The 121,819-nt window shown below is 41.7% G+C and overlaps 2 protein-coding genes across 8 annotated transcripts in view; both read right to left on the reverse strand.

Moving 5' to 3' along the window:
• Nucleotides 1-16,178, reverse strand: part of GPR68 (G protein-coupled receptor 68) — a 23,579-nt gene extending 7,401 nt beyond the window's left edge. Inside the window, exons 1-5 of one of the 5 annotated variants that reach the window (XM_035328079.1) lie at nt 15,607-16,178; nt 14,264-14,453; nt 13,368-13,527; nt 12,170-12,259; nt 5,206-5,325 (exon numbers count right to left, since the gene is read on the reverse strand). The gene's annotated coding sequence lies outside the window, so the exon portion shown is untranslated. Of the gene's footprint in view, nt 1-634; nt 1,012-5,205; nt 5,326-12,169; nt 12,260-13,367; nt 14,209-14,263; nt 15,149-15,606 lie in introns of those variants that run through there. The other 4 variants (XM_035328080.1, XM_035328081.1, XM_035328082.1 and 1 more) reach the window with 4 other exon arrangements.
• An 11,485-nt stretch (nt 16,179-27,663) lies between these two features.
• On the reverse strand, nt 27,664-119,549 carry CCDC88C (coiled-coil domain containing 88C). 3 transcript variants are annotated; one of them, XM_035327403.1, is made up of 31 exons: nt 119,203-119,548; nt 119,005-119,105; nt 110,977-111,085; nt 82,629-82,698; nt 76,090-76,148; nt 74,354-74,437; nt 72,904-73,044; nt 71,943-72,127; nt 71,265-71,346; nt 70,641-70,799; nt 64,269-64,415; nt 63,024-63,168; nt 61,563-61,744; nt 57,967-58,104; nt 55,542-56,612; nt 53,096-53,223; nt 51,871-52,012; nt 51,122-51,310; nt 50,597-50,758; nt 49,146-49,423; nt 44,241-44,384; nt 42,541-42,727; nt 42,151-42,296; nt 40,573-40,662; nt 38,779-39,020; nt 34,773-34,955; nt 34,302-34,370; nt 33,422-33,490; nt 32,464-32,765; nt 31,220-31,435; nt 27,664-29,988 (listed from the first exon to the last, which is right to left on the reverse strand). In XM_035327403.1, exons 1-31 carry the CDS (start codon nt 119,260-119,262, stop codon nt 28,975-28,977), a joined length of 6,294 nt encoding a protein of 2,097 aa, XP_035183294.1. In that variant the 5' UTR covers nt 119,263-119,548; the 3' UTR covers nt 27,664-28,974. The 3 variants fall into 3 exon arrangements, with proteins under 3 accessions (XP_035183294.1, XP_035183295.1, XP_035183296.1); XM_035327404.1 differs by lacking the exon at nt 33,422-33,490 and having other exon boundaries at nt 119,203-119,549; XM_035327405.1 differs by lacking the exon at nt 31,220-31,435.
• Nucleotides 119,550-121,819: the final 2,270 nt, after the last annotated feature.

Genomic DNA, 121,819 nt, shown 5'->3' on the forward strand with positions numbered 1-121,819 from the left:
CCCCCCCCCCCCCCCCCCCCCAGTTTCAATGAACATCGCTACAAGATTTCCAGCAAGAAATCTATGATTAGATCTACACATTTTTAGCCAAAGCACTTCCTTGTACACATTTGCAGAAGTTGTGCTCACAGCTTGTCTCATCCACAAAGCACTTGTTTCCGTGAGCAGGGAGGATAATGTGGCTGTGTGCTTTTACATGGCAGTAGATCTCTTGCTGTTTAATCTGTCCCTCCACCTGTCATACATCACAAACAGACCTGAGTCACTTGGCTTTCGTAGCAGGACTTGGACCATGCTGCACATCTTGGAACCAAAACTCTGAGGTTGTTTCAGTTTTGGATTTGGTTCAGATCATTACCTACATAAACACTAACCTTTAACCCCCACACTACACTTCTCCCAAGGCTCGAGGGTTTGTCAGCTTGGTGCAACTCTGGTTCACAAAGCCTGGAAGAACAAGGTCAGAGGAAGGGGCTTGGAAGCAATAAGCAGCAGCAGAGACTGGGGAGCAGTGGAGCAATGTAAATTGGGCAGAGACTGGCAAGCCCAAACCTGAGAGAGGGTTAGCGGGGCGAGGTGGGGCAGCTGTGGGCTGCAATAGGAAAGGCAGGATCTGAGAGAGGGTAAATGGCACCTGGTTGCTGAGCATTCCTTCCACAGAAGATAACCATGCTTTTATTACTATTTTAAGAGATGCTTTCTGCCCCTTCTTGCCTGCTCCGCACACTCAATCATCTCGCTGGGGCGATGTTCTGGCTAAGAGAGAGGAAAGCAGGAACAACCATTCCTTTGTTACCGCCTTTCTTTCTGAAGACTATCAGGTTCCTGGCTGCTTGAGAAAGCTAATACTGTTAGACAAAATGCCCCTGAAAATGTAGAATAAAGTGGATATGGGGGAGCATGACTAAGGCTGACTATGAGGAAATGGCACAACAATGCCTGGATTACACCAGAGGAATGATGAAGTAAAAAGGTCACAAGTGGAAAGAGCCAAAAAAAGGCAATAAGGGTGTTTCTTTTCTTTATTGGTGAGAGCGTCCAATTCTTATTGGAATATCCCGTTTCTTACTTCCCCAAGAAAAGGGAGGGAAAGGAAAGACAAGTATATGAGGCAGAAGCAGAAAAGCTGAAATATTTGCTGTTATTTTTTATTTCAATCTTCAGAAGCAAAATCGTGACCCAGTATCTCACAATTTTATTTATTTTAACAATAGGAGAGAGGCACAGACAAAGTAGATAAGCAAAGGCCAGCAGATATATTAAAGTCTCTGTGCAGTCTGAGAGAATCAGCTAGAGCAGTTTGTGAATTACTACTGATGATGTTTCAGAACGTACGGCAGATCGGGGTAAAACAGACATATTGCCTGTCTTGAGAAAAGAGTGTTTGGAGAATCATACGGCAGCCAGCTCAGCTTCAACCAGAACAAGTTGTCAGACAATTGGTACACATACATGGGTATTTACAGCAGTGACTCACAGCTGCTCAGACTCACCCCAAGCGAGTCCTGCTGTACTTCAGGAGCAGAGTGTGGGCTGGGGTTGGCAGCTGCACGCACCTCACACCCTTCCTTGGGGAGATGAGAGAAGCTCTGAGCTCAGCCCTACCTGCCTGCTGTCAGAGGGCCGGCTCAGGCATGGATGGGTGTTCTTTTCTATGCATCATGCAGCCTTATCAAGCTTCAGCTCATGTTGCTGCTCCAGGGAGTGGAAATCAGAGTTGGAAGGGATGAAGGACAGGGAAGCTGGTCTCATCTCCCCTGATTAATCCATGAACCTATTGCTTCCCATTCCCTGCAACCATCAGCCTTGCCTAACACAGCATCATACCCAAATGTCATCCCAGACATGGCAGTACCCCAGCTCCCAGAAATGACTCCCCTCAGCTCAGTGCCACCCCGTCCTCGTAGCCTCTTCAGCCTGGTTTCAGCCCCGACAGCCCCCTTCTCAACAGCTGTAGCTCTCCTGATATCATAACAACTCCTTTACACAATTCCTTCAAGAAGGGCTAGAGATGGGGGAAAAGCAAGACTTGAGAGAGAAGAGTTAGCAGCTGCATTTCAGGGCTGGACAAAGTCAGGGAGGATGAGTGGGAAGAGACAGGGGCAGCAGCGCTGCTTTAGAGATGCTGCTGCAATAAGAAACAGACGCATGGATTCAACAAGAAACAGTAGTGTCAGGCCAATCTAATTTCCTTCTTTGATGAGGTATGTGTCTGAATTGCTGGAGAGGAAGCAGCATACGTAGAGCATCTTGATTTCATAAAGACTTTTGGCACATCCCAACGTGCACTTTCAGTAACACCTGGGAAACTACAGAGGCATTATATGTACTGCCTGATGCAACCACAGTCAAAAAGCAGTCACCTGTAGTCACTATTGATCTGGAATGGTGGATTGAGTTGGGAGCAACAATTTGCTCTTTTCGGGATGCTAATTACTGTTTTTATCTATTCATATGACATCAATTTATAATTTCATAATTTCTATCCTGTTAATAGTGGGATAGAAAACGCACTTATTAAATCAGAAACTGATACTGAGTTGGGAAGGAGTATGGAACAGTCAGGATTTAAAATGATCTTGGTCTGAAAACAAAATTAAATCCACCAAGGACAAATGCAAATTTACCATGCTTGGAAAGAAAAAATCTGTCAGTATTCAATGGGGAATATCTGGTTGTGCAGCAGGATGGCTAACAATGCACTTACAGTCACTCTGTTACTGCTCAGAAGAAAAGAATTACAGTGGGATGCAGTACTCACAGGGCACGAAGCCAGGTGCCCTCTCTACTCACCACTGGTAAAGTCTGTGGAACCTTTTGTACTCTAAGAAATACACAGGCAAATTAGAAAAAGACCAAATGTTTTGGGCTACCAAACTGTATAATCCCCATCTCTGTCTCCACAAATTAAAAATTATATTGCCTAACAGACAGGCATTTCCTGCAGGTAAATGGTTAGTGTTTGTGAAGCACACAAATGTCATACCGCTGACTGCCAGAGATAAATCAAACCAGTGGGCTATAGGACATTTATTAAAGGTGGAAACAATTCTAGTGAATAAGGTATTTTATCCTTGCTGAACACCTGGGATAAGACAAGTTATTACACAGCTACTCGCAAGGGCACAATGGAAAGCCATGGAGTTGTGTGCAAGTTAGCACTGATAGCTCAGGGACTTGAAACAGCAAAGCTGCAGTGGTGGGACACTTGGTCTGGACAGATCAAAGGAAGAGGGTTCTGCAGGCCTAGAAGAAAACCAAGGCAATACAGGTTGACTGCATTCAGTTTCTACAAGAAAGGTGCTCAGGTTTGGCTCAAGCACCTCAGTGGGGCACTGGTTTTGTTGAGGTCAGATAGAGTTGGTATGGCTTCTATTAAGATAGAAGTCCAGTAGAAATTACATTTTTTTCATTAAAGATCATAGCCTGATTTAAATGTGCAAGTAGGATAAAAATTAGGTTGTACCAGAGACCTAGAGATTAGTCTAGAGACTGGAGATTTCTAATTGCTGACCCCAGTGCACTCAGTAGTGCTGCTCACTTTCTTTTAGTGCAGCTGGCTTTATGTGCAGCATCAATGTGTCTTTCCGGGGAATACAATTAATTTATCTGCTGACAATATATATATATTTTAATTGGGTCCGTTTCTAAACCTTTCTCATTGAATCTGGAATCAAACATAACACCTGAAAATAGATATCAGAGTTCATGGGCCCTAGGAATGTGAAGTATAAGTCACTATAACAGAAAATGCAGAGAAATACTGTTTTGTTGTACTTCTGTGTGAAGAGCAGTTGGCTGCAAGGAGTTTTACTTCTGTTTTCTGCTGGCTTTGTCATCTGTAAAGCAGATGGGCTACCTCAGAGATTCTCTGCTGTACTTTCATTCCTGATTTGTTTCAGTCTGCTTTTTTCAATAGAAGCACAAACTCTGTATGTCCTATTTGCAAGAGAATCTTACCAGGGGCATACAGTAAAAAACGACTGTATCCTTTTAACCCACTGAAACCATCTTACATAAATAGGGAAAAAAAAGAAAAAAAAAAAAAGAAAAAAAAGGGCAAGAAAAAACCCCAACCCAACCTCAATTTCTCAAACTGAATTCCCTTCTAAACTTTTTTTAGGTCTCTACACAACCCCTTCCATATTTGTTAACTTGTGAGGGGAGCCGTCTAACATGAGTCTCTGCATACAACAATAATTATTCCTCTGTGTGTTTGTTTCAGTGGGAGGAAACCATACAAGTATTCCAATAATTACAAATCACTTTACTTTTGTCATTACTGTATGACTCCATTTATAAGCCTATTGTCAAAGAAGGAAGCCAGCAACATTTTTTCAGAACCCACATAAACAAAAGACTAATTAGTCACTACTGCCCAATTTTCCCTAGCACAAACATACAATTATTCACAGCATTGGGTAAATCACTCCATTTGCTCAAACTTTGGTATCCTGGGAATTTGTCTCAACTTCTTAATTTCTGTTTACCATCAAATTTCTCCAAAGTCTGAAGTAAGCTGTTACATTAAATATTTCATCACCAAAACTTCGGATGCCATCTAAACCACAGTGGTGGCGTAGTTCAGGGTTTCATGCCCGTACATGTCACTAGGAATTGATAATGCTAACTTGAGTAGCAGCTTCATGTTGCTACTCAAGAAAATAATCTTTCTTTTTCTCCTAGTAAGTTAATGCTTGTTGAAAGCACTAGATTGGACATGTGTTGTGTATGATTTTTTTTTAATAATATTCCAATACAATGGTCTAAAACAGTATAGTTCCAAGGGGGTATGCTAAAATATTGCAGCACATTAGCAAATGCAAGTGTTTACTCCTCGTTTCTCCAGTAGTTAGCCCCATCCTCCATCTCAAGCTTCACAGTCTTCTAGTAGATAACATTTTAATGGCTTCGTTTGGTGGCTTACAGAGTTTAAGGTATGTCATTAACTGCTCTACAGAATTTTCCCCTGACCACCAACAGCTGAAAATATTGACCTATGCAGCTAAATGTAAGCGGTGTGGACTGACTGACGCAAGGCAGCTAGAAGCCAATGAAGATAGTCAATGTATATTAGAAATGAATTAATTCATCTACTTTCACAACCTCTAAATTTAGTTCCAAGGCTCATTGCCCATCATGGTAATGTAGTTTAATCTTACAAGTGCCTTACAGTGGTGCGCGGGATGGAGAGGTAGTACTCACAGCCTGCTGAGACTTCCCAGTGCGATATGTTTCCTTTGTGTTGGTTTTCCCCAGAAGTATATTGTTGACTCCCATTCAGTATGTGATCATTGCAACCCCCTCATCCTTCCCAGTGTTCTGCTGTAAAATACAATATGCCTTATTAATGACTTCTTAGGTGCATATCTCATATGCAGCAGTTTGCACATCAGTTAAGAAGAAGCCTTGGTGTTCTAATTAAAAGAACAAAGGTTAGCCTAGGATGACAATCTGTCGGGATATTCAGGGTATTTTTTTTCTGAAATACTAACATTTTCCAAGGAACTTAAATTTTACATTTCAACAAGTTCCTCCTGTGACCTCTCCCAGTATAGACTCTGGGGTACTGTATAATAATGAGTTACTGGTCCATGGTACCTTAGCTCTCTTACAGCCACCCAAAAGTGCTCAGCTGCTGCCTTTCTAGGTGGTTTCTTGCTTAACTGATAGTTTGACTTATGAAGTGGGTTGAATGTAGAACATTTAGGTTTGTGGTCCATACTAATTCAGCTATTTCTTACAGAGCTTCATCATCTGCAGGCTTGTTTAGTCTAAAGAAGACCATGATGAGGGCAAACACAGCAAAAACCTTCAGACACGATAAAGATTGTTGCAAAGAAGGAAGCATGCTCTCTGTGTAAGCCTGAACAAGAGACTGGGTTAAACACCACAAAAAAAGTTTCCACTAGCAAAGGTAAGTGGAGCACTGGGGTAGATGATGTGTGGGATGAAGAGCTATCTTAAAGTTTAGCAAACATCTCGAGGATGGTCCAGCTGATGCCCCTTGAAGGCAAAGAAGTGTCCGGAGAGCTCTCAATACCCTCCCCTATGCTCTTCTCTGTTACTGTTTGTCAGGTGATGAGGCACAACAGACCCTCCTGGCGACACGCAATAGCATAAAAACAAACTGTATAAATGTTACATGAAGTAAAACCATTTCCACCAAAAAAAATGTTCTGAAATAAGTCATCATTTTCCTTTTTTTTTTTTTTTTAAGTTTTGGAGTTTGGATTTTTTTCCCCTAGAAATTAAAGCTATATGGAAGTGAAATCTACATGACTTTACATGTACAAAAAACAATTTTAAAAAATCCCTGTTCTGCCGCTGTAGCATTTCATTGCACGTTTTGATACCTTATGACTTCTGAGATGAGGCCTGCCCATATGAAGGACAACTTGACGTTAAGGGGTAAGGAAGGCAGGGGACAATAAACACCCGTTGTCCCACATCTCGGACCGCTTTATGTTCTTTACCTAGGCTTGGGGCTGTTTTACCAAATGTAAGGTCCAAACAACTGACTGAGCACAGGGAAGTGCTGAAAAGAAACTTCACTTTGGAAAATCCCTATTTATGGTAATAATAAGTTCACACTATGCGTATTTTCAGGCAAGCAGTCCAACTAATAGCAGGGAGATGAATCACATAACAGGAATTAGTCATGCCACAGTTGTCTCAAGCAGTTGGCTCATAGCTTTTGAAAATGACCCTCATCTGCCCCCTCCTTCCTGCTGTTAAAGAGCGGCCAGGTGGATGACGTGACCCTCCAGGATTTCACCACCACACTAGCTCCTGCTCTCAGGATTCATCTTCCTGAGGCTGCCTGGATGTACAGGACAGTGGGTGGAAGAAAACCCCATGTTACACCACTTTCTGCATAAATCTTAAATCTCTGTTCCTCAGAGAACAACCCCAAATCTTCCTTCCCCCCAGCTAACACCTCAGCCACCTCAACCTCTCTCTCCTACAAACCTCCTCAATACTGATGACAAAAGGCCGCCCTGACTGCTTCACAAGTTGGCAAACAGGTAGTGAACAACTGCAGACAATAGAACTGCTCATAATACCAAATCTGTGTGCCAATCCTCATTTAAAGTGAGCTGGGAAGAAGAGCCAAGCCTAAGTAGGTCTTACGGATTAGAAGCCACACAAGCCATGATCAACATGCAAAAATACCAGTAAGGAACAAGGACTGGAACTACCGTGCTGCAGGCTTGGGACTGAGAAGTAGGAACTTCTCCCTCCTGAAGTAAATGGGCTCTGATTCATTTCACCATCTTCAGTCTCGGAGCAAATCGCCTCACTCTTCTGATTCATTTTCCCAGACTGACTGTCTCTACTGAAGCTGCAACCTGCTCTGATACCAGCACCGCACTCCCCCGGGCACTGCCAGACATCTTGCCAAGAACTTAGCGACTGAAGATTTAGCTGTGCATTTCAAACACAGCTACCTTCCTTGGGTTGCCAGTGTGCCTCCTGCCCTTCGGCACTGCCACAGGGCCCGTGCCCCTCAGAGCAATGCTGCCAAGGGAGCTGTGGCCCCCCACACGGGGACCCACAGATTTCTGAGTGGGCTGAGCGTGGGCCGCAGCCCCCTGGCAGCCCCCTGTGCCAGTCGGTGCTCACACACAGCTGGGCAGAGCATGTCAGGTGCTAGCCTCTGCCTTGGCCCAGACACCTAAGGCACCGTACAGATGTAGCTGACATGTGCACTGACAGCAGCTTGCTCTCCGTACCCATGTGCTCTTGAAGCAAGGGCACACCCCAGGCAGCCCCTGCTGTTGAGCCTCCCCAGCATCACCCACTGGCTACAAGGGAAATCTTGTTCAGAAACGAACAAGTTACAGACCAAAGGAGGGACCAAATTCTCTTTCTGCTTACATCTTTTATAAAACCACAGCCTCCAGACAGTATAATTAAACCTACACATCAGAACAACATGCCCTCCGAACAGAACCGTCTCATTAACAGAAAGTAATTAGGAAAGCTAATCCCACTTAGAGCAACCCAACATTCCTCTGTACAACTGTTCCCCCTCCCTCACTGATAGCTCACTGGGTGGAATCGACTGAGCAGCGTTGCTGACGGGCAGTAACTTGGACGAGCCATAATCAATATTTGACTAATCACGTCTGACAAACGGCAAAGTCTGTCTGGGAGAAAAAATTGACTTGCCAGGTGTAACTGAAATGTGGTTGAAGCTCTGCTGCGTCTGAAGAGATTGAACAGATCTCTGCTCAATGGTTTCACTGTTGCACACCCCAGCAAATACTGATACATTCAGTAAAGTCATCAGCTCTCTTTTAAATGCTATTATCTGCACATATGATTCATTTTGTACAGCAAAAGTTTTAAGACATGAAAAAGTAAATAGTTGCTAATAGTATTTGGAGATTTTTCACTTCCTCCCCTCATTTTTCTTTAACTTCATTTGTATTCCTCTGTTTGGCTTCACTTTGATCAAAGAGACAGAATTCGCGACAGGAAATAAACCCAGTCAGTGCCAGCACCTAGCATCGCGTGCACTGTCACCACGTACCGGGTTTGTGTTTTTGGCTTACACTGATCCCATTGTGTGTGTTTCAAACGTTTCTGTTCTAAATCCTGTTCTTCAAGCCTAGCACACCATCCACCCTTCTACGCAGCGCTGCTTAGCCGAGCTTGTTTCCTTTCAGCCTCAGTTAGTCCCCTCAGTTTGGCCCGTTCTGCATATTTTCGGGGAGGGGGCAGGCGTGTGTGTGTCTTCAGGTAGTCCCCATCTAGTCTGTAGAAATTTAACTCTTCTAGCTATCCCTTTTTGCTGCCTTTAATTAAGCTTCCCTCTTTTTATGCAGTTTCCTTCCTGGAAATTAGCCAAGTTTCCAAAAATCTAAGTCAATATCCACATCTAAAGCTTGTTCTGCAACGTTATTTCTCAGACTTCTCATGATTTTGTGCCTTGGACAAGGTTTTCCTCTGTACTCTTTCCCTCTTTGCTCTCACTGCCTAGATGACCACTGAAAACTTCAGTTCTTTTCACATTTTTCTTTTATTTTTAACTGGAAGATACAGGACTCCAGCAACCCAGTCCCCAGTGGAAATATCATTCTAAACAAAGCGCTGGCATCTGTATCTGCAGGCTTCCTTATATTTTCATTTCCTGAATTTTCATTTCCTCAATTCTCTTAATTTTCATGGAAAAAAATATTTTCTTACTCACATGATTTTAAGTGCTAGTACCTTAACTTTCATTACAATTTAAACAAAACCTGGCTTTCTGTTCTATTCCTTCACTTCTGAGCATCCTCATTTCCTTCCTCAGCACCCTGCTGTTGAGTTCTTGTACTTCATCACTCTGCTGAAGAGCCTAAATGTTGTTTCCAGCCACTCTCCATCACACCTTTGGATGACACCAGCGTCCACATGAGCCATGACTACCTGCCTCCCCTTGCCAGAGCCACTGTCTTTTTGCCACCTCTCTCCTTGGGAGGCAAGTCACAGCATCCCCTCTGGAGTCACAAACTCACCCATCCATATGCTTGAGAAGTGACTACCCTTCTCTAATCCTCTCTTAAAGAAACAACCCACCCACGGTAATGGTATTATTAATCTGGATAAAAGAGGTTCAACACAAAAATTGAGAAAGTAGTTGAGGAACCATGACCTCACAGAAATGGAAAAAGCTTATTTTCTAGAAAGGGATAAAGTTTATTTTACAGTATCAGAGAAGCAACCTATGGCAAAAGTAACAAGCTTACTGTAAATCATTCACACTCCCCAGCATTCACTCAAGTATTTTTACAGGGGAATTCTGATGAGTTATTGCGTAGAAGATGGAAAAGCTGGTGCAGGAGAGGTGTGATTCTAACACTAGTCAGAAATGCAGGCTTTGCTCTGGTGTGGAGTTGTAAGATTATCTCTGAAATTTGGACACAAATTCAAATTCCAAGTAATAATGTTATGTCACAATAAGTTAAGGCACCTTAGTTTAAGCCTCTTCCTATTTTAACAAATAATTCCTACATTGAAAGCTATGCCTAACTGCTTCTTAAACATAGAGCATAAAATAGATACACACTCTAATTAGATATGTGCACAGACACTAAATCATTAGCCATCAGAATAAAACAACTTCCTTTCATAGAAGGAAAATGAAATTATTTGGCATTTTATTCAGGTGTCATTAAAGTGACTAAAGTTTGATGGTCTGATTGCATTTGCTTTTGTAATACATTCATTCTCGATCTCGCACTCCTCAAAGCTGATGTGTCTTTACTGTCAGCCAAGAGCAAACAGTGTGAGAGAAAGGAAGTTTGAAAGCTCGCAGAACGAAGCAATGACGTTCAGGAATGAGAGATTAAGCTCATTCTGCAGCAAAAGCTGTCTGTAGCATTTTTTAAGTGAAGAATGTCAGGAGGATGTCTCTTGTGGAGCGCCAGTAGCAGCAGCAGAGTGCCCTCTCCGTCACCTATAGACCAGAATTTCTATTTGTTTCTGGCACGGTGACAGATCTGTGCGTAAGCATCCCCAGATCAAACCCCAGGACAACCCGGCTGCAGATGGATTTGTTGCCACAGAAACAATTTCTGGTGGGAGTGCTCCAGAGGGAGGAACAGAGTTCTGTATCCCTCAGGTGAGCCCATCACTCAGCCTCTCTCTAGTAAATCATTTCAAGCCTAATATTCAGTCTTTTTTCTTTTTCAGGCATACTAGCTGTAGCTTCCAGGTGAAGTGGCAAAATTTCTGCTTTTGATACCCAGTAGATTAACAGAGTTCAGAGCATGGTTTTTAGTGGAGGCAAAGGAATTACTGAGGATGCATCCCTCAGAGCATAAAGTGCAATGCTGTTCCTAGCTGCTGATTATTACTAATACCTTAACTTAAAATTATTGGCCAGTTTCTTCTGAACATTAAAGCTGTTCTGTGTCTTTTCAAAATCAAGTACCATCAGCTGTCAGGGACAGCAGCTCTGCAAATGCTTCAGCTGGCAGAATAATTCATAACAACTGTTAAAAGCCACTGAAAATAAGCCTTATAGGAAAAAGCAAATCTCTTAGAGGAAACATCCAGCTAATTGTAAGGTAATCAGCATCACAAGGCCACCATGTTCTATTTCCACAGCTCTTCATTTAAAAATAATTAGAAAAGTTACGTAAATGTCCTCGTGAGCCTGAAGTAACTTTTTGTTCAGTTATCACTGCCCTGACACAAGAACAGGCAGCAGCAATAAAGCCCCAGCGAAATGTGAGTGTGCCCTCGGGTCAGATCTAAAATAGCTAGCAAGGAAAAACTTTTCATCTCCGTGAGCTGTTCAAACAGGATGCCAGCAAAACTTGCAGTTACATATCTCCTGGTTCATCTGAGTGACAGCAACCACAGGGCTGCTTAGGAGAGGTAGATGTACACTCATATGCACACCTCTGAACACTTGGCCCCTCTAACTGCGCTCAACCCCAGATAAGAAGTTTCCAGTCTGTCTGACCTTTGGGCTGAGCCATGCTCCAGGCTCACAATGTTAGCTGGCATCTAGTGTGATGACATCTAGCTCAGCTGGGATGCATCCTTCTCGATTCTCTCCCCTTTCCCCTCCATCTCTCTTCCCTCTTTTCCTGCTGTCTCGGGTTCTTTATAGTCTTCAGGTCCCAGAAGGAAGGGAGTCATTTTTTCTCTGCCAGCCACAAAGTGAGTTAAATAAATCCCACTGCTGATGCCAACTGAGATGAGTGTTTTTTTAAATGAAATATTGGAACCATCACTTCTTTCCTAATTTAAAACTGTGATATTCAAATCACAATGCTGTGATGTAGACATTATCACCTCGCAGCCGTGCCCCACTATCACAGAACAACATATTGGTCTGATTCTGTAAAACCAACACTTTCTCATGGTGCACTCCCCAGACCCTGGAAAGATTCCTAAAACTCTGGGGATTTATCTCCTATTTTCTCTTTGGAATTACATGCAGCTTTGGAGGACTGAACATAAGATCAGCTGGAAAGAGCTACCTTCTGCCTCTTCACTCAAGTAACAGAGAGAGCTTACAATTGCATGAGTAGGAGCAGCGAGATACGGGGAACACCAAAATACGAGCAATAAGATGGGGAGGCAGGAAGGATAGCACTGAGGACAGTACATTTTTGGTTTGCTCAGAAAAGGAACAGAGGAGCGGGCACATGGGGGATTGACTTACTTCTTAGCAACTTCTTGATTAAAGCAAACTTGAAAGAAGAAGTGGTCAGATGTCATACTCTTCTGGAGGCAATGTGAACACAGGGTGTTACTGTGGAAAAAGTACAGCAGGAGCTGATTAACAGACTGCTCAGAATGTCCTGAAATGCTCACAGTGACAGTGTCACATCTTACGAGCTTGTGTGTAGCCATTTTTCCTCGTCTTAATGTTAAATTTCCTTAAATTTTTACTAGGTATCTGCATATTCTGAACAGAAAAGTGCAGAATAAGGCTGAAAATTCTTCTAAATTTTCCATTTCTCAACCCCCCATCCCCAACCCACAGCACACCTGGAAGTGGATCTCTCAGTGATTTACTTTCTTGCTTGCTTTTCAAAGACTGTCCACTACCAGAAAAACACATAAGTAATACAGGCAACCTACAATAATGGCTTTTTAAAATCCTATTAAAAATATATATATATAAGGCAGATTAATTTCTGATAGAATGGATTTCGTTTCACTAAACAAACTTTCACGTTTAAAGTTTCTCTTTTTGTTCAGTTAGGTTCTGAACAGCAGCAAGAAAAGTGCCTTACCGTTTGGAAAATATATTAATGGCAAACTTCTGAGAGACAAAGACCAATCTGTATGGCTGTACACAGAGTACCTACACACCAAGGTTTAGCAGTTTTCAGCAGGTATGCCTAACTTTTGGGTTATGTCTTCAGGGAAGTGAAGTATTTAAATACCTTATTACTTATTTTAAAAACTTTGTATCTAGTCAACTTACATGCTCCTACTAACTGCTCTGAAAATGAATACTGAAATTTATCTACTAGCTACTGCTCTTGTTCCCTGCTGCAAACATGAGACAGATTCTTAGTTTATCTTAACAATTCCTTCTCATCAATACAACTTCAATATTTGGCTCTCCTTGCACCTGATTGTTACTCCAGAAAGTTTTTTTTGGAAGAGCTGCTATTCAAAGTTTTCCACTAGTGGGAACTTGCCAAGGAAATTTATTTTGAAGTTGTGAATTTTTGGACACGTTGCTTTGGCTGAGTCCTTGGAATCCCTCCTTTGTTTTGCTTTGCTTCACTTTTAACAACCTAGCCAAAAAACTGTTCTGCCACCTTTCCAGGAGTCGTAACATTATATAAGCAATGATGGAAAAATTGTTTGCTTTTAAGAATGAACAGGTAAAAAATGAAACTCACCTGTGAGCAGAGCAAAGAGCACAAGACTTCCCTTCTCCCAGCTTCTGCTCAGGCTGCTGGTGAGGCTGTCTTCCTCCAGCTGTGAGCAAGGCTGTCGGTGAAACAGTGCAGGGAAGGAGGAGGAGATTGTGTTCCAGCTCCTCTGCTCTTTATAGTACAACTGTAAAGGAGTCGAGTCAGCCAGCCCAGCCCTCTCCTCCTGCACCCACTCATTCATAAATGAAAGATGACAGTGCCAGAAGCAGACACTGAACACAGAGATGGGAACGCACACGGAGCTGCTCACACCCCTACCTACCACCGCCGGCACAACCAGCAGACACACTGCTCTGCAATCACAGCAGCTGGTGCATAGCCTAACGGCTGCTGCGTGCAACTTATCTGAACACACACAGATGCTGCCTTGTGCAGGCTGTGTACTCTTACAGAGTACACAGAGCGTTACAAAGTATACAGAGCATCGGCGCTGCTATTAGTATTATTTACAGTAAGTTGTTCCTAGTTGTCACTGAGATCAGACCTTCATTATGGCCAAACCCAGCCCAAGCTGAACTCTGCACAAGGAAGCTGCTGCTCTGCATGTGCAAGAGCAAGGTCTGGGAGGGGGCTTTTCCTTCCTGTTGCACAGCAAGAGAGACTGAGGCATAACCAAACTATACAGTTTGTCCAAGGTCATTCATGATGACTGCGGCAGATGCAGAAACTGGCATGCTGCTGACTCGCCCCGCTGCTCTTACTCCGGCAGCAGAGAAAGCTGTCCCTCAGACTGTGTATTAACCTGTCCATCACTCACACAGAAAGGCACTACTCCTGTAAAAACAGATAGGAATTACATCACTGAAGCTGGAAACAAAAAGCTATTCCCAGTTCAGGTCATGAACTGATGCGTAACTCACCTGATGTAGCGCTCTCCTGTGCTGCTGTAAGGACACCGGTGCCTGTGTGCTCAGGACAGCGCCTGACCAGTTCTGTCTGCTCGCTGCACGGGGGCGACAGCGCCCCAAGGGTGGCCAGGGACCAGAAGGCAGGAACAGGAGTCTTGTGTTGGGTAGTCCAAAACAAGAAAATGGTTTCTCTATTTCTATCCTGGTGGAAAGCACAGAAGAACATAAGCAGGGAAACTTTTTTAAAAAAGAGGAAAAAACAAGGATACAATGGCAATTACAAAACTTGGAAATCCTCCAGGAGTACCCATGGCTAACGTCAGAACCAGCACCAAAAATAATTCCTCGTTCCAAACACAGGCAAAGGGCCCTTCAGGTATGACAGGCTACCAGATGGCAGAAACCTTCCTCTGCCAGGGGCTCTGCCAGAGCAGAGAGCTAAAATTATCTGCAGGGTTAAGGGGCCTCTGTGAGATTTTGGGGAGGGATGTAGCAGAAAAAATACAAAGCTCTTGAGTGTGACCTGAAAAGGCTGCTAAAAGCACTGAACAGTCCTCTGCAGGCTCACTCTGCAGCTTGGAGGATGGCAGAGATGCAGACAGCTTACCGGGCTGAATGGGCCAGGCACAGGCCCCTGAGAACATGGCTAGAGACTGATCACCTGTGCAGTATAAAAGAACGTGAAGGCTTAGTATGAAATTTATCAGCACTTTCAGAGCTCCCCCACACCTGCATTTAGACTTAAGAAAATCACACGGATTGGGATCTTTCAGGAAGCGAAGTAAAACTTTTGTTTTAGTGCCTTTTAATGCACACTTACATACCCTTAGATATTGCAGCTCTTTTATTAGTCTTAAAGAATTTATAATGGATGATATTAAGAAAATGAAGTGCAGTTACTTCCTTAGCAGTGGGTGTGCTTCAGGAAAGAAGCAAGAGGGTGTTATACTGCCTCTGCACTACTTGCCTCTCCTAAGAGCCTGCTGGGCACAGACCGCTTGTTGAGCATCCAGGTCTTGGTGGTGGCCATAGGTAAATCACTTCCACCTCCTGCAGGCTCCAGGCTGCAGATGGGGAACAAGTCCTGAGTAGAACCCTGGACAGGGATTACCCCCTTTGGTTGCCTTGGAAAGTAGAGACACCAGTGGAAGTCGCTGTTGGCAGTATCTCTTTTTCTAGTTCCCACCTGGGCTGCGGTTCTCAGTCGCACAGAAGTGCAAACGTGTTCAAAGACGTGTTAGATGGATGTTTGATACATACAGGTGCTCAGAACATCCAGACAGCAGAGCCTTGGCCATCAGACACCATACATGTCCATCACCGTGAGCTTAAAAGGCAATACTTGATCAGGTCACCTGGCAATCAGGCCTTGCAAGTGGGGCAGCAAACCTCCTTTTCCTAAAATTAGAGCAAAATAAACTCCAGAAAAATCTTAGTTTGCTTTTCTTTCATCCAGCCATTATGTTTTGCTTTTCTCGGCATGTAGATGCTGTAAGACAGAACGCTGAAATAAAGGGATTTGGTATCTCTGGTCATCTCCTCCTCTGTTACTCCCTGGGAGGCAGAACACAGGCTCCAGCACACACACACAGCTATTGCACTTTGGAATCTATTTAAAACTATAAAAATGAAAAGAAATGACTGTTCCTGTAGCCTTTTATCTCTATAAATTATACAGCAGCTATTAAAGCTGACAAATTTGGTGCAAGTGGCAATTTTTGCTTTTTGCTTGCTTTGGTCAAATAATTTTAATGTTTCTGATGATTAAATATGTCCGCTGAATTGAATAACTCTTGGCTTGTGTATGTGTTACAACCAGAGGCAGCAGGCTTCAAAAACAATGGAGCTACAACATACAATAAATGTCAGAGATACCACAAAAAACGCATTGAGAAGGTGAGACCACTTTTTATCTCTGAGGTATGAACAGAGGAAAAAGTGGACTGTCACCAGAGGCCTTGCAGAGGGGCCTGGAGTGCTGGGCAATGTCCAGCAGCATGAAGCTCCACAAAGCAAAATGCCGGGTGCCACACCTGGGACAGGGCAGTGGGATTGCTTTACCATGAGGGTGGCCAAGTGCTGGAGCAGGCTTCCTAGAGAGGTCGTTGGTGCCCCGTGCTGGAGGCATTTGGACAATGCCCTCATCTGCTTTAGCTTTGGCTAGCCCTGAAGTGGTCAGGAAGCTGGGCAGGTCCCTTCCAATAGAACTGTTCTATTTTCTCTTCAGCTTTAGCTTGTTCTCTTAAATTACCACTGAGGAACACTCTGCCTCTCCTCTGAAAATGTCTCTGTTGCCTGTCAGGGCTTAATCTTAAAAGGCTTGCGCTGATATCAAAATCTTAATCTTCCATGTTTCTCATGCATTTATTTGTGTTCTGCAAATGGACACGAAAAACAGGCCTTTGCTACCTTTCTCTAAGTTAATTATTTAGATGTCTAAGGATTAACCATGCTCTTAGACTTTTCTTTGATAGACTAAACAACCCCATTCTTCACAGGCCAGGTTTTCCAGACCTCTTCTCACTCACACTGGTCTTGCTTCCAGCCACCAGCATCCTTCTCTGTGTGTGTGCAGTGCAGGCCCCTTCTGACAAAGCTGGCTCCATTTTATCCCAGTTACCTCACCTGTGCTTTGCCTTCAGGTGCCAACATTCCACTGAAAGTTTGATTTAAATCCTCTCAAGCACCCATTTCTGTGACAACAGGAGGGAAAATAGAAGAGGCCTATCCCCATCTCTCAGAGTGCCAATCCATTTCGCATAGCTGAGAAACAAGGACTTGCTACTGCTCTTCTTTCTGTCCTGGTACTGTCCCTGGAGCCCTTGCAGGCCCAGCTCTCAGCTGCTGAGGGGTGGCTACACAACGCAGAGCTGCACGTCAGCCACCTGCACAAGTGGGAACAACACCGCATACTTAGCTGCAGCCCACACATTTCGCTTTATCTGTTCTCCTTCTATTTTCTTTTGTTTCTTTTCTTGCCCCATTCCTTACTGCATCACACGTTATTTTTAACTTTTTCCACAGGTCTCAGTTTTCACTTTGAAAATTCCTGCAGGGCAGATGCACGGCCCCCTGGCGTGCACTCCAGCTGCTTGGGGAAGATGCAACCACCTATCCCCAGAACATGGCCCACATGGTGATCTCAGCTCCAAGAGTTCCCAGTGGAAAATGCCATAGCCCAGCACACATCTCACAAACACCAAATAAGCCTCATCATTTAGGTCCCCTTTCTAGCTCCTAAAGGGGCCTCAGATCTCTCCCCTTGCCCCTGTGCCAGCAGCTGTCAGGTAGGACCTGCTCTCCTCCCTCTCAATATCCAGCTTCAAGGGATCCCCTAGCTTCCTTCTGGAAGTCTGCAGGTAGATGAAATATTCCATAAGCAGCTGGGACAAGTCTCACAATCGCTAGCTCTTGTCCTTGTAGGGGACTTCAACTTACCACGTCTGCTGGAAATACAACACAGCAGAGAATAAACAGTCTAGGAGGTTTCTGGAGTGTGTGGAAGATAAATTCCTGACACAGCTGGTGAGCAAACCAACAACGGATGGTGCCATGCTGGACCTTTTGCTTGAGAATAGAGAAGGACTCGTGGGTGATGTGGAGGCTGGAGGCCATCTCGGGCACAGCAATCATGAAATAGTTTTTGATTCTTGTAAAAGTAAGGAGTGGGGTTAGCAGAACTGCCACCTTGGACTTCTGGAGGGCAGACTTCAGCCTGTGTAGGAGACGTGTTGGTGGAGTCCCTTGGGAGACAGTCCTGAAGAACAAAGGAGTCCAGGAAGGCTGGGCACTCTTCAAGAAGGAAATCTTGAAGGTGCAGGAGCAGGCTGCCTCACATGCCAAAAGATAAGCCAGTGGGGAAGGAAACAGCCTGGCTGAACAGAAAACTCGGAAGAAACTCAGGAATAAGAGGGTTTATGACCTTTGGAAGAAGGAGCAGGCCACTCAAGAGGACTATGAAGATGTCGAGGCTATGAAGGGAGAAAATTAGAAGGGCCAAAGCCCAGATAGAGCTTAATCTGGCTACTGTCATTAAAGGCAATAAAAAATGCTTCTATAAATACATTAACAACAAAAAGAGGATTGAGGAGAATCTCTATCCTTTATTGGATATGAGGGGAGACAGGGTGATGAAGAATGAGGAAAAGGCTGAGGTACTTTCTGCCTTCTTTGCCTCAGTCTTTAGCTGCAAGACCAGTTGTTCCTCACATACCCATTCCTCTGGTAGGTAGGGACAGGGAGCAGAATGAAGCCCTCATAATCTAAGAGGAAATGGTTAGCAACCTGCTACTCCACTTAGATGTACACAAATCTATGGGGCCAGATGGGATCCACACAAGGGTACTGAGGGAGCTGGCAGAAGTGCTCACCAAGCCACTTTCTGTTATTTATCAGCAGTCCTGCCTATCCAGGAAGGTCCCAGTTGACTGGTGGCTAGCAAATGTGATGCCCATCTACAAGTAGGGCCAGAAGGAAGACCTGGAAAACTACAGGCCTGTCAGCCTAACTTCAGTGACAGGGAAAGGTTATGAAGCAGATCATCTTGAGTACCATCACACAGCACATACTAGGCAACTAGGTGATTAGGCCCAGTGTGGATCCCAGCATGGATTTATGAACAGCACATCCTGCTTGATGAACCTTATCTCCTTCTATGACAAGGCGACCTACTGAGTGGATGAAGGAAAGGCGGTGGATGTGGTCTACCTAGACTTTAGTGAAGTTTTTGACACTGTCTCCCACACTGTTCTCCTGAAGAAGCTGTCTACTCATGACTTGGATGGGCATATGATTTACTGGGTGAAAAAATGGCTGGGTGGCCAGGCCCAAAGGGTTGTTGTGAAAGGAGTTAAATCCAGTTGGAGGCCAATCACAAGTGTTGTACCCCAGGGCTCGGTACTGGGCCCAGTTCTCTTTAATATCTTTCTCTATCAATGATCTGGACAAGGGAATCAAGAGCACCCTCAGTAAGTCCCCAGATGACACCAAGTTGGGCAGCAGTGTTGGTCTGCTCAAGGCTAGGAGGGCTCTGCAGAGGGATCTGGATAGGCTGGACCGATGGGCTGAGACACACTGTATGAGGTTCTGCAAGGCCAAGGGCCGGGTCCTGCACCTGGGGCACAACAACCCCATGCAAAGCTACAGGCTGGGGGAAGAGTAGCTGGAAACATGCCCAGCAGAAAGGGACCTGGGGGTATTGGTTGATAGCTGGCCGAATGAGCTAGCAGTGTGCTCAGGTGGCCAAGAAGAACAATGGCATCCTGCTTGTATCAGAAATAGGATGGTCAGCAGGACTAGGGAAGTGATTGTCCCCCTGTACTCAGCTCTGGTGAGTACTCAGCTCTGGTGAGGCCGCACCTCAAGTACTGCGTTCAGTTTTGGGCCCCTCACTACAAGAAGGACATGGAGGTGCTGGAGACTGTCCAGAGAAGGGCAATGAGGCTGGTGAAGGGTCTAGAGAACAAGTCTTATGAGGAGTGGCTGAGGAAGCTGGGGTTGTTTAGCCTAGAGAAAAGGAGGCTCAAGGAAGACCTTATCACTCTCTACAACTGCCTCAAAGGAGATTTTAGCAGGATGGAGGTCAGTCTCTTCTCCCAAGCAACAAGTGATAGGACAAGAGGAAATGGCCTCGAGTTGTTGCAGGGGAGGTTTAAATTGGATATTAGGGAAAAAAAAATCTACATTGAAAGTGTTGTGAGGCATTGGAACAGGCTGCACAGGGAAGTGTCACCATCCCTGGAGGTATTTAAAAGACACGTAGACATGGGACTTGGTAGACTTGGCAGTACTAGGTTAACAGTTGGACTTGATGATCTTAGAGATCTTTTCTAACTTAAATGATTCTATGATTCTAAGAATGAGGTGACATGAAACTCACATAGGCATCCAGAGAGTTCTGCCCATTCCTATTCACAGCAGTGAACACCACAAAGACACAAACACAAAGAAAACTGAGAATGCAGGAGTTTCTATGTAAAGATGATCAGAACAAATAAAAAGTTTTATCAAAATCTAGGAGGCAGGTAATGTAATCATTTATAGACATCACAGATGCTCCAGAGTCCAAGCTGGAGCATCTGTTCTTCCTACCTGTAGAGAGGCTGAATTCATCCTTTCTCCAGCTCTTATGCTATTAAAAACACACTGGCTTTGATGTGTGACCTTGCAATTACTTACTTTGTGAGAGACCCAGTGGATGATTGTGGATATATTGGAGTAACTAGCTCATCCCACCTGGAATGCACATGTGAACTTTCACTCAGGGAAAAAAAATTAGTAGCAAGTAAGAGGAGTTGTTCTAGATGGATAGCCACGTGGACTTGAACTGTGCTGCTGCTCTTCCTCCTATTAGCATAGATCTGAGATTTTTAGCTTGAGGAGAACTGTGGTCATAAGGCGGCCCATCTGCCCATGCCTCAATGCAGTGGGGAATCCAGGGCTTGAATGTTCTTGAACCAATACTTCAATGGCAGAAAAAGTCCCTGGTCTCCAGTAACTACAGTAGACAGTCTGTAGAAGTATGAATGCACACAGTACTCCAGCTACTGGCTTTTCCCTCTCTGACAAAACATTGCTACAAAGAGATAAACTAAAAACAACAGACCAGGGTCACTAATTAGCTTATTTTTTTGCTTTTCATCTCTTATTCAGTTTTAGATTTGCTTGAGAGTATTCCATCTTCTTCCAGTCTCTAACAGGTTAAATCTGCTAAACACAGTGAGCAACATTTCTCTTGATTTTGGTTACAAAACTAAGCGGGTGAAATTTGATCCAAATAAAGTCCCGTTAGTATCCACTACGATTTACTTGCCAGATTATATAACAAGAGAACAAGCACGTGTTCACAGGGGCTCCTTGTGTAGGACAGGGTGGGAGACTGAAGGGAATTCAGGATCTTCCAAATGGGGCTCTGTTCCCATTGATATGGCTGGTTAAATAAACAAGGAAAAGACTCCTTGTTCATGGGAGCTGCGTGTGGATAATAGGACTGAGCTTCAGGAATTCAAAGCTTTTTTTCAATTAAAGAAGCCAAAATAAGCAAGGAAGGAAATTCTAAAACAATGAAAATTATGTGGAAAATCATATCGTTAAAAATACTTAAGACTAAATAGAAACAATATTGTCTCAATAGGCAAAAAGTGATATGAACCTTATTAAATGCATTTATCATCCCATTAGTATTTTTTTAAAGAGCTAATGAAGTCTCATAGAATTTTAACCATCAGAGACAACTGATGACCCTAAAGTGTCGACCAGACTAGCTCAAAAACTGTTGTAATATTTTACATTGAAACCCTGCTACAGATAGTAGAATTCTATATTCATCTTGATGAAGAAACTTTTGAAAGATGTTTCAGTAACTAAGAGTAAGCAAATTCTGAAATTTGAAAACAAGTTGTAAAAAGAACTTGGCCCCAGACTTCATGCAAACACACATCTTCTGAACTACAAACACCCACTGTGGCTTACAGCACATAGTGTATTTCCTGCCTCGAGACTTGGCTATTGTCACAAACACAGGACAAAAAAGAGCAATAGAAATGAGCTACAGGAGGATGCTGGGAACAGATATGACGAGAAGTGCATGCTAGAGCAGGATGTGAGGGAAGAAAGGCTCCTTGATTTGATGTAACTGGAGTATTTGGGCAAAAAAAAAAAAAAAGTGTGAAGCGGTATAGAGTAGGCAATATTTGAGACACTAGTTGGCAGAGAAATAGCTAAGAAGGCATCAGAAAGCACTGAGAACAGAAACTGAGGTAGAATCAGGAATAAGCATCGCCTTCAGGTCTTGAGAACGTGACTCCCTAAGAAAGTCTGGCAAGGGTGGAGAAATACAGAAAGACAACAGCAAGAAAAGGTGGCAAAAAGGTGAAAGCTGACCGATAGATGACTAACACCTTTAGCAACAGAAGAGGAAAGCTGGAGATAGACCTGTAAGAAGACAGGTTACTAAAAGTGAATTAAGGGGTAGGAAATAGTTAAAGATAATGCTGGGCTGAAGAACAGAAAGGTCTCTAGTGTTGGAGAAGAAAAGCCATGAAGGAAGGAAAGTTGTTGTAGATAAGATGGGCTTGGCCAGCTTGCAGTAGCTGGTTGCTCTGTCTGAGCTGCAGTACAGGATCTAGCAAGAGGGCTCCTTTGTTTGCACATTTCATGCAAAGAGTTTCCTGCTAGCACACATGTGGTTGTTGTCGGCAGAAGTGGTTTTAAGGGCACGCAAAACCATTAAAAATATACTGTTCCCCATCAGACAGCCAGTTCCCACTTCCTTTAAGCCCCTGCTATCCAGGTGCAAGTAAATACTATGAGGAAACATAAGCAAGAAAATGTAGGAACTGCAGAGATCCTTGTCAATGAAGGTACCAAGGCTGCACTCTGCGGTGTACATACCAGTGCCTTCATCGGATACTGATTTAATGCTGTTTTGCCCAGAATTATCTAAAACTAGTCTGCACAGAGGAACAACAACGTCACTAGAGCTGGGAGGCCTAAAGGAAGTAGACTACCTAAGCTGTACTGTTCTTCCCCGTACACAATGCTGATAATACAGATCTCTAAAGCATTCTGCCCTCTTGCCTCATTTACTTATGGACAAAAAGGCTATGAATGGATTCAAGCAACCGAGGAAATTGAAGGTTACCAACCTTATCTTAATTTTAGTTAAATACCAACTAAGCCAACTAAGGGCTATCCAATGTGGCTTGTGCCTGCCTATTCCTCCACTTGCCTTTTGCACTGCTTTTAGCAAGCAATCCTTCTTCAGATAAGATTTCAGTTCTAAAAAAAAAAAAGCTCCAAAGATTTTCCCTTCACAGTCGTTTCCCTGATTCTCAGTGTTTCTTCTACTTTCACTCATAGATAGCCAGCAGGGTCCTACAGGAGCACCCTCTAACTGATGGGGAGTTTTCTGTCTCTGTAGAAGGTTGAGGCACTGCAGCTGAATGTCCCTGGGCAACCAGAGGCTCTGAAACACATGCATCAATGGATTAGGTATTTTATGGGCTCTCAGCGCGCACACAAGCAAATTTCAGGCTTTGGATAATTAGAGCCTCTTTCAAATTTGCAAGGAAGCATTTTTCATGGTTTTAACAAGACGGGGATAATTTTAGCTGGAGATACCTAAAACAGCAAGGAAACATAGCCTTTCACATCCCATAACCTTTAAAACTCTCTGCAGAATGGTAAAACAATCAGTCTAGAAGCACTACAAAAATCTCACTTTGGTCTTCCCAGACAAACTTTCCTATTTCTTATGGAAAACTCCCTCATCCCTCCAATGCAAGTCTCTTGAGACTCCTCAGCAGTCCTTCAGGGAGCTGTGCTTCCCCATCTGGAACATCCTTCTTCAACTCTCATGCTCTCCCTTAGCAGTGTGTTCCCAAACACACACTATGCTTTTCTTTCCACTAATCTGTGTTACACTTCTAGAGCATACCAACTACTGAACACAGTGGGTAGGGCGATCCTTGCTTCGCAAATTTCAGGGATTTTCACAGGGAGGGGTGCCCACTGTTCCCAGTGAGGTAGCCCAGCTCCATCCTGGCTCTGAAGATAGCCACTGCCTGATGTTGCAGAATAAGGGGAGCCTCTTAGAAGTCATCTAATGTTTTTTGTTGTAATTTTTATTATTATTTTTTTAATTTAATTTTATTTATTTAAAGCAGAGGATGTTTAGTTCTCCCATAAACTATTTCATACCATACATCAAAATTAAAGCATCATGATATTACACTGATCTACTTGATTCCACAATAGCCTGCAGCAGTGAGTTCCACTAATAGCTTTACTTTCCTTTTTCTTTCAGATTACCAGAGGATATCCCTTTGTGCAATACACACTTTTCACAGGCTAATGCCAATGCTTACTCTTCCTCATTCTGGTATGTAATACCAGAATTTGGCATACTTTGGCATAACCTCAGCATCAGAGCCACATAATCCTCACTTCTAATCTTTCAATAAAAATATGCAAGTATTTTAACTAGAGCTGATCATCAGAACAGCATCTGGGAATAATACAGTGAGCTGATGCTAGTTTCCATAGCATTTGGTATTTTGTTTTGGACATGTTTTAAGTTCCTAGCTTCTGTGGAATAACCATGTTTTCATTCTCCCATTCTCAGCACAAATTTATTCCCTCTCTGCCCCCAACCAAAAAAAAAAAAAAAAAAAAAGAGAGAGAGAGAGAGAGAGAAACAGAAATAACAGATGAGAGGAGAAGATGAAACGTCGATAAACTGTTCCTTCCACTGATTGAGCAGGGGTAAGCACAGATACCCTGCCACCACTCCCCACTTAGCCATGTTATTCCTTAACAGGATTCTTCACAATCCTCCCAATCTGCTCTAACCTCAGATTTGTGTCACACTTCATCAGCTCCTGGTTCACTGTCTTTAGGGCCCAAATTAGCCTTCTAAAGGCTCTCCCATTCAAGAACCTTTTAAATAGCAGCTCTCTGCTGTCTACTGTTCCCTTCACATTTGGAAAAATCCTTTTCACTGGAAAAAGATCATTTACTTTTCCAGAACTTCTCCCAGTCGCCTTAAATTCCTGTCTGCCAACACTTTCTTAAATCATAGTAATTTTTCTCACCATTTTCCAGCTGATGCCATTCTCTCAGTTCTCATGACAGCCCCTAATACCGGTGTTAAAGATAGACTTTCATAGCACAGTCTATTCCTTCAGCATAGCAACCCTTCATAATGAGAAATTAATCTGTTATTTTTAGAAACGGAACTATTTCACACTACACTGATAGGCCAGGTTAGTTCTACCTGGCATTGGTGACTTGTATTAATGTAATGATCCCAAGTTTTCCACCTTGCTTTGAGCATCTCCAGTGCTGCCAGGACCTGATATTCCAGAACTCTGATGGGAAGAGAGGCTTTTTTTTTTTTTTTTTTCCATGAAGCTTACAACTGATTTTAAAAAAAATTTTCATCTAAAAATTCAAAACCACAATTCAAATGCTTTCATTGCAGCTGTGTTCAGGCTTTTACACCACAAAGTTTTGTTAAATGGATGTGAAAAGGACAAGAGATTAGCATCCAGGTTATAGGTTATTTCACAGGAACCAACAATTTCTGCAACATTTCTTCCATGCCCTGTCAAGTCATTCACCTTTGGCTGAACTTTTAACATGCCCCCAAACATCTGGATGATCAGAAATGATTTATAACCTCATGGTTTACAGTGGTATGTCATTTTTCTAAATAAAGTACTCTTTACCATTTTCATGATAGATTCCCATTATTTCTCTTCTAGCAATTTCACGTTCATAGAATCACAATGGTTTGGGGTGGAAGGGACCATTTAATTCCAACCCCTCTGCCAGGGGCAGGGATGCCTTCCCAATAAACTGAAAACAGAGAAGCTGTTCCCTTCACTGTTAGATCCTAAGTTTGTGGAACAGCTGAAGAACATCTGATAGGAAGAAGGTTTCCATGCATGACAAGGTTTCGCTGTAAAAGATGCAACTTCAGATTTCTTGATAAGGAGATACTCCGTCACTGCAGAACATGTGGTTCCCCACAAGTACTTTGCACAGCAGCTGTTTCTTGTACTTCAAGCAAATACCATTGTCATGTGCAGTGTGTAATTTCTTTCCTCACATTAAACAAATTTGCTGATTTCAGTTTGGACACACTGCAGAGAAGGGGCTATTGCCAACAGCACAGGCCCTGGCCTTCTCAGAAACCTATCTGCTATCGGCTGCCTGTCTGGGTGGGATCCCCCCCAAAAATATATCCCTTAATAGAAAACATGATCTACAGGATCCACAAGCCACATATATGAACTGAGATACTCCATTACTGGACAACATTACTCAAATCGTTACACCCGGAACCATTCACAGCATTATTTAGCAGCAAACTGCAGCCAGCAGGCCCGGCCCAGCCGGTCAGCCTCCTCCAGCCCTCGGCCCTGTGGGCAGGGGACACCTGGTGTGCTCAGAATGGGGCTCTGGTGTCCCAGTTCCCTGAGGCTCAGCACACCACACTGTCACTATTTCATGACTGTTCTCCCTTTTCTCCTTGAAGGAAGGAAGAAGCCTGAGGTGGCTGTGGCAGCTCTGCCCCTTCCACTTCTCCCTCCCACAGAAACCTGTCCTGGCAGCTCCCGCCACCTCACACACACAGCCTGCTCCTCCAACAGCAACAGGAGGAACTGCTGATCATGCTCTAACACAACCAACGTCTCTCCCACATTAGCTTTGACACAGAAACACCCATTTATCCCACCAAGAAAGCAAAGAGCAGCAGCACCTCAAACAGGCAGGCCTTGTTCTCCCTCCCTCCTGCTGAATTTTCTTACCTGATAGTGCGCGATGGCGGCACTCCGATCTGGGAGCCACTGAGTCTATCAAAGAATAGTTGAAAACAGTGAATTACTTGAGTGGAATGCAAAATGAATGCACATGCCACACAAGGACACAATCTCCTGTAATATAACTTCCCTTCATGTACTCAGGAAGGCCTGAATGCCACAGCACCATGTGCTTCAACAAGTAGCCAATGCAGGCTGTAATGTTGAAGATCAGTTGTTCTGTTATAACGTCTGTACTTAAACTCATCCCATACTAGAAATGTACTACATAAGTATTTTTATTTCTACTCAAAAATATGTATTTTTATTCAAACTCACTGGAACTGAGGAAGTAAATAACTGTAAATAATTCAGAAAGTCACAATTAAGGTTTATGCAATTGCATAAGTATTTATAGCAAATTGCTTCTACTACTAACTGACAACTCACAGATCAATTCTTCAGCAGTCCAGCCTGTCAGGCAATCAAGTGCATGCCTCCAAAATGGAACCGAAACCAGGAAGAAACACCAGTCTTTTGCCTTCAGTGATCTGATTGAGTATCAGAGTTGAGAGTGAATTTCTGGAAAAGGAATTTCAGTTGACCAAGAATACTCAGTAGTTTAAAAAATTGCTGCATAACACATCATTTTAACATTGTTGCTAAACGGTGGTATGCATTTATATAGCAGAAAAGGCATAAAGTTCCTTTTGCCATTCTCTTTCATATTCAAAGATGAGTAATTTCTCACTTTTGTAAGGCTTTCTGAGAGTTAAGCATGAAGCAGTTTGCACAAACACAAACTTAGTCAAAAGGGAAGCATGCTTAGCACTGTCTGAAGTGGTCAGAGAAGCTTAAAAATCTAATAGTCTGATTCTACAGCCACTTAATTTGCATGATTAGTCTGACTACAGCCTTCAATAAGAAGGCCTCAATCAAACAAAGATTTCTGATATACCTTTTGTGGCAACATTGTAAAAACAAATGCAACTCTGCTGCCAGAGATATGAATCAATGCTGAGGCTTACACAAACCTATTGCAAACAGTTCTCCATCCAACATCATGAATCTCATATATTTTCCAAGAAATAAAACAGTACAACAATCTGCTTTATTTTAATCTTTATTATAAACAATTGTGTAGTTTCCAGAATGGGATTACTACATACTAGATAACTAAAACATCCTTAGCTGAATCAGTTTTAGCTTTTACTAGATTAAATCAGAACCAGCAAAACAAATATTATTGGGGGGAGGAGGAGGGAGGATTTAGTCTATTCCAAGAAAAACAGCTTTACAAACATGAAATAGAATTAAAGATATGCATCTGATCATATATACATAAGCAATTGATGACACCCTGGACAGAAACGTACAAGGAAGTTCTCTGCACATAAATAGATTTTTAGAAGTATATTTCTTTCACATGTATACAAAATTATTTTGCTTTCTATACTGAACAAAGTTCTTGGAGACACAGTAGGGATTTCTAAGAGACTGCATCCCACTATCACTTAGGGTATGGGCTGTCATGCACACAGATGTAGTAATACAATTTACACAGCATTCCTATACAATACTTGAGCTCCTTATATACATACTTACAAGTCACTTTTGTACATGAGATGCCACCTTTACAACTGAAATGACATCTCCCCTGAAAAGGCTGCATTAGTTCCAGTGTGTGTATAAAAGATAAAAAAAGTTTCAAAAGGCAGCACCACTTGGCTTTCAGAGTCAAAAATTCATGGAGCTGCAGCTATATAGGGAAGGCAGAGGGGTGATAACATTGACCTTTCTCTCTGTCTTTAGACAGTCCTAGTGGGGAAGGTTAAGATATGACCCTTGAATTCTGTGCATCACCAATGTGGCAGTAGCAAGAATAATTGATTTTAACAGATCCATGGCTAAAGCTACACACTTTTGATCTTCAGCTTTCCTATTAAGCTACTTAAGCCAAGTGTCTAGTTATGTCTTCTGGGGAGAAGTTTGGCTTTTGTATGACCTTTTCACTATGGTTTAAGTTATTTATCAATAGCAAAGCTGGTTTCAGCACATACACCTGATCTGTGAAACTCTTCTTTAATGCAGGTAGAAGGGTTGCATGATGCAACAATGACAGAGGACCCTGCTAAGCTTCTCCTGGAGTGGGGAATGCTCAGCACCTGTGAGAATCAGGTTCCAAGCTTGCTGTGGGATTAGGTCAGGCTTCCACTTTGTTTCAGGCACAACAGTGTCAAAAGAAGGGCTGGGGTTTTGCTCCTTGTTTGTCTTAATCATACTTTGTCCAACTAGAAAACAGTACCCAGAGAACATTCAGAACAGCATGCAGGTAGTGCCTTTTAAGACCTGGCACAGTGTCAAGACAAATGCTACCCAGTATCAGCAATGACAAACACTATTAGCTGCATCCATGGGTTACACACAGCCATACTCATACCAAACTGTCTGCTGATCCCCCTGGGGGTCTGGAGACCCAGGAGTGCTGTTGGAGCTGCTTCCTCTCATGGGCTCCTCCACAGCCCCACAGCTGCCTTCTGGCAGCTTACCCTGGCTCTTGGTAAGTAGGACATCGCCCTGGCCTTGCCCTAAGGAAGTATTTCCCTCAGTGCTGTTGGAAACAGCTCTGACAGAGGCCACTGTGGCCACCTCCCCAGTGCGAGGGGCTGGCTTAGGTTTGACTTTAGAGGGAGTGTGTGGTGTGGGTGAGTAGTGTTGCCCAGGGTTCACTCGCTCCTGTTGCTGCATGTTCAGGTTGCTGGTGGAAGCAGTGGGTGAGTCAGAAAACTGATGGAAGGAGAGTGGCTTCTCATCTTTTGGTGGGGCCAGGGAAAGGCGCCTTGCATCAAGCTGCCGACAACGAGAATCAACACCTTGCAAGGAACCTGCCACCTTTGCAGACTGGGGCCTCTCTCTTAAGGTTGCCTGGGAGCTTGTTGGCACAGAAGCTCTACAAGTCTGACTGACAGCATCCTTGCCCCCACGCAGGTCTGCTGCTGATTTCTGAGGGCTCTCCTGTCTGTATGTCTCTGGGCCGGTGGCTCTGAGGAGGTCTGCAGAGGCTAAGCTGAACGCCCTGCTCAGTGACGTACTCCTCCTGCTCACAGCTCCAGGCTGCTGTGGCTGTGCCATCTGCCGCATGCCACTCGCGGGTTGGTGCTGTGGGGTGTGAGGAAGCTTAAGGGACCCCTGGGAGCTTGCCAGAGGCTCGGGTTCGACTTGTCTGAGCTTTGGCTTCATGTAATTTCCCGGCTTAGTCGTTCTTCCTTCTTCACTGGTGATAGCCATCTTTACAGTTGGAGGAACATGACTAGTGGGCATCTTAGCAGCCTCCTTTCTGGACGGTTGAACCAGCAAGTTCCCAGCAGCTGAAGGCTCATTTGCTTTCTTAAAATAATCACTCAGCAAATCATCTCTGTTATTGGAGGTATCCTGGTGTGAAAAAACATACACATGCTACATTAATGACAACACGTCTTGAGCAAAGAATCATGCACAGCTTTTCATTCAATCTTCCTTCCCACTTATTTCAAGAGACCCACATAAAACCATGGATTTTATATTTAAGCATGGAACGGAAGATACAAATGCATACAATGGATATAAATTGAAATCAAGGAGTAACATGCTCATCATAATTAATTGCGACAGCCCTGTTTGCCAGATTAATTGTCATAAACTTAAAAAAATTCACCCCACTAGTAACCTGGGCAGCAGCTCTTTTGACATCAGCCACTATCACTGTAACATCACTGTCATATGAATGATAGCAGCCACTGGTATTTGCAGATTTCGAAGATAGTCTGTCATTTTCCAGAATACAGTTACTCTGGATAACACACTACTGTAATATCAGGGACATAAAAAGAACAAAAAATACCTTGGGGAGATATGCTAGCATTACAAGAAAGTTTCATAGCTTCTCCATTGATTTCCATCACCTCTCCCAGTCAATATATATGTTAAAAGCTGCATGTACAACATAATGAAATGTGCCAAATAATCATTATAATAATTGAGAAATGATTGCTTGCCCACAATTAGATTGCAAGTTTCAAGTCAGACAATTAACCTGGCAGTAAAAGAAAATGTATATTGAATATTTCATTGGCAGAGTCCATGCAAATCAAAATGGTGATGTTTGATCAGCTGCCACTGGACTATTAGTAGAAGGCGTGCTCAGAACAGTTAAAGGACATGCTCTTCATGAAAAATGCACTGAAACAAGCCCATGAACCATATTTCTTTTCTCTAGGGAGCATGTTAAAGCTTAATATATTCACTTCATTAAAGTGCCAACCATTTCTTCCAGTTACAGAACATATTTGCCAAAAGTGAACACTATCAATAGTGATAGTAGTTCAAATGCAGCTGGAAAACTTCTATGCTCAACTAAATGTTACAATGTTAAGGTTATTTTTACTTCACTTCAAACTGCTGTTATGCACATTAACATCACAGAATTACTCATTCTCCAAAAACAACTGTGTTTATGTACAAGCACTGGAAATACTTTATGAGCAAGTAATGCGAGTGATCTCACAAACTTAGTCTTTTAAGTAATAGCTGAGAGTTACACTACTCTTCTATAGGTATTAATATGCTAGCAAAAGCTGTGGGGTAAGTTGGAAGCTGTTGCCTTCATAGCAAGAACAATGGATACCCTGGGGATATACAGTGAAGTGGATCTCCTATTTCCCCTGCCTGTTCTGTGCCTCATGCTGTCGGGACATGAATGACTGAGGACCGATTCGAGTGACTGCGAAGGTTCCTGACGGAGGGGAGGACATAGGGAGTAGCAAGAGGGATACAGTGCATCAGCTTCTAACAGAAATTGGTGCAATGAAATCATTTCACTCTCATCTAAACTGCGCCGACGCTGAAAAGGAACAAGGATGACAGAAAGAATGAAAATGGAGACATGGTCAGGTAGTTACAGACAAAAAAAAAAATCAAATTTTAAACACGTCTAAAAGCTACGAAATTTATTTGGATAACTAGTGAATAGGAAGCATATTTAAGTAATGCTCTGAAACTTCAAGGACTATAATTTACTGATGTCATAAAACAGCACAGCTCTGCTGATTTCAGTGCTGTTACCATTGAACAGAAATACCTATTCACTTACACTATCAGGGAATTGTTCTTGAGATATTAACATGCTCGATACTGCACCACTTCACTACTGCACAGCATGTCTAAGCAGTACAAGACAAATCACAGAATTGTAGGGGTTGGAAGGGACCTCAAGGGATCATTGGGTCCAACCCCCCTGAAATGCCATCTAGAAAACAAGTATTTAATTTCTGACCAAGCATTCAGAATGTAGTATTTTCTTGCAGTCACAGAACCAAGAGAACAGTGCCAGTCAGCACACAAAGCATGGTGAAAGCACTGGAAACTTCCTTCAGAAAGAAAACACTCAAATGCAACGATAGTATTTTCAGCTTAGGAAATGGTTTTAATAACTGCACATTTTGCATTTCTGGTGAAAACTACTTTTAGGTTTCGGATGTAATTACAGATTTAGCAGTGAAAATCACACAGAAAACTCCTTTACAAATAAGAATAGCTGGAGTTTGGAATCAATAATATAATATGAAAGCTTAACCACAAGTGTTTGGTTTTAAGAAGTCCCAGCAGTCCAATATATACTACTTGCAGAGAGTTATTTGCATGACTTGCCATAGCCATTGCATCAAAATAAATCAGCAAACTCTGTGCAAAAGTTAATCTTGGCTTAGTTGTTTTAACAGGTTCATTCTTCAAATTGTCAGTTTGCAAGATTCGATACTTCTCTGCAAGTTCCACACATACAAAAACCTTGTATTTCCTGGTGTTCCTAAACCCTCATGCCCCTGCATGCATCAGTTTTGAACAGTTCTGGAGCACTGAAGGACTACTTACGCTTGGTGGGGACAGCCTGCTGCTCTCTTCCAGGAACTCTTCCAAGGTTACCATCTCACTGCCAGGTGAGGCAGACCGTTGCCTGCCTGTGTAAGACTGAGATGGAGCACTCCTCTGAGGTACATCATGAGAGAGCAAACCATTCCTGTGGAACGAGGACTCATGCCTGTTGCTAGGGCCTAAGACAGCAGAAGTGGAATGATAGGGATAGTTGTCTCGGAGCAAGGCTGGTGCCTCTCTGCTTGGCACCATATCTTCACTGCTGAGGCTCTCAGTTCTGCCATGGATATGATCTAAGGAACCTGAGAAAAATCATAAATATCATTGAAGTCACCATTTTCCCCTCATTTCAGTAGTTACTGAAGTAGGAACTTTGTGATCTAGGGACACTTCCCAACAGCCAGCATTTGTCTTCTCCCACAGAACTCAAGGCAGTCAAAACTCTGAAAAATCAGCACTAGTAAATGTCTTACAGTATATTCTTTGAGCCCCTATGAGCCCCTACAAGTACAACTACTTGAATCTGGCAGTGGGATAGCAAAAAGCAGATTTTTCCAGAATGCTAGACCTCATTTACCCTTCAAGGACTAAGAATTTTAGTAAGTCTGAGTGCACTGATTACTTACATAAGCTGTGTTCAGAGTAAGAAGAGCAGAGACCTGTTGTTGTAAAAAGAATTTAAAGAGTGGCCTGTTACTTCCCACAGTATGATGCCAGTCAGACTAAACCAAAACTAGACTGCCTGCCTTAAACAACCATCCCTTGCCAGAATCAGTCTTAAAAAAATACTTCTTGCCAGAATTGTTTTGATTCCCAAGACAGCCATGTCCAGATTGTATAATCATTACAAATTCAAAACAACAGTCTTCAAATTCAATTGGAAGGAAAACAGCATTTTGCATACAATTTCATATAATTTCACTTCCTGTTTGTTAGAACTCAGCTGTAAAAGCTTTACCTTTCAAATTGAGTGGTGAACTACTGCTGGATGCATTTCGACTGCTCTCTAGACTGTTTGGCCTGGATACTGAAAAACATGAAACCAGCATTTAACAAACAGATCTGAAGTTCTGTTGATTTTCAAAAATTTGGCTGCAGTCTGCCTTCTGAAAATAGGACCCGTGCAACTAAGTCACTTGGAAAACATTAACAACATAATATACAGAGGATGACAGTCTGGACACAGTAGAAATCATTCTCATTTGTCAAGTCAAGTTGTTCAGGATCACCTCATTTTTCCTCACTTTAATCTTTGCACAAAGAATTATGCTTTTACAGCAACTGTAAACAAAGTAACATAGATAATAAATAAGTTCATGTGGTCAAAGTAACAGATAATAAGTAAGTTCATGTAGTAAGTTGCCTGTCTCCTTCTCAGTTTGTTTCTTTGGAAGGCGCTGGTAACCAGGCTGCAAATGAAGTCTTCTAAAAATCTTTAAGCAGACAGTGCTGCTGCTGCACCTCCATTCTCACCATTCGCTCCCCTTTTCCCCAATACTTTTTTTTGATTCACTTGCTTAAGAAAGGTATTAAACATTGTTCAGAAAAATCAGCAACAAAACTGTATGACATGCATTAAACAGTCTGTTGCTGGGGCAAGTCAACTTGTCTCAATGTCAACAATATTCCTAAAAATTTATTTTGGGAAAACATCCATTACAAGCTTCTCAAGAGAAAAATAAAAGTATTTAGACCCACATCCCCCAAATGGTTTTGCATTACTACACCTCATCCTATAAGGCGTATTTAACTAAAACATTTCAGGACAATTCACATGGATGCAATAAAACAAGTCTTAATGTAGAGGTTTAGAGCATTTGTGTATGCTACAAGCTTACCATGCTGTCTGGTGCTTGCAAACTCTACCTCAGGGGACTGTTCACATAGATCATCTTCTGAATTATAGCCTAAAAAGAACATAACACTTAGAAGGCAATATTGAACTCAGGAAGGCCGTTCGTTCAGTTCAGTTTCCAATGGATTCAGCAGTGTAAAAAACTGAAAGACTGAAGTGATCATGAGGGTTTAAAGAGCCAACCCTGGAAGAGCAGCCACCCTCTAACCACTGCTATGAGTCACTGGGCAGGGAACCGTGGGACAACTGACTAACATGCCAAATGTCAAGTTGATGGCATTAAAAGAGCAAGAAAACCCTGTATCTGATCACCGTTACACAGATAAAGCAAGAATGAAAATATGTGGGCTCTGTTATTGTACTTGAATGCCATAAAAGCCATGTTTCACCCAGGTAGGAACTAAGAAGTAGCCTGACTTACACAGACAGCTGGTAGATCAAATGCACTACACACCTTTCGGTCTGCTCTGGAGCCTGGAGATGGGAGTGGAAGTGTGCAGGTGAATAGCAGAGGTCGAGTAAGTCCTGGGACCCAGCTCCACACAGCCGTGTTTTGTCACAGAGTCTGCTGAGATTTCAACATTATCATTGCTGCCTCCATGATGGGAATTCCTCTTCTGCTTTAGGTCCACCAACACTGAGAGGGAGAGAGGTAAATAAATACGAGACTATGAAAACTAGCGCTAGGAGATTTGTATTTATCTGCCCATATAAACATGACAAGCAGGCACAAGAAACGCACAACAGAGGTGCTAGCTTTGCAAGCTTTTCCATAAACACTTCAATATTGAACAAGAAATTTCTGCCACCAGTTTTTCGATCGTGTGTGCTCTCTGTAAAGTGTGGGAGTGACAAGGGCTGCTTAGTGCCAGTGGGAGGGTTGATATTATACATGCAACAGTTACTGTGAAATGAGGAAGAAAAGAAACAGACATGAATGCTGAAAAAATAACTGAGGTGTGAAATTCCCATCATATTATTCCTTGCAGGTACATTTTATAAGCACTTACTTCAGTAATAAAATAGAATGGGGAAAGAGTGACAGAAGGCACACTCTTGTTAAAAGAGAAAAAATGTTGATTTGGAAATTAACTATCATGATTCATGCACTAAGATAATTGCTTTCAGGTTTAGTTTTTGCTGTGGCAAGAGCTCAGCCTCTTCAAGGTTAAAACTCTGCTGCTCTTACAATGCTCTGCTACAGTGCCTTTTAGGTGGAATTCATAGGATCATAACATGAAAGCAACAAAAAACTAACCACTAGAATATTATTTAATTCAGAAAGCTGAAGACATCATTCCTAGTGATGAGGTGGGTTACTTCAATAATTGTAACACTTTAAGGCACTCATATAATAGAACAAAATTTAAGGAATTTACTATAGGAAACAGCTTTACTGAGATGCAAGATTCTAGTTTCTGATGTATTTCTTATGAGCACATACTTAACTAATACTAATTGAACACTGAAAGCACAGCAGAGCGCAGTGGTCAAAAATAACAACTTGCAGAGACAACAATTAGTTCAAAGCACAAAGTAGCAGCAAAGCTGTATTAGAGAAAAACAGACCAAGTTACTGTCATGTTAGATGATTCCTGGAAGCTTACTTCTGAAACAATGTTGTACCCCGCAGTCTGTGTGGGCTCCCTAGCCCAGGACCTGCACTTTCTCTCAGAATTGGAGTTGATGGCACTTCTATGGGCAATTACTGGGTGAAGTTTGGCAGTGACAATCTGTATTTCTAATTGGCTTTGAAGATGCACTTAACACCTTCCATAAATGCCAGAATTATTAATTGCCCTGGAGACAAACTCTTACAAACCCCAAAACGGGCAGCAAGAGGCTTGTCTGCCAGTGCCTTTGGTTGTGCCACTTCTTGGAGTGAGAATGGAGATGAGACAGATCCTTCAGCTTCTGTGCTGAGCTCTCCCATGAGCATGCTGCCTGGGATGCACACACTTCTAACACAGAGCAGGGACTGAAGCCACGAGTTCACTTCAGAAGCCACCAGGTAGTGACTACCAGGCAGTAAGAATTCTAGGCAACAGATCCATGATGAAGATTATTCCCAATCTCAAGAGAACAAACCTACTTGTCTCTTCCAAAAAATCTCTCAAGACTAAAGCAGCAGAAACCTTAACTTCATGCTCAATCCAAGACGAATTTCGTAGCTGGACTTGTAAAAACTCTCTAAATAGCAGGTTAGGATGCAAACAACAAGAGATGTTACAAGGAATCATTTTCCCAGTGGCTTTTACTCTATGTTTAAAGATATGTTATTTAGAAGAAGACAATGTTGTTTTTAAAATTGCCATTTTGAGCATTTAGCTGCATAGAATATTGGAAAAATCTCCAGGATTTGAAACTGCTTCTATGTTCGGCTTGTATTTTAGTAGGAGTCTTAACACTGTAGAAAGCATAGCAACAGAAGATCAGTTCAACACTTTAACTGGACATGCTGCAAGTATGTGATTGCAAGGAAATACGGAAGCGCAGAGCAATTTCACTTATTTACAACATGCACCACAGCCAATATACATACGCAAACTGTATGCCATGAGGTCCCCTAAAATTGTGCTGCATTGAAGAAATGATCCACAGTGTACAATAGTGATTCCTCTTCTACAGGATAACTTAAGTCCATGTTCACTAATCTGTGCTTCTATTTAGAGTACTGTAAAGGCATGCTGAGTGTTTCTATTAAAGCGTGTGTTCTTTTAAGGCACGTAGGATTTTTTATTCATTTAAAATATTTGTCAAAAGTAGATGAAAATAAATACTAAAGAAAAGGTGTTAGAAATCTCCCAATTCCGAGAAAGAAAGAGGTTCATTAGGAGAAGATGGGATGTCGGAAGAAGACCAGAACCGGAGCCGATCAGAGAGAGACTGATGATTCGGTGGAGATTTAGGAGACTTTTCTTTATCCTTGCTTTTGCTTCTGAAAAAGGCAATCTTTCTGCGCTGTGCAGCTAAATTGTTATCACCCAGGTATCCCAAAAAGAAGAAGAAGAAAAAAAAAGTGAAAAAAACCTTGTGAATAAAGCTGAAGTGTCTTAAAACAGATTAAACACTACACAGCAAATAAAAAAAGAAATAGGCTACACAGACTAACACATTTACAGGACTCAGATTAACATGTAATTAGTCATAGTTAATCTGACTCACCTTAATGCATAGATTAACAAATATGCATAAAATATAAGCAACTCCACTATGAAATAACTGTTAGATCACAAAAATGTTTTAATTAAAAGAGAAAATCAAATAGGTCTGTGTGCTAGTCGGTGATTACATACATTCAAATTTCCTAGACATTTTCTAAACTTTAGTACTGATGGTCAGCATCTCAACATAAGCATGTTTCATATAAAATCAAGATGAATGAAAACCCAGGGCCTTTGTTATCTCTGGCACTTGGTGAGGGACTTGTTTTGTGGAAACCCAAGTCCAAATTCCCAGGTTGAACTTTAGTTGCACAACAAACACTTCGAACATCTCCTGGAACCATGTGGATGATTTGGGACACGCATTAATTGAAGCAAATCAAAGATCTTGAAGAATTAGTATAGAGAAAATGAAATGTAAAACCCAATCAAAGCAAAAACTTCAATCAAACAGACACTTGAAGTAGTTTGTAACAGCAGCTCTTTCCTCCTCAACTGCTCCCCCTCTGTCTTCCCTACTTCCCAGTGGGAATAGAGGAATTACTACTTAAGGATGAAGTTCAAAATTGCTTCTTGAAAAGTACCCTTGGAGGACAAAACACTGCATATAGAACCTCACAGAAGTGATCTCAACAGCATAAATAAAGCTTGGGCTTTGTACTAACTTATATAAAGACTTCAGGATATTTATTTTGAGCTTTCTTTTAAATTCCCCATAATTAGTAATACCTGACTTACTTTAAAAGCTAACTCTACCAAAAAAAAAAAAGATCATTTTGTCTTCCTTATGCTCCTCTTAGTGTTCCAAACATCATTTCATCATTTTACATTAAGAAATTAATAATTTTGTTCCAAGTCAAAACACTGTACCATCTTCCAAAATAATACAAGATTACAATAAATTAGCATTTTCTAAGTTATTTGTTTTGCATGTGCGCCATCTCCTGGCAGCAGCTGTAGGATCAGCTCTTTTACACTGGAAGAACAAATTGTAGTAAGCTGTAAAATTGCATGGACCAACTTTAAACTGCTTTGTTGCAAAGCCCCTGTAAAATCAAGTATTTCCATCATCAACTTACTCAGTAACTTGCAATACATTCAGACAAACTATCAAACTACGTACAAAAGCTGAAAGGAAAAGAAGTAGGTAAAACGAACAAATCATGTTAGTTTACTTTAAAAAAAAAAAAAAAAAAAAAAGAATTACGTGTTGTATCATAGAGGTATCAACATATCCTGTTCCTTAAATCAAAAACATACTGTTCAGCTCATGAATTTGGGGTGGGCATTGTTTACCTTTATTTGAAGAACCTACGGAGTTCTCTCTCTCTTCCATAGAGTTTGACCCTTGAGAGGTATTATCCTGAGACTCCTGCTGATGTTTCAGTCTTTGGGAGGCAGTTGGAGAGTTTACTGTCTCTGGGGATTCAGAATGCCATGGAGGACTCTCTGCTGCTGCTTTCAGTCGCTCCCTTGTAGTCTCCTTCTTCGGCTTGATTAGTTTGACTAAGGCTCTGGCTCCAATCCAGTGGTTTTTCCTAATGAAGCACATTTTGTGAGTGAGGTTCGAAAACACTGCATGAAGTACACTAAGTTTACAGCTCCGCTAAAGCCATCATGCTATATTCTTACTTTTAGCTGTCATAAACTGGTTGGAAAGCTGCAACATGAATTCTACAGAAGCTTCTGATGTGATTCTCTTTCAAAGTCAAAATTATGTTATAGAGTTTTTCCGAGGAAAAGCTATTCCCTCTGCTAAAAAAGCTAAATTACGCATATGGACCCACACAAGATATTTAAGCTGTGTGAAAAGGTCTACTACAAGAACAGCCTGAGAAATGAAGAAATGAAAACTGCTTTAAGGACAAATTCTTCTTCTTGCTAAGGGTCCCAGTTAGATCTACTTTTGGTGGAATTAAGGCTCTTTTTTTGTTTTGTTGTTGTTAACATATATATATATGTCTTTTCTCTCTGATGGACTGCTTATACCCTGTGAAAGAGCAGCTCTTGAAGTTCCTACTGCTGCTTAGTCACTATATAGGGTCCCTGCATTTTTCGGGAATGCTAATCCAGTCTTGGTGATGAAGCTGTTTCATAACACATGTAACTTGTTTCTTGTAACAGACAGCAAGACTGTCCCCTGTTGAGACTGTAAGAAGCATGACAGATTATTGCTCATCAGGATCTTGTATCTCACAGCCTCCATGAAATCAGAGAGCTGGTGGGAGCAACATACTATATTTTAAGGCTTTACCAAGAACTAATTCCTACTTGACCACCAGGCTCATGCATCATTTTAGCATTAGGACTGAATGACCTATCAGCACTGAAGCTTCTTAGTCTCTCCTGTAGTCCCTTCTACTACAAACCCATGAGGGATACCCCCTCTGTACATAGAACCACAGGATCACCTAGGTTGGAAGAGACCTCCAAGATCATCAAATCCAACCTCTGACCTCACACTAACAAGTCCTCCACTAAACCATATCACTAAGCTAAATGTCTTGTGTACAGCATTTCACCTAACAGTTTCATATGCCATAGTTCCAGGAAAAATGGACTCATTTTTCTGTTGGGATCATTTTCTGAATTGATGGCAAAGAAACTGGTACCTTCTGATATGCACAAGCTTTTTCTTCTTTTAGTTACAGGCCTAAGTCAAGTCCATCATGGCTCTATTTAAATTAACTATTGTGCTGCAATGTAGATTTAAAACAAAACAATCCCAAAGAAGAAATTTCACCTGCCCAAAAAGTGAAAGGACGAGTGTTAATCTCTTAAGGCACATGCCAGTTCTAATCACTGTGGTCAGCCTGCTAGGGACAACATGATATACAGCAGGGCAAAGTGACTCTTTTCCAACTAATACCATTTCAGATTTCAGTATTAAAATGCAGGACCTCATGTAAGGCACTGTGCTCTCTATTAACACAACCTGCTTCTGAGAATGGTTTGTGGAATGATAGTAAAGAGAGAAGTGGAGATGACACTTTGTCCTTAATTCAGATGAAATTTTAATGATGTCCCTTTAGGAGAGCCCTTTCTCACCCTCACAAATCAATAGCAGAACTGAAACCAAATGGGACTTACTTTTTTGGAGCAGGATCATAAAACTTGTACTGATCCATTATCTTCTCTTCAAGTTTTTCCTTGTGTCTCTTTAAGGCATTTAACTTATCACTGTGAGGAAAAAAAGGCATGTTCTGAATTATCTGGATGAAATTCAGAATGAAATATCAGAATATTTCAGAATGAAATTCTGAATGAAATATCTGAAGACCAAAAGGAGCAAGAGAGCAATGAAACTGAAATACCTTGCTATCACATAAGCTTCAGAATGCTATTGAACTAATTTCACTATTTAGAGAGGGTAAATGCAAAAGCCTATCACATTTGCTGCTGAGTCGGTGACTTTTGTGCAATAAGCATGAAAGGTGAAAAAATAACAGTAGATTTATGATAGATTACTATAACTCATGTAGATTCTGTTTGTTTGTTTCTTTTGAACAGTGGATGTCAAGATGAATCTTGTTTTGTTTTTTTAAAGGTTTGTTTGCTGATTGTTCATTCTTATTCACAGACCACTAACAAATTACTTGAGGGTTGACATCCTTACTGAGCTTGAACTTTTTGTCTACATCACAACCAGATAGATATCTTACTCTTGCTCTGCTTACTCTAACTAGAGGAATAGATGATGCTTGACCTTTTTAAGGCTACTTTGGTCTTCTGCAAGCAGTGTTAAAGCACTTTCAGAAGAGCTTTGTAATCTTACAACTTTTTTTTTTTTTTACTCAATATTTTATTAATACACACAGTGGATGTTAACAAACCTTTAAGTAAAAATCTTTTTGCATCCAAGCAGTGGACCTAGTATACTTCCATCACAGAACTGTCAGACATCTGTATATATATACTTAGATTGCATTTGAATTGTATTCAGACAATTTCAGTGAGCAACCTCTAACATTTCAACTGCCTTATCTAGCACTGAAAAAACACTCAGTTATTTCCACATCATTCTGAGGTGCTTAAGACTAAAATTTTAAATTCTGAGAATGCCTTTCTTCTTTCCTTCACACCTGCAAAAGAAATTTATTGTAGAGAAAACAGGATTCTTTGTAAACATATAGTATGTTTAAACAGAGTATCTTAAGCACAACATGCTGTGCTTGGGGGGGGGGGGCGTATGTTCACACTTGCAAACTTAAAAAGAATATCACTGGAAATATTTTTTGTAAAACAAATGTGAAAAAACTACATGAGTATGAATATTTGCTAATCTTCAGGAATCTAAAATATTGAATTATTCTAATATGACTACATTACTGCTGAAGTTCAGCTATTTTCCAAGTTCTTCAGAACCATTTAAGAAACATCAATGGGTTTAGCATTCCACCTTCTACAGCTAAGTTTTCCACATGGGTTCATCTATATTATTTGAAAAGAGCTGTGCTTGTACAAGTGTCTCCTAAACATCCTTTTGTGGTAAGGCAAAGCAAATAAATTTTGTAGCATCTCCCCATCACATCTACCTCCTCCTAAACATCCCCTTTTCTGGGTATATATCTAGTAGACCGATTGTGCCTTCTACCGATAGATGATTAATGTTCTGTTTGTCTAAAAGACTTCCTCAGGCTTCACAATTCTAATTTTTTGTTTTCTTACATGTACTGTTTCTGTTCTTCATGATACTGCTCCTTGTTCTCCATGTTCTGCTCCAGTAACATCTGATTCTGCTGGCTCAGCATCTGAATCTGACTCAGAAGATGATGGTTTTCTTCTTCCAGATTTCCCTTTAGACGTGACAGCAGCTATTAAACAAGACAAACAGATGAATCTCTTCTCTGCAGTTGGCTTACCTGAAGGTGCACCACAATTAAGCTAACACAAACAACACAGCAACCTAGGATATAAATTCATAAACTTTAAAGTATATGAGGGTGCCATTATAAACCCATAGCTCAATTTCATATAAATCATTTACCAAGAACTCCACACACTGGATGCTAGCACTCTAACAGAAATCCAGCAGCTGGAGTACCTATAGCTACTCACCTCACAGTGGTTATCCAGCTTGGTCAGAGAGATATCCATGGACTGGTGCTGTTCTTTCAGCTCATCATAGCGAGCCTGCCAACGATTCAGTTCTAGCTGAGAGTTGTTCAAGGAAGTTTTCAGCTCTTTAGTGTGTGAATGCAGCCCTTCATACTCTGCCTTTAGTTGGCTGTGCAAGAAATTCACCCTAAACATGAAAAAGCCAGCAGACTTATGAAGAACACTTCATACAAAGTACCTCACATTCAAAGACTACACTGTAAGAATGCAGCTGTCACTGAATCAGACATTGAGTTCCAAAGACTCCTAAAAACATTTTTACTCTGAGCAAGTAATGAGATTTTATTAAAAAGTTGTAATAGCATTACAAAATACTTTATATCTGCAATAGAATTAAAAGAAGATAGATTAAAATAGATGAAAAATAAATATGCTATTTCCTTGACGTGTAACAAACACATGATGAATTTCTGAGGTATGGTGCATTTAAAAGCATTTTGATTCTAAGACAGCTCTATTTGACACAAATAAAGAGAACTAACAGATTCCTTTTCTTGGTACATGAAATATGAGCATTAATGTCTTATATGAGCATAAATATGACACTGTAATGTTGCAAATGAGACTACGGCATTCCTTTATATCTTTTGGTAAATCTAAAAATGTCTACTAATTATGAAGGCATAAAATTATAAATATTGATAAATTAAAATGGTTAAGTTCTGTATCTGCTGGCAGACCAGCTAAGCCTTCCACCTTTGCAAATAACATTTTGCAACGCTTTTCCTTGTTTCTAGAGAAACTGGGTTGAAAACAGGAAGCTCAAGGAAAACATATTTGCAGAGCTCAGCAGCATTCTAAGGTACTGTATAATTGAGACAGTTACCTGAAACCTTTGTGACTGAACTGAACGTGTGATTTTTAAACGCGATTCAATCTGGCATTGTTTGAACTGGATATGACTTTGACCCCTTACGTGTACCAAACTTTTTCTCAAAATGACTTTGTAGTATCAAAAGTGGCGCCGAACCAGTTGTAACGGCTAGAGCCAAGTAGGAATGTGTGTGTGAGGGTACATTTTACTGTTGCGTTTTGTAAATTTGGGTGCTACCTCAATAAAGGGTTTTGGCATGAGTTAACAGTTACCCAGCGATCATATGAATCACTAAGCACATTTTTAATAGCAAAAATTAAATCTCAAGGATTAACAAATAGCAGCTTTCCCTTGGCCGCAGAATATAAACAGCTACATTAACTCCTAGAACTAAAGCATATTGTGTAAAAGACATGATACACTTTGTCTTGTGAGGAAAAAATGGGTAGAAACCATTTCACACAATTCTAGATATTACTGAGAGTTTTGTGTATTTGTAGTTCTACTTAAAGACAGGTGTTGGAAATACCCCATTACAGAAACACCTGTGAATGGAAACACAAGTGGAAGTGTATTTTGAATAAGCAAAAGACCCAGGATCAGGCCATATATGAAGCATCAGTTAACAGTATTTGTTGGCATTGTCCATGAAGGTGATAATCTAAAACAAGTTAAACAAAAATTAACAAGATAGAAATTAGGATACATTAATAGACACTTTAATGAAGGTATTCTGGAGCTATAATTAACACAGCAAAATAACAGAGTATTTTTGCATAACTGACTTTTCAATTATAAATAAAAGGATTTAGTGGGGGAGCCTTACCTGTCCAATTCCTCCCTCAGCTTCTGATTTTCCCCAGTGGTTATTGCGTTTGATCTCCTCTCTTGTTGCAGAACCTCTCTCTCATTTTTTAGGACTGTTTCCAACTCTTCCAATTCTGCCTTGTGTTTCATTAAACTGTTGTATCTACAAAAGAGAAATAGCATACTCTCTGCTCTTTTACATTTTTCTTCCTCTAGTTTAAGATTTCTTAATAGGTAATACCACAAACATCAGAAAACATTTTTCCTGTCTGCTTAGTTTTGTACAAATTTGTGTGGTTAAAGATCCACGAAGACTGAAGAATTCCACAGTATGCATGGAAACTCAGCTTAGTCTACAAGTCTATGGGGAGGCTCTTGGAAAAAAAAAACATATTTTTAAACAAAACAAAATGCAATTGTCAGAACCTTATTAATTTCGAGATCCTCACCATTTAGTTAAAAGCATTTGAATCTCCAGGGTAAGCAGGAACTTCATTAAACTGGAATCCCATTCACAAACAACTGTCAGTGACAGGTTTCAAAACCATGACTGAAAAGCAGAATGCATCAGCCAAAAAACAAGAAGAAAGCAGGGCAATGAATAACTTAATGCATACTGGGTTATATGAATAGGTAACAGCATACTGCATAGGTAATAATCTCCTGCATACTCCAGACATGGTGAGGACATATCAGCAAGAGGCAACAGAGAAACACCTGCAGGCAGGGGTTAAGCTACCTGCTTGAGTGGCTATGCGTGTTCAATTATAAGAAATCCAAGAGCAAGACTGCTGATCATGTCCAGGCCACCACTGCACGGGGCCTCCACTGTTATCTGGGTACACACACTTCATATAAAAATCCTTGAGAACAGGAAGCTGTGCACAGAGAGGGCAGATGCCTTCAACTGTGTCTTAAACTTCCATCTCTGGACTACTGAACTAACTGAGCTGTGGAACAGCTCCCCTGACATGTGGCACAGCACAGTCAGGTGGGCTCAGCCTCCCTGGAGCTGCTATGCTGCCTGCATTCAGAAACACTGCACAGAATGAGGTGGATTGAGACCACTTTATAAAAGAGCAATCTCTTCCCAGATTTTTTCCTGTGGTGGCCTCTGTCAGGTTCTGTGCCCACATGCACACACAAGCAAAAACCACTGGAGACACTGGTACAGTGGGGTTAACTCACCAGCACATTATTCCATGAGAATGATGAGGGGATATTGCCCTGAAATACTCCTGACAGAAACACCTGCACTGGTCACAGAGAAGCATCATTTTGGGCAATTTTAAAACAGCATCTGGGTGGAAGACACAGCAATGCTTGAACAAGCTAGAGCAAACAAGCATCATCTGCACTTGTCCAGTCAGCCACTGCTGACATCTCAGCAGAGATGAATGCAGAGCATGGCTGTTCTGCAGCCACTAAAACTTAAAACAAAAACAAAAGTAGCAGACAGCACCAAATACACTGACTCCTGCCAACTTGTTTTTCTTTCAGGCTACCATTGCCTTCATCTCAGGGTCAGATTACAGCCTGTCCCAAATTCTAGCCCATTGAGGGGCCACACAGAAAAGTACCTGTCTCCCAGACAAAAGCTGCTTTTTACTATTCATTCCCAGTGGCAGCAGTGGAGTTTTAATTAACCTTATTTATTTGTTCTTCCTTCATTCAGCTCCAGGATATTTCAAATTCAATGTCTGTACAACAAATGGAAGAACCTGAAAGCAGAATGTTTCACATCCAGCTCCAAGAAGGATTTAAGAAACTGTGTGCCAATCCAGAGTCTGAGAAGACAAAATCCACCATCTCTTGGCAGAGATTACTGTGGCCACCTCTGTAGAAACTGTGCTGTGAATTCTTTTGCCATTTCCCTCTGATAGGGCTACTCTGTTTGTTCATTTTTACCCAAGCAGTCTGTTTTTAATGAGGGCTGCTTAGAGGGAAGCAGTATACTGGTCAAGTTTTACCATCCTGGTCCATGTCTACATGTTGCCTTTGAGCATGAGAGCTCCTGAGATAGACCACAGCTGCTTCCCTAAATACCAGGGACAGGTAAGAAACACGAGTCTGTACAAAAATGCAAGTGATTCTGCATCTCTGGAGCCCTACTGAAATCCCCAAGCAAAATGTATCTGTATTCCAGATTCGGTATGGAGGGTTTAAGCAGGATTTGTGCCACCTGACAAGCTTTACCACCAGGAAACGCACCCTAGCCTGTAGGCTATTCATCTCTCATGCTCCCTCCATTTCTTTAAGCATCAGTCCCAGACACATGGGAAGAAGGTTTGTTAAAACATTTTCTTATATGTGCACTTTGGTTCTGACACAGTCCATTCCTGGACTTGAGAAATCACATTCCTCTTTACTCCTTTTGGTTTTCACTCTTTCAGCTGCTTTGCTAGCAAAAACACTGTTGGTAGGTGTTTGTGACTGAGGAAACTTTAAAAAAAATGCTCAGCTATGATAAAAAAAAAAAAAAACAAGTAGCAAGGGGAACCCATAAATCTAATTACCAGCCAGCATTGGTAACATAACCCTGCAACATGTAACCTTGAACAGCAGGAACTCTGTTTTTCCAGTGAGGTGAATTTTTCCAGTATCTCTGTAGAATTACAGAGCTCTCCAGAGTAAGCCACAAAAAAATGTTCAAGCATCTGCCAATCAATTGTAGTTAGTAAGTTATTTCCCTTAGTAATGTGCAATATGTTAAGTAACTTTTAAAAAATGCAGGCAAAAGAGTCCAGCCTCTCTGTGCTCACTGAGACAGTCAACCAAATGCTGCAGTCAAGAAACTGCTATTAATGGTAAATGGTCCTAACATACTAACTCACTTTTCCTTTCTAAGTCAAACCCACATATCTGTGGTTTGCTGAGCTAGGACAGGCCATTTCACACAACCCATTACTAAATCCACACTGCAGGGCGAGTATTATGCAGATACAGCCGAGGGAGGTTTAATGAAGTTTGCTCAGGTGCAGAAAATATTCTGACTGTGGTCAGAATGCATCAGCATGACCTACACTAACTTCACTGACATTAGCCTACACAGAGTTGGGAGTCCAAAACCTAACTGAAGTTGCTTTTTTATGACATGAGCTGCAGCCCCAGGTCTGTGCAGGAGTGCAGTTCTACCTTAAGTAATGGAACTATGATTACAAGCTGTCACCAACCGAGGAAAACTAGTATCTTGGAGATGGGACAAGCAAAGCCTCAGAGAACTTCAGTCTCAGACACCGCAAAAGCAAACTTCTCAGCTGCACTACACGAGGAAAATTTAACAGGTGGTGCATTCTAGCTGAAGGTTAAATGTGAGAGGTTTCATCTTAGCAATTAAATGCTCCAGTGTGGCAGACAAAAGCAGTTTTCTCAAAGCTGTTTTCCTCCCCTCTGTCCCTTTCAGCCAGCTGAACTGTATATAGCACATTATTAAAAAAAAAAAAAAAGGAAGAAGAAGAAGAAAAAAAAAAGTAGTGGCTTGTCTCTTCTTCCTGACAGCCAAATGGAGACATGGAGACACAGGCTGTCCTTGGACAAATCACCTTGACAAGTATCCTTTGAGACTGACCTGCTGAGAAGGACACTGCACTCTTAAAACTGTCAAAATCAACCTGCTTTGAGTACAGAGAAGGTCACCATCTGCTCCCCTGGGACATCTCTCACTGACAGTCACATCTCAGTAACAAAGTCCAAACTGTTAATTTGTACAAAGGCGATCTGACCACTTATCACTAGAGATAACTTGTTTTTAGAAAACCGCTTTTTTCTTAGGTCACAGCTGTTTAATAGTTGGTAGTCATCAATAAAAGAAGGAATCCAGCAAACTGCCTCTACACACCGCAGCGTGATACTCTTAAGCAACACCTGCATCAAAGAGATCCATTAATCAGTCTGAGAGACTTGGTAAGCAGCAACAGGGTCTGTGTAATCACTTACAGCTCATTTAGTTGACAGCCATGCAGCTGTCCTGTCACACAGGCCTGGTGGACACTTTAACCACAATAGGTTCACTTCTATACTTCATCAAAAATCTATTGTGCATTATAGTGCCTGCTTCTTTGTGTTTGAGAAAGAAAAGCTTAGCACCAGGTTTTAGTCCACCCTCAAGGATCACTATTGACTTGCTATGAACCCAACTTGTGGTCTTGCACAGAAACTGAATCTCAATACCGATATTTTGAGGAAGACCACTGATTTCTTTTTTTAATTATTTTTTTTAAGTTTTAAGGTAGAGTGGCATTCATGTCATGGTACAGTATTTATATTGTTCAATCTATGAACAACTGTCAGAAAATGACAGTAACTAGCAACTAAATAATAAACAGAATAGTCTGATTTCACAATTCAACTGAAGGGCCTGAAGGAGAAGCTTTAGACTGCAAGAATGAGGAAAAAAAAATACACCGCTCTCTCAGAACTAGCCCAATACAGCTTCCATCAGAGAGCCTCCTTTGTCATGAGGTTGAATGCACACACTATCCTCATTTATACTGTTTGCCAAGAAGCTTGTACTTAGGTAATTACCCAGCTGACTTACAGACCTCACTGTATGACTACAAAAGATATCTCCTGGTAGAACAGGAAAACTCTTTTTAAAGGGTATATGTTATTATATTGTAGATCCTTAAGCATAGTAAAGGGATTTAAGTTACTTCTGACTAAGCATCCCCAAGACTCAATCACATTCTCTAAGTATCATCGGTCATTTGTGGTCTGCTACCTTCAAAGGCCTGGTATCTACAGCTTTTCAAGTATTTTCATCTAATCTCCTAATGATGGCAAGAATATGACAACACTTTTTCAAAGGAACAACTTACTCTAATAAAACAGTAGTTTCTGTTTATAATTAGAGATCAACACTTAAGACTAAGATCGTAACACAGGCACATTCCAGCTACACAACTGCACTGAACAGTGAGCATACCTCTCCCCCAGACCTTTGTGTTCCAGGTCCAGGTTTTTGTGCAATGTTTTCAGACAGCTGTGCTGGTTTATCAGCATTTCATATTCTGTGGACTGCCGTTCATGCAATGAAGCAAGGTGTTCATGGTCTTGAAGCAATGATTCATATTCAGCTTTGAGCTGCTCCTTCTGTTTCAGCAAATTTTCATTCTCATTCTCCTTGGCTGTCTGTTGATTTTGGAGTAACGTATTCTGGGCCATCAGTGAAGCACTCTGGGAATTGAGGGTTGAATTTTCTACCTAAAGTTTCTCAAATAAAAAGCAAGCGTTACTTACACCTACTGGTACATACAATAGACATGCAGTAGCACATTATACCTGCATACAGTTAATCAAGAAAACATCCATTGTTTCCTGGAGTTAACACATTTATGGATGGTTGGGCATTATTTCAGTATCGCTGGTAGTATACAGCATAGTATGTGTGCCTGCGTGTATAAATATATATATATACCTATAGTATGCAACATGTTAGCAGCAGTCTGATATATATCAAGATAACTTTCTAACTGGAACAACACCGTTATACTAGCAGAAGAACTTGAGACTGAAGACCCAGATGAACTGGAATACTTGCATCTTAACTGTATCTCTAACAATAAGGTACAAAAGCTCACGTTATTCCACATTTATGTACTGGTAATGAAAATGTAATTTCACCCCAACTCAACAAAATCAACTGCACCATTATGTATGGGGACAGCACTTCTAACAAGGCTGATTTCAGTAGATAGGTGGGTGCACTGATTTTTTATGTTGCTTGTACACTTCAGTTGCAACTGAGAATTAAGTAAAAACTCTGAGAACATGCAACTTGAAAAGCTTGAAGAAAAAAGGGAAATCCACATAATAAAAACATGAGAACTAATCCAAAGCAGTCCTTTAGAACTGTTCTCTTTCTCAAATTACATTTTTTAATTCCAAAATTAGAAGTAATATTTAAGAATATCTGCTTTCAACTGGCAACCTTCATATTTTGTCTGAAAGTCTGAAACTTGTGATCAGAACCCATTCCTACAATGCCTCTTTGGATCTGACTTGTGTTCTCTTCCCATTTCTTCCAAGCTCTTTTATAGACATGGCATTAACAGAAAAAATAGCATATATCATATTTTAGTGCAGCTTCTGAAGTAACACATCTGGATTTTGCTGCATGATTAATTAATTTTAAGATTTTTTTTCTCAAAAGAACTACATTTTTAATAAATCTAAGTCCATATAGTAGTTAAAAACTCAACTTCCCTCCTAGCTTGGAGAAATTTAGATCTCAATTTAAGCTCCACTTTATGGACCTCATCTTTACATTACTACATTGGCCTACTAATATAAACATTTTCTTGTCAGCTATTATCTTCTCCACGCTATTAGAATGCAATCCAATCTCCTGGCACAGAAATACAAGGTTGTCCTGACCTGAAGTTTGGCTGTCTGCGTCTGCAAGGCAGTATTGTGTTCCTGAAGGAAGATGTTTTGCTTCTGTAGTGTCAGGATCTGATTGTTGAAGGAGACATTCTGTGTTTCCAAATGCTTCAGTTGTTCTTTAAGCAACTGCTTCTCAGTATGCAGAGCTGCATTCTGAAAGAGAGATTGGGATTTGAAGGGGATAACAGGAAGAATTGAAATGGCTGTCCTGATCATTTATACTCCTATCAAAGATGAGAGTTAGTGATGATCATTCTGCAATAAATATAAAAAAGCAAACTCTTCCTAGCATTAAATGAAGACAGGACAGATGATACGCCCAGGGTTTGTCCCTGTGGAGATACTATACAAGACATTAAAGTCCCATGGAGCCCTGAGAGATACCAGAGGAATTTAGTAGACTTAGGTGCTCCAGAAAACCCCACCAGATTCCTGTGAACTCAAAAAGCCAGGTCCCAACAACCCACTCGTGGTCACAAGGGAAGTCTGAGGGATTACAGGAAATAGAAGGCTTACATTCCTTTCCAGTTCAATTGCCCTGTCTTTCAGTTTCAGCAGCTCCATAGTTGCTTCTCGTTGTCCTGTTTCCAATTTCTCATTCATCTGGTGGTTGGGAATTAGTTTCTCTGTAGAGTACCTCAGTGAATTCTGAGTATGCTGCCCATCCGGTTGAGTCTGCTTAAGTGCATCGAAGTCCTTCTTTACCTGCATAAGCCAACGAGGAACAACCTTCACTACTGATTTAACAGTGGGATTTTACATTAACAAATATAGGATGTGAAGTTCTTCTCTTTCACTGTAGGCACTTAAAGGGATTCAAGAACTGTTCCCCTCACTTCACAAACAGGGATGCTGACACACAGACAGGTGGAGAAATCCATGTCCGTTGGCTTCCAGTCAGGTGCCTTTTGACTCAAGCACACTGTCACCTAACAAACAGGCTGGTTTTAGGTGGGAAGTTTAAAGCACAGTTTAATGAAAGCATAGGCTGAGAAACATAAGGCAGAAAAACAACACTGTGGCAGTGAAGAAAAAACATGAAGAAACAGATATGCAGGTGGTCCTTACCTTGAGAAATTCTGTCATAGATCCCAGCCCGGTAATTTTGCTGAAATTGGTGCCATTATATTAAATGGGGCAAGAGAACAAAGGCAGGCCCAAAAGGTTTTTTTGGGAAGTGTGTGTATGTGGTGGGGGAAAAACGTACAGGCAACTTGTTCTTGCTCAGTTATGAAACGCATGTGAATATGCAGAACCACTCTTACCACATTTAGATCATTCTGTAACTGCTGGTTCAACTTCAAATAGTCTTTCACTTGAGCTTCCAGCATTGCAATCTTTTCCTCTTTCACAGCTAGTGTTGTTTTTAGTGCTGATTCAGTTTTGCTCTCCAGAATCTTGTATTTTCTGAAAGACATGAGAATAGCTTTCTAATATCTACCACTGTGAAATGAGCCACCATCTATGTAGGAGACTTTGCCTTCATCCATTCCAAATACCATCACGTTACATTGCATGTGTTTGCTTCAGGAACATGTTTTCCCCTACTGCTGCAGACCTCTGCTGATATATTATAGCTAGAGAAGCTGCTTTAGGAGAATCTGATCAATTTGAATGGGGGTTACAACCAACATGGTCCTATAGAGATATCTAAGGACTACATAACTTAAGAATATATTTTTTTTCTATTTTTTCCCTTAATTACACTGCAGAAATTTCTTCTCATATCTTTATTGTACATTTTGGACAAGAAGAAAAATCAGCAATAGTCCCTAAAGATTCCTGCAATATAGGTATGTTTCTCTAACTAGCTCTTACCCAAGAGGCCTGTACACACGTGTCATTGGAGTTTCTTTGTTCATGGCTCTAGGACTTGCGATCAATAATTTCTTAGGCAACATCTATGTTTATAATAACAGGTGGCTGGATCACCAACTACCCAAAGTCACGACGCACACCAACTAATTGACAGAATCATACAATTGTTAGGGCTGGAAAAGACCTCCAAGATCATCTGATCCAACCATCACCCTACTACCAATGTCACCCACGAAACCATGTCCCTAAGCACCAGGTCCAAACTTTCCTTAAACAACCCCAGGAATGGTGACTCCACCACTTCCCTGGGCAACCCATTCCAATGCCTGACTACTCTTAGACACTATTATTACTTGTGAAGAGAATACCAGGAGAAATCTATACCGTGGATCATTAGAATAGCTACCCAGCTGGTCTACAAGGGTACTGTGATAATACTGGCTAGCATGGAGAGAGAATGACATTTCTTCCTTCCTACCAAGAAAAGGGGTGGCAAAGCTTGCAGTATACTGCCAAGCTTGCTACAGAAAAATATGCTTTATGTCCAAAATAAGTAAGGGTAACTGAAGTGAGACAGATGAGAATTGAATCAAAAGGCAAAGGGCCTAAGAGTTTGGCTGAAGAAAAGCCTGCAGAGTCAAAAGAATGACAAGAAGAGCTCAGTTTCCTCACGTGTCATCATTGCCATTGTCATCTTGTAGCAGCAGCTCTTTGCTCAATCCTATCTTCTCCAGTTCCTGGCTCAGTTTGTCCAGCTCACTAGACAACTGTTGACTCTTCAGCTTCTCCAGAACCAAATCCTGTAATAGGACTTAACGATTAGTTGCTCTGCAAAGGATAGTGATAATTATCCAGTACAATAGTTTTTTTTTAAAGGATACTAAAAAGTCATTGGATAAAATCCTAGTCCCAAGAAGGTCAGTTAAAATTATTCATTAGTGGTAGCTGAAGCCTTGATTAAACTGATTGCTTTTATTTATAGCTTACTCAGAATAAATCTGAAGAACACTATCTTTGACCTTTGTCTTACTCACTGTACTGAATTACTTCTGCCAACACGGGCATCCTGCCCATCTGCCAAAAAAAGGGGACACGTACAGGACAGGAGACATCCTGCCCACCTGCCAGCAGATGGGATGTGTGCAGGACAGTGAACACGGCACCAGCAGAGGGAGTTCCCACCTCTCTGAGTCCAACCAGAAACTAGGATGAAAAGCCCTGCCAAAAAGTCCAGCCTAGGCTGGCACACACACAGAAGTGACAGGACTTCAGTATGGAATTTTTCTGAGATAACATGGTTAAGATTTGTCACCAAAGGACTTACACATTTCCACTACTGACTCTGACTTTCTGACATATGGAAAATCACTGGCAAAATTATAAAACCGTAATTATATTGCTGCATATGTGACAGGACAGCTCTGGAGACTACAGATCTCCACTTGGTTACTTACTCTCGTATCTATGGGTGCATTCTGGTTTCATTTAGGTTTCTTAGAGAAACTTAAGCAGAACTAGAAAGAGAGGTCATATGAGAAGGGCACTTGACAGAGCCCTGCTATGAGATGTATGGGCAATGCTTTGCTTTTATGCCAGAAAAGTGCTTTATGTGGAAATAACCTTAAAAGACATAGAACCAGCCCATTTGTTTAAAGGACAGATCATTTTTGGTGCATTGCCAAGTTCCAATATTACAGATGTTTAAAATTTTCTGAAATGCAAAGGGATCATGAAGATCTACACTGCTCATATTTGTTCAAAAGTTTTCTTAGACAAGGCATGGGGAAAGGACAACAAAATTACTGAAGCATTTCAAGTAAGAAAAGATAATCTGAATATCAAACAGAAGCAAGAGTAAAACAAACAAAAAGGTAATACTAGTCATACAAAAAAGTAAAACTGTAAGTAGTCAACAGTTCTGTGCTATCACAAACCTAGCCAAGCTGTTTAAATGGCAAGGAAAAATGCTAAGGTCAACATTAGTTTATAGTCTAAAAACAGGTCCCTTCTTGAATATCCATGAGCTCCTTCTATAGAATCTGTAGAAGATAAGTGAGAAAAGGAGAAGATATGCTTATTCATGTGCTACATCACTGGAAGTCTGCAGATGTCTGAGAAGGGAAATATTAAAAAGATGTCTTCTCAGAAAAGCTATTACTCAATGTATTTTTAAGGAAAGCTGGATAGAAACAACTTGGGACTGTTTAAAGCATTTCTGGTAAAAAAAATTTCATCCAGAAAATTACACCACTGCTTCAAAAACTAAAAGCAAAGGAAATCTCCAAGTAAGTAATTGCATTAGCCTTACTGAACTTACTCATTTCACTGAGCTACTGTAGCGTTGACAATTTTAATTTGAATGTTCTTTCACAGGGAATTCTGTTTCTGCTAGGACAACAGCAGGTGCAGCAGGCCATCAGAGAAAGCTGCAATAACCTGAATCAGCTCACAGGCCATTCACAAAAGTAGCAGAAGCTGGCACACAAATTGTTAGCTTGTCAAGGTCCTAATGCGTACCGTGTGTTTTTTAAAAGATGACTACTAGGAAAAGTGTGAATGCCGCATGCTGAAGTGGAGAGGGCTGCTGGAAGAGATCGCTGCTGCTTAACAACAGAGCTGCTTAGGATGCTTTCACTCTGTAGAAAGATGTAAAGCAAAGCTCGGTGCAGCTGTTACTGAGAAGGTCAGGTTGGTCACCTGGGACAGGTCTTGTCCCAGCTATGTCTGCATTAGAACTGGGATGTTAATATGTCCTCAACAAGTGTTCTCATTTCTAAGGTTAAGAGACCATCTCCCTTACTGGAAGCTCTCCTGTAACCAAAAATTTTGAAGTCAGAATTTGAGAAAGCATCAAAGTCTTTGGTTACAGCTACAATGTGGGAGCTGTGTTAACACCCTATTATGCATGAAGACAGATGTCATTTGGAGACGCTATGTTTGTGGACACAAAGTAGTACGTTGCAGTTCTTGGAAGGTTCCACGTTCCAAAGCAACACTATCCAGTGATGCCCAGTAAGGCTGTCAAGAATCGGTCATAGGACAGATGACTTTATTTGCTACTTCACAGAGATGAAAAAGACTAGAAGCGTACTGAAACCTGTAGTATTATTTTGCTTACCTCTCTCAGTGTAGCTAGTGTTCTTTTATCAATTGTAGCTTGCTTTATGAGGTCTTTATTGTCCTTTTCAAATTCTTTCAGCTTATTGGATGAATCTCTGAATCGAGCAATTTCCTTTTCTAGTGTCTTGTTTTCTTTCTCAGCAACTGCCAGCTTTACTGTACTGTCATCCAAAATGGCATCTTTCAACTCCACTTGTTGCCAAAGCCGTTTTGTTTCTTTCTCCAGCGTTTTTTTGTCCTTCTCAAGCTGAGATACTTCTTGTTCTAGGGTATTGTTCTCCTTTTCTAACCTCTCTAGCTGTTTGGCAGAAATCTTTAGCTCCTCAAGGTTTCTCTGAAGGACCTGATTTTCATTGTCCATTCCCTGTACTTCTTTTTCTAGCTCCTGAATCTTTTTGTTGCTGTTCTCCAGCATTTGCTGAAGTCTCTGGTTTTCAGAGTTGATACTCTGATAGCTTAGCTCCAGCCTCTCTGACTTTTTGCTCAACGCTTTTAACATTTCTACATTCTTCCTTAAGTCCTCTTTCTCCCTCTGCAAATCTTTATTTTCTGCCTCTATTTGTGCCACTTTTATGCTGGTAAATCTCATTGTCTCCACCACTCTCCTAAGCTCCAGATTTTCTTCATCCAATTGCTTGTTGTCCCTTTCCAAGTCCCCTAGACGGATAGAAAGATTCTGCAATGTGTCCAGTGATTTTCTTAGTTTCCTATTTTCCACTTCCAGATTTCCATTTTCCTGCTCAAGAACTTCGACTTTCTCTGTCACTATTTTCATCGCTGCTGCCTTCTTTGTGAGCTGCTCATTCTCCCTCTCCAGACGATGGAGCTCTTTTTCCATTTCTTCCACTCTTTCCACTTTTTCTTTAACCTGGTCCAAATCCTTCTGCAATTGTTTCTTCTCAAATTCCAACTTGTTCAGTTTGGTACTAGTTTCTGTAACCGTTTCATGGAGGATCTTGTTCTCTTTTTCAATATCTTTTACTCTTGCCTCACTGCTCACTTGAGATCTTTGTCTCAGAGATGACACCACTTGATTAAGGTGATCATTTTCTTGTTTAAGGTCCTTTATCTACATAAACAATAAAAAAAATGCAAATGCTACTCATCCACCTTACAACATATGCTTTAATTTAGTCTTGGTTAACAAAAACATCTCTTTAACACAAGAAAAATTTCACAACAGTTTTCCCTGATTACCAACAATCCAAACTAATGAAAAAAATGTTACCTCTGGTATCTTGGTACTCTAATGAACAAAAAATCGGTTTTGTATTCTTCCTACCAGATAAGATCTAAGCAGAGAGAAAAAGTGGACAATAGACTTTCAGAGAACACCTCGGAGAGGAAGTTTCATTATGAATCACTCCTAATAAACGTTACCTTTCTGTTTAGGTTTACATTCCTGTCTCTGGGATCTGAAGACACAAATTTTCCCTGATAAGACTTCAGATCCCCAGAAGTTTTTTTTCTAGCAATTATAGATCTCATTAAGGATACACTTTCTGTAAAAGCCTTTACCTTCTGGCCAAATTCCATCTGAAGAAATTGCAATTTAGACTTTAATTTGCATCTGATTCTTATCTAGACAACATCCCCAAAAATGAAGCAGGAGTTGTGCCTGAAAAATCAGAATCTGCCCTTTTCCGGTGACTGACTTCTGTTTTTACTTCTTACCCTACCTGTGAATCATTCATCAACTGCAACCTCAAAAAGTCCGTATGTGCTCTGAAATGTACGACTTTGGTGGTAAAGTGCAATTTCCCAGGTAGAAGCCTGTGTAAGAATGCTTCAGGATGAAAAGCACTACATAAGAGATTTTGTATTTAACCTCCATCCCACAAATCTTGGAGTAAATTCCAATAAATGTTGAAAATACACATCCCAGCTACCAAGGATCTGTGTATGGATTTTCTTCATTGGTCTGCTTAATGCAGATGATACTTTGCATGAACCTATAATAAGAGTAGTTTTGAGGCATTGCACATGAACTGTAACATAACATTAAAAGCTGAAGGACATTTAAAATATCAATCCAGAAGATATAAATGTTCTCTCAGCATCTTTTAAAGAAAGAAAAAGCATACAGGACATCCATCTGGCAGATTCTTCTGCAATAAAATGGGATTTTATTTGCACATCCTAAAATCAGTCACTGCCCGTTTAGTAGGATCCAAGGCTTTTTTCCCAAAGAGGAAAGATCTTCTTACAACAGCCTGAAGATGCCCTTATGGAAACAAGAGAAGTAGTAGCTATTGGGCTTTTTTGCACAAAGAAATGTTTTACCTACATTTGAACAAGTTGAGCCTACATGCAATAGCTCTCAAATTGCCCTGTATCCCTGAGAGAACCAGGGGCTCTACATGGCATCAGCAAATTGCCACTACTGAGCATATGCTTTTAGATTACATTCGTAAAGTTTGTACCTGTCTGTCTTTGTCAGCTTTTAGTGTCTCCATGACAACTTGTAGCTGTTCTTTCTCTTTTATCAATTCTTCACTCAAGGTTTCCAGATCTTGATTACTTTGCTTCTCTTTTTCAATTTGATTTTGCAACTTCTCAATCTGTGTGGAGAGAACACACAAAAACCTATTAGTCACAGCTTGATACAACGACAGTTCACACTTCAAAGTATTCTGAAGAACTGAGAGGAATGAGATGAGGACTATGGCTGAGGGATGCAAATTTTTCCTTTCCACTGTTTGCCAGTCTAAAGATAGTGAAAGGGACTGTTGAATATTCTCAAAGCAAGGTACAGCAGTGAAAAACAGTTCACCTATCTGAGTGCACCGTGTTTTGCTCCTGTCAGTGATTACAGTTTCTGGTGCTCGCCTTTCTGAGTGACTTGTCTTCTCCATCACTGATGGCCTTACTCAAAAGGTGGACACTGAGGTTATTACAGCAATTCAGTGAGCAACAGGATTTAAACAGTCAGGAACAGAGGAAAAGCACTGAAGTTTTCAAGTTTACCTTCCCTCTCCCTGTGGTCTGTCAGTTCCCTGTTTTCCCAGCAGGTGACAATGCTGTATTTCAGTGATCTGTGAATAAGGTCCCTACAATGAATGATGTCTTCCTAGTCCCTCACTTTGAAAACTGTACAAATAACAAACTGAGCACAGTAAAGCAGCACGTCTTTAGTATTTAGAAGCAAAATATTCAGAGAGGTAGGCTGCCCATTTCAGGAAATACTCCTTCTTATCCTTGTAAAGTGCTGTGAAAACCTACAGCTGTGCATAAATATTGGCTATTTTTTTGTGTTGGTATTATGAACTTTGCCAACAATGAAAATGTCAGTGAAAAAGGTATTAACAATAATTCTCTCAAGTGGGAAATAGCTAGAGGCTGGGCTCTGCCTATATCAACATGTGCCTCATTACAGGAAGTGTTTAAACAAGCAGGGGCTGGCTCAGATTGAAGATAAGAATGGCTTAACATTTAGAAATGTGACCATGTTAAGGTTCATTGGTCTCAAAGGAGCCGTTCAGAGAAGGCTGGAACATAAACTCAGTAATTCAGCAATAGCTGGTCTTTATTAGCACCTCCTAGAATACTGGAGACAAGTAAGAAAGTACCATTTGACAACTTGTTTTGGTTCAAGGAGTTAGGAGTGCAGGGAAAACAGATACTTGGGCTGCTGTTACTTGACTGTGCCCAATAAAAGGATTTTCTGTTAACAGTTTCTCTCAAAACATTGAGAGAAAGAAATAAACAGATGTAAAGGACTTTTCCTTCATATCATCTTCCCTTATACTATTTAAGTAATCTAGTTTGGCTACGTGATCCTTCCAAGCAGCAGAGAGCAAAGCATACTCTGGTAACAGTTCTTGAAACTCTCAGACAGTGGGTGAAATCTGACTCCAGAGAAATGACTTTACTGTGCGTATCTCAGGAAAGTTTATTTTTAAAAAATACACATACACACATAAAAGGCACACAAAATTGAGAAAACACTCTCTTCTCTTGCTCTGTGTGAACTCCAGAATGAAATCAGAGTTCATAGAAAGTGTCTTTAGCAGTCCTTGAGAACTGTTGCCCCCTCCTCTGCCTACTGCAGGGTAACCACTCTGTCATTAGTTATAGAGACTTCCCTTGTGGGCAGCCATACCCTCTAATTAAAACTACACACGTCAGAGAAATACAAAAGTATGGTGGAAGAAGCAAAGATTTAAAAGTGCAAATGCAAACAAACACCTCAAATAAGGTTTATTTTTACTTATCATGTGTCAGGTTTCTGCACACTGAGACACAACTGTATGTCTCCCAGAGTACAGAATAATACTGCGGGTTTTTTTTCCCCAAATCTTCCTGAATGGGAGATGTGAAGCTAGTCAGCAACTCGAGCAGCCTGTGGTATTGAGTCAGAACTTACAGGCTTAAGTCATCTCCCATCATACTCTTTGTCTCTCTAGTAGAGCTTGATTTATACCCTTCCACACATTTCAGCTGTTCTCGATAGCAGTATTTTTAACTGCCATTTTCTCTCATTGGTCTGATGCATACAGCGGCCCCTTTGCACCTCAGAGGCATTCCCCACTACTGGGTGTTGTCTTATTTAACTACCAGCCCTGTAGGTGACCCTACCATGTCAACGCATTCATCATCGCTGAAAACATCAGACTAATGCTGGAATCACAACTGCTGGCACCAATACAGCGCCATAACTGGAGGTGCCCACAGGAATGTGCCTGAGGCAAAGCCAAAGGCTGACCACAGCTGTTTAAATTACTTAAATTGCTGTATGCCACAGGTATCTGCTGACTGCTTTATATTTCTTGATCTCAAATTTTAAGCATGTAAATTAGAGCTGGAGTGAATTATTCATATACAGTAAGTCGTAAATGGGAGTGTGGAAGGAGGAGTACACTGAACTGAATTTCTGCATTTTTCTTTGTGCACAGAAGAAAGGCAAGAAGCAGAACTGGTCTCTCAACTTGGTGGCAAAAGACTATCTCCAGAAGATGAACTGATTCAGTGATGGATACCTGTTCTCCTTGGCAGAGAATCTGACACTCTGCTAGTTTTGATCTAGTAATCCATGACCAGCACCTCATATCAAGATTCTTTCTCTCCTTGCTCTGTAAAGCGTTCACTTGACCCATAAGCAGGCCAGAGAGGACCGGAATCCTTGTATTATTGTCACACACACAGCATAGAGTAGCAATGGGGAAGAGAGAAAGGGGGTTTATATCCTGGGTGATTTAGCAAAGGTAGGAATGTGGAAAAAGTTGTCAAGGAAATTATTCCGAATAGCAAGCATCCTTTCCCTGCTGGCATTTGGCTCATTTCATTGGAGTTCAGAATGCAAGTCAACAGCCAGACAAAAACGGAGCTAGTAGTTGGAGGTGCACTGAGCACTGCGTTTCACAAAGACACCGGCATTTGAACTAACTAAGCTCATAACAGAGTATAACACAGACATATATATAAAAATACATTTAAAAAGTTACAACCTGCATGTTCGTTACCAGTGATTAAAAGAAGCCAGATCTTTGCAGAGAGTGAGAATATCTACGAGCCAAAAGGACGAGACAAGGAGAAAGAGCTGATGCAGGACTATGGGCAGAAAGGACTTCTTTAAAAAATATACTAAGTTGATTTCAACTGTGTGTTTTATTTGACTTGCACAGAAATATTAAAACTTTCAAATGAACAAAAAGATTTCAGTGTGGCCAGGGCTTTCTCACCTGGTAGAGCAAGCACTACTGACTGCCGTAAGACAACAAAAAGGGACAAAATCGACAGTACAGTCTGACTGGAAAATGAGTACTGCTTTTATGAAACAGGAAGAATCACTTTTGCTTACAATGATGTACTTAAGTAGTGAAATGGTGATGTAGAAGGTGACAGAATATACCACTGTTAGAATAAGATGAACTAGAAGGGCCCAAAAACATCCTCAGTCTTACTGAAGAACACTGGTGAATTCCCTCCAATCCCTCATCATTCAGGAATGCTGTAAAGCTCTGCACACACTGTGTTCAAAAACCCAAGAGCTCTGTTTGTTCCTGTGAACAAGGATTACCTTTTTGCTAAGCTGTTGATTTTCCTTTTCCAGTTCCACAAACTTTAGACTGCTCTCTCTGGAGGTCAAGGAGGCATCTCTCAGCTCTTGGATTGTGTTCTGCAAACTCTGATTATCCTTCTCGAGCTTCAGTATGCGACTCGAAGCACATTCATTCAACTCAAACACAAAGGACTTTCTAGCTGTTGAAACATGAGAATCAGAAGGTGGCACTAATCAATTCACAAATATGTTCTTTTCTAGGTCCTTAAGATTCACTTTTATGAAGACAATTGCAGTTAGATCCTTATCGTTTCAGTTTGACTATTAAGTAAATACTTTATTTAAAATAGAACCCCTTTCTACAGATGATAATTAAAACCTTTAATAAACAGGGAAGTACCTGAACGTATAACAATCTTAAAAGCTACTTACTTTCCTAACTCTCCTGAAGCCACTTTAAACATGCTAGCTGCATATTTTATTTTAATAGCAAAATAGACTTTGATACCCTTTTATACTTCCTCAAGAGGAAATAAATCAAGGCAGAAAGTAAAACACTAAAAAGTATTTGTGAAAAGACCAAGGATGATGCAGTTCCAAAAGCTAGTGAAAACTTAAACTTAAGTGTTTTTTTTTTTTTTTTTTTTTTTTTTTTTTTTTAATATTCTTAAGTTTGAACTTAAGAACATCTGATTACTCAAATTTATTCCTTTGTCTTCATTTAAACTGTTCTGGTACACAAAGACAAATACACAAGTTAGAAGAATCAGGTGACTAATCAATAAAATCTGCACACTGAACTGCATGAAATATTTTGCATTTCCCAACTTCCCTTTAGGATTGCTGTTTAGGCTGGTATTATAAACAGAATGAATGTTAGACACGGAAACCAATGATAAGGCCTGACTAGCGAAGTGAGCATTAGTTACATTTGTGGTAGTTATGGAAATCAAATCAACCATTCAAAAAAATAATCAGCCAGTTATTCTACCCATACACATTTTTCAGTATCTAGTAAAAATAAATGACTTCAGCATACACTACTTCCTGGAACTTAAAGACCAGCTAATTGCCTGTGCTAATTGTCTGTACTAATTGTACTGAAGAATACTAAAGATCACAGACTCCCTTGCAGCCATTCAGTTAGAAATATCCCAGTATCACATTTCTGCTGTGTCATTTACCAACCTTGATTATTATTTTTTATTTTTTATCATTTAACTTGAAGTCACTCTTTCAGTGACAAACAAAATAAAAGGAAGACATTTTAATGTTTTCGTAAGAAATCAGAAGCTAGGAGAAATGCATTTTATAAGTTCCCCCAAACCATGTTCAAAGTCAGGTGGCTCAGCAAGGGAACTCGTCAAAATGAACCAGCCAGCTTAGAGTCTCTTGTTCCCTTTGCAGTCAAGTAACCTCTCTACTCTTTCAGAGACCACAAACAGAAGCACAACAGCAGCTACATCAGCTGGTACTCACTATCTGCAAGATCTGTGCTTTTAGACAGCTGTTCTAGTTCCCAGCCTAGGTGTGCAGATTCGTTCATGCTCTGTTTCTGGGCAATCTCCAAGACCATGTTCTCTTCTAGAAGTTCTTCAATTCTCTTCTTGTCTGTGTCTCGATCCTGTGCAAGACACACATGAATGAAAACTGGTAAGAAAACAGGACTGGTAAGATTGGCTGGCTTCAAGATGTCTCCCGAGCTAAGCTCTTCAAAAATGTGTAGCATCATGCATTGGCGCTCTGGAGACACTGAAAATATAACCTTGAATTCTACTTACCTTCTTCGATTCATGTCAAATTTGGATCCAGTCATATGGATCAGCAAGTAGATATCTGACCTCATAATTTGGGGGTTTTAATTATCCAGAAAACAAATCCAGAAAATGAGGCTACCATTGCTTCCAATAATTACTTTGGCCATTTATGTTTGTGAGACCTGAATTCTGAGTCTCAAATTTTGAGAAAATATTACCCAAAATTTCATCAAGTCACCCAGAGAAGCAGTATACAAAATCACCAGCCACTTTGGAAATGCTGAAGCATCATGTTAACCTTCATTTGGAAGTCATTAAACACAGCACCTTCAATGTCTTTGTTTCCAATATACCCTGTTTTTATACAGCTAAACCCACAATAATTCAAAACTTAGAGGCAAAAGGCAAACTATTAAGTAAAATACAAGGGAGAGATGAAAAAGTATTTTTATTATTAGTGGGATTATAAAATCTTGTCTATGAAGCAATAGACCACATCTCTGATTTATGTTATAGAAAAAAAAATCCAAAATTTAGTTTCTCATCACAGCAGTGATGGATTCTTAAAATCACTGTGACTGCTGTGGGTTTTGTTTCCAGCAAAAAAGATCAATTGCTGCAGTAGATTTAATTTCCTGTATCTAACAGATTTCTCCTTAAGTGACAGATACTAACATCTACTTTATCAGTATATATGAAAGCAATCTCTATTTTAAAATAGTAATATACCTCCTTGCATGAAATCGGATTTGTCAAACTGTCTCACACAGTAGCACTGGCAATATTTAAACTGTAAATGTTATAATATTTTAAGAATGCATGTACACAAAGTTCAAGCTATAGACATCTTTAACAGCACTGTTAATTTATCTGCCTGTCTCCACTGATTACTCAGGCATCAACTTATGGGATGTAGCATAGAAACAGAACTTCGAAAACATAGCACAATGAAAAAGAGAGGGCATACCAGCTCTACATCATGAAGTTTGGATTTCAACTGCAAATTCTCCTTTTCTAGTTCATGCAATTTATCACCACGAGCTCTTGCCATTGTTAGCTGTTCTTCTAGCATGGCCTTTGTTTCAATTAATATGATGTTGTCCTCTCTTAACTCCTAGAGAGAAAAAGTAATGTTGTTAATCTCTTTACATTAAGTGACTTTTCAAAGACCAAGTGACTTTCATAAATTGACATTGCAAAATACAAGAAAAAAAATGACTTGTTTCTTTATTTTATAAAAAAGACTTAACCTGATATTTTAATGGGGGATGATTCCATGTTTCATTAGTGACTCACGGATAATTAAAGTAAATTTAATATTTTCCTTACTGTTCTTTTCTGAATTTTAGGTATCTAATGGAGTTCCTTTTTCTTTTTACAGGGCTAGATCAAGAGGTACGCTAAGAAGACTGAAGACAGAACTGTTCAGATCCAATTACACTGTCATAATGTCACTTCCCTAGCCAACTCACTGCAGTCCCTGACTCAGTTTCCCCAGTTACAAATTACATTATATTTATTTATTTTAAAGAAATGTTATAGTGTATTCAAAGCATGTTGAGGAGCACTATCCATCAATATCACTATGTCCATAGCTGTTTCAGTACGCTTACATGTAAACGTCTGTTCAACAAAGTTTCTCTCTCATGAACAGAATTTTAAATCAATTAAACAAAAGAAGTTGTTTTACACTTGACGTCCGCCACCCCGCCCTCCCAAATAAACACTTGAGCATTAACCGCACAAGCCATGTCATTCAGCACTAACGCTGCTGGATCTCTTTTTACTCAGTAACAGTTTAACTCTGCAACAGCCGCAATATTAGAAACAATTATAGAGCACTCTTAGCAAAGCAACAAATGAAGATCTGTGTGTTCAAATATCTTATCTCCAGAAATAAGAAATGTCCAAAGCATAAAATCCAGCCATGTGTCCTTGCTCATGTTTTAAACACATCTATTAAATTATATGTTATTTCAAGTTATAATACACCTCACTGCTTTTACTCTTTACGATACTTATATAAGTCTTGAATCATAGATACCATTTTCTGTGGCAGGAACACATCAGCATTTATAAGATTAAATGGGTACAGGAAGGATTTTTGCCCAGAAGCGTTACAATAGGGTATGAGGCAGACCACTCAATTTCTAAAGACATTTTCTTTCGCCCTTTGTTCCCTTCCTCCACTCCCTTCCTCTGCTTCAATTACACATGCAAGACAACAAAATGTTTACGCGGGCAGGATGAAATGCTTATGGCTTGACAAGCTTATTCCTGGACAACAGTCTTCAAAATGTAAAGTCTCTGCTGACATCAGTGTTCACGTCTGCTCTCAGACCACAAACATCCAAACCAAGTAGATGCCTGAAAGATCACCAGGCATGAGCAAATTGCTTTCACTGCTTAACCAGAAACAACCTTTGCGTTTTGGGGGGTAGAATCATACTTAGAAAGCCTCATGTGGCTCAGCTATCTTAAAAAAAAAGAAAAGCTGCAAAGCACAAGTTAAGACTGTCTAGTGACAGTTATTCCCCTTGCCTTCTGATACTAGAGGGGAAACATGATTTAAGAGCCTTATATAGCAACCTTAGTTGTTTGGGCATCTTCACTGTGGATGGCATAGTACGGAAGTCTACCTTATGCATACCACATTGCCCTTGATCTCTCCCTGGGTCAGCTACAAACTTGCAAAATACAAGTAGAATAATTTCCTCACTACAGCAGCATTAAGGACAAGTCTGTTAGTGCTTGTGAAGCGCTTCAACTACCACAATTAAAATGCCTGAGTCTGCAAGTGACTAAAGTAATAATAATAACGAAACACTAATTTTATAGAAACAACATTTAGGGCCAAGTCTGATCTAACCAAGCCACTTCAGGGTGGGCAAACTAAAAAGGCTGACACAGATGACAGACCAGAGGAAGTACACAACACAAAATGTGCTGAATGTCATTTAAACTGCCGGAATGCATGTAATGAAATGGCAACACCATCAGTTCACTTTGCTAGACTGTCACACTCAATCTGGACCACAGCCCTAAGCAGGAAGGTTGAGTCTGACCTCAAAAACACAGCCTCAGACCTATGCCCAAAACAGCTTACCAAGCAGGAACTAGTTATTTCAGAGTCTCATGACGAGTCAAGCTATCTTCCAAGTACACACACATATCCAGGCTCCGGTACAAACCACACAGCACTGGGAGCTGCAATATATGGAAGACAAGCACTTTCCATTGAGTGCCCAGGAAGGGTGGACACGTCAGTTCAAAGCAGTTCTGATGAAATCTTAAATTAATAACCTGGTGGAAATGCCTTCTATGGCGAGGTCAACATTGCTCACTGGTGTACCCATGATCTGAGGTTGCCTTAACATTGAAAAGTTCATATAATTTAAATAATTACTCCATGGGATCTTTGTAGAGTTACATCTCAAAGCCTGGAAGGCAGAACTGTTCTAACTACAGCATGTCAGCACCAATGTCTCACAGAGCTCACTGCATAGGACAGTCCACCTAAAATTGTGTCCATCTACAAATTGTTCGTTAGTCAAAAATTCAGCGGGTGGTCATGCTGTCGTGATGCTTCCACCAGAATTACATGGTGGCTTTTTTTGCAGCTATGAATTTATTTTTTAATCAGAGGTTTGTTTTTTTTTTTAAGTCAACAGCAATCATTGTTTTGAAAATACACTGAATTAAATAGGCAAGAGATTCAAAACTACTTTGCTTTATATTGCTTAACTTGTGATAGTTTAATATCCAACATACATAATCCTGCTTTTGTAATTATGTCGCTGAAATAAATTATATATTGTGTTCCTATCCTGTATCACTGTGCCTTGAAATAGCTTTAAGAATAGCATCACATGCTCATATGGTTACAATTAACTCTGGGGGTAAGTGGTTGCACAATCAGGGTGTGTTGCTACTGAAAGATATTTTCAGAAACTGAAGTAGCAATCAGATTGTTTAAATCTGAAACTAGAGAATTTGCACACATATCCAGACCTAGCTATTAAACACAGTTCAAACCACTCCCTTCTGGCAGTTCAGACGTTGCCCCTACAGAGCCATGATACAGTTAACATCTTGTGACAATCAAACATTGCCTCGGACAGCTATATGAAAATACATAAGAGATGTTTTTGCTTTTTTAAAATGTTCACAGAAATTCCTCCCATCATCCTGTGTGGCAATGTGGCTGCAGTGAGAAGGAAGAACAATGGGCAAGGCAGACTCTCTGGCCTCTGAAAATAATCTGATCTTCTGGAGCACCACAAATGGACAGGAATGCCAGAGGGAAACTTTCTGCTGAAGAGAAGCACCTCTACAGAGGAAGCCCTGCGTGAAGCCTGCTCCTCCATATTCACACTTATGAATTCATTAACCCACCCCCAGCAAGAAGATGTCCAGAGCATATTCATCTCCATGTTCCTTAGACAACAGTCAAACTAGAATGTATTCTCAGAAAAACTTTGACAAGAAATAAAGGAAAACAATGCACAATTCCTAAAGCTCATCATGATATCATACACAGAGAACCTTCCATATTCTTTGCCCAAACTACCAAATGTGTATGTGAACAACAGGAAGGAAAAGATTTTCAAGTGTCCATTTAAAAGCTTTCTGCACTGATGCACAAAGTTAAAACCATTTTTTCTCCTCACTTACCGATTTGGCACTACTTATTAACAACCTTGCCAAGACCCTATGAGCCTTAAGGTATCATATTATCACAGAAAAGTGTTTTACACTGTACTTTACACACCTACTCATTGCTGAGCCTCTGTGAAATTAGTTCAGGTCTTAAGATTTGGAGCTCAGGAGGCCAACCACACCAGAAAATGCCACAAGATGAATTGGCACTGTACAGTCCAGTGGTAAAAAATCTCCACCATCATACATGCCTGCAGAAATCTTACACAACTTGGAATGGTAAACCTAACAGTTTTTGAGGGAAGGAGAGGAGTCTGAGCAGACACTGAACTGAATCCCAGCCTTCAGTCCTCTTTTTGGACAGGTGCAAGACTTGAGAAAGACTGACAGAAAACTGAGGGACCGTGGAGAGTTGGATACTGGCTACTACGCACAGCCTTTGGGTTACTCCATGACCGTAACAATGACAGGCTAGTGCCCCATGGAACCCCCTGAATGAACCAGCATGAAACCAGTGAAGTTTGCCTCATGCAGCCACCGCACAAACCTGCCAGTTGATGGCTGAGCCAAGGCTTGATCAAGAGAGGGAGTGGGGAGAATGTGAAACACTCTGGCTATTCTAGACCAAAGAGCAGCCTGCAAACAGCTGTGCAATCCTGCCACATATTACGAGAGGTCAGTGTCTATGGCAGCAACTACGTTTGCTATAGGCCACGTTGTTCCCCAGAGTTAGAAAAGTGCAATATTGATGGGAAATATTCTTTATCCCATCAGCTACTGTATCTCAGGGAGGTATCCTTGGAAAGACAACACTCATCTCCAGTACTCAATGCTTTCACCAAAAACCGCCAGGGTGGAAAGAGAGAATGAAAAAAATTGAACAAAAGAGGAACTGAACCAGAGGTCTCTTTACTGAATGCAGCAAGGTTAGCATGCAGACAGTAGAACAGAAGACTGCTGGCTCCAGGACAAGCAAGGAGGCTGAGAACTCCAGAAAAGAAATAACTATGCTCTTGCCCTTAGACGAAGACAAGGCTAAAAACTAACTTCTAGCTCCAGCTAAAACCTCTGAGCAGGAGGTAGAATCATAAAATCACAAAACGGTTTGGGTTGGAAGAGACCTTAAAGATTCCCTAGTTCCAGCACCCCTGCCATGGGCAGGGACACCTCCCACCAGACCAGGTTGCCCAAAGCCCCATCCAGCCTGGCCTTGAACACCTCCAGGGATGGGGCATCCACAGCTTCTCTGGGCAGCCTGTGCCAGGGCCTCACCACCCTCTGAGTGACAAATTTCCTCCTCATATCTAATTTAAACCTCCCCTCTTTTAGTTTAAAGCCATTACCCCTTGTCCTATTGCAACACTAAGCTACACCTACATTACAAAGCTACATTACATTAGAAGCTAAGCAACTTCAGTGCACAGTAAAAAGAGAAAGACCAGGATGCTATACTGAGAGCTAGCGTGCCAGGTTAATGCATGACTGATTTGCCAGCTTGAGGGAGGAAGACAGAGAGAGGCAGAGCTTCATACCCTCTAATGTAAACTGGGTATTCCTGAGCATGGAGGCAGGCTTTTGCAGGCTTACTACATTTAATAACCAGCCACCTTTGTGAACCTATTCATAAGAAACAAGAGCTAGCTGGCCCCTTAGGTTAGAGAGGAAAAAGAAATACCTATGAAGTAGGGTTTCTAGAGCAGAAATAATTTGTGTTCCCAGCCTGACAAATGTGAGTCTCAATATCACTCTTGTATCTCAGACCTGGGATTTTATCTAATTATAGCGGGGGGGGGGTGTCAATTACAGAACCTCAAATATGTTTAGCAAGTCTGGATATTTATTTGAATTTGGCTGAAGCATTACACATGTGGATTATTGACAGTTTAGGTGAGGAGGGCTCAAAGGATCAAAAGGAAAAAAATAAGAGCAATCTGACCTAAATTTAAGGTCAGCCATGCTGCGAGCAATGTGTTTGTCTACATGATCTCCAAGGTCCCTTCCAACCTAAATTATCTAGTAATTGCAGGATAGGTATAGCTGCAGGTAACTAAGATGAATAACTGTCATTACTACTGGAACACAGGTATACACTTCTCACTGACATACCCTATTCAGGGCACTACGGGAGATCCAAGTTTTCTCTTTCTACTACAAGCAACAGCTGCAAAAAAGGGTGGCTAGAATTTGTCATCTGAGGTCATGCTTCAAAATGCCCATCCGCTTTAACAAACAGCTGCAGCTGCTACAGAGCCCTAAGGAAAAATACCCAGACGTTCATTTAGCTCATTTACATATGATATTTAAGATGTTGGTCAAAGGATCAAGTCTGGAACACAGACATTTTACCTAAGAGTAAATTTTCAAGGCTAGACTGAAGGTCTGGATATTGTAGAAGAAGCATCCAGAAAAGGTCTGTCCTGTCTAGCCACGTAACACTGCACTAAGCAGGGTTTATTAAAACTAATGGGTATTTATTCTTTGTGTGCACCAAGTCTTTCCTACCACTGAAAGAAGTTTTGATGTTGCTAAGTCAGTAACTATAACATATGTTACGAAATTTCCACTTGCTCTCATGTTTTGCTACAGTCAGCTCTCTGACAAATGACATATGAACTGGTAACACAAGGAAAGCCAAACATTAAGGATTACTCAGCAAATCTTTGTCCTGATTTTCACTTGCCTCCATGCGAGCTTTGTAAAAATCCACATCATGAAGTTTCTCTTTGCACCGAACAAGTTCCATCTCAAGTCTCTCCACACGGTTTGCCTTCTCTCTCAGGGAGTCCAGTTCATCTCTATATGCTCGGGCAGAGCGAGCATCTGAGGCCAGATGGATATTCTGAGAGACATACGGGATAAAGCAGGGAGAAAAATCTAAGTTGAAAACATGTTCTTTAAGCTTATCTTTTTCTTTACCTTTTTTTCTTTTCTTAAGAGTAGGCAAATAACATTCCCCTGGTGCAGGAGTAAGAGAATTCTACTAGCCTGTACAGCCTAAGACTGAGATTACTTCAGCCTGCTGGGACTCTGCTATTTCCACTGCCTGGTGCTGCAAAAGCTTCAGGCATTACTCAGCTATTTGCAAGCATTACTGGGCTATTTGCAAACTAAACAGATGAGACTGCTCTCACCAGTTAAGTGGAAAGTGTATCATCGCTATGCCACAGTCATAATTGTCAAACAGCTTGCTGGAGTAACTCGAGTTCTTCTAATGAAAAATACACAGAACAGCATTTTTAGTTTCACAGTGAAAGAGGTATTCTTCAATAGGGAAGTCTGTCACAGTGAATTAAGCCCACCTTACCTCTTGTTTTATTTTTTGCAGCTCTAGGGTGAGCTGCTCAACTTCATGTTTAGAATCAACAAGCTGCTCAGACTTCTCTTCCCTGAAAAGGATTAGAAAAAAAAATAGTAATAAATATTTTTGTTGTTGTTCTGAAACAATATTGATTGCATGGATCCTGCTGGCAAACTGGAAAGAAGGACAGAAACCTCCTAGCATATACTGAACACGGAGCCTCTTTGAGGACATGACAACTTCATAGAAGTAAGGTATGTTTTCTTGTGATACCACATGCATCACAGATATGAAACTGCAACTATTCTTTTTTTTTTTTAATATTAAGTACAACTGTTCCAAGTCTGGTACTTAATGGTGCTACTGACATTATAACTAGCTTTACTGTCCTCTGGGACTTCTCACTAATAATTTAAAAGTGCGGATAACTACTAGCATTTTAAAATAGCGGAGAGATGAGAGACAAAAAGAAAAAGTAGCCATCACTCTGTATTTAAAGAACAGTTAAGAAGGAAGAAAGATGGAACTGAGGCTGCCTACTAATATGAATAAAATTGTGAAAAACATGATACTGAGAGCTCTTATGGAAGTCAATATACCGAAGCTGATAGGCAACTGCACTTTCAGGATGCACAAGACTTAATACACAAGTCTCTCTAGAAGCAAAAGTCACTGGTGACTCACAGTTCCTGTCGAATTCTTCTCAGTTTAGCCTTTGTGTCTGCCAACTCAACTGCAATGTGTTGCTTGTCTTCATTAGAAGGAGGGCTAGCTGTGTTTGGTGAAGAATCTGGAGTTGGTGCTTTCAGAGGACTTGGGGGTTGCTGAGACTGTAGATAGTCCCTCTCTTGTGTGAGATCTACAATTACCTGGAAATACAGAGAAGCGTGTAGTGTAGTGGGATAAATATAGTAATAATTAAACACTGTTTTTCAAGCATCGAAAAATGATGTATAAATTTAGAAAATTATTAGCCTGTCATACAGAATTCAACTGATAGTCAGGTGGGAAAGTCACACAGAAGAGATGAACAATTTCCACCATGACCACCAAAACATTTCCTTTCCAGTGCTCAAAATAAGCAGCCTATTTTGCTTGGAGAACTCATATAAATTGTAAGAACTAACAATTTTAACTAACACATTCTCAAAGTCAAATGCATGACAGAAGGTTAACAGGCTAAAAAGAAGGGGAGAAGCCTCCTGCAGAGATCTGAAGTAAGATGAACTTATGAGTCAGCAACAGATAGACCTTGTTTCACACAGGAAAAAAAAAAAAAAAGGCAAGCAAAGACACCGGAACCCATGATGGTAGATATCACTGGAGAGACAGGCAAGCAATCACAAAGACGAATGGTTGAGCAGACATGCAGAGATAAAAATCTCAAGACAAAGTCAACTTGAAATACTTCGGTCTCTTTACTACATGCACTCTTCTTACCAATCATTTCACCACACTTCAGTGTTCATATGTGAATGAAAAAGACAATCTTTCTACAGATTTTCAGAGGTATAGTTCAAAGGTTTAGAAAAAATAGAAACCCAGTTAACAACAACAACAAAAAACAACAAGAAAACAGAGGGAAGAGAGCCTGCATGTGCTGCTCCACATCAGCACTATATAAGAGAGAGAGAAGTCAAGGTACCTCTGTGCACTCGTCTCTCTCATCAATAAGCCTCTTGAGGTGGAAAACCATATTCCTGGAGAGAGACTCCAGTTCTTCTGGGGCCATGTCTGGGAGCTCCAGCCACTGCAAGTCAAAGACATTCTCCTGGTTGTGGGTCACCTAGGGACAAGGGAAAAAAAAAAAGTGTTTCCACCGGTTGATTTTTAATTTTTTTTTTGCTGTATGTGGTGCATCTCCCAGGTTCTCCTACTGATCTGTTAAGAAACATACCACATTTCACCAAAAACAGGCGGGAAATAACAGACTGACTAGGTTAACTGTAACACTACTCAGCAATTTCGAGTATTTATATATTTTTTTAATTATGAAGACTGATGATTTTTAGAAGTGGTCAGGTATATGCAAGCACAAGTCCTGTAGACAGATATTTTGGAAACTGTCTTCAAGCACTGAGGTGGTCACTACAGGAATTAGAAGGAACTGCTAAGACTGAAAAGCACCGTTTTCAATGAATTTGCAGCTGATAGAGCTGAGAGGATCGGACTAATCAAAATATCTCTGTTTGTTGCTAGCAATGTTTCTTTTCACTGATACCTTGCTCACACTGGTTTCATATCAATCATTCAGCAGAAATGCCATGCAAGTGGAAAGGATCTCAACCTCCATCAGTTAAAGAATATTCTACTTTATTTGCTTATCTCTTTTTTTTTTTTAAAAGCAGATCTATTTTTTTTTAAAATGTTAATGAAAATGTTCCCAAATTAGACTTCCACTATTTGTTCATTAATTCTCAGTGCATTAAGCTTTTTACACCTGCACCTCAGGACACCAGACCTCATCCAGTGACCATTTCCCAGTGAGGCACATCCAAGCAGAGGGCATTTCCTTAGGGCTTCTCTTTGGATCTCCAAAGCACGCTGGTTCCTAACAGCTACACATAGTCCTTCCTTTTTGGGAAATCTAAGAATATACCTGTCATTGAATCAAGCTTCTCTTTAAAAAACAAAGCATGTGTCTAATTTCAGCTGCAGAGCTTTATTTTCAAGACCACCAGACTTGGAGCCCCACTGGTCCAAGCACACCTCTAGGGAACCTGTGTCTTACCGGCCACAGGACTAAGGGACCATGTGCCCACATCATTACTGTAAATGGGACTTCAGCTCCAAAGCCAGACATGCTTTCTGAAAATATTACACACATATTCTTACAACAATATCTTCTACATAGCCTATAAGCAGCAAGCACAACATTTAAAAAAATGCCTACCATTTTAAAAAATGCCTACCATTTTCACCTTTAACTTGATTACAATAGCATATCCACAAAACAATCATTTTTTCTCTTAAGTTTATGAATCCACCATGAAAGTTCAAGCATCATCATATAGCAAAAACATTGATAAGTCAAGGAAAGGAGAGGATAAAAAAAAAAAAAAAAAAAAAAACAAAGAAAATACTGCAAGTCCCACCTCCTGAATGTGTGACACAATGGCAGCTTGGGTTTCAATATCCAGCTGTTTTATTCTTTCAATGAACTCTTCTTTTCTTTCACACTGTTAAAAGAAAACACTCCCTGAAACAGTGCTAAATCCTAAAACTTACCACATTTTCCACCACTCCCCCCCCCCCAAAAAAAAATCACTACATTGCTAATGACAAAACATGCAAGATCAACACTTTGTCATGTTAGAAGGTATAACACTTTGTTGCTCCACATGGAGCATGCACTGAATCATGCTGTAAATTATTTCAAGTCTTTTACAGTCAGTACAAGTAAGGCTAAGTTAAAAGTCTGGTTTTGCTCTTTATAAACAAGTTAAAAATGCAAAGAGACCAAGAGGTGGGGCAACAACTGGAGGAAATTATCACAGCTTTGTTAATGGAGCTGCACAAGCATAAACCAGGTGAGTACAAGACCTACATTTACATTGCATCATTTAACCTGTCTGCTTTCCTGTTTGCATTTTGCATGGCTTTGACAACGAAAAAAGATGCGTCCCTTTAGATACTATTCACATCAGTGCTTCTCCTTGCTTGTTGGACAAAATCAACATGTGATTTAGATAAAAAGTAGGGTTAGGAAATCTTCTGGATAAAAAGGAGTGACATTTCAGACAAACAGTTTAGTAAATCTTTCACTAGAAGTCTTTAAAGTCAGACATCTGCTATCAATATATCAGGAACTGTACACTAATTACATTACAATGCACAGTGGTTACAAGAAGGCAATAGAAAAGTTAAATATTAAAGCTTTTTAAACTGCTTTTTCTGCAGTGTCTCTTTGGGGTCTGCTTCTGAGTCTCACCACTCATGTTATTGGGAAGAACCTCAGAACCGTAAATGGGGACTGAGGATGCACAACAGCTTGCCAAATCAGACCTCTGTTCTTTGTGTTGCAATGTAGCACCGAGATGAAGTTCAGCCATATGAAGACAGCGCTACTCTGACATAATTGACTTGACATAGCTGAGCAGGGTAAGTGTCCTAAGGCATGACAAAAACACTAGACAGACCTACAAACAAGGTCAATTATAAGCAAAGGCTAGCCCACGATGCGTCTATTGTTTACTACCAGGGAGGTTTGGTGGGCAGAACACTGATTTCTTTATCTGGTAACTGTCGCCTATTTCTGGGGATTTTCCCATATACGTTGCCTGTCCATTTATTTAACAAAGGCCACATAAAAATCCCCACATGAATATACAAAGTAGTTATTCAACTTAGATGTTCTACATATAATATCCAATCAAGTGATTATGCAAACAAAATCAGGCTTCATTAAACAAATGTTTAGACTGTTAGCTTATCTATTTGTTTTGCATCAACTGTGTACTACTCCACATGCATTTCCAAATAATAAGAAAACAAACCACCAATCTTGATATCAAGAACACTGTTTGAAGCTTATCTGTTCACACTGTTATCAAAGTTGTCTAATTACTTGCAAGAGTACATATCCTGCATCTGATTTAAGTGTTTGAGGTTAGTCTGTCATAAACTATGCTTCCTTTCCCTGTGCTGTCTTTTTCTCTGCATTCACTTCATTCACCTATTGTGTTTTTTCACAATCTGACTTCACAATTTATCTTGAGCTGTGGATTTTTTCATACAGCAGTGATCTTTGGAGGGATTTTCTCAGTCCAGAAATAACAAAAGATTGAAAAGATTCAAAAAAAGAGTATTTTTCAAGCCTTTAAATGTTCACCTGCACAGCACATCCCAGAACCAACAACAGCAGCTTCTTAATTTCATCCATACTTTTACCTAGAAAGGAAAAAAGGGAATCAGCATATATGTGCAACATAAATTAAGTACTTGCAAATCATCATCTCCAAAATATCTTCCTTAAGAGAAACACCTTCTTTGAACAAATGCCTGTTGATATATGTGCCCATTATACTGTTACCATACTTTCCATGTAACAGTACAACTCTTATGGATTATTTAAAATCCCAAATCCAACAAGACGTCCCCCCATGTGCTACCCTCGCTTACATTTTCTGAGTTCTTTTCTGGCTCATGCAGTAAAAACGTATTTTTTTTTTCTTTTCTTTCCTTTTTTTTTCTTTTATACAGTTTATGCACATGTCCAGTACTTGTCCCTTAATTTGTGATTAACAAGGGTGAAAAACAAAAACAAAACAAATGACACCGCGGACAGAAGGTGAAGGACAGTTACTCTAAAAAGAAAAATCCTAAATTCTGCATCTGTAGTTACTGCCCAGTGTTCCCAAAAAACGAAGGCCATTCTGTGCACGTAAATCCTCTCTTTAGCAGAGAGATACTTTAGCAACTAATGCTGCCTCTGTTCTGCATCAAAGCGTGTCCTCACTTTGAAGCACAAGCCCCATGTGCTAAGAGGGATGAAAAATGAGCGTTGCAGAAGGGAGGAGAGGCAGCTAACCATATGCTCTGGAACCATGGGGGGGGGAGGGACGCGCAGGTTTGTCACTGCAGGGGACCCTGCTGCGGCCGACAGCCCCGCACTACCTCCTAAGGTTAGGAGAGAGGAATCCACACACAGGAACCGGTGTGGCTCTGAGCCAGCTCCAGATCTTCTTTCAACAAAATTTGTGTGTGGATTGTTGGGTGGTAAAGAAAATTATGTATATCAAAGGTAGACGCAGGGAGGTGGATGCCAAGGAGCTTCACAGAGGATCAAAATTCATTATGTAGTTATAAAAGAACCAAGGTTCAAAATTATATGTTCAGGAAAAGCCAGTCTTCATCCACACAGGGGAAGAGGAGAGAAACAAATGGCCCACATACAGTTCTCTCTCATCCCTCTGTGACTGTTTCCTGACAGGGTACGTAACTGTGGGATAAACATTCCCACTTCATCCCCTGCACTGAGCAGACAAGATGGCGACTTCAGATGCCACCATATCCCCACACCAACGCCATGCCCCAAGGCTGGGCCGGCAGCCAGTCAGCGCCACGTGCAGGACCAAGGCTGGGCGGCCGGCCTTGCACTGAGCCGCGGCCCCATGACCCCATGCTAACCACGGCCACCAAGGGGCCTACTTGCAGCCCGAGAACCTCACAGCACCGCATGTGGTCAGCTTCAGAAATAATTTGTTTTCTCATCCTTTTAAAACAGAAGTGCTCTGCACAGGCTTTAGGTGTACCTCACTTGTTTAACAACTTTTCAACAACTTTATTCTTCATTTCCCTACAGAATATTTGAAAATTGGTTTTGAAAAGCATATAATCTTCCTTGACTCCCCCTCCCCACATCCAGCAACATACCTTACTCTCTTCTAAAAATTTACAATATACAAATAACACTTCAGTATCTCACACACACACAAAACAAACAAACAAACAAACACAAGAGATCTGCTACTTCCTGAACAGTTCCTGCAGCAACACCACTAGCCCAAGGAGATACTAAGTGTGGTCAGAAGAATTCCCCGCCCTGCCCCCCAAAGTGGAGTTTTTCTTTGAGTTTCAGCATTTGGTTTCATTCTGCATCAGTTTCAGGGCAAATCCAGACTAGGTATTAAATGCAGAGCACACCCATGGGACACAAGAGCAAATTGCTAAGTGAAGGAGAGCGAGTGACTGCTATGTCCCTCTGTTTCTCCCAGTCTTACTGAAACACTTTGCTCCAGGAGACCAGAGCAGGTACTGGGACAAGACACCTGGATGCTGTCTCCATGACCATGCCAGACAGGTGCTCTAACCCCAGCTCTGGGTACCCAAACCCAATCCATACACCACAGCATCACAGCTGTCCCCCAGGTGAGCCTGGTGGCTTGGATTTATTCAGTTTAGAAAATAGTTATATTCCAGTGAGCGCATCTATATATCCCAAAGTCAGGCGAGTTGCATAACCATTCAAACTACTGTCTGGGCCAAAGGCAATAGGTTTTGTTTTCCTCTCCATGAGATGACAGATGTGCACTGGTGATGCTGCATGACCCTGTGAGGTGAAATACCGTTAGCAGGGTAACTTAACGAGGTCAGACTATTCTCCCATCAGGGACTGACCTTGCCTGGAAACAGCACTTAGAGACCTCGTCCCCACTTGAGCTCTCCCACCAGAAAAAGAACCCCAGGGAGACAAAAGTCCCTTCGGCAGGGAAAGCTAACCTGCAGCTTAAGGAAAGCAGTGAGAAAGTAAAAGACTGCAGGCAATCATGAGTTTATTAGTTTGCTACTGTTTAAAAGCTAACATTTGGTAGCCCTATTAGCTGACCTTACCAGGAGTGTGCTTCTATAACCTAGGAAGCAAGTGCTTAGGTCTGGGGCAGCTGTTGACAGACAGATATCCACAAGGTGAAGAGAATGGTTTGGATTCAATTAGCACCTAAACAGCGAGGTGCTAACAAAAAATTGATGTGCTGCTTTTCTTTTTCTTTTTATCTTCCTTTTTAACACCTTTTTGAGAATTCCAGGGCAGCTGCTTGTAAGCTACGTATCTGGGCCTGCGATGAAGCCAGCAACCTGGGGACATGCAGCAAGACCATCTGCTGCCAGCAGCGGGTTGTCTGGAAAGGGGAAAAAGCCAACACCACCTGCGTGCCCCAGGAGCCGCCCTGTGCCGCCAGGCCCCCCTGCTCTCGCAGGAGACAGAGGGCAAGAAACAGATGGCACGATTCAGGGAGAAGGCGGGCAAAGAGATTAGGAGACACAACAAAAACGAGGATGAAGGTACAGAGATGATACAGGAGACTGAAAAAATGAGAGGGGGGTTGGAGGAGAAGGAAAGATGTAAGAGAAAATTAAAAAAAAAAAAGAGCCCAAGCACAATAAATTTTGAGCTTGTGCGGCTTCTTTATGTACTTTCCTACTTCAATTTTCCTCCAGCAGACAAGAGGAAATGATATTTTGTGCAGCACTCCATGCAGCAGCCAGTGGATCCGTGGAGAAGCTGGGAAGGGGTGAAGCACACAACTGCTGTTTTTCCCAGCTGTAGCAACATCCTGGATAAGAAAAGCCTGAATTCTAAATTTACACTATTGAGGCAGTGTTTTGTTATTAACTTCATACTTTATGAACCTTTGTGTGTCTGGAGGATTATGAAACAAAATGAGGAAGGAAACCAGACATGGAAAAAAAAAACAGTGGGAGCACACATCTTTTAGGATTTTAATGAAAAATAGTTTCTATAGATATTTACTAGCAGGAATCTGGGGCTTGCTCATTCACAAACTTTGCATGTAAAATGAAAAGGGGATCTAAATAGCAAAGTTTTTGTTTTGAAGAGCCTACATCAGGCAAACAAGACCTCATTTCCATTCTTGTTCTGAAAGAAGTTAAATGCCCCCTGCCCCAAAGAACCATGTCTGATGAAAAATATGCTGCTGATTTTCATATTGAACACAAGGAATTGGTGGTGCAGTAGCAAATTGAAAAGACTGTTAAAGAAAAACCTTGGAGGAAGACAAAAACAGAGAGGAAATTTAATGGTACTATTTGTCTACTGCACAGCACAGTGAGAGGAGTAAGTCCTGTAATATCAGATGCATGACTCTGCATGACTCCTGGAAAAGTTTTCTAAACTCTTCAACTAAGCCTCCAGGTTTCTTTTCAGCTCCCTGCAGTAGGCAAACCTGCCACGGCCTGGAACAAAATGATTTAGAGTACATGGAAGCTCGTAATGCTCCTAAACCTAGTAGACATGCACCATCTCCTATGCAAAAGCCCAACTACAACAGCATTTTTAGTAGCAGTGGTTCTGTCTTTTCAATAGTTTCATGTTTCAAATACAGCTGTAGAAGCCCTGAGTAGTCCCAAATGTTGAGTGTCAAATGGGAGCTACATAGCAAGAATAGCATTCTCAGTTTTAGAGCTCTGCAGCCCATAATTTAAAACATGTTAACACCACTTTTGGCTGTTTCACAAAGTGAAATTTGCAGATTGCACTTGTGAACAGACAGCTCTGAAAAACATGCTTAGTAAAACATCATGTGGGCTTATTACAAGGAAGAAGTCACTAAAATTATTACTGAGCAAGGAATAATGGAATGACTTAGCAGGTCTCTGGTCCGGGATCTATGGAATTAATACAGTCATTAGGAGCCATCCCAGTTCAAGCAGTACACAACAACAAATTATGTATTCCAAAAATGTGATTATATGATAATTTTTTCTTCCTCTAGGCATGAGGTATCTTTCATTCAGATATGGGGTTGGAGTTAGATGATCTTTAAGGTCCTTTCCAACCCAAGCCATTGTATGATTACCTTACCTATGACACAGGGAAAGCAAAACCTGGGATTTGATCAATGCCTCCGAGATCCATCCCTGCCAGTCTGCCTGCCTGACTTCAGCCTCCAGCCTCAGCTGCTCCCCACAGCCCCTTGCCCAGCACTGCCTCTGCAGATGCCCCCTCCAGGACCCTTCTTCCCCTACCACCCCAACTCTGTCCTGAATTGGACCACTGACAGAAAAAGGTTACTCCTCTACTATTCTCATCACTTTTAAGCATTAGCCTCCAATAATTCATATCTGCCTCATCTCTTCTCCCCATACTGCTGTCATGCCCAGCCTCCTCACTCCTCTGTCAGCTTTCCCTGGGGTTTCTCTGTATTCATGCCAAAAGCACCATTTCCCATGCTAATGACTGCTTTGTCCTCACATTTCTATTCAATCTGCAGCCCTCCTTTAGCTCTCTCACTGACAGAAAGAATATCTCATTTCACTTTCTTTTCCTCCCATGTGTCACTGCCTTCCTCTCACTCTTCCCTGCAAAACACTCAGCAACAAAGACATCAATCCAACAGTTACCACTCACCCGCAACACAGCCTACTCCTGCATTAGGCTTTCTTGTGAATTGCTTTCTATTGGTTTTACTAACTACTCTGCAGACCTCTCCTCCCTGTTGCTTCTTTCCAGGCTTCCCATCAGCCCTGAGCCAGGTCTCTTTCTGAAAACTCCCCTAGTTCTTTATTTCCCTAACCATTTCTTCAGCACATTCTCCTTTACCTCTAACGGTAAGATTAAGACAAGCTTCTTTTGAAATCCTCTCCCCAAAAGTCTACTTGCATGTGTTCTTTGGAGCAAGCACATCTCAAGTCTTCCTTTGCACAACAGCTACTTGTGCAGTGCCTAAGCTGTAACTCAAAAGCAGTATGTAATATGGCTAAACAAGAACTTCATGTTTCTAGTACACATACATCCCATCATTTTCAGCCATCTAGCTGTTATATTCTCACATTCTTTATCCTCTTTCTCATGTTATACTAAATAATGTCAACAGTAAGTCAGGGACAGATAAATAAAACCAGTGAGAACACCACATCTCAAAAGATGTCAGAAAGTAAGGCAAACATCTGGTTGTAATTAGATGAGCTGGCCAATATCTTTCCTACAAGAGACACATCAGGTGCTTTCCTCAAAGAAAGACTGATTTAAGGTGCTGACAATCACTTCAACGGTGGGAAATTATACATAAATACATGACAGCTTTCAAGTATGCAGCTTCCCCAGGAACCAATGCTGTGGTTACTGCTATGAGCCTCCTGCCAGCTGTCACTCAGGAGCAGCCACTACAAGAAGCCAGACAGCCTTTCCCATTGACACAGCCAGCAGAGTTTGCCTTTTTGGCCCAGACATCTCTATTCAGAAGCATTCTCGATGCTAGCTAGCACCCCAGCTTTTGTCCACTGTCCATATGACTGAGAAAAGCAACAGCTATTCCATTTATATTTTCTTCTTTAGCTGTAACAGTAGCCTGTACAGAAGAATTAAGACTGGCGTTTCAGAGTTTACCATTCCTGTTGAAGAAGCGGATGCCTTACTCTGTGGATGTCTTACTTTTGTTTGATTTTATTGCAAAAGTGTCACGACTGAGTTTCAGTGACCCAGTATCTGTAAGTTAATATTCTTTTCTGATATAATCCCTTTGTGTATGTACATACACTACAGCTGCCAAGAGCAGCATAGTGAAATTTTCTGCCAAGGTTTCTGCCATTTGTTTGTTCTGGAGATGCTGGTTACCATGTCATTCCCCGTCACTGCTGACACGGTTCGTTCATTTTTCCTTCTTTGGTAAGAATAGATTCACTGTCCTTGGCACTAGTATTGTGCTACAGCAGAGATAGAAACTAGGAGGACAAATGGGTCCTCTATGGCAGACTGTGTATATTATATAGGTGTATATTTGCAAGACATATGCAAACATATCAGATATTGTACTTGTATATACAGATAAGTAGAATAAAACAAATACAGACTTCATTCAGCACGGGGGGGGGGGGGGGGGGGGGGGGTGAAGAACCCAACAAACTACTCACCAGAAAGAGGATCTTTGCCAATCATTAGAACATTTGGTAAATTCATTACGATCAGCTGCTGGAGGACTTCCTAAACAAAAGAGAACAACAAAGTTCAGTGTGAAGGAATCCCAATCAATCACGCCACAAAGAACATAGAGCTCCATCGATTACAAGGCCTTTAATATACTGGCAGTTCAGAGGTCACAAGAGGAAGCCCCACTTGAGAGAGAAATCCCTATTTGAAGGTGGCATCAGGTTGCACAGCTAACATACACTAATCGCCTCTTTTAACAATGGAGGAGAGAGAACTTGGAGGGTCCCGTGGTACTAATCAAAATAAGTGCACAGCCATGCCAGGCACACCCATCAGTCATGCTTTTACCCCAGGCATGACCTGTATTCATTTGATGTTCAACATACAGCTGTTGTCATGTTCCAAGGCGTACAAATGCAGCGGGTTCATCAAAGGCACCTAAGCCTGTCTGTGAAGTTTGAATAATTCAAATAATTGGTCAAATTATTTCATGGGTCTGAGATTCTAATGATGGGCTTGGGAAGTGGGTGTGGGGGGAAAGCTATTGAACAGACTTCTTGCACTGCTCAGAGAAAATGGATTTAAAGTCCTAGATTTTCTTCCTCGTTTTTAACGGGGAGAAAAAAAAAAACATATTTGTTTAATAATGTTGTGAATCTCATTTAAATATCCTTTTATCTTGGAGGGAGATAAGGGAAGGGAGGTGCATTGTCGGTCAGAATCACTTAAATGTCAGCTGCCTGAAGCTACTTTGAAATGACTGGACAGGCTTAGAGAGGAAAGGCTACAAGCCCTGGGGCAGGCAAAATGTCCAAAGGTGGACAAAAAATACACTGGAAGGGAACTCTGTATGGTACTGGCCACGCACTCAAGTCATTTTCTGTAACATACAGAGCACAGCAGTACGGTTCCTAGCTTCAACCTGCAGTTACTTGCACCCGTTTGCAGTGATTGGAATAAAACCCTATGCTGGCAAGTATGTATTTCATATAAAAAGACTGGGAGGAAAATGGCTGTGTGGTGAAAGCACTGTGCTGTGATTCAGGAAACAAAGGTTCCCCATATGACCCTACCAAATGTTTGGCAGGTGCCCTTTCCTCGCTTGTCTCCACATCCCAGACTCCCCCACAGCCATGGGGAGGGCTCGCGCTTTAAAACTCATGAAATACTCAGCGCCAGAGGAAAAAATACTGCAGCCAGGCACAAAGCACAGGCACACATTTCCTAAAACAATCACCCATTCACTGGAACACTTCCTCTCCAAGTTACTGGGTTGTTATTTCTCTGCTTTCAAAGTTACCGTAGGAAGAAAAATTAAACGTGATTGAAAGAGGAAATATTCCAGTGAGCCTGCAGCATCTGATAAGTAATCAGAGTGGATGCTTTTTTAAAAAAAGTTTTGGACATAACACACATCGTTTTTCCCCCTCCAATCCATGCTCAGAATACACTCCTCCTCAGCAGTAACTTTCCGGATAAAGTAGAAATATCTCAGTGGCACAGCTGACAGGGGTTTGGTGCTGCTAAGAAGGCAGGCTCTACAGATCTTGATGCAATGTGAGGTTTGGCTAATGTGGACCAGGCATTTGTTGATTCATTAGCCAAATACATTTTACAGTTTGTGCACGTTAAACAGAAGTCTGTTTGCACCTGTTAGCCAAGCAGCTGCAAACCCTATCACTGGGAAGAACACAGAGCAGGATGGCAATATCTGTTATGGCAATACAGTGGGGCACTGAGGCTTTAAACAAATTCAAAATTTGCATATGCCAAAGTATTGGGCTTTAACCAGCGATTTCCATGGCAAAAAAAAAAAAAAAGGAGAATTTTGTTTCCAGTCACCCAGCGCATGGAGTGGCACTGAGGCAGGAATGCATAAAGAATTCGCGTTGTCTTTGTGTAATCATCAGATCGCCAGCTACTTAACCCGCAGACACAAAGGACATTACGGCTAACCTTTCTGCTGGTAACATTCCCATGCACTCCTCCTGTAAAATTATTGCGAGTATACCATCCAGCATAACCATGCCTGCACGCCCCTGGGGCTGCCTGAACCTCGCGCATCTGGCAGGAGCTGAACGCAAGGAGAAACGGCCCCGGAGCTGTGAGGAGTGATTTCTTAATTCAGACTGAAAGATCCCAATTGTTGCCAAGAGGTGAGACGCTGATCTGTTTATTTTTAAAATACACAGATAACTATCTTTATCATTTAAACGCCTCCACTTAAGATTATTATTTGCGATAACACCAGTATGTTGTGTAGCTCATCGGTAGGTATTTATAAAGGAACGTGAATGCCACTGCCCTCATTTTTCAAGATGGGGGAAGAATCACAGAAATAAAGCTACTTCAGTTTAGTCAACTACCCTCTGCTAAGTGAGATATACCAACACACCACCCGGCTACAAGGGTGAGCTGAAGTGTGTTAGTTGAAAGTTCTTACATGGATGCTGATGAATTATACCCCTGATTTTATACAGGCTAAAACCACAAAAATTTACTAAGGCTCAGCTGACACGTGGTGATTCAGTAGCTGGGATAATGTGATGGTGCCTCAGACACATTGCTTAAACGCTCACATTTAACCCCAGCAAGCTGTGACCCCTCACCATGAATCAAGGCTCTCCACAGAGCCAACCAGCTCCTACACCAGCCATTGGGCTAACCCGGACACGCAGCTGGAGCCCAATCAGCAAAATAAGTAGCAGATAAAATGTGACATTTCCCCCCAAGGGTAGCAAGTGACTGTATTATGTAAAGGATGCTGTTACACGTGGAATCCAACACAGCTCTGAATCACAAGAGCGAAGGCAGGGATGGCGTGTATTTGTCTATTTGTTCCCCCTCAGATGCACGGCATGGCCAGGGGCAGGCAGGAGCTGTCGCAGAGCAAAGTGAGGTTTTCAAGCACTTTAAATTGCCCACAAAACCCCACAATACTCCAGAGAACAACTATACAAGCAAAAATTCTCATTTCTCCTGTGAGAGACCTTTTAATCATTTTTACAGCACAAGGAAAGCTTGATTAAAACGGTAAAGGTTACAGCAACAACATACGGTAACAATTTCCCTAATTATTAAAACAATTAGGGTTTGAGTTGTCAGCTTTACACTGAGGCCATTAACCAGCTCGGAGGCCAGTAACTGCATGTTAGGAATCATTTTTCCCACACTACTGTTTGCCTTTCCTTTCCTTTTTTTTTTTTTTTTTTTTTAACTGCTGCTAATGAGATTTCCATGACAAAATACTGTTGTTATCAGCAGTCTTGTTTAAGAAAAGATCATGATTAGGCCTTAGCACGGCTCCTGTTGGTGCTGAAATTCTCTTCCAAAGAGGATATTTTAAACTTGAAGGGATTTGTCCAAAATCTCAGCTCTTTTGTCAGCAGTGATGGCTGCAGGAATTGATGCTTTTAGTTAGCAGGTCATCGCTTACCATCACAGAAATATTGGCGGCCAAAACACGTGCTACTTGAGCCAGACCCCCCAAACCTAGGAGGAAAAGCCCACCAAGGTTTCTGCGTGGAGAGTTACGTGACCCTGTATCAAGCCAGACAGCTTCCTAGACGAAGCTCAAACTGCCTCTTCAGTCCTTGCTCTCCGCTGGGCCTGCCCGCAGCGGTGTGGAGAGTGAGGCAGGCTGAAACAACTGGCAGACAGGAGCAACGGGGAGCAAGTCTGGCTGCCAAAGCCAGCGTTCTGCTGAAAGCAGCAAGGCACTCCACACCGGCACCCTGAGGATTCAAAAATACTCTTAAGTTACCCAGGAATCATGAGGTTAAAACGTAAATAAGTGCTGCATTCTCAGCAGTAGCCTTCCGACCTCTGAGCCCTTGTACACTTGCTTCACGTTTGCAGTCACTTTGCTAAGAAGGGAGCTTAAAAAAAAAAAGTCAAAATTCCCCCCCACAGACTCTACAAGTCAAGGGCTTTTGGAGAAAATCAAGACACATACAAGATTCCTGATAAAATTGTAAGCACTGAGTTAAGCCCTTAGGCTTATTAAGAACATGAGCAAACACTGCAGCAACCTCATCCCCTCAGAGTCAGAGAGCTTCCAATTTGTCTCTGGAGTGCTGAGGCATGTTTTACTTGCTGTTTTTATCTTTCCAAGATCACACATGCAGGGTATGTGCTGTCTGCCTTGGGTCATCAGAAGATAGCAGTGGCAACTCTCACTCTCAAGTCACCACGGTCATGTATTAACACTTTATTTACCCAAAGAGGGGTAAACGGGCCCCTTGAAATTCTGTAGGAACAAAACCTCCTGGACCCATAATGCACATTTGCTCCTTAAAAACATACGTGCAACACAATGGAAGAAAATGGTCTTAAGGCATGCTTGGCTGCGTTTTTAAATGCCAGTGAAAGCGTGCCAGGGGTTCCAGCAAAGAATGCACTGCTAGGAGAGGAGTAAGTAAAACTGTCCTTTCCATGGCTCAGACACCAGGCAAATAGAAGCTTTACACAGAAACTCTGTGCCACAGCACAGCGTCAATGTAAAGTAACTACGAGCTTCTCATGCAGAATTAAATTAACCTCTGCCTGAAACCTAAACAAGAAGCGAGTCCCAGATAAATTATGTAAGAAGAACAGCAGCCTACTGGCCATTGTAATTCAATGCTCAAGCCAAGCCATTCCATTTAAGTATATTGCTTGGCTATAAAATGCTAATTGCCCAGCTGACTGGGAGCCAAATGGTGCTTCCCTACTTGAAATACCCATGAGGAAAAACCATCAACAGCTTTATTTATACCACTAAAAGCAAACATTCCCTGGCCAGAGAAACACGCTTACATTTCAACTGCAACTCAGACCCACGGAATGGGAAGGTTCAGCAGAGCCCTACCTATGCAGCGCTGTCGACACCTTTCTCCAATAACCTCAGCATGGATCTGATCTCCAAACGGGACTGGGAGAGGGACCCTACACACTTTGATAACTCCCCTGCAAGAGTCCGTGCTGCACCAGCGCAGGGCCTGCCAGCAGCAGGCAGGGATGGCAGCATTGGACACTACCACAAACATGGGTTGGGGCGGTGCTTCCTACACAAGGTGTGCTCAGGGTTGATTTCAAGCTTTTCTGGAAAGAGAACTTGAATAGTGAACAGTCAAGCAATAAGTACATTTTAGCATTAAAACATATTTTAAAGAATGAATTCGGACATTTTTTTTCCCCCCTCATATAGTTTTAAAAAATTCCAGTTGTGTTTTTATGCAACAAAGCAAGATACTTTGCAGCCTACAAGGAAGTTACACTTTAAAAGAAGAAAAATTATCTACCACTGTATACAAACTTCAGATGTTTATTAGTATTATTTTGCTGTAATCATCTGATGAGTTATTAGTGGTGTCAGGAAAACGATTTACAACAAGACAATAAACTGTATGACAGAGTCCCACAAAAGATTAGACAAGATGAAACAAGTTGTAGCAAGGTAATGACAAGGAAGTGAAACACAGACCCATATTTTGTTGAGACATTTTGTGTGTGCATCTTACCATGCGAGCACACCTGACAACACCACGTGTGACTCAGTACCTACTGTTCCCCTGCCAACACGTTATATACGTGACAAAATTTGTTTAAGAACCTCGCTCATCTCTGCAACAATTGTATTCGTTGGGTGATGGACTAAGGGATTAGCTGTCTTTAAAAGGGCTTTTTTTTTTTTTTTCCTGAAAAACAGCAAACTACAAAGCACACTTCTAAAGATCCTTCATGTGGAAATCCAAAAGCCACTAAAATAACTGTTGCCTCATCTGCTGAAAACGATCAGTTCTGACAGTCATAGGCTGGAATCTCAGTGGGAGGGGATGTAAAGGAATCATATCTGGTCTTAACCATTCTCAGCATGTGCAGGGAGGGCATGGGTAACTAACCAAGTGATGGAAATACACTGAACAGAGGAGTAAGATCATGTTTTATTCAGATCAAAACAATAAACACTGGCAACTTGGACAGCACACAATTAAAAACAAACAGAAAACCAAACAGACACTATCATCTACCCAATTCTTACATCAAGGACTATCATGGCTCAGGTTTTGGTATTTATCAGAGGTCCCAGACCAGAGTAAAACCTCATCCGCTGCAAGCTGTACAAATCCAGAGACCTTGTCACTTATATGCAATAGGCCAATGACAAAACAGTAACAAGCAATGGAGGAAAATGATGAAAATAAGATCCCATGGTTATGATGTGATCCACTGTGCACTCACTGCTTTCTAAACTGGTTAAATCACCTACTCCAGAGCAGCAGACAACAAAATCACTCCACGCCTCAGAGAGCAAGGCAAGCCCTGATGTAAACTTTAGTTTTAAGATAGATTCGAATCGTTTGCAGTGCACACGTTTACATCCCACAAGAGTTCTTTATGTATTTAAATAAAGGTACTTTATGTGAAAAGCATTTTAGGACACACTCAGTTTTACTTCAAGCCCAGTGGAATAAATAACATGGAAGCTGCCACCCCCACAGCTCCAGCTTCAGAGGAAGCAATTTTTTTTAATTAAACTAAATATAAGTATGCACATTTGCTTCTAAAATATGAAGCAAAATATTTAGCGGCTACACGGTGGCAGATTTCCTTGCCTAGTGTGGCTGACTCCAAGATGAATCACCCCTTTTAATACAACACAGAGCCCTGTAGCTGTGCCTAGAGGCAATATTGATTTGACCCAGAGAAGAGAAAATCCAATTGCGGAGCACCGTGTCCCCCAGCTCCTATTGCCAGCAGCACTTTGACTGATTTACCTACCTGATGAAAATGAAAAGCTTATTGATTTATCCTCAACTTCTCTCTTCAAAACACATGCAAGAGACTTCAGATATTTATGACAGTGTCCAGACAAATTACTCTTGACATGTATTTTATTCCACCTTAGAGCTGTCCTGGGGTGCTTTATGCAGCAACAGGGAATGAGGAATGTGGCGTGTTAAAGGCCTGTCACTTGGCATTACTAATATAACCAGCTAAAATGCAATCCATCTGTTCTACACACTTCCAACTAATCTGTGGTGGTCTCTAAGGACCATAATAATTCAGCCTAACACACATGAAAAAGAAACACCATGGCCCAGCAGAGCAGACTTGAAGCACTTCCGAATTCTCTGAAACTCAGCACCAAGCACAGTCACTTACATAAAAAGCAAGTCACTTTTCCCAAACACAGTTTAAGGATATTTTACTGCGATAATAAAGCCAAAAGTGTTCACATTGAATTCTAAAACTGATCGAGTGTTTTTCAGCTTTTAACACTGAAGCCTGATACCAAATTATGTTAGCCATGCAGAGCTTCTGGGGATAAGCTCCGCTCCACTGTCCTTTGTTCACTGGAATGAAAACAGAAGTTACAATATTAAAATAGAGCGTCCAGTCAAGAAATAAACACCAACCCAATGGATTTCTACAAAGGCTACGTATTAGATACTTTTTCTACAACTTTTCTTACTGCAAATATTTCTAAACCTTGTTTTTTTCCCATTATGTTCATAGGGAAGAGACACAGTAAGCACCTAACTGGGTACATGGTAATAGCTCAGATAAAAATGCATCGAATCTGTTAATAAAATTTCTATGCTATCATGAAGAAAAACAAAAATATTAACTTGAGCAAGCATATCGCAGGTTTGGGGATTACTTAGATGTTCAGATCCAGAGATCCGTATTCCAACCACAATATGAGAAAAAGCACCAAGAGCTCCAACACGACCACTGATGTGACCGTCACAGAGATGCTGACTGTGCCCAAGGAAAGCAGCAGCCAGAAGTACAGTGAAAGAAAGGAGTCAGAGAAGGGCACAAGTGGGAATACCGGTTACACATCAGAGCAATACTACCTTCCTAAAAGGGAATAACGAGCAGAAGCGATATAGCATAAGTACACACACGTTGTGCGCTTGTCATCATCAGGTTATTTACTAGTATAAATGCTGTCTGAAAAAGAATGATGCAACTTGGGAAAAGCTGTGAAAAATGCTGCTAATCCCAGAAGCATCTGTGACAAGAAGCATTTTGAGGTTCTCTAGCACAAATATTGAGAAGTCAAATCAAAGCCGAAGTTTAAATAAGAAAACAAACCTGTGAAGCTACAAAAATGAAGGGGAGGGAAGCAGGCAGTATCCAAGAATGGAATACTTTCAAGATTTCTAACTGCTTCTTATGAACTACATTTTAGTAGCAAACAGAAGGCCTAGCAGAGACAATCAAATTTAGCACGAATATACCAGTCAATTTTATCAGTGACTAAAGGTAATAAAAGCCAAACAAGCATGCAGGTTGGCTGGTATGAATTTGAGACTGTCTTGTTTGAAGCAGAAGCTCACTCACTAGCAATTTGCAGTCCATCCATTAGCTCTCTCCAAAACAAGCTCCTGTACTCTGCCGCTCTTATTAATGCTGAGTAATAGCCTACTGTCTCGGCACCCCTCTTTATTGCCATGAGGTCGTATCACAGAAAAGTATTTCTTACTGTTAGTAAAAATTGCCTTGCCTGGCCTTTACCACTTCGAAACATCCTCATGCTTGCCTGAATGTGGTTAAATGTTTAGAAACAAGCATAGATGTGCTCAGCCTTTCCAGGATAATACTCCCTGAATAAACAAGATTTAATTCACATTACATTGGTAAACAATTTTCAGAAACTTGAATGGATGGCGCTGGAGAAGTTAAGAAAATTAAACCCGACACTGAGGATCAGTAAATATACGGACACCATTCATTGATGACCTACAGGGATTTTATGCGATAAAACATGGGTTACTGGTTAACAAAATTAACAATTGGTTAACATTGCCCACTTTGAAAGGCATTAAATCTTTCAGGCTAACTCAGGTAAAACAGTAATCCCAAGACAATTTTTCTCCTCAGTAAAGAAAAGGGTTGTGACAGCACTGGAGAAGTTCCAGAGAGAAAACTGAGCAACTGGTCTGTGAGCACTTCTCTCACGCTCCTCTCCACCACCAAAACACGTACATAAGTGTAAAGAAGAAAATCAAGTTTAAATTAAACTACTTTTAACACCCAAAAGACTTTTAAAAATATTTTCAAGCATTACTTTCCAGAAAGCTTAAGCATTCTTGTGCAGTTTACATTGGCAACTTTGCCTTATAGGAGGAACTGTTTCAGAAAGCACGCAAACCCCGTCACCATGCCAAGCAGCTTGCTGTCCAGCTCCAACACAGAAAGGCAGCACGGGCAAGAGGTCAGCGGTGGGTCCTGCAGACAGCAGCACAGAAGCACGTGCTGGATTTACAGAGGAGGCAAGCTTTCAGCGGGCCCTGGGGGACAACAGAGAGGCTGTGGAGACACAGGGTGCCCACCTGCAAGGACACCCGACCAGCCTGTAAGATGCCCTGGGAGTAACGAGGTGGCTGGGAGAAGTGCAGGGAGGGAAAGAAAGGTGGTGCTACTGATCATGTCTGCAGGTTAAAACAAAGTTGCTCATGCACACTCCTCATCTGTTTACATGTGCTTGCTTCTTATTCATCTCCGGCAATGGTGTGACGTCTGCTCACGGGGAGCTCTCTTGCAGGCAAACTCCTGTTACCCAGCAGTTACCAGGAGCGCTAAAAACTCAAATACCAGTCACGTTGAGAGAGAGAGGCCTCTGGGTTCAGGCATGTCCTTGTCAAATACTCCTAGAAAACCTTAAGGGGTGTTACTGCAGGTGATGCTATGAGCTTTACAATTATCTTAAAGCAGAAGAATTTACACCCACTACCATTACCACAACATATCGCTGCATTACCAGTACTATCTAATTCGTCTGATATTGGCGAGTCCAGCAAACACCAGGCAGCCCTTAGCTAGGAGATCTGCTGCTGCAAGCAACAGCCTCAAGTTTTTTCCCTAGGGACAGTAGAGGGAGAAGTTCCAGCTCAAAGACCAGGCGGCTCTACCATGCACAAGCCTACAGGGTGTTTCTCTTCGCAGCCAGCAGTCACCTTACCACTGGCAGGTAACACACAGGATTTCAGAGGCCTGCAATGCCTGTTGCATTGTACAGGCAGAGAAGGCGCAAATAATTTCATGTGCGGTTTGCACAACGTAACCTGAGTGCTCTGTGGAAGAAAATACTCCTAACAACCACTGGGTCGTCTGCCAGTTTTACCATTAGGACCAGGCTGTAGTTGTAATGCTGTCAGAAACAAACAAGCAAGCAAGCAAAGAAACAAACAAAAATAGAAAGAGAACACAGAAACTAGCTGCAGTAAAAAAATAATAGCAAAAAATATATATATGGAAAAGGGCAGGAAGAAGACAGAGGATCCCTGCTCCATGATGAGCTCTGACCCCTCCTCACACCCCTCCCTTCTGGATTTTCTGTGCTCACTTGTCCTCAGGCAAACACTCTGCAAGGAGAGGTTCCAGTCCTATCAGTCCTTAACAGTGCTCCTTTAGGTATCTGAAAGAACTGTTTAGTACTGCCTAATACAATCTGTAAGCTACTGTGAGTAGAATTCAACAGAGCTTTGCCCTTTTTGCTCCCCCACCAGCCTCAGACCGCAGACCTCCACTCAAGGGCTCTCCCTCAGGACAGCACTAGCAGGCAGCTCCAGACAAGTTAAGCAGAGACTACATGCCTCTGATGGAGAACAGCGTGAAGTGATTTCTGTGCTTTTTAAAAGCTTATTTTCTCTCCCCACTTTTGACTTGTCTTCATCAATATTTGCTGGTGGTCATAGCACACTGAGAGCATACAACACTCTAGGAATTCTCGTGGTATCTTAAGAAAAATACATGAAGCATGCAGTTGCATCCTAGAAGGTCCTTGCTTTCCGCCATCTGTCACAGAATCAGCAGTACGTTGTGCTATGTTATTATTAATATCCAGGAAAGATTAACTTTTAATGCTCCTGTTGCACCAGCTGTAAGGCTTCTGACCATGGGATTTTCCGTGTCAACAAAATACAATTTCCTCTCAAGCTGTGATGTTCAGTGTTTTCCTGAAAGACAAGCTCATAGATCACATGCTCATAACAAAAGCCTCACCTATAACTGAAAGCAAATGTGACTTTCACAACTTCACGTTTACTGAGGAAAAACTTAAAAACAATCAAAACATTTCCAAAAAAAAAGGAAAAAAAAAAAACAAGAACCACTAAGCACAGCAAACACCAGCAGCTACTCAGGCTAAAACCCAGATAAAGCTGAATGGATGAAGACTCAAGTTTTATGCATACAACCAAAAGCCGTTTATATTACAGTGCCATTCTTCAATTATACTTCTTCATCTTCAGAGTCCTTTAACGGCACGTGAAGGTGGCAGGCCCACATGTTTCCACGCAATTTCCAAGCTCCCTCACATGTGGATCCCTTACCTACATCACCAGAGCTCAGGTTTACTTTTTTAGCAACATAATCAACAGAAACACAATCTGATGTATCGAGTGACTTGTGCTCGCCATCCACCAGATCACAAACAACAGAAGTGCCACTCCGACAGGCTGACCTCTCAGCTAGCTGAAAGAAAAGGAGGGGAGGGTAAAACCCTGCTGAAAGACTGCTTCTGGCAAGAGGGAATCAAGCGTCAGGCTGCAGAGAGCAGGAGCACCTCCTACCTTCCAGCCTATGCAGGTTGTGTTAGGCTGTAAGAAGAATTATTAGAATTTTAAAAGCTACAGATTGCACTGACGTTTCTATTGCTGTAACTCCTGAGCAGGAAACCTAAGCCGAGCAGAACTCAGTGTGCTGAGGCTTCTTGATGGTCCAGAGAAAGTCTGAGCCCTAGAGGCAGCTTCAGATGACATATTAAGGGGCACTAAAAATCAGAGAAAGTTTGCACAAGCATCATTTTATCTGCAGAGAGAGGGTTTACACGCTTCACCTCAGCAAAGCACAAAACCTTGGCAAAGAGATCCAGCCACACACCAGGGAAATGAGCAATGCCAGGCCCATTACAAACTCCAAAATGTTGATGTTAAGTGGTACGGTAAGGATTCTTTTGTTCTGTTTTACTAACAGCTTTCCACGTAACTTCTTAAAATTGCTCTGCATCATTGTTTAAACTTACTCTGGCAGAGGCATTGAGTTACTTGGACAAACCTGTTTTTCACTGAGAGCATCATGAATTGGCTGAGTGATGAATGGCTGCTCAGAAACCAGAGCTCTATGGGAATTAGTGCAGCCACTCACCAGCAGACATGCCGCAGTAAAACAATTTGTGCTCTTCAAACCTACTGTAAGAGTTAATGCTTCGGAGCTGGGCATCTGAACTAATAGCCTACTTCTGAGTGCTCAGAAAACAAAAGGCTCCCACTAATTTTAAAGGGAGGAATAGACGCTTCTACCTAGAAAACAATCAAAAACACACCAAGAGTTATAACACGGTACGTGAATGCAAGCCTAGATGCTCTGGCACCTCGGTAACACTAGGTGAATTTACCATTCCCATAAATCTTAGCATAAACTGTAGATGTTCGGCATCTCCACAATGGTAAGATGTATGATACGTACAGGGTCCTAAGCTCAGGCATTGAGGTTTGAACTTACAACCTCCAAGCTACGCAATTTCTACTGAAAATGTAGATATGTGAGAGATCTGCTGGGTCTCCAAAATTTAGTATTGAAAATTAAGGCACAATATTTAAAAAAAAATCCCCTAAATTGATGTGCTGTCACTGATGTCAATTTCTAAGCAGTGATACAGAAAGAGGCACAACTGAAACTGAAAATAAAAAGAGCATATGCTGCATTTCAGATGAGCAGATACGCGATTCCTTGTGAATTTTGACTACAAGCCATTCTCCTGAGGTACAGGCAGCAGCCCTTTTGAAATCAGCTCTGCACAATGTGGGCAGGAACTAAGAAAGCTTCTTCAAACAGCGCTGCCAACACAATTCATCTCAGAGCTGCACAACTCCAGGTTCAGTGGCAGGGTTTTGGATACATGCAGAGGGCAGAACAGGAATGAAAGCTGCCCACTGGCCATATTATGTAGAATTTCACATCAAGCTGTAAGATAAAGAAACTTGGCCACCCACTTATTCCTTTGCTGTGCCCCACTCCTCCCCATCAGAGAGGGATTATCTTCCAAAACACTACACATAGTTGCTCAGTGTGTACAACATGTTTCATCAGGCTTCTTATTCCCCATTTTACCTCCATATGGGAGAAGATTGGGAATGGTTAGGGAAAGCGAGTGAGAGCAAATCAGAAGGTGTTTTCCACTCTGATAGAACACTCTGGTTTTTGGAGGGGAACACAGCCACATCCTAGCTGCTGCTCCATGACCACAGACCAGCACCAGAGATATCGGCTGTTCCCTTAGGGACACAACTCAAGCAAAGGCTCCACATTGTAGGGAAGCTGAGGGAGTTGGTTTCATGTTTTATTTTAAGCCTGTTCTTCTAAATCAGCTCCCCATCTATCAACTCCTCCCAGTGCACACAGCTGTAAACCTATTAGAAAAGTAAAGCTAAACTATTCACAAATTTCACTGAAATTCTGAATTTCCTTCCCAGCAAAGGAAAAGCAAGGCTCACTGTATTAGGCAGCAGCCAGGTCAGCATATACCTTGCTCCAAACTAAACCCAACACATGCTTATTCTCAGATGGGAGTTGTGAGAGAGAGCAGGGCTTGTGGGGGGCACACAGGACCTGCAGAAAGCTCCGCAACATCCCCCAAATAGGTCTTTATTAACTGCTTTGAGTGAAGAGGCCTTTGCTACATACTCAAGTGCAGCTCCCCCCTTGCTGTCTCCTTGCAGCATCACAGATGTAAGTCTCCTAATTGCATCTTTGGTATGCAGAAGGTATGAAATCTTCACAGAAACATGACATGAAAGGCTTTGCTAGTCACAGACGTGGACATTAGAGCCTTTCCTTGGGGAATGACCACTACAGAAATCAGATGTTCCGAATATATTTCTGCCCATATGGTTCAAAGAGATGAATAATGGACTTTGGAAAAGAGCAGCAACAAAAATACAACAGCACAGTAAAGCACACAGCATATTAAACAAATAACAGGTGGTGACTAAAAATGCATTTTTAATGAGTGTCTCCTTATGAATGCACACAATGCAAAGTGGTTTCCACTGCTTTGAAACTCACCACTCCTTATTATAGATTAGGGATGTCTCAGTTACACAGAACTAGATGTGTAAGCTCTTTAGTTTCCCTTTGGGCATCTCTTGGATTTATTTATGTTATTTTAAAGAAATGCATTTAGTAGCCAAACATGAACTTTAAATTCTGAACTCTTAATACAGATAAAATGTGTATTTTGATGTGTTTGTAATGCGTCTGCTTCATCAAACGTGCTTCTCTTCACATGTATACAAATAACCGAGGAGGAAGGCCGTCCAGTGGCTAATGTAGTAGACAGGGTTTGAATTCGCAAGTCCAGATAGGCATGAAACATGGATTCACAGCAGTTCTTCAAAGTGAATCAGTGTTCCCAAGCTCCTCCTGAATCAGCCAACAGGAAATCCAGTAGCCAAGGACTAGCCACTGCTCCATAGCAGGAGGTGCTCCTGTACCACAGGATGTTAAACATCCCAAGAACCATTTCAACTTGTCTAACTGAGATGAAGCTATAGAAAAGGGTATAGAGAAGTTATCTAAGATATTTAGAAAGCAAGGTTAACAGCAGGACTGGTTAATGGACTGTACTGCAATGGAAGAAGTCTCAGAAAAATCTCAGGCAGTTAATGCAGTCAGGAAATCAGACTTCACAACATCTTAGCTACAGCATAATAAAACATGCTCAGCTAAACCTGGGCCTTGTTCTGCCTCAGCAGAAGAGCCGTATTATCCCATGAACTGAGACAGCAGTTTAAGTGGTTACTCATGTCTGAATCTTCTTGCATGAAGGTCAGTTTTGCAGAACACGAAAATAAACATATTCCTCCTCTCCCAAGTGCAGCCGTCTTGGTAATCTCAAAGATGACATATGCCTCGTATTTCAGTCACCACTTTAAAGCCCTGATTCATGCAAAGACTTAGGTTATTACTTCGGCAGGTTGCTTATTTCTACTCTGCATAATACTCCTTGTAACTCTTAACTGCTCTCACCCTTGAGGGCATACAGCATATGTCTTGGGATGAGAACTGGAACAGACTTGCTCTGAATCTCAAAGGAAAATTATTGACTTCTCATTAAAAGGTGAGAGGCAGTAGTTAAACTCTTCCCTCTCCTATTTCATCCCTTAGAAGGGCAGGAATTCTTCTAAAAATGGTATTTTTCTCTGTTTAATCATTATTTAGATGATACATTAAAAACAAAAAAAAAGGCCCATCTCTGCGAACAGAAATGATTTTATGCTGCTGCATGTGTATGACATTAGTCAGCCTAGTTCTGCTAACCACAAACTTCTTAGGCTTCTTAAGTGCCAGTAAACCAGTTTGCTCAATTTGTAATTTCTCTTTGATACAGCAGCAGTGTATGCCAAAGAGGAGGAACTCCAAAAGGGTCTGCATCACAGAGTGGATGATAGTTAAACAAACTGGGAGCACTCAAACCACCACAAAAACTTCCCGTTCTCTGCAGCCTCACAATTGTTTAAGTTTAGCGAGTGGATCTCAGTTAACATTTAAGAGCTAAATTCTACCTTTTTATTAACATGCAAGTTTCCTGAGGCCTTAATATTTGCACCAAAGCACAGAAATCTTCAACATCCTTTAAGACAAGCAGGAGGAACAGAGAATACCCTTTTAGTACTTTTCAGAGTACCGAGCAAAAAGAGCAGCACTGTAATTTCAGCATGGCTTTTGCCTACTTTGCATATACACAGATTAATCAAGTGGCATGCCTTATGCTAGCCAGCTAGATACGTATGGTACCTGCTAAAATAAACTATGAAGCTTATTATACCTGTGTATGTTGGGAGGAGCTGCCTTGTTGCAGCAGCTGACCATAACTGGACCAGCCAAACTTGGAGGGGGGGGCTGGATGGCCCAATTCACTGCAGAAATTCAAGCCATTAAGTAGAAGAGGTAGACGATTCAATTGGAGATTCCTTTTATACTGCAAAGCAGCAGGATACCAGCACAGAGAGCAAACACTGGTCTCTTGAGGCAGTGAGGGTGTACGCCTTCCTGCAGGAACACGTTGAGACCAAGTACACTGCCTCTGATGAGGGTTCACTGCTCCTGAAGGCCAATTTTCTGTTGCCTTATGTCACATACCCTGACTGGAGACACCAGATACCCACCACTCGACAGATGGAGAGAACCAGTTCTTACAGGCATCATTAGACTGAAGGCTTATGCTGCAAATTTCTGAAATTTGGGAAGCAAGCTGCAGATTTCAGTTCATTGGGACATGCTTTAAGCACGTTGGACAAAGTCGCTGTCAAAGCACGAATTTCAAAGTTGTTAGACTGATACTGGTCATGCACCCAGCAAAGAAGAGATCCTACCGTAGGTTTTCCACTTCTCCCACGTAAATGCATCAATATACAGAGTGCAGGCATTCTGGGGGCAGGGTGCTCCCTGACTCTTCTGACAATGGTTCCACTTCATTATTTGCTATTTTGAGCATTAGACACAATAAGGTAACTTTGCAGTCACTTTCTTGCTTTGTAAAACCAGGAACTCACTTCTTTTGCTTTTCTGTGAAGTGCAGCAAACAAAACTTTTCAGACCAAATTAAACATCTTACTTGGAGGGCAGGAAAGGAGGATGGGGGTGGGGAATAGGGAAAAAATAAAAATAATCACTGTCATAGTTAAAAGTGGAATAAGACTTCAGAACAGCACATGAAAAGGGGTTTAAAAAAAGCCATGCTATTTATTCGTAGCAGTTTGTTGTTGTAGAACCAAACTTCTATTTCAAACATTAGACAACTGTTGTACTGAACACCTCAAACATCTCCTCACAACTGAGCTGATAGGTATGAAATATTCACAGGATTTTTTCTGCAGTTTTAGCACTTTCCTTTAGACCCAGGTGCACTTCCCAATAGCCCTAAGGATAACTGGACAGTACAACAGTCATCCGTGGTGAGAAAGGAGTGTCCACACTTGTACACTTGTTCTTTTCACAATCTGTTGGTACTGTATAGGCCAGGAACCATTCCTTAACATCCCAGTGACGAAAAACAATGGTTGTGCACAGCCCAGAGAAATAACATTGAGGCTGTCAACCACTCCCCATCACTGGCACTAGACAGAGAAGAATGGCAGGGAAGCAACTGTGAGGCCATAGAGTAATACCCACACAGTGCATTTACTGTTACTTAAGAGAAAAAAAAGTACAATGAGACAGCTCAAAAAAGCAGAATTCAATGCAAATCTTCAATTAAAGTTTGTTTTTCCTTTTGTTCTTGTTTTTAAACATGGCTTAATACTGGGATGAGAATGACAAGAATTGAGTGTCTCCCTGCCTTTTCTTGGCTTACACACACGCGTATTTTAGTTGCGCCTCTCCACCAGCTACACCACACCAAACCACGAACTGTCAGAAGTGCAACTCCAAAAAGTGACTGCAGTGGCTTAAATCTAGGGCTAATCTGATGATGTCCATCAGCACACCAGCCAGACAATTGCTCTAGAATGGCAGATTCACCTATGTGAAAGTACTTACTTAAAGGTCTGTGCTTCATTTAATACAGCTGCTTGTCCCCTCCTTCAGAGCTCTGTATATTAAGTACAGTTGGTGGAGCAGCCAAAATCCCAGTTTATACTCAAATTGTAAACTGGGACTTGCATGCTAATCTGTTACAAAGCAGAAGGAATCAGGAACCTGTTTGTATTTTAAGCATCGTTCCATAGCACTTAGTCAGCTAAATTATTCTTCCCTATTAACTTTCTTGGATTACAGAGGCCTTTGAGGAATTACGGCTAAAGCAGCCTGATTACAGAGACTTCTGTGCGTATCAGTAAGATCGAGTTGGTTTTACTTTAATGAATTGGATGCTAAGGGTTATAAATTTGAGCATCAAAAGGGATGAAGTCATTGGTTACAAATGCATTTCTACTTGTTTACAAGCAAATCAAAACAACTTTAGGAAATTTGTCCTTTATACATGGGCAGCAGAGTATGTTTCTGACTGCAAAGCCTGTGTGCTGGAAGCACAGAGTGGTTCAGCTGGGACTGCAGCAAAACCTGCTGCCAGCCCAGCCCAGCTCTGAGCTTGACGCACCTCTCTCGGCAGCTCAAGGCTAGGAAGGGGTGTCAGGATGGGACCTTCTGTGGGCATCCAATGGTTGCTGTCAACACTGCAGTCTCCAAGTACTGGTAAATTGCAATAAGCACCTTGAGGTTGGTAAGGACTGCAGCATGCTGTCAAGGAGAAGAGCCAAAACAAACCACGATCTGGCAACTGCCTTTGGTTTCACAACATCCAAGGGCATCAAAGGAAAACCGCCTAAAGATCTGCAAGGTGCTCAGCATCTCGAGTTGCATCAAGTCAGTACTGCTTATAATCAGGTCCTATGCCATGAAAAGAAAGTGCAATTGCAACTGAGAAGGTTTAAAAAAGGAGAGGCCAAAGTGATTTTGAATCTTATTGAGAGGAGACTTCAAGCAGTAACAAAATATCTGAAATTTGAATCCCTCAATTGCAAGCATGCAGAGCCAGTAATTTATAAAGAGAAAGGACTACGTGAAAAAGGGAGATCAAAATCACCTTTCCAAATCAAGATCTTGGCTCAGGCTACAAAGGAAATGCATACTGGAGGAAACACAGGGCAGTTCACCCAAGCTTGAGATTAAAATGGAGCACTCTGGTTTTGTTTCTTCTGCATGACTGGAATCTGGGAGCCAGATTAAGCGTCAGAGCACTCAAGTGTAAGCAAGGCTTCTAATAATGGCAGCTTTTGTAGTCCTCCACTAACAACTCCTACCTTCTGCTCATACAACTATAAAGACACGTCCATGTGCTGTTCAGATAAGTATTTGCCACAAGTCTTGGAAACAAAGACAAAAAAAAAAACACTGACACAGCTTTTTCATACTAAAAACCACAACAATATAAAGGGCGATTGTTTTTCCCCCCTTTTTGAAGGATCAAAATCCAAGAAGTAAAAAAGAAACATGTTATATTAAAAGGCAACTCCTTTTAGCTAAATTGTAGTTCTGCTTTGAATTGTGACTACAGTATTGAGAGATTCAAGGTCACTAGCCAAATTAGAAATCTTATTAAAAAAAAAGGGTGGACTTTAAAGACAATTTCTCAAGACTAGTCCTGTTACTTTGCAATCTGTATCCTGAGAAGTGATCCTTTAACTCTGCATTTAATATAAAAAACTCTGCATATAATATAAAAATTTAAAGAGAAATTCACCTCCTTCCAGTTTTTAGTGGTAGATGCTTATGCCTCCCCTGGGACTCCAGCCACTTGGTTTTACTGTAACACAGCTGCTCCAAAATAAACCGGGCATTAACCTCAGTACGACCCTCCCCTTTTCTTCTAACACACTGCACACCAAACAAACAGGGCTTTCTGCATACAAAATTGATGCCGGACACCATAACAGATACCTTTGCAGTGGATATAGTACATATCTGCTCACCATTAAAAAACAAAAACTTATTCTTTTGCTCCTAAACTTTACAGCAAATAAATTCGACCTTCTTAAAGTTAGTTCTTTAATGTCAGTAATTAAAGGTGACATTTTTCTAGAGGAAAACCATCACCTATTGTTGTTTAAAAGTTTTAAAAATATTAAATGCCCCGAGATACTTATATGGGATTCAAACAAGATTTTCCTTTGTACAAAGACTCCAAGTCTTTCCCACTGCTCCCAAAGGAGCAGATGCCTGTCACTTAGCTTGATCACCTAAGAGGCTCTAGTGATGTCATTCTGAGTGTAAAAAAAAATAAATAAATAAACATCTAGAGACTTTTAATAATGCTCATTATGAAAGAGGACAGACAGTGACAGCTCCACAGGGACCATTTCAGTCTGCTGAGCAGGTTTTTATTTAGGCACTTTTAGTGGCCATATGAGGACCCAGCAGAATTTAAGAGCTTAACTCCCCTTCAGCTCTCTCTCAATCATAATGTGAAACAGGAGAGGCAGCAGCTCTCACGTGGCTTATATTCAAATTGCTCACCTAAAGAGCTGTGAAAATGTGTACAGTGCACAATCAAAAAATCTGCTTTACCTACTCCTTATAGAGGAGCTGTTTGTTTTTTTAAATCCTTCCTTATAAGAAAACAATTTGCAAGTGGAAGATGCATGCATCAGCGAGTGACAGCACTGCAATTTCAGCGCGTTCACAAACAGATGTCTTCCCCATTTTATGCTGCTGTAAAGCCCATCCCCTGTGTAAAGTAAGAAATACAGCCTTTCCTGTGGTTTGTCTTCAGCATGGTGACAAGCAGGCTAAAACCTCCTCCAGTAGCCAGTTCTGCTCCTGCCTCAGACCCAAGAACAAGCTCTGCAGGCCAGATGCAGCCATTCCTGGCCAGGGGAGCCAACTCCGCAGCCTCCACATTTTCGCTACCCTACAGCGCTCACATTTGCTGGAAGTCCTGAGGGTCAACAGAAAGCTCTAGCAGACCTTTACCAAGCGATCCAAGCTTGGTTTTCAGAAGGAAATACAGCTCTGCACTTGAATATAACGCAGAGATCTCCCATTAATTTCTGAAACTGATGATTGCTCCTTCAAAATGATGATCCCCGCTGCTTGCAAACACAGCACAAGCAACTGCCTCAGATCAAGACACTGTAGAAAGTATTGTTTACAGCTATAAAAAAAAAAAGTTAAGAAAAGCAGTGTGTGGAAAGGTGAATTTGTTACAAACCTTTCTAACAAAAGCTATTTACATGCAATTAGAACAGAAAGCCCAGTCCTGCTGATTGAGATGCAGAGCAATGACACCTTTGCTCAACAGGGTCAGAGGTGGCTCTGGAACTGACAGGAACAAGCCTTGACCCCAAACCTTACCCCAGACACAGAGCTGTGTAAGACAAAGACTGAGGACACAAGCGAGTGTGCCACAGCACAGATGTGACAATCTCAGTGAAAGCCACCCTGGATTAAAGAATGTTTTTGCAGACAGAATGTGCAAATAATATAAGAAAATAAATCACTTTAATTTGCTACTTGCCATTAAAAAGCAGAAATTGTTTAAGGAACTGCTATGCAATTAGGGGATTTGTTTTGTAATCATACTTTACATTTTTGTGGAATTTATCTTCTTGTCTCTTTCACTGTTTTTAAAAAATGTCTAAATGACACCGAATGCATTACAGAAACAAAACCAATAATGCAATATTTAATTTTCATTACAATCTTTTAGCAAAAATAAATTTCAAACCTATTATCAAATGGCATGCAGGCCAGTTTCCAACATACCTGAAGCTGTCAGCCTCTATAAAAAACTCAGTTCTCTCAGCAAAACGTCAGCTGACACAGAATGGGACATTGGCTTTAACTTCGGACAAATGTGAAGTCAGTACTGCTGCATGGAGTTATTCCATACTGTGAAACTTCTAGATTGCCTCCATTTGATTCTGCCCCTGCACTTACACTTCTACAGTGGTCAGTCATGTATATGATAGGGTCATCTTAACTCTGTTCTTGTAAGCCAGCGAAAATGCATTAAAAAAACCTGGGGACCAGGCCAAGAAGCAGCTAGTGCCAATAGTTGACACCTTCCCTTCCCCAGCCAGCCTGCACTAACAGATGATTATTTCAAGTCACATCTTTGACAACCAGCCTTTGGCAATGCTCTGAAACCTATCTGTGAACTGCCCCGCCGTTCCAACCACCACACAAATAAAGGTATTTCTACTTCAGGACACTGCTCTTCTCTCCTCTTGATTCTGTTTCATTTGTCTGCACCATGAACTCACACCCTTCTAGCTTATTAAGGAAAGCAAAGACAGGACTACACAGTCACGTGCCAGCCTATTCTGCCCTTTCCCATATCGTAGCTCCAGGAAATTACAGGCAATAAAGTAGTATAAAAGCCACCCTATTCTCTTCCATCTGTTTGAGGTCACTGTTTCATTCAGTATTAAAATGCACACGGAGCCTCAGGGGGTGAAATATGTGCCTTTTTAAGCTCAGTCCTCCATTAAACATTCTAACATAATTCAGTGTATCAGCCAAAATGCATCCCAAAATCACAGCCAGTCATCCCAGTGAGGTACCCAGCAGTGTACCACTAGCCACCTGAGATGGTAGCTCTCTCCACACTGGGCACCTTTCAAACTGACTTGTGCAGAAACTTGTTTCAGCTCCAGGGAAGGAAATGGTTCTCTTCCCCAGTTCTTCTCTCTCTCTCTGAGACAAAATTTAATGAAAAACAGGAGCAGAAACAAACATGGTGCTGATAACATCACACTCCAGGTCATGTCAGCAACAGGGGCAGTGTCTCCCTAGTCTCAGCCTACAGCCTTAGTGAAAGGCTGAGCATCTCTGACAGTGTCTTAGTACTGACTTGTTATCCTAATTTATTTACTGTACACTTAAAAAAAAAAACGCACCTCAGTGGCTCCTTGTCATTGTTTCTACATGCAGCTGCCAACATAAGGCCACGGAAACCTGTATGCTACCTTTGGTAGGTGCACCAACGCAGTTCCCCACACAGACACAATGCAGGAGGCTATATGCATACAGCCCACTCGGCTAGACAGAGAAGGGAGAGAACATACACTTAAGAGTGCATGAGATCAGCAAAGTATTTGAATTAGAAAGAGCTTATCTATTGAAGCTTTTCATGTCTCGCTCTTGACATTCTGGGTTAATAATCTTGGAATTTAAAGCCCAAGATGATGAAAGGCTCCCCCCCACACAGACTGCCAAGTTGCTAAAATAAGATTTCTAGAGAACAGGAATCAAAGAAAAGCAGTCACCCAGGCACATTGTATTAAACACGCCAAATCAACATGATTAGCAAAAATGCAAGTTCAGTTTTATCATCTAATTCAGTAGGCCACTGTGGGCATGAATCCTCCCCCTCAGAGAGAGGGATGTTTTTCTACTTCAGAAAATGTGCATTTATGTGTATTTCTAGCGTTTTGGTGTTTGCTTTGCTAAAGATTGGATTCCTAGGCCACTAGAATTAGCCTGCCTAGTAGGGAAAGGCTTCAGCTCACAGAAAAGGACATTGCTACTTCCAGAACTTTATTTATAGCTCCAATACAGCTGCCAGTTCAAAACTTGTGCCCAAATCTGGAGCTTGAAGCTTGAACTCCTCTCTGCAGCCCGACCAAGAGCTCTCAACCTGACTCAGTGCTTCAGCTACAGAAGCAGCAGTTGTTTAATAATCTGGAAGCTACTGGTATTGCGAGACCTCAGCTGACCCACAGGGAGAGCTTTTGGCCCAGCATGAAGACAAAACTGCTTCTCTGTGATGGAGGTTACCATCACAGCACTACTACGGTCCCAGTACCAAAGAGCCCACAGCAACAGCCAAGCTTACAGGCGGCCAACTCCTTTTAATTCATCTGCATGATGTTACTTACCTGATAAAAACCCTGCTGCTTGTACTTGTTTTATAGCAATATGGAGCAGACAAGGAAAAGCAGAACACAGGCCTGAGAGACACACCTTAGAAAGTAAGGCATCCTTGCTCACCATTCACTGAGCCCAGCAAAGTGAGTTTAGGTGGGGAGGGTAGGATTTGAGGTGATAGCAAGTCTAAAAATTCAGTGAACGTCTCCATCTTTATTCCCCCATACCCTCACTTTAATAAAAATGCTAAGGGCTAGGAGTTTCTTACTGAAGCTCTTATCGAGGCACAGGCCTCAGTCATATCTCATTTCAGAGCTCTTACAAATAGGCTTTTTAAAAAAAAAAAATAGAGAGATATTTCCAACCTAGAAACATAAGAAACATGAATCAATCTAAGTATTCAGTGGCCACAACTACAGGAACTACAGGCAACACACACAGCGATGACCACATTGCAGCACTTCTCCACATGCTCTGTCTATGGTCATAATATCCATGAATGGACTAAGCCAAAGGATGGTAACATTCCCCTCCCCCCCCATTAGCTTCAAGTTTTTGTGTAAAATGCAGGAATTTTTGCTTGAGAGTACAGCATATACTGTTGGAGTGATTACTGGCAACTGGTATCAAAGTGATTTTTAGTTGCTTGAAATGAAACTCTTGAATCCAAGCACTGACACACAAGCAGAGGATGCACGACAAAACCTCTTCAAGCTTCCCCTGCCAGCCTGCCTTAAGCCTTTTCCAAGGCTGTCTTGGGCATGTTCTCCAAGCACTGTGGAGATGGAGGCAGCGCCTCACATACAGACAGTTTGAGTACCAGCATCTACAGGCTTTACATAATCTCTGTAGCACGGCAAAGAGATGGACTAACACTCCCAGTTTTCTAGCTTTCTCCTTTCCTTGTTGTAAGGGACAGAACCAGCAACGGTAACTCCTGCACAGGTTGTTGCAGTTTATGGGTGTCATTTATTTTGGTTTTAAGCATTGTTAGCAAACCGTGCCAGAAGCAGCAACAGTTGCACACCATGATGAGGTCAGTTGCCACAGCTGGGATTTATCAACCTTCAGAAAAGCAGCAGAAGGTATCAGGGCAATTAAGGACACAACTCACTGCGAACCTGGGTCAAGCACATTTATTCCAATGAGGCCAAACATTGCTAGGTTTTGTGATACTTGCACTGGAACTGTTTTCAAGCCAATTTAATTGGAGCAGTGGCTCCTTATGGAAGCTCACAACAGAAACATTTCAAGGTGAAGAGAGCGCTCAGGAATAGCGAGGTAACTTCATCTGTCACACCGGGTATGCCAGTGTCAGCACAGGAGACCACTGTTCCCAAATGCATTACCAGCACAAGGCAGCAGGTCAGTCAGCTCCACCTACATGGGTGGAGCCATTCCACACAAAACTGTTCTGAATTTTGGCTTAAAGGGCCTCAATTCAGTCCGAACAAGACGAGGCACATAAACCTCATACTGTGAGCAGCAGACACATTCGGCCTTGCCCAGCCTTTTACTAAGGTATGGCACCTACTCCAGAAGTATTATGGCCTGCCATTTCTCCAGCAGCACAGTGCTTTAACAGTTATTAAACGCAGTTAATGACAGATTCCTTTGAACGATCAAGAAATCCCACAGCAAAACGAGTAATTTGCCTTGTCTCCAAAGAGAAGGCTCTCAGGCCAGTAACAGACCTGCAAAGTGCAAGTGCTCAAGCAGCAAGAAACACAGATGTTATTGCCTGTTACCAGGAGTAACCACTCTTACATACCCGGTTATAAATATATATACACACATATGTGTATATATATATGTATAGAGAGACAGAGAGACAGAGAGACAGAGAGACAGAGAGAGAGAGAGACAGAGAGAGAGAGAGACTGTAGCAACCAATATTGTCCCCCCCTTTTAAGAGTCTTAACATTTATCTTCACAGCCATCAACAATCAGGTTTTGTGGACCTGAAAACTGAAAAGTTAATTCTAAGAATTCATTAATGAACAAATTCAGCTATCAAGCTTCTAAAAACAAGAGGAGAGGTTATTTGAACTAGAAAAATGCTTCTTCATTGCAATTACGATCTGAAGTGTCACTTTGCTTCTGAACAGACTTATTTTAGTAGCCACTGATGTCACCTTCCTCGGATACATGGATTCCAGTACCATGAATTAATGCCATCTCTCTGATTGTTCCTGCCTAGCACACAGAGACCAATACTCCTTCGTACCTAACAGTGTCCCTCTATGCAGCATGAAGAGACGTTTTCTCATTCTAGGAGATCCAGCCTACCAAATTCAGTAACTAAGCCATAAACTTGACTTGGGTCCATTAAGCGAAAGGGAATGCAAAGCGTCAAGGCCAACACTATTTTTAGAGCTCATTTCCCTTGAGGAAGCAGCTAATTCATGTTCCTATTGTTTGTTAGGAACTTTTCCCTCCCACTTCTAGTCTACAACAAAAATGCACAACGTGTGAATTTCACTTTAACCTTGTCTAACGTATCAATATTACTGCAAACAACGCACACAACTTCAACCCGTTTAAAAAAAAACTCTAACATTCAGAAAAGGCCTAACAATACTTAAATATTCCAAGCCATCTATATTAAATAGTTCAGTTGCATGTTGAAAAAAAAAAAAAAACTAATCAAAACTACTTATCTCAGATCCTAAAACACAAAAAACCCTCTGAATATCTAGCATTAGTACATACGTGATGTTATACCCCACATGGCAAAGAGATGGGCTAACACTCCCAGTTTTCTAGCTTTCTCCTTTCCTTGTTGTAAGGGACAGAACCAGCAACGGTAACTCTGAAAACCTAACTCCTACCTAACTCCTACTCTGAAACTCTTAACTCCTCCCAAACTACTGAGAGTTGAAGGCTGCACAGCATCAGAAGAAAGGGCACCTCAGATTGGCATTGAAATCTTGGATTTACCCTGAACATGTGACTGTGACAAGGACAAATAAGTTTCTTATATAGCGTTATCATCGCCAAAAGACTAGTTTTATTTGAAGCTCTGCTGTAATCACACATTCTCAGGAGCAAATGCAAATAATGATCAGTTCTTATGACTGTTCTATTCACATATAGGATACATAGTCTTCAGGCAACAAGACTGACTGTACTTGATTTCTGGGCTACAACAGGTATATCACTCCTTGCCTCCTGAAAGCCTCAACTACTGTTTCCAATCGAAAACTCTGCATCTTAACCTATTTTAGCAGTTCCTAGCTTTATTGGATTATCATTACACAGCCCAACAGCTAGGTCAATGAGACACCAAAGAACATATCACACAATTGTGAACCACTTTTCTTTTTTCCTGAATCTGTTCTCTCTTCATATACTATTAAAAGAGGTCAGATTATCAAGACAAAGAACTTAGACGAATAAAAAGCTTTAGAGTTTCAAGACCCGAAGAACCAGACCCTCAGAGTGTAAATCTTGAGTGGATGGGGAAGGAAGGAGGGAACCTAGTCATGTCCACTGTCCTTACATTTAGTCCTTTTTCACTTCAGACTCTGTATACACCAACACCGTTCAGTGGGTAACCGAGAAACTAAAATAATAAGCTTCAGTTTCTGATTATGTCCAAAGGGAATTTCCCATTAGAAATCACAAGCCTTAGGAATGACATCACATTGTATCAGCGTGTTCCATTCTCAACTGCAACATAGGTCAGATGTCTTCAGAAACACAGTGTCCTCCCACATCCCAAACCTAAGCTACACCCTCCATTTTCCTCATGCAGCTAGAACTTGCTTGCATGGAAGTCTCAACCATGTGACTTTTTCACAAGTGCCTCTCTCTCCATTAGGCTTCCTGCAACAAATCCAGAAGCAGAGTAGCAATAACATGGGACAGCAGTAGGTGGGGCTCTGGAAGCCAGTGGCATCAAACAACACTACTGCGGTTAAGCATTACATCTTTTCTGTATTTTGAGGACAGACAGTCCACAATCTCTCTTCTGTATGTACAAAAAATATGAGGTGTTCAGGATTAGCACACTCAGTTTACTTTTGTCCATTATAGGATAAAACGTCCACTGAGACATATTTACAGGAGCATTTCAAAAATCCTTGTGTTTTCCAGTCTGGTTTTTACTGTGCAACATTCAAATTTGGCAAAACTCGTATAAAAGGCAACAGCAGAACAGTTACCTCTCTGAGCAAGGAGCCAAAATATACACAACAGTGTGCGTGCTGAAATTCTATTTAGAGCAACTGAATTCACTCCTATGGCTTTCCAGCAGAACCCAACACATATCTCAGTCCACAAAACTGCTCAGCTGTCACTATCCTGGCTTTAGGGGAACACTTACAGTAAAGGAACACTGATGGTCAGGTCAATGGTGTGACCTAAGAAGTGCACTATTTGGGAGAATTTACAGTTGTTACTACATTTAATTCTGACCAAGGAGAAGGTGGCCAGAACTTATAAGTAGCTTAACACTTACAAAGGAGGGAAGGGGAAAAAAAAAGTACAGTGCATGAAGTCTGTTTTGAAGATAAGATCAAGTTCATTTTTCCTAATTAATAATATATAAATTTGTGTTTGTATACGAATCTAGCATTGAAGATATTTCTGCATAATGAATTTTGGTAGCAGCCCTGTTATGAGAAAGTTACTTGTTTTATACACGTTTTATACCCAAAAGCACTACCCCAATTTCAGTAAAGCTCTTCTCCCACCTCCCCAAGAGTCCTTCTACACCTTTTTTTGGAGAAAAAAAAAGAAAAAAAAAAAGAGTGGGGGCAGAAGCACAGCCTCTGGCCATGGGGGATACAGAAGGTAGGCGCAGTGTTAATTGATAAGGAAAGCATCGCTGAAAAGTACTTTTACACTAACATAATTTCCTCTTGTTTCCTGTGGCAAGTTTCTTTTCAAGCCACCAGCTCCTGCATTAGCTGAAACAATAAAACAATCAACACAAGATCAAGGAGCAAAGAGCAGGAATCTTACCTGATAGTAGGTCTTAATGTTTCTGACTAAAATGGTCAGGTTTTGAACCCGAAGATAGGTATCATTATTCACGTGCTTGTTAACACGTTGGTTGGTTGGCCGAGGATCTCTACAAACAGAAGAAAAAGAAAATCAATTATTCATTTCCTTGGTTCTAAAACCGAACATCTCCATAATGCACCATTAGGAAGACCCTAAAAATACCCATTAAATGAACTGACATAACTCTGCGTGACATGTATACATTAATTCATGACCCAGTAAGCTCATTCATTACCTTTGGACTTATGTGTAACTGGGACATCGTCCTGCATGCCACCTACTTTAAGTTAACCCACACTGCAATTCATGGCAGCTTCCTTCCTTCCATTTCCTTAAAGCATAGAGCATATTTAGTTTGTGCAAACTAGACTGAAACAGTCTTTGTTAGTAAGGGTTTTATCTTATGCAAATAAAGGGAAGCCTAGAGAAGACAACTAAACCTTGGCTTTAGGGTTTTAAGACTAGAGGAGGGTGTTAACTCCTGATCAATGATCATTGTGTGAACTGTAAAACCCAGATATATTCTACACGCTAAGGAACTGAAGGGAAAAAGGAGCACTGCACTTTTACTATATCCACATCATCTTGTTAGATTCTCTCTCATACATTGTGTGTCATAAATAATAGCTCTAATTCTAGTCTTCAAGTCCTCTTCTTTTTCTAGGCTTCAAAGTCTTTATATTTCAAATAAATTTTGACTCAAATAGGCATATAATTCTAGGACAAGGGAAAAAAAGTTGTGGGAAGATTAGGGAAAGAAAGCTAAAGCTTTTGTCAGATTTTAACGGAAGTAAATCAAAATTGTACCCAAAGCAATTTTACTTCTGACGTTAAGAAAAGGCAAAAGGCTGAAAATGATTAATATGTGTACGTCAGATTCTCTGTGCGCACCCTAATGCGCTGCCAAGAAAACCTGAAAATCTTTATCTGCTGATACCACAGATCAAAGCCAAGCATTTACCAATAATAAAGGCTCTTATCAGCAAACTCCTTCGCAATCCAAACACCTGCCTCCCAGAGCCCTGCTTTGGCTGTTAATTAAGCCATTCACAGCTCTTCCAGGGCCAAATATTGAACTCTAGCACTGACAAGGAAATAAGAGAAGAATTGATCCAATATTTAAAAATTGATCTTCCAAAGTTTACATAAGTATGTCAAAGAGCTTTTACATTTTTTTCAAATGCACAGTCATCTCAAAGCACTTCTCTAGTGAAAGCAGTGCTTTATGTATAAATATAGAGAGGGAGATTCCAGAGACAGAAAGAAGACTGTATAGGTAGCAGATAAAGTCAGAGACAGAGTTGATGTACCAGGGTTCAAACAGACAACTGATGTAAACTAGCACAGCTATTCACAGCCCTTACACCAGGAAAGGATTTGGGGTACTGATTGGCACTGTAACCAAGTATGAAAAAGAGAACAAAGAGGCAAGCCTAGCAAGCTTTTGAATCTGTAGTAAGGATTTCCAGACAGTTTCTGTTTTTCACACACCAGAAGTGTGAACAATTCAATTTCACTGATGCTCAGATATAAGTGTGGAAGCCATACACATACATTGCTTGACAATACTGGTCTTCAGCAACACAGCAAGGAAAGCGTAAATGGCTTGGAGATTACCATGTCTCCAAGTGCTCTCTGAGCAGATGTTGACAGAATTTGATCTTGAAGGAAGCTGGAAGCTTAGCCTTTCTAGGCAAGGTTGTGACAACAAACCAGGAAGCTAAAAGGGAAGAAACTTTCAGTAGAGAGAAGCTGGCCAAGGAGAAGGGCAAGCTGAAATTCCCGTTCCACAGTCAGGCAGCAGACCCGTGTCTCCAGCCAGGAACAGAAAGCCTCAACTGTCTGGCAGCAGCTGTTGTACGGAACAATGGGGAAAGAAAACGCTGCAGTTTTTACACATTACCTGTTAAAAAAGCACTTTGATAAAAAATAAAATCCTACAATTTCACAACAATACACTTCGTACACATATTGGAGATAGTATTAAACGGTTAACACTGAGTCCCCTCTCTACAGCAGTTCCGGTGACTCAACCACTTATGGCTTGCTTTCTCTTCCCCAGAAGTTTCCCCAGCTGTGAAATTCATTTCTTCTAAAATGCCTCAGCCCCCAAGTCCCCCTTGCCCTTCCCCTGCCCCTCAGATGCCATGTGAAGTCAGATGGCACACCCAACAGCTCCTGCTGGGCCACCCCAACCACAACTCCAGCCCTGAGGTGTACCAGCAGCAGGACTGGAAGATGAGCCAGAAAAAGCTTGTTTAAAAACACAACGCTCCCCAAACACGCACAAAACATGGCAAAAAGCCACAAAACACACCCACCAGACACAGCAAAGGAGAGGCTATTTCTTCAGCAGTTACAGGCTTGGCTTTCAGAAGTAGGTAAGACAGAAAAATCCTCCTTTCAACACGAGACCTGTTTGTCTTTTTGGCACTGAAGCTCTCTTCACTGACACAAGCAAGGCCCTCAGAAGCAATTCTAGGACTTTCATCCCATCATCTTCATTAAAGGTAATCAGTTGCCCTGAGAGCCTTTAATGCCCTGACCTCAGGGTTCTCTTAACCCAGAGCTAAGCTTAGTCCACTGTGTTATCCTGCCTTCTCCTCACAGACACAGAATTCAAAATGACTGTTCGGATTTCTGGATATCCTATGTAGCTAAATTCATCCATCGGATGACTTCAGAAAGGACCCTTTCCACAAGCTATGGAAGGCCAGCACTGTGCATACTTCAAACCACCACATAGCTCACTGTCTCCACAGGGAAAACCAACAATTCCTTCTAGTCAATCAATATCCAACTGCTTCTTAATCATCCTTTTTTCCAATTATTATTTTAAATCCTGAATCAGAAGGGGCAACATGCCAACACAGCAGGTCTGAGGTGACCTGCTTATGGCAAGAAAAAGCCTGGGAAGGAATAGAGATGCCAAAAACATTCCACAGTCACAATCTCAAGAGAAGCGAAGACGACTTCAGTGCAGGAGATAGAGAAGCTAAAAAGCCAGACAGCAATGTTCTCAAAACACAGGCTGCACAACCTGATGTACAGCAGGGGAAAGTGAGAAGATGAAACAAAGTCCAAAATGGGTAAAAGTGCCTGACTAAAATCATACAGCAAGAGGCAAATTCTGTGCTTAAATAGGTTTCTGTCTTCAAATACACAGCGCTGTTGGTACTGCACTGCACACATTATAGCACTTGTTCAGTTAGTGACGCTCCATAAATGAGCTTTATTGACAGAAACTCTTCCCAACAGCCACACTGAAAACTGAAGAGGGTTATTTGGCAGCAGTAACCAGATAAACCAAAAGAATCAGTGTCTGAATGTATCTGAAGAAAATCAGTGAAACCAACCTCAATGAGATCTTTTTTCCAGTGTTGATGTTTCATCTTTCCCTTATGCAAAAATAAAAATTGCAGCCCTCATGTTTTTTAAAAGCCACCTACCCCTCACGATCAAAGACCTTCACTAAATAGCATGGAGGCAGTGTGACAGGCATGACTATGGGCGGCCCTCACCAAACAAGTAAAAAAAAAAAAACCAAGCCAAACCACCAGAAGCAAAGTCTCAGGCCTCACTGTATACACAAGTATTTCAAATAAGTCCTGTGATCTGTATGCCTACTTCAGGCTTTTCATAGGAGTGAAGAGGGGCAGGGAGATGGAAGCTGAACCGTGAGCTCAGAGGATGTGGGGCTGTCAGCACCAGTGTCTGAATGCTCACCCCCTTAAGCCACCAATTAATAAACTAAAAGCAACAAATCAGGGAAAATTACATATATTTTGTTTCTAGAATTCAAAATGACAATCCTATTTGAGCAATTTCTGACAAATAATACAGATAATTAAGGGGGGAGCCCTCAAACTGTGCCCAAGGGTCATTAAATGTCAGAGCAGATCAGAATGCCAGGCGTGTCCAGCATCCATGTCCCCAGCCAGCACCTGCACCTCCTTCCGCAGGGAGCTCGCTGGCTCCAAATGCACCAGGCCTGGGTTAGCCCAATTCTCATGTAATTCTCTTCCCTCCTCTAACTTAGAGAGGAATGAGAACACTGAAGGTTGGAGGGGATTCTAAATGGCCTGAAAAATTGAAAAAAGTTCAAACATGATTTTAAGTTAAACGGATGTGTATCTTTAGCCACCCATTCCTCATGCCACTTGCTGCAAACCACAAGAAGCAGGCACCGGCAACTTGGTTGTTCCTGTCACGAGGTCTAAATTAAAGAAGGCAGAATTACTACCTCACACTGAGGCAGCTGCAAATGACATCAAGAAATCCATCATTGTGAACTTTTATGTGGTTTTAATACAAATGGTTTAATCAGATGTATTCCTGACACACACTTCTCCTTCCTGAACATTTTAACAGGAACGCAGAATCTCCAGTCAGTCTGAGGGATTGAATTAGAACAAGTCAATATTAGAGTGCTGAGGTGCCTGCACGTATAAAGCCCTCGCGTAATTTCCCAAATAAAGCTTCCAATAAGAAGTTAAACGGGGTAAATATTTGCTTACACTCAGGGGTATTATGCCACAGCTGCAACTGTAATGCTGAAGGCAGTCTACTCAGTGTCACGACGTGCTACTTTCATACCAGGAAGTGACACACAATCATCTAAAAAAGTTCTTTAAAATTTGTCCACAAAGAAGCTCATTTACCTGACACACCAGATCTGCCAAAAACACCGCAGATCCACTATGAAGATTAACATAAGCATTTCTGCACACACAGCATTAACCCGCTACTGTAAATGCTGTAAATGTGCAAAGTCAACGCAGCCTCCATGCACGAACACGCTGGGGTACACACGTGGACTGAACACAGGAAGAGGAAACCACCCATTTACAGCAAAATGACTTGAAAAAAGTAAGTCTTTAAGATACAAGTGGGAATCCAAAGGATGCTGCATGCCTCTTCCTGCTAGATTTACCTGCTTAAGCACCACAATTCATAGCTATGCAAACCCTAGCTACTTTTTTAGAAGGGTCTCACTCCATCAGGGGTCATCTAAAAAAGCCATGCAGCAGAGCCCAGCAGCCAGCTGTCTACCAACCAGGCTGTGGCAGAACCTACTTCATCTCTAAAGAGAACAGGGTGAAGACACAGCCCTGTTTTCACTCCTGCCACACAGCAGGGACCCAACAGGCAGGAAGAGAGACAAATGTCACCTACCACCTCCCTGGTGACATGGTCGCCTTGCTGATATGAACCCACTATCTAAAAACATCGACGCCACAACATCACAGCATTGGGATCTTCTCCACCCATTCCAAGTTGCCAGACAGCAGCTGGGAAAAATCCAACCTATTACAACAGGAACTGGGAGTGACTGAACTAGTACAGCCCTCTCTGCACCTCAAAGAGCCAAAGCCTTACTCTCACTCACTCTTAACAGGTATATCTGGATTTCTTCACAGAGCCACCAGACTTTCTAGCCATGTACAAAACTTCAACTCTGCTTAGCTGGAGGACAAAAGCATTTCAGTTTTAATAAGGAAACTCAAAAGAATTTGGCTTCTGAAACCTTCATCAAAAGAAACCTGTTGGTCTGCAGCAAAGCACTGCATCACACCCCATGTCTAGATGTAAGGTCATATGCCCGTGTGATTTGTGCTCCAGTAAGTAGGCAAACAGAGTAACCTGAATAACTAAAACTGAAATAACACACAGGAAATAATACAGCTACCCACATGAGGGCAGCTATTTCACTCTGCATGCACGCACATGTATGCATGCACACGTGCTTTCAGGCAATGAAGGGTATCATGGCATACCAAATTCTATCACATTCATTAAAGGCCCTCAATTAATACAATTTCACCAGGAACAAATCTCAAGCCGAGCACTAAGAGTCATCCTCAGGGACCAAGGCTTGCTGAACCGGTGAGCAAGCATTTTAAAAACACATTTATTTTTCTATTCTAAAAGCTTTGTGGAGCAGAAACACTCCTTGAAAGGCCTTCCCAGTTTACAGGTAAGCAGTAATTGCATCGCAAGCTCTAAAGGTTAGATCAGAACAAATGAAGGTCACAGACAGCACCCTGCTCAGTCAGGATACATAAATACAGCCAGGATCTTTCCTTAGCTAAAGAGCTTCAGGCTTTCAGTAGAAACATCTTAATTCCAAGCTCCCCAGCCATCATTAGAAACACTGCCAAAGCTGCCTAAAAGGAGGGAAAAAACTCCAATTGTGAATAATGGGTCAGTTTCCCACTCAATCCTGCCTGTGCTTCCCTCAAGAACACTGCAACACTACCAGCAGAGATTATCTTTTGGAAGAAACAAATTTACTTTCCTGACTGCCTGAGGCAAGGAAACATGCCAGGACATTTCTCACCAACATGATAACCGCCAAAACGCCAACTAGTGTCCCTGCACTGTTAGTTGATACAATAAATTCCTTATTTCAATAAACTTTTATTGTTCGCTCCCTGTCCCCAGGGCACCATTAAGTTGCTCCATAGACGCGAACAATTTTATGTCACCTTACGTACTTCAACTGGCCAATTACAAAATACTTAAGTTTGTTTATTGTATACTCTTTTGCATATATTGATGGTATTGTCAACTGATAAAGCACTTCCCAAATCTATCACTCGCCTCAGAATCTTACAGACATTCAATACCACAAAACTTCTGCCTATTTAGTTACCAAAATTGGGAGTGACTAAGTTCACTTTCCTTGTTTTGAAGTAATTAATTCTTTCACACATTAGAGAACGGTGACAGTCCAGTTCATTAAATCTACAGCAGACTCACAATTGCTACGCGTCCTTGACACTTTAGGTGGTTCTCTCTGATTTATGACCATTGCGTTTGATGCAAAATCCCATTTCCCACGTTTTGGAAAAGGTACAAATCTGTGTTTGAATGCTCATGCTCAAGGCTCCAATTTGCAGAAAGTTCTCTTTTGGAAGTGTAATTTTTACTTAGAAATGCTAGAATTTGCATCTTCTTCTTACAACTAACACTTTACTCCATTTTACACCACTACTGCATCAACCCTAAAGGGGGTGACTGATCTGGGTCCTTTTCTGAATCATGAATCTTCACCTTGAAATCTTCATTGTCCCAGTTCCAGTACAGAATTTCCACCGTTAGTAATAACGAAACCAGAAGAAAGCTTGATTGCCTTTACAGCTGGGGCAGCCAGGTACCAGAAGATAACAGAACTTGCCAACTTGAGCAGGTGGAGCACAGAGTCTCACACTTTTTTTTTTTAAAAAAAAAAAAAGTTTAAAGGTCCTAATGTGTGCTCTTCATTTAAGCGCTTGAAGTTGGCCTAACATCCCAAGTCACTGGTTGAGCTTTACGTGGTTTCATTCTGTGAAAAGAGGGCAGTGCCAGAACTGGGCGATGTTGGAAGCTTCCTCCCCTGCAGGTCAAATACCTTTCCCTGCCAGCTCTTTATCAGATGCGTTTCAGAGTATTTAAAAGCAATTAGAGATGAAACAGAAACAGCAAGGCTCTGTGCACAGCAGAGCAGCGACAGGAAAGGATGTGGTTAAAAATGGATGCTTTAGCAACAATTTACTTCAGCGTTAAAAGAAAAGAGTTATTTTCAGTTCGGGCTTCTAACCTACTTGTAAGTTTCCTCGAGACATCTCTCTACGGCACAGCCTGAAAAATACACTAGCTACCAAAGTAAAGTTTTCTCTTTGCCAATCTGTTTTTAACGTCAAGTCTTACACGACCACGTAGACACGCCTCAGATGCAACCTCCCCAGTAAAGCTTCACTTGATGAAGCGCTTTCGTTTCCTTCTTTACCCTGCAACACAGCCTGCCCTGAAGGGCACGGGCACGCTAAGAAGCAGGCAGCCGTTTAAAAGCGTGCAAATCCAGAAGGAGCTGCAGCAGTACGGCAAGCCCGGACGGGACGGACGGTTGCGATTCCCCCCTCGCTTTTTGTTACTCTCCAAAAGGCGTCGGAAGGGAGGCAGACGCCCGACCAGTGCCGTTCCCCCTCCCGTGCCCCCACTCACATCTGCAGCATGATCCTGTTGAGCAGGACGCCGTCGGCCAGCTCCATGTACATGCCCAGCTTGTCCTCGCTGCCGCTCGACAGGGCTCCGAAGGTTTTCACCTGCCGGGGAAGGAAGGATGAAGGGAGGAAAAGAAGTGCTGCGGCCGAGGCAGGTGCCTCGGGAGCTGCCCGCCGACCGCCTGCCCCCCGGACTCACCCAGGTCACCAGCGGGCTCTGCAGGAAGAGCTCCAGGAGCTCGGAGACGGTCACGTCCATGTCGCCGGGAGGGCGCGGCAGCGGGGCCGGCTCACTCGGCAGACAAAGGCGCCGAGCCCATGGCCCCGCCGCCGGGCAGCGCCCGCCTACAGCGGCGGCGAGCCGCGGCTCATCGCCCCCCGGCCCGGCGGAGCGCGGCGAAGGGGAACGGGGAAGGGAAATGGCGGCGGGGGGCAGCGGCCGCCCGCGAGGGGTGGGCGCAGAGGCGGGAGGCTCGTGCGGGGCCGCTCCCGGAGCCCGCGCGGCGCGGCCCCGTCCCGGCCCCGCTGCTACCTGCGGCGGGGCGCGGCCTCGCCCCGGCCATTACAGCCCTGCCGCCGTGACGGGCGGCGCCCGCCGCCAATGGGAGCCGCCGAGCGGTCGGTCCGGGCCAATGGGAGGCAGACAGGGGCGGGAGGAGGCGAGGCGGAGGGTGCCCCCGCCCGGCCCTGAGGTGGCTGCTTGGGGGGTGCAGGGGGCAGCTGAATCCCTCCTCAGCGCCCGCGGGCAAAAGGGGAAAAATCTCAGAAAAAAAGGGGGTGTACACGATCTCACGCCCGCTTCCAGGAAAACGAAGCGAGGTGCAAGCAGTACTCGGTCCCCGTTGCTGTCCTCAAACAGCATCAGGTGGTTTGTTAGGGATAGCGCTACCAAGGGCACAGCGCTCCTCTGCGGGGCCGAGCACGGCGGGTCGGGGCTGGCAGGTTGTGGCTAGCAGCCCCTGGGCCCACTGCTGCCCGAGCACCCACAGCAATCGCTCAGCAAGCAAATTATTTCCGGGGGGGGGTGGGGGTGGGGGGGAAGGGGGGCAGAACTTACTTTATTTTGGTTAAAAAATAACTCCAGATAATCTGAGGTTCTCCCGTAATTCTAATGGGCCTTTTCTGTTTCTTAGTTGTATCTGGATGACTACACCGCTTTATTTATCCCCAGAATGAGCGTGTTCTATTTTTCACACAACAGTCTGTGCATCAGCAACTTCAGAATGCATTTTGTCTATGTCTCATTTAATCACAGTAAGCTCACAAAATATATTTTGGATCTTACCAGGTCAGGCAAATTGTATCTGCAGTTCATTTTCTTACTGACCAGTTGATCTCCCACCCCTGTTTTTGAGAAGGGATGTGGGTACATGTGTGTGTAGCTTCGGTCTGTACGGGAGGGACAGATGTTGTTTTGCCTGTAGGAACTGAGCGGTTTGTAAGCAATCCATTACGGAGTGACAGACAATGCTGTTCATTGCAGCAGCCTGCTTGTCCCACATAAGATCAGTTTTAATGATTTGTTTCATGAGGATCTTTATTTTAGGCAGCCGTGTAGGTAGAGTCAGCAATACTCAGGAAATTTGCCAGTAAATCACAGATACATTAGTGGGAGGGAGATTAGACCTCATGTTGGTATCTGAGACGTCTATGGAAGAGAAATGGAAACTTCCCCCATGTTGGAGAGCTGGGGTTGCCCTGAGTTGGTCATCCCCCATCAGCCATTTTGAGGCAAGGTCAGCCTGAGGGAAGATGGCACCTTCCTGCCTGCACTACCCCTGCTCCCTGCCTGCTTCATTAGCCCAGCCCCGCAGGGGGAAGCGCCCATAGAGGAAAAACTCCCTGCTCTTAGTAAAGACCCCAGGAGTAGCCCAAATCTCCAGGTCTGCATTCAGATGGATCCCGTTTATTATACAGGAAAAACCCCCATCTAGTGAACGTGCTATTTAAGCATGCTAATGATCAGGCATGTTTTGATCCTTAACCTTGTGGACCAACACATGGTACTGGGGACCTGACCTCTGTGAGCTGCCCTTACTTACAACCTGGTGCAGCCACTTCTCTCCAAGGTCCTCGAGAGGATGTACCGGGGGGTAACAAACAGTTAAATTACACTTACCTTGTGTTGTGTGAGTCATGTGTCTCAGCTTTTCTGCCCCTGAAAAGAAGGGGGTTGTAGGGACACTGTTTGCTGTAGTTGGAAGGACAAACGGCATGTTTTTGAGTGTAACAACTCCTGCTCAGGTATGGAGAGAAGGGGAACGATTAATTATTTCTCAACACTTCAGAGAGACAGACTGCTATAATTTAACTTCTTGAAGCCTTGTGATCTCCTGTCTTGTGAATATATTTCATTAAATAAAATTTAAAGCTGTTGCTGCGGCGCTTACAGCAGAGGATGATTGTGTTAATGAATAGTCAAAAGAAAAAAGACTTAGTAATATTTGGAAAATACACAACCCCTTCAGAGAAGCCAGAAGAATACAAGAACATTTTTCTACTTTTCACAGCTTGAATCAGACCCGTTTGTAGAAGTATGCCTCCAGAAACTCCTAAAAATCGAAGAATAGTTGCTTTGTCAGATTTAGGTATCACAAAGTGTGAGATAATTAAGGGCTGGGGTGGTTGTCCTGCATCGTGGAGCACAGTTACAAAAGCCCCCGTTTATCACCCGGCGCAGGACTCAGCCGGGAACCACACACTGCCTGCTCCTGCCGGCCCGGCCCGGCCCGGCCCGGGGGCACAGCACCGGGACCGGGCCCGGCCCGGCCCGGGGGCACAGCACCGGGACCGGGACCGGGACCGGCCCGGCCCGG

This window comes from Oxyura jamaicensis, chromosome 5 (assembly GCF_011077185.1).
Source record: "Oxyura jamaicensis isolate SHBP4307 breed ruddy duck chromosome 5, BPBGC_Ojam_1.0, whole genome shotgun sequence".
NCBI classification, from domain to species: domain Eukaryota; kingdom Metazoa; phylum Chordata; class Aves; order Anseriformes; family Anatidae; genus Oxyura; species Oxyura jamaicensis.

Coding starts and splice junctions, on each gene's coding strand:
- CCDC88C (XM_035327403.1), bottom strand. CDS start 119,262: ATGGACGTGACCGTCTCCGAGCTCCTGGAGCTCTTCCTGCAGAGCCCG. Junction 64,416..70,640: donor TTTACAAAGCTCGCATGGAG/GCAAGTGAAAAT, acceptor TTTTCTCTCTAG/GAGTTAAGAGAGGACAACAT. Junction 61,745..63,023: donor AAGCACAGATCTTGCAGATA/GTGAGTACCAGC, acceptor ATGTTTCAACAG/CTAGAAAGTCCTTTGTGTTT.